This window comes from Neltuma alba, unplaced genomic scaffold, assembly GCF_004799145.2.
Source record: "Neltuma alba isolate B1F8T4 unplaced genomic scaffold, ASM479914v2 tig00012508_pilon, whole genome shotgun sequence".
Classification (NCBI taxonomy): Eukaryota; Viridiplantae; Streptophyta; class Magnoliopsida; order Fabales; family Fabaceae; genus Neltuma; species Neltuma alba.
In genome coordinates this window covers 332,802-441,878 of record NW_021636976.1, presented here as the reverse complement: position 1 = coordinate 441,878, position 109,077 = coordinate 332,802, and the positions used below count along the sequence as shown (strand labels likewise).

The 109,077-nt window shown below is 34.9% G+C and overlaps 13 protein-coding genes and 1 pseudogene across 21 annotated transcripts; 3 read left to right on the top strand and 11 right to left on the bottom strand.

Annotated features, from left to right (window-relative positions):
* Positions 1 to 5,664: 5,664 nt before the first annotated feature.
* LOC114727798 (uncharacterized) lies at positions 5,665 to 7,163 on the bottom strand. Of its 2 annotated transcripts, none has more exons than XM_028914547.1 (3): positions 6,841 to 7,163; positions 6,529 to 6,668; positions 5,665 to 6,372 (listed from the first exon to the last, which is right to left on the bottom strand). In XM_028914547.1, exons 1-3 carry the CDS (start codon positions 6,961 to 6,963, stop codon positions 5,760 to 5,762), a joined length of 876 nt encoding a protein of 291 aa, XP_028770380.1. In that variant the 5' UTR covers positions 6,964 to 7,163; the 3' UTR covers positions 5,665 to 5,759. The 2 variants fall into 2 exon arrangements, with proteins under 2 accessions (XP_028770380.1, XP_028770381.1); XM_028914548.1 differs by having other exon boundaries at positions 6,529 to 6,605.
* Positions 7,164 to 17,103: 9,940 nt separating this feature from the next.
* Positions 17,104 to 30,897, bottom strand: LOC114727809 (mechanosensitive ion channel protein 1, mitochondrial). 4 transcript variants are annotated; one of them, XM_028914563.1, is made up of 7 exons: positions 30,888 to 30,897; positions 20,359 to 21,527; positions 19,982 to 20,259; positions 19,313 to 19,413; positions 18,725 to 18,832; positions 17,766 to 17,987; positions 17,104 to 17,404 (listed from the first exon to the last, which is right to left on the bottom strand). In XM_028914563.1, exons 2-7 carry the CDS (start codon positions 21,177 to 21,179, stop codon positions 17,297 to 17,299), a joined length of 1,638 nt encoding a protein of 545 aa, XP_028770396.1. In that variant the 5' UTR covers positions 21,180 to 21,527; positions 30,888 to 30,897; the 3' UTR covers positions 17,104 to 17,296. The 4 variants fall into 4 exon arrangements, with proteins under 4 accessions (XP_028770396.1, XP_028770399.1, XP_028770397.1 ...); XM_028914566.1 differs by lacking the exon at positions 30,888 to 30,897 and adding an exon at positions 21,661 to 21,838 and having other exon boundaries at positions 20,359 to 21,281; XM_028914564.1 differs by lacking the exon at positions 30,888 to 30,897 and adding an exon at positions 21,707 to 21,838 and having other exon boundaries at positions 20,359 to 21,473.
* Positions 23,455 to 27,523, bottom strand: LOC114727815 (mechanosensitive ion channel protein 1, mitochondrial-like). Its single transcript, XM_028914572.1, has 7 exons — positions 27,409 to 27,523; positions 25,987 to 26,715; positions 25,613 to 25,890; positions 24,418 to 24,518; positions 24,130 to 24,237; positions 23,822 to 24,043; positions 23,455 to 23,724 (listed from the first exon to the last, which is right to left on the bottom strand). Exons 2-7 carry the CDS (start codon positions 26,697 to 26,699, stop codon positions 23,599 to 23,601), a joined length of 1,548 nt encoding a protein of 515 aa, XP_028770405.1. The 5' UTR covers positions 26,700 to 26,715; positions 27,409 to 27,523; the 3' UTR covers positions 23,455 to 23,598.
* LOC114727836 (mechanosensitive ion channel protein 1, mitochondrial-like) lies at positions 28,561 to 31,099 on the bottom strand. Its single transcript, XM_028914604.1, has 6 exons — positions 30,477 to 31,099; positions 30,104 to 30,378; positions 29,914 to 30,014; positions 29,416 to 29,523; positions 29,024 to 29,245; positions 28,561 to 28,895 (listed from the first exon to the last, which is right to left on the bottom strand). Exons 1-6 carry the CDS (start codon positions 31,097 to 31,099, stop codon positions 28,890 to 28,892), a joined length of 1,335 nt encoding a protein of 444 aa, XP_028770437.1. The 3' UTR covers positions 28,561 to 28,889.
* Positions 31,100 to 32,497: 1,398 nt separating this feature from the next.
* LOC114727812 (probable polygalacturonase) lies at positions 32,498 to 35,345 on the top strand. Its single transcript, XM_028914568.1, has 5 exons — positions 32,498 to 32,836; positions 33,328 to 33,448; positions 34,161 to 34,335; positions 34,451 to 34,521; positions 34,608 to 35,345. The coding sequence occupies exons 1-5, from the start codon at positions 32,516 to 32,518 to the stop codon at positions 35,315 to 35,317; spliced, it is 1,398 nt and encodes a 465-aa protein (XP_028770401.1). The 5' UTR covers positions 32,498 to 32,515; the 3' UTR covers positions 35,318 to 35,345.
* Positions 35,346 to 35,631: 286 nt separating this feature from the next.
* Positions 35,632 to 41,113, bottom strand: LOC114727814 (mitogen-activated protein kinase homolog MMK2-like). The gene is given in 7 exon segments (XM_028914571.1): positions 35,632 to 36,100; positions 36,202 to 36,385; positions 37,285 to 37,617; positions 38,463 to 38,533; positions 38,536 to 38,599; positions 39,106 to 39,235; positions 40,627 to 41,113. Coding segments are annotated over 7 exon segments (1,125 nt in total). The 5' UTR covers positions 40,794 to 41,113; the 3' UTR covers positions 35,632 to 35,924.
* A 4,631-nt stretch (positions 41,114 to 45,744) lies between these two features.
* LOC114727811 (probable serine/threonine-protein kinase At1g01540) lies at positions 45,745 to 48,639 on the bottom strand. The gene is made up of 7 exons (XM_028914567.1): positions 47,793 to 48,639; positions 47,294 to 47,398; positions 47,083 to 47,205; positions 46,826 to 46,996; positions 46,574 to 46,703; positions 46,260 to 46,469; positions 45,745 to 46,146 (listed from the first exon to the last, which is right to left on the bottom strand). Exons 1-7 carry the CDS (start codon positions 48,353 to 48,355, stop codon positions 45,988 to 45,990), a joined length of 1,461 nt encoding a protein of 486 aa, XP_028770400.1. The 5' UTR covers positions 48,356 to 48,639; the 3' UTR covers positions 45,745 to 45,987.
* A 3,891-nt stretch (positions 48,640 to 52,530) lies between these two features.
* Positions 52,531 to 58,622, bottom strand: LOC114727813 (CAAX prenyl protease 1 homolog). Its single transcript, XM_028914570.1, has 14 exons — positions 58,515 to 58,622; positions 56,841 to 56,988; positions 56,657 to 56,741; positions 56,481 to 56,576; positions 56,170 to 56,235; positions 55,896 to 55,994; positions 55,577 to 55,690; positions 55,349 to 55,459; positions 55,116 to 55,178; positions 54,461 to 54,553; positions 53,980 to 54,093; positions 53,254 to 53,325; positions 53,117 to 53,182; positions 52,531 to 52,933 (listed from the first exon to the last, which is right to left on the bottom strand). The coding sequence occupies exons 1-14, from the start codon at positions 58,543 to 58,545 to the stop codon at positions 52,817 to 52,819; spliced, it is 1,275 nt and encodes a 424-aa protein (XP_028770403.1). The 5' UTR covers positions 58,546 to 58,622; the 3' UTR covers positions 52,531 to 52,816.
* A 2,172-nt stretch (positions 58,623 to 60,794) lies between these two features.
* Positions 60,795 to 64,010, bottom strand: LOC114727823 (50S ribosomal protein L5, chloroplastic). Its single transcript, XM_028914587.1, has 3 exons — positions 63,658 to 64,010; positions 63,044 to 63,244; positions 60,795 to 61,356 (listed from the first exon to the last, which is right to left on the bottom strand). Exons 1-3 carry the CDS (start codon positions 63,919 to 63,921, stop codon positions 61,015 to 61,017), a joined length of 807 nt encoding a protein of 268 aa, XP_028770420.1. The 5' UTR covers positions 63,922 to 64,010; the 3' UTR covers positions 60,795 to 61,014.
* A 1,508-nt stretch (positions 64,011 to 65,518) lies between these two features.
* Positions 65,519 to 70,591, bottom strand: LOC114727821 (protein REVEILLE 6). 4 transcript variants are annotated; one of them, XM_028914586.1, is made up of 8 exons: positions 70,178 to 70,591; positions 69,090 to 69,147; positions 68,502 to 68,625; positions 68,217 to 68,393; positions 67,935 to 68,063; positions 67,115 to 67,224; positions 66,936 to 66,995; positions 65,519 to 66,123 (listed from the first exon to the last, which is right to left on the bottom strand). In XM_028914586.1, the coding sequence occupies exons 1-8, from the start codon at positions 70,435 to 70,437 to the stop codon at positions 66,088 to 66,090; spliced, it is 954 nt and encodes a 317-aa protein (XP_028770419.1). In that variant the 5' UTR covers positions 70,438 to 70,591; the 3' UTR covers positions 65,519 to 66,087. The 4 variants fall into 4 exon arrangements, with proteins under 4 accessions (XP_028770419.1, XP_028770418.1, XP_028770416.1 ...); XM_028914585.1 differs by having other exon boundaries at positions 68,217 to 68,396; positions 70,178 to 70,590; XM_028914583.1 differs by having other exon boundaries at positions 67,115 to 67,230; positions 68,217 to 68,396; positions 70,178 to 70,589.
* A 13,937-nt stretch (positions 70,592 to 84,528) lies between these two features.
* Positions 84,529 to 87,884, top strand: LOC114727847 (1-aminocyclopropane-1-carboxylate synthase 1-like). The gene is made up of 4 exons (XM_028914617.1): positions 84,529 to 84,702; positions 84,799 to 84,930; positions 85,022 to 85,182; positions 86,602 to 87,884. Exons 1-4 carry the CDS (start codon positions 84,529 to 84,531, stop codon positions 87,578 to 87,580), a joined length of 1,446 nt encoding a protein of 481 aa, XP_028770450.1. The 3' UTR covers positions 87,581 to 87,884.
* A 5,225-nt stretch (positions 87,885 to 93,109) lies between these two features.
* Positions 93,110 to 95,960, bottom strand: LOC114727820 (heavy metal-associated isoprenylated plant protein 39). 2 transcript variants are annotated; one of them, XM_028914581.1, is made up of 3 exons: positions 95,660 to 95,960; positions 95,231 to 95,309; positions 93,110 to 94,006 (listed from the first exon to the last, which is right to left on the bottom strand). In XM_028914581.1, exons 1-3 carry the CDS (start codon positions 95,663 to 95,665, stop codon positions 93,450 to 93,452), a joined length of 642 nt encoding a protein of 213 aa, XP_028770414.1. In that variant the 5' UTR covers positions 95,666 to 95,960; the 3' UTR covers positions 93,110 to 93,449. The 2 variants fall into 2 exon arrangements, with proteins under 2 accessions (XP_028770414.1, XP_028770415.1); XM_028914582.1 differs by lacking the exon at positions 95,660 to 95,960 and adding an exon at positions 95,406 to 95,484.
* A 5,392-nt stretch (positions 95,961 to 101,352) lies between these two features.
* LOC114727854 (C-terminal binding protein AN-like) lies at positions 101,353 to 105,217 on the top strand. The gene is made up of 7 exons (XM_028914626.1): positions 101,353 to 101,999; positions 102,300 to 102,468; positions 102,560 to 102,690; positions 103,277 to 104,068; positions 104,202 to 104,249; positions 104,420 to 104,533; positions 104,626 to 105,217. The coding sequence occupies exons 1-7, from the start codon at positions 101,442 to 101,444 to the stop codon at positions 104,695 to 104,697; spliced, it is 1,884 nt and encodes a 627-aa protein (XP_028770459.1). The 5' UTR covers positions 101,353 to 101,441; the 3' UTR covers positions 104,698 to 105,217.
* A 1,695-nt stretch (positions 105,218 to 106,912) lies between these two features.
* LOC114727835 (basic endochitinase-like) lies at positions 106,913 to 108,925 on the bottom strand (annotated as a pseudogene).
* Between the last annotated feature and the right edge of the window lie 152 nt (positions 108,926 to 109,077).

Sequence of the window (109,077 nt, the reverse complement as noted above, 5' to 3'; positions counted from 1 at the left end):
CATAATATTATTCTAAATAATTCCTCCCAACCAAAATGCATGTCCTATTGATTCCATATTAACAAATATAATTTTATTTCAAATTTTAAAAGATGCTTTTTTATATTATTTAAATACATAATCGCAATCACACCTTATTAAATTACGTGAACTAAAATTTGTAAATGACATAAAAATCATATTTAAAATATAATAAAAAGACTAAATCTCGAAAATAGAATAGAATTCAGCCAATAAGACCAATATGTTCACAATTTTCGGTGTAAAGCGTAATTTCCAATATATAGGGTGGAATGGGACATAATTATAATATCAGTGCTTATGTAAACATGCTAGCACATACTAAAAGTTTGACATTTAATTTAATCATAAATATAATACTCTAATTCATTTTATCTTTTTTATTTATCTTTTTTTTTAAAACAGTCCTTATAGTAGTTGTGCATATTAAAGATTCTATCAAATGATAGTTTAACTAATATACACGATTAGTAAGAGTGTTTTAGGAAAGATAATACTAATTTATTACAAATAACTAACTCACCAAACTTATTTAATTTATTTAAATTAATCAACTGGCTCTTATACTAAGAACTAAAAATAGTATTTACTGTCTCTGGACACATGATCATATGAAGCTAACTATGTAATCATGCTTAATTGTTTCTAATTTCTTCCAATAGATTGAACAAAAGACTAATAACTTTGTAATACGAAAGCTCTTTGTCATGGAAGCCCATCAAGTAATTACTATACTTCCCACGTTGTTCTTGGCATCTCACAACTGGATCCAAAAATATAATTATGCACAAAATAAGGAAAAGAAACTATTGGTCGTAAAATGTGCCACAATTCTTAGCCAAATCTATCTCTAGCTTCCTCCTGAGTCCTGAGCATGGAATGAAAAAACGGCCAAGTCATCTGAACGAAAATATCCCCTTATGTGGTTATTAAACTGTACTGCAAGAGTGATGCCAAGCTACTTTATATAAATTAAAGATCAAAACCCTTCTAATCATTTTACTAATTTGAGAAGATTAAAAAAATAAGTTAAGTTAGTTATTCGTAATAAATAGGTGTTATCTTTCCTAAAATATCCTTGATAATCAATGTTGTTGGCTAGAACTACATTATTAGAAGGACTATCCTGGAAAAAAATGAATAAATATGAAAGACAAAGTGGATTAGATTTTTATATTTAGAACTAAAAAAAAAATTATATTAAGAATCGAAGGCTGTAGGTAAGGAAAGTTGTGAGCACGGTGGTAAAAATAGAAGGTGGTGCTCTGTCCAAAGAAGTAATTTAAGGAATGAATTTAAACTCATTAAATTTAGATAATCCAAATGTGATATGGATTTAAAATAATCCAAATCCAGATTTATTTTTTTAAAATAATTACTTTAATGAGCATAGAATTTAAAATAAACATAATCTCTTAACTATTATTTTCTGAAAGGATAATTTTTTATTTAAAAATAATTAATTAAAAATCTTTAGCTCGGGTGCACTTGTCTTGTGAAGGGAGACACATCCTTTCTTATCATATTATATTGGTGTGTTACCTATATGGTGCAGGTTTCTTATTCCAGTACTGTGTTGTGTAATAATATTACACTTTGTCTTGTATTCGAGGGCAATTATATTGCAGTTTATGACACTGAGAAAATATTTAGAAATAAATGTAAAAATGAGTTTGACAATACGTGCATTTTGAGTGCAATAGTTTTTTAACAGACACGCCCGCACAACATATATTTCAATGTTTAGATTTATCTAAGAAAGAATTTCTTCTCATTACTCACACTTGGATTCAAAACGCAAGCAAGTCTTTTTTTTCTTTGCCCAAGACGCTATTTCAGACTGTGCAGCCGTGTCGTGTGCAGAATGTGAACGATCATCCTTTTTTTTTTTTTTTTAATTCTTGTTTTATTTAAAAAGGTGGTTTCGCAATTGACCTTTGACCCTCATGTCCTCTTTATATGAATACGTGTAGGAATGTTTGTCTCAAAACTTAAATTGGTCTGGTTGTCCCCAAATAAAAACTTACATCGGACTGGTGGCCCAAAACAACTTACGTCCGACAAACACCTTTGAACTCCGTACGAATTCAAACGTTTTAAATAACAACTTGAAGAAACAGCCTAAATTACAAGTGGATCGATGCATGCTAATCATAACTTTTATATATAGAAAAACTAATTAACTAATTTAAATAAATTAAAAAAATTATAATTTAGTTTTTTTTATAACAAACAGGTGTTATCTTTCTCAAAATACTTATATTAATCATGTCTATTAACTAATTGATAAATACAATAAACAAAATGAATTTAAAGTCTTGTATTTAATATTAAATTAAATATCAAACTAACTCTTGTATTAAAAATCTTAAAAAATATTTAGAATGTACGTGCCTAAATTTTTCTCGAATTGGATTAACGTAGTTTACATACGCCTCGCGTAGACCATGAAATTATTCTCAAAAAGCTAATCTAAATATCCTCATACAGTTTGCAAAGACAAAATTCATCTTCTTCATTATATTGCGTACAGAAGAGCCTGACGCCGACGTACGTTCAAATCCATCACTGCCTATATCCCTAAAACTTGATAACTGGGAATGTGGGTAACAGACACGAAAATCCCCAATCTTGATCTCAACCAAGGCCAGGCCACAAATTGCTGCAAATTCCGTACAACAATGGCATCTGACGAAGGGATAAGACGAAAATGGGAGAAAGAGAAAATGGAGACGTCCCCACCATTTACCTTGCCTGGTGCTTTAGACAGGGACAAAGAGCTGGTGGCTCGTGGCGGCTCGTGGCTGCTCGTGGCGGTCGTTGCGGCGGCGGGGAACCTTTGCTATGAAAGACTGAAGCTTACAGTGATTTTGTGGAGGCCATATATTAATCTCGCCACAGGAAATGACACCAAACACCACGCATCCATATTGTGGACAGGAGGGAGTAAGAAATTGGGAAAGTAATTCTGTCGACTCAATAAATTGGTTACAGCTTACAAGATCATTATTTTACTAATAATGAAATAATTTTAATGATAAAAAGAGAAAGAAGAAATAAGTAATCGAGAGTGATTTTAATGATCTGGAGTCAATATGCGATCAAAATCAAATGCTTCACGAGTGAAAATTCATAGCTGTAATCGTTTTCTTAAAAAAATAGAAATAAAAGAATAAATGAGTAGAAAAAAGTAAGTATATTCCGGTTATTCTTTCATCTCTTGTATCATTGTTTCTTCATTTGAGAAGCACTTTATTAATTATTCAGCTAAAAGTATTTTATACACTCAAGTTTGAATTTTATGGAATGAAAATTTTGCAAAGTTTCCGTAAAGTGAAAAATGACACATTGAGTAAAAATATATTTAAGTGGGATGTATATTTTATATTTCTATTTTTATTATTTTCTTTTTTTCCCTTTTGCTCTGCAAGCATTTCGCATACCTATTGCAGATCTGATCATTCAAATATTATTTATATTGTAGGCTTATAGTTCCCAAAAAAAACTACCTCTATAACATTAAGTTTGTAATTCAATACCACAAACTGAATCTCACGTTAAGAATAAGAGACAAGAAGCAGTAACATTTAATTAATAAAAATATTACTATCTCTAATCCCACTCCAAAACTCACATGACATGAGTATGAAAAGATTATAGGATCAAAGAATTAAAATGGATTTTCAATTTATAGAAAGATAAACTACGGTCCTCGGCATCAATTAGCATTTTTGTAGCAAGTGCAACATAATTATATCTAAACTTGTATAGAACAAGGCATGTTGTCTAGTACACACTAAACAATACTATCTTCAATTCTTAATATAAGATTTAATTTATAATTTAAAATTATAAACTAAATTTTATATTAAAGATTAGAGATAGCATATAAAGCATATCAACCCATCCAGATTATTAATTTTTTCCCCACAAAAGCTGAATTTCACATTTAAATGGTGCTCTTTTTTTTTTTTTAACAAAATAGTCAAATTATGTTAAACGATTGCTCCAATTTAAGTTCCGATAATAGTTTGCCGAATTACCACTCTAATCTTTTTTAATTATCACCTGTAAAAAGAGATTTTGGTCCTTTTTAATGCTTTATTTGCAATTCTCTCCCTATTAATTAAGAGAGACAAGTGTAAACGAGAACAAAGAAGGAATGAGTAAGAAAAAATATACTAGTATTTAATAAGGGTAGAATTGAAAAAATTTATGCATTCAATGATCTCTTTGGCACGTGAGAAACTACTACAAGTAACAATTAAAAAATACCAGAGTGATGCGTCATATCATAAAAATCACTGCTAATTATTTTTCTGATCCTATTTATAAAGTATTTTCAGAATATTTCACACAGATCAAGAAAAATCTTAAAATGTATTAACTCTTCATTAAAATATAACAACCTTCAAACTTTACATCTATTTAATACTCCTCCAGTCCTTAATATAAGACCCATTTAACTAATTTGATTAAATTAAGGAAGTTAGGTAAGTTAGTTAATTATAAGAAAAGTGGCACATTTTTCCTAAAATACCATAATCATCTTTTTTAATACCCTTATCCTTCTTCTATTTGATTATGGTTGAGGGAGTATCTATAAGGATAATTTAGAGAAAATTGATAAATATGAGAAATGAGTTTTATATTTAGAACCAAAACCAACTTAAGAATTGGGTCCTATATTAAGGACCGGAGGAGTATATACTTTTCAAAAAAATAATTATTTACACCGTAATAAATAAATGATGAAATAATACATTCAAGCTAAAAATTTAATAAAATGACTTATGAATAAAAATAAAAAAATATTTTCTCTCTATCTTATAAATAAAACTAGAGGAGTACTTTTTAAAGGAGGCAAAAGGGGGGAACACCAAATGTATTTAGCTACATGTGACACATGTGCCGGTATATGATAAAAATGAACCTTTTTTAATATTTTCTATTCAATTTACACCTATTGATTCACATAAACAATAACTATAGTGATAAGTCATAGGAGCGAGATTTGATATCTCTGAAAATAGGACGTTCAAATTTTATCAATTACATTTTATTTAAACACGTAATATTAATACTCAAATTTATATTTGTGAGTAGTAATAGATTTAAATTGTAAGTTTTTATTAATTACCAAAATTTTCAGACACTAAATTGTTAATACTTAATACACCATATTAGTCGGAGGGGAAAAAGGTAACTTCGAAGACATGCTCATGTCTTGTGTTATGACAGTGTTGAAAGGGTGGCCCGCATTATTTATATTTACGTCTTACTCTATTATATCACTTCCTGTGTCTACGGATAGAGCTTTCTCCATGCTCCACATAGACACACAAGCAACTTAGCTTCGTTACTGCGCACATTAATTAATTAAATTAAATATAGAACCAATGACACACTTCATTTACGAATTTGCCCTTTCCATTTCATCCGAACATTTGATGTGCCCATCGAGTCCACATCCATCATCACACTATAGAAATTACAAACACCCTACTCCCCATCTCCTATTACTTCTGTCATGTTGCAGGGAAACGCTAATTAATCTCACCTACCCACACCACATCACTCTCTGAAACCTGAGGCCCCCCCTCCCCAAAAAAAAAAAAAAAAAACACACACACACCATCGAGATTCTCTCTCATTCATAACCCTAAAATAGCCCAAAGCTGAAGGGGATCCCCCGCTAAACATTTAAAAAAAAAATTAAAACTACATGTAATTCCATCTCACATGAGCGATTTCAACGATCTTGCCTTCACTGGCTTCCTCACTCGCTTCTTCCCGCTTTCTCCGTTCCCTTCTTCTGCTTCGTCATCATAGTCTTCTTCAACTTCGTCGTCTGCGTAATCAAATCCCTCGGTATCAATCTGCGAAGACGAGCAAGGACTCTGAATTGTAGCGCCATTTGCTTCAGTTATCGTCGAGTCTTCGCCTCCTTTCGCTTTAACCTCGTTCTTATTATTCAATCCTCCGTTTCTTCCCCCTCTCCGCTTTCCCCACAGCGGACCGAACCCAGAATAATAGTAGAATTCGTATGGGTTCGAAGTCGCCGACGGAGCCTTCTTCGCGCTCTGAGCTCTCGTGCGGCGAGCTCCGGCCAATGCGGCCGCCTTCTTCGACCTCGCTGAAGATAAATTGTTGTGCTCGTGGTTGGATTGCCCTTGCTTCTTAGCTTCGTTATTCTTGCATTGGCCGCACGACGTCGTCTTGTTCTCCCCACCAGCTTTGTAATCCGGCTGCGCAATTCCATTCTGCTCGCTGAAGTCGTCATTATCGTGGACGACTACGTGCTGTATATTTGGCGGGGACTTCAGTTCCGCGTCCATCGGTGACGCAACGCTGCGTTTTACGCAAGCAGTCCGAGGACATATTTCAGGTTTAGGGATGGAATTTAGGAGAATTGTATTGTATGACTTTCATAATGTCGAAGCAAGGATAGAAACCCTAATAATGCTGGAGAAGATAAAACGAAGAATCAACGAATGGGTTACTTACCTCTCAACAGCTCCACCAGAATTGCCCGCACTGCCATTTGCGTTTCCCGCGAAGCTATCGTCTTCTCCATACTCGAACTGTGGAAACAGCGAAGAACGAAGCCCAAGAGAAATAGTGAGGGATGAGGGACACATATTAACCTAATTGGGAGTTGAAAGCAATGGACGGGATCAAACGATAAGAATTTGGGGCCTACGAAGAACCCTAATGTAGGGAATAAAAACCCTAATAATGAAATGGAGGGAGAAGGTGGGCGATAACGAAGCTTCGGGGTAGATCTGAAAGAACTAAGAGATTGAGTTAGAGACGGACCTGAATTAAATCGGAGCCGAAGGGGATCACATCCCATGGCGACTGGTTCAGCTGGCACACGAGGGGCTGAAGCTTCTCGGTCGGCAATGAACCACCAAGCCTGGCGTTCTTGCGGATCCTCATGGAGATAAAGATACAGATGTAGATATATATTATTCACTGAGGAACAAGATGAGGAAGAAATGGATCAACGAAAAGAGTTTCGTCTGGTTTGGTTTTGATCTGTCGTCTCTGCTCGCTCTCTCTCTCACTCGCTCTCTCCCTCGGTCTCTCTGCTGGGAGAGAGAGAGAGGAAGGGAGGGGGGAGTTTGGTTTGGTTTTGTTTCGCAGATCTCACTCACAGTCCCAGCGACTCGATATTCAAGGGTTTGCTTCATTATATGTTTCTGTTTGGCTTCATGTGGACGATATTACCCCTACATCTGCCGCCTATTTACGCACTCCATGTGGGGGCCAAAGAAGGTGGCTGCGGCGACCCCACGTCACCCCTGCTGTCCAAAAGCGAAAATAATTTTAATGGCAACAATAATTTTAGGCCCTTATCAAACACAGGGAATATGTTATGAAAATTGCATTTGGGAGTACGTGGGAATCCCCGAAATTCACTCCTCATAAGATTATGATTTTTTCTATTCTTATTAATATAAAGATAAATAAAAAAATAAAAATTAAAAAGCGCGGGCGATAAATTGTGAATCATTTTTATTTTAAAAAGTGTTAAAGAGGAATGGGAAAACAAAGAGGGAAAGACAAGGCCAAAGCATCAATCCTTTTGTTTCAAAATCGCAGCTGGCTCCTTTTAAAGTAACAAACATATGTATAGCAGCGTTAAACTACTCGACTATTTATATATTGACCTCATCATCATCAATACTCAATATAAAACTCCATATTTGATATGCATTTAATACATAATACAGAATTTATCGCAACAGATCATATTTATTAGTGATAAATAAATGATGCATCTGACTTGTTTCAAACTGGTGCAATGTATATAAAACAAATTAATTCTAATTATATTAATGTTAATAAAAAACGATAATTTAGTTTTCTGACAGATGATTTTTATAGGGATAACTTTCAAAGATGCCTAAGAATGTAGTATTATTTTTAGTATCTAAATATTGAGCCCTAGCATTACACGACAAACAGACATATATACAAAAGATAATTGCATTATTCACAATTTACTCAAAATATGTTTTGACATATAGATTTTATTTTTTTGATCATAATATAAATATAGCTGCAATAAAAAAAAAATTTGTGGCATCTGTTCAATTTGATGATACAGATTCAATATCTCAAAAGGGCAGGACATACTGGTTTTATTAAAGAGTAATATTTACATTAAGTTTTTTATATTCATTATATTAAGTTACCCGTGTCCTATTTTAAAAATATTTGTATTTAATTATAAATCCACACAAAATAAAAAAACACATGATGGACAAGTTGATATAGCAAATATAAAACTTGAGCTAGGTTTTTATTTATTAAAATATGTTTCTAAATATTTATTTTGCAGATAATCTGTTTAGATATATGTATGACATGCCCGCATATTATTTATAGTCAGCTCAAATGGTATTCTTTTCGGCCAAAAACAACTCAAATGGTATTTTTTTTTGAAGGTGAAAATTTAAATTTTCGGGCAAGTGAAAGCGTATACATTGGACATATCTCTCAGATAAATATCCAAGACTTAGAATAACATGAACATGGAATCTACTCCTCCGGTCCTTATTATAAGACCCAATTTGACTTTTTATTTGGTCCTAATTATAAGACCCAATCCATTTTGTCTCTTATATTTATGCATTTTTTTCCAAGATAATCCTTATAATAATGATAATTTTAGCCAATATACTTAATTAGCAAGGATATTTTAGGAATGACAACACTTATTTATTATAAATAACCAACTTAACTTACTTCCTTAATCTCCTCAAATAAGTCAATTGGGTCTTATAATTAGGACCGGAGGAGTATTACACAAGATTTAGCTGATGAGCAGCTATCATCTGGGCAAATCCGGGCGGCGAAGAATGGGTACGATGAAGGGCATTTTAGTCAGGCAAGTGCTTCTCCGGGCAAGTCACACACACACACGCTCACAAGGTTTACATTCTCTGCACATGACGGGAACGCAACATTTTTCCCGGGGTCCTATCTGTCGAGGAGAGTGCGTCGTCACACGCGCCCAGCGGCAAAGCTGGGCCGGTGGGGCCCACCGTACTTGGAGGCCCCCTCCTGGCTGGAGTATTTTGTATCAGCCAAGTGGGAGCCACCCTTCGTGGGGACATGTGTCGGAATTACAGTGCATGAGAAAAAGGTATGTAAATCGAAGAACGAAGAATGGTTGATTCTCCCCAGAGAAAAGGGTTATTATGGGTCTTGCCCTTGTTAAAAAGGTTGATTGTATTCGCACACGAGAATTAATGTGAGGTCTTAGAAATCATTCCTATACAGGTTGAGTGAATGAGAATTATATTAACTAACTAACTTTACTCACTAGCCAATAATATTCCAGCTACTGGGATCCATGCCAAAATATGAGTCTGAGCAAAATTCATGACCTTCGTTGGTTTAATTATACTACGTCTAATTTTTAATACAAAAACTAATAGGGAGTTGAATTTGATCCTAAATATAATACATCAATCTACTTAGTTTTTTATTTTTCCCAAAATATTTCTGTTAAATGTACAATATTTTCAGTAAGAGATGATTCCATTCATCCGATGTACATAATTGAAGAGAATAATTTAGAAATACCAACACACATTTGTGAAAAATAATTAATTTAACTAATTTTTTTAATCTTTTAAAATTGATTGTCTGGTTCTTATATTAAAGATCAGAGGCAGTACATAGTGAAGAGGAAAGGGTGATTAATTAATTTCCATCTCAACGTCAGCATTTGATGAGGAAAATGGAAAATGGGATTTGAAGAGTTTAATTTGCTTTCTTGTGTCTTTATATATATATATATATATATATATATATTCCTACCACGTACATGTATATGCCAGCGTTTTTTAAGGAGAATTAATTCATAAACTCAAATTATTGTTTTTTTCCAACCCACGAATCACCAATGTTCATCAATGATGGTTGATATTGATAATTGAATTTTTGGGTTCAACTTGTCGGCCTATAACTGGTAACAACGCTTGTCTAGCAATTGGATTGGTTGGTAAAGCACTCAACTCATGAATATTTCTCTTCAATGATTTGTGTGTTGAATTCAAACTCTACATATACATTAAAAAACACACATTATATTAAGAAATTTTTCCTTCAATCGTTGCTTGATTCAACTCAAATACGAATTCAAATTATTTAATAATATTATATATATGCCAACTGATTTGTCCAAGAACAAAACGTATATAGCTAGTGTTTGCTCTCAAGATACCTTTCCACTTACACATAGAAAATTGAAATATGAAGATTTCCTGCGAGACTATTACCATAATTTTGGGAATTCAAAATAAAAACTATGGTATTAAAGAATACCAAAGCAAAATGACCATTCACTTATTGTTCAAGATATTGATTCAAGATTCAAGTGTCAAATGATATGAAAGTAATTATATTAATTTATTTTATTATGTACTTAAAAATTTGAAAAAAGAAATAAAAAACAACCACAAAAATACTCCTCTATGATCTGATCCTCTATATGCGAGGCAGAGAAAGCGTGCACACTTTTTTTTAAACCCCATTTATAAGTGATATCGTTAAATTTATGATATAAATGTATGATTGTATTTTTTATTTATTTATTAGTCATAGGAACAAACCATAATTAAGGTATAGAGTATACCTTATATAGGAATAAAATTAAATAGTTACTAATACATTTTAAAATAAATGAGATTTAAGATTTACCTTATTGATCCTAACAAAACATAATAAAAATATAGGATCATATGAGTACGTAATTAAAAAAATAAACCTGAGTAAAGATAATGGGTAGGAATATATTCTAGGAGAAGGGTAAGACGCATATAGAAATGATGTCCACTCCAACTAACTAACTGACAACAGCTTTGGCAAAATTTGGAAACAAGGCTGGCTGGCTACAAGCATTTTATTATTCCTTGCAATTCAGTAACACAGCTCATCCTCTTTTTAATGTTAAGAATAAAAATAAATGTACACCAGTGTTGATTATTGTCGTGGGCCAGACCCTAAAATATATTCCCCAATTTTATTATTATGAGTGAGGTTGTTCAAGTGGAAACAGAAAAGGAGAGCAGGGATGAGCTTTATATTTAATTTGTGGGATCCACAGGATCATTGAATCTGCCCAAAAAAAAAAATTTTTTTAAATTGTTTTTTTTACACAAAATTTTTTTACAGCAAGTTATTATAATTTTTTTTGTTTCATGCAATTTTATAAAATTCAACTAAGAAAATTTAGGATAAAAATGTAAAAGTACGCATGAAGTATTTCTCATCGTTAAATGTAACGCCATTGACTGTTTGCAAACGGAGAGATAAACTTGTCGGTTGTTAATGTATCTAAGAATTTTGTTTTATTTTAAAAGATTCATGAACACTTAAAATGAGTATATGGGTATACTTTACATATATTTTTACATTTTTATCCTAAATATAAAATGTAGGCTAAAGTATAACTTTATAAAATCCCTTAACTTTAAAAAAAAGTATGTTTTTAGTCCTTATAAATATTAATAAACTATTTTTAAATACTAACATATTAAGTTTGATATTCAAAACGATTATGATTGTTAAAAAAAAAATCATTTGAGCTTAATGATTTTAGAATTAAATAGTCAAATGTATACTTTTTAAAGTTAAAGAACCAAATTAAAATATTGTATAAAGTTAAAACACTAAATACATATTTTAGTCTAAAATTTATATGGGGTCATACACTGATGCCCATTACCCATCATTATTTACGAATATTATGATTTGTTTTTCAATTATACATAATATTCATCCAAATATAAATGTAGAACTTATTTTATAATGTAATTAATACTATAAAATAAATTATATTTAAAACTGAGAGAGTACAAGAGAGAGAGAAAAAAAGATAAAAAAAGCACCCACATCTTTTATTGGTTCTGATTCTGTTTATCCGTTTTTGCCCCCACGGAAATAAAATGCAAAAAAAAAAAATCCTAGCTTAGATTCTTCTAATCTTGTATGTGCGCTTCATTGTGTGAAATTATTACCCACATCGTAATTATAAGGTGTTATTTGTAAACTATAAATAATATTACCTCCGGTCTTAATTATAAGATCCAGTTGACTTATTTGAGGAGATTAAGAAAGTAAGTTAAGTTAGTTATTTGTAATAAATAGGTGTAGTCATTCCTAAAATATCCTTGCTAATTAAGTGTATTGGTTAGAACTATTATTATTAGAAGGACTATCTTGGAAAAAATGCATAAATATGAGAGAAAATGGATTGGGGTCTTATAATTAGGACCAAACAAAAAGTCAAATAGGGTCTTATATTAAGGACCGGAAGTAGTATTTTATAATTAGAACGGTTTTTTTTTTTCAGCCTGAATAACGGGTGTAGTTAAATGTTTCAACTTTATGATTTGGAAAAGAATATGTCACGTTTTGTGTCAGTTCCAAAAGTACACCTGACCCTGCTCTTCCGCTACTTTTCTCATTTTACTTTTATGTAAAATATTAATTTTTTTAAGAAGAAAGATTACTCACTCACCCATGCCAATAAAAAATAATTAAAAATATTAAATTTATTGTAAAATTCAAGTGATTTTTAATATCACTCTTATTGGATATACTAAATTTTAATGTTATGTTAAGTTTTACTCTTCCACTATTCTTATTAATATGAGCATATATGAAAAGAAATATTTAATGCCACTAAAACTATCGTATGGTATTATAAAAAGGATAAAAAATTTCTTTTGAATAGGGTATTATTAGAAAGACTAGAGGAAGTATTCAGTTAATGGGTAATCATGGTTTGCCGGGCTTTCTTTAAAGTAAAAGTTTATGGGGTGTTTGGATGAAATCAAATTATGGTTTGGAGAATAGCTTCTGGAGAATAGATTTTGTGAATAAGTGATTCTAAGAAGTGGGAGTGTTTGGATAGTTGTTATCAGAATCACTTTTTATATATACAAATTACTAAAAAAGACAAAAGTTAATGTGATAATTACATAAAAGATAGATTTTATGATATATTTTAATTTGAAGGAATAAAAATGTTAATAATATATTTTTTACTAACATAATTAATAATACATAAGATAATATAATTAATGAATAATTAATATGTATATATATTTATAAGATATAAGATTAATATGTTTATAAAAAATTAATTGAGAGATGTTAAAGTCATATTATTGTTGAGATCTACTCTGACAGGCACAATTATACTCTCTAATTTGAACCAGAAGCAGAATGGATTCACTTCTCCTGAAACCATGGTTTTGGCCCAAACCATGGTTTCAGAGTATGGCATCAAAATTGATGCTGTTTGGGTGACATTCCACCCAAACCATGATTTTGCCTCCCAAACTAGAGTTTTGGGAGTCACCCAAACAGGCCCTTAATAAAACTATAAAGAAAAATATTTAGGTTAAGCTAGTTGTTTTTATTTTGTCAAATTCTCCAACAACATATGATAATATATTTTATCTTTTTTATATAATTTATAATTAAATGATATTAAATATAAATATTTTAAAAGTACAACACATATTATTTGTGATGAGAGAATTTAATATAATATGTAAAAAGAACTTAATCTAAGTACTGGGCAATTATAAAATTATGCTTAAAAAAGGTTAATTTCTCGTGCCTGTCTGGGGAGCAGCCTTCGGCCGTGCTGATGTGGCTACCGAGAAGAGGCTAGTGGCGCAAGGGGGTGTTTCAAAACAATTTTCACGTATTCACCGAAAAAAAAAAATTCACGAAAATTAAGACTTGTTTTATAATTTATTTTGCAACATTTTTTTTTAATTTAACTTTTTTGTTCCTTTCGGCCCAACATGACTTAATCGCGGCTAAGTCCAACCGAAAGTTTTTTTTTGGCTAAAGCATAGGTATCCTTTTATTGGAGGCAATTCTATTTGAGGTACTGTCAGGTATTAAATGTGGACACCTCTTTCAGCGAGGATTCGAACCTTGATTCGTCACGTTATGAGTCTCTTCTGTTAGACTCAATTTCCAACCAAAAGGTTTTATTAAGACAAACATGCTCCAACGTACTACGTGGGTTTTTTTTTTTTTTTTCATTGTGGTTAGTAATTTAATTTAAGTTTTTTTTTTACATTTTCGTTATAATCAATTAAAATGACTCCATGTCAGTGCAAAACTCTTATTCATTGTTCCACTGGCAAAGCGCCAGCTTGAATGCACAGCAAATAAACTAAAATAAGAGACAAACGTGTACTAATAAGCATATTATCATTCTGATTGGAAAAAAATATCCGCTCACTATAACTCCGCATATTACTGAAAGCATTCATTCAATGGAAGAAGAAGTAGCTTTATCGGCCACTCGAATATCTAAGGCTCTTTTTGGTACGGAGGGTTGGTCGGATCTACAGCTCGCCGAAGGAGACTTTGGACTGCAAAGGTGTGGTCAGATCTACAATCTGCATGGGTGGTTTCTCGCTATCCTAGAGATCCATACTCAGCCATTGTGGCCGTCTGAATCCTGCCAAAAGAAGACTCACATCTACAATATCACCTGAATAATCTGCTCTAATATGAACCCAACATTTTTCTCTGCCCTGATATTAAAATAGGAAAAGCAATGACTGTGGGATTCTATCATGAGATTGGGAATACTGAAAGGGATCGAGGCAATAATGCTTTGTTTAAACGGCGTGAAAACTGAGAAGAAAAGAAAAGGGCAAGCGTCTTAAAGGGTGGCCTGCGTGCACCTTGAAAGATGGTATGAAGAAGATGAGAAGAGAGATGGGGGGGTGAAGGGCAAGTCAGTCCAAAAAATATGCAATGCCAGGATTGATTTTCTAGTACCCGGGGATAGGGTGGTACTAGCTAGCTAATCCCATGAAACACGGTACGCCGCAGTCCCAGGATTGTTCAAGTCTTCCGACCAAGCATAGCAAAATAAGCAATCCCAGTGCCAATGTCCGTACCACCTCCCCTAATGCCACGTACCAAACAGGGCCTTTGAAGGCCTCTGATGATCTCTCAGAAAATTGCAGGAAAAACTCAACAAATCCCGAAGCATGGGATAGAGCCATGCAGGAATTGGTGCTGGAAAAGAGTGGACCAAGTACGTTTCATAATATTAATGCTGATGAAATCAATTATAAGAGAAGACAGTACAGTTGCAGCAATTGCAGGAGCAGCGCTCGTTCTCATCGTCAACCAGCTTCACTTCAACTTGAATAGCTGATCGAAGATCAACAAGGACAAGCTATGCATGCATGCACACAAAGATATAGTCTTTGGATCCAAATATAAACTAATATTATTGAAAATATAGTTAACCTTGAAAATTAAACGTATCTGTGAGGCTTTTTATTATGACATTGAAAAATTACCTTCTCCCATATAAACGAGGGTGAGGTGTCTTGTATATCAGAATCTTGCACTTGCATGCATGCGAGCTTGGTTTGGTTGAGTCCAAACATACTCACTCGTAATCGATCGTCAAGAAATGGAAGTGGCTGTCATACACAGCAAATGAATCGCTGCATGACTAAGCCGTGACGAGTCTAGCTAGCTTCATTGCAGATCATAGAGTTGCGCTTTAGGGCTCCAACCAATTTGGGAGGGGAGGATTATGAGGAGAGAGGAGGGAAAATCTTAAAAAAAATTTCCTCCCCTCCTAAAAATTATAGCAATCCAAACAAGGGGAGGAGAGCAAAATCCTACCCTCTCCCCTCCCCTCATACCAAACAGGCCCAGAGTGAGGGAGTTGGGGTTCTGGTGGTATTCGCGCAGTCATAGAAAATACCATCGCGGCTTCAGGCGTAATCTTCAGCTGAAAATGCTTGAGCCTCTGGTGGTTGCTCTGTACTATATGTAGCTTCCCCACGACACAAAAGATGAAAACCCTAACTAGGGTTCGATTAGTTCCAGAAAGCAGCGCGCTCGTTCCCTAGTTGTTTTTCCGGGCTTCGTCTTCAGCTAAATTTTAGATAGCTTCTTTAAACCAATGAAGCTGTCTGGCTTTCGTCAAATCTAACTAAATCAATTAATTAAATCAGAATAACTAATTAAACGAGAAAAATGACTTTTAATAATTTACTTATTAAAGTTCATATTTGAAATAATTGACCAAAACTATCTTTAAGCGGTTATTTAATAAGATATCATGTGATATTTGATAATTATAAATCCCATGCTACTGCAAATAAAATTATATAGCTCACTTGGTTGGTTTTTATTATGATTAATTACCTGTGCTCCACATGATTTCCATATTGGTTGGATTCGTTGATCACTAAATCTGGCAAATTTGAGCAAACACAAAAAGCTAATGACAATGAGTGAAATCTTTCCATGGTTACTGACGTGGCTAATATGGAATGTAGTGAATTAAAATTTAAAAGATTGCTCAAAAAAACCCGAGGCGAGGAATGCAGGGCACGAAGAAGTGTAAACGATGCTCAACGTGAGTGGGTTAAACCTCGCGAAAAAGTGCAAAGGCCTCTTCTTGATCGACATTTCATGGACCCACATTCAATATGAAAGAAATTTAATATGTATATGTATGCCGCCTCCCACCCTTAATATAATAAAAGTTAGATTTAATTTGATACTAAATACTATCCCTAATCCTTAATGTAAGAGTTCATTTCATTTTAATTTGATTTTAAATATAAAACCCAAACTTATTGTCTCTTATATTTATTCATTTTTTTTCAAGATAGTCTTGTAATAATATTATTTCTAACTAATACACTTAATTAGTAAAGATATTGTGAGAAAAACAATACTTTTTTATTACAAATAACTAATTTGACTAATTTTCTTAATCCACTTAAATTAGCTAAGTAACTCTTATATTAAAATAGAAACTAGTATAAAATTTCAATTTATTTTCCTTGAATATTTATCCATTTTGTCCCTAATAATCCTTATAATGATTACAATGGTAATTTTATTGCGCCTAATTGATAAGATAGTTTTAGAAAGACAATATCTATATATTACAAGTAATTAACTTAACTAATTTTTTAATATTAACAAATTAATTATTTAACTTTTATATCAAGAAGAATGTGTGTGTGTGTAGAGAGAGAGAGAGAGAGGAGCATCGGTGTTACTATTAATTACAAAACTATATCAATCAAAGTGTGACAAATTAACCTAAACTCCAAAACTCGTATTAGTCTGGACCAAATCAAATTTTTAAAATCACGTCTTCCATCATTGAAGTCAAGCAGAAAGAAATTGACAAAAAGTTAATCTCCAGGCAGAAGCTGCTTTTTCTCCCATGTCAAGGCACGCTTTGCCAGGTATTGCCAAGTTCAGCACCATGCATCTTAATAATCTGGACTGCCTGCAAGAGGATATCTTGTTCTGCAGAGTACATCTCGTCTTTACGCTGCAAGAAACAAGAACATGAGACAGACGAGGGGAATTTGGTAACGAAGATGTCTAAAACACATTAAATTAAGTACCAACTAGACACACTGTTCGTCTTGGATCAAACAGATACTTACAACAACAGGTTGACAATGAAGTATAGGTAAATTCAAAGATACCTATAGCATCTTCCATATTGTTCTTAACAGTACTCCCGTGCATTGAGTTGACATTTCAGCGTGCTGATTAGTCTAATTTCTCATAAATAATGTTACGGAAAATGCTATAATAACATTAAACAATAATTAATAAAACGGATTTGCATAGCAACTAATAAGCATAACATGAATTTGTTCTAGGGACGGGAATGCAGGAGGTACCATGTATTTGAGGTTGTATCCAATAGTCAATTGTGCATATGAACTTTCAATGTGCGACAAGTAACAGTAGGGAGCGTCTTTCTCTAAGAAAACCTTAGCGTTTGTCCTTAACATGCTCTTGATGTCATCTGCTATCTTTGGAATTTTATTTATATCCTCAATTCGCAAAGGAATTTTGGACAAGATGGCACGACATTCAGCACGGGACTTGTTCACTATTACCTACAAATTTTGCATGGAAAAACCGTTATCACAAGAAAATTATCAATAATTACGTTGAATAAAGCAAACAGTAATCTCAGAATCAAAGCCTACGAGGAAAATTTTTACAGAGAAAAAGGCATTAATTTGTGAATACAACTATCAGAGAGAGAGAGAGAGAGAGCTTGCATATATAGTTTTATACACAAGATGGCTTCTTAATATGTCTCTTCAAGAGAAGAACTTTCTAATACCTTGTAAGTTAGAAAAACAAAATGAACAATGATAATAACTAGAAGATGTATTTGATTAAATAAATTAAACAATAGACATCTTAATTTAGGCTTGTGAAATGATAAATAACCATCAGAATTAGATCAAGGACCAAGTTACAGGAACTCTACCACTAAATGGTCTTAACAAAGGAAAAAGTTTTGAAGCTATGAGAGAAGTGCTCAAACTATTGCTAGGCATAGTATAATCATAGAATGACAGACATAAGCTATGATTTGATTAGTTATTTATTTCTAAGAAGACAGCAGAATCATAACTTGATGGCCAATGCCAGAACAGAGGAAAACTCTTGCTTTGAACTGTTTATTTGAGCATGAACAGTGAATAAAAAAGTAGTGCACATTTTCCAACGTGTTTCATCAGCAGCAAAAATCAACATGATAAATTAGGCATTTAGATATGCCCAAGTGTTGAAAATCAATTGAATAGTTGCGAATACAGAATAAGGGCAAGGGGATGCCCACCTGGCTAGAAAAAAGTGAGTTTGGCACTACCACTGGGAACTTCTCAGCATTCAGCAATGACGTAGTAGTAAGTCCCATTTCCACCACCTGACCCTCCACCGAGCCAGCCTATAATTTCACAAACAAGTATTTAAAAAAAAAAAAAAATTATACACTGGAAAACCGACATTGAGGGATGCCTTCTTCCTGACTTAAAAAATCTAGAAGATCCTCTTCAAGCTTGAATTTTCACAAAACACATATTCGGACAGCTCTATTTTATTTTATTTAATTTCTCAAAATAATAAACTATTATCTTGTTTACAACGTAAATGTTCCAAGCCCTTTTCTCCCCCCTACATGTATAAACAACAAGCTTATACCTTTTGAAAAATATACTGCATGATACATAGAACGTAGCAGACGTACTGGATTATTGGTGAAAAGCATTTAAGCACTAAAACTAGTACAGCTTGCAATTTTTCATGAATAATAGCAAGAGTGCTTAAGTATAGAACATCCAGCAATACCATGCCTAAGGAAATACTTCTGCACATTAAAAGGGTAAAATAAAAGCAGTAGCCTGCAACAAGTCCATTAATGACATACTTTTATTGTGTCTCCAACGGTAAAGGGCTTTGAAAATTGCATAGACAACCCACTGAACACATTGCCAAGTATGTCTCTAGCGGCAAAAGCAGTGGCAACTCCTGCATAAAGATAGAAGAGGTCAAATCATCCATTTTAATGTTAATTCAGCCCAGTAGACCTATTCCAAGAGAAACGAAATGATGACAGATAAAAAATAGACAAAAGAAACAAAATGGTTCCAGGAGATCGAGACAGAGGAGAAGTGAAGGAGTGCAGGCCAAGAGGTTACAAAAAACCAAAGGATTTTTTTTTTTGGGGGTGGGGGAAGCAATTGGTAAGCGTTTCCTCTAGGAGGGACTCTAGCCTCTTGAAAGCTAGAGACTGTCTCTATTAGTTCTCTGTGTGTGCTGTTACTGCTCGTCTCTTTTCTGGGAAGGGGGCTGACCAATCTGACATTCCATGTTCCTTATCAGTCTTGACCTTCAGTAATGATACTTATCAACCGGATAAATCCACCTGACCACCCGTAACGAACTTAACATCCTAAAACCTACCATCGTTTACAAGTTTTTCATACTAGTAGTAATGTAGTATCCCCACAGAAGAAATCAAGAGATACAAGAAAACTCGCAAGACAAAAAGTTTAAAAAAGAAACTGAGCAGATTCAACTAGCTTCGAATACTTACCTCCTATACCACCAACAGTTATAATAGATTGCACAGCCACACCAAAAGCCTCAGCTAAAGCCATTATACCAATCACAAAGAGACCAACAGATGATATTTTGTCTAGACCGAGCAGTTTATCCCGATCAAGCCCCAGTAAATTTTGACCTGACAAAATACGTGCCAAGACATTCGTTTTACATCGATACAAAAACCACACAAATGAAAGGATCACAGCACCCCTCCAAGCCTGTGCAAGGTATTGTGAGGCCACAGTTGTTGGAGCTACCACAACACCACTGAAAAACCAAATTTATCTGTCACAGAGTAGGAAATATAACGCAACCAGGAAATACAAACATGATAAAAACACCCTTAAATGGAAATATGCTACTAACATCTGTGAGAATGCCATGAAGGTAACCAAATATCGCACTGGATCCTCCAAAGCACCCCAAAAGCTTTTCTCATAGGGAACTTGCTCCTCAGATGTGCTTCCAGGAAATTTTGCAGCAGGACCTTGCGTTGCATATTTGTGAAGTTTCCTCAAAATCCGAGGCATCACAATCCACGCTATAAGTGTGGCAATCAATGTACCACCAACTGGAATAACCACATCATTGAGGTATGGATGCGAGTCGAGCAACTGTTGAGCATATGGAGTCAGCTCATCAGAGGCTTCTTTAACCTTTTGTGCAGAATATGCTACTGCCTCTGCTGCACTCTGCCAAGCATCTTTGATTTTATCAGCCCAATCACTCGTATCGATAGAATCACCGCCGGCATTCGTGGCATTTGCCCCAGAAATAGATGGAAAATCCGTGGTCCCATCTCCACTTCCTTTGCCACTCAGAGATGACGAATATGATCGATGATTCAACAAGAGCGTCATTGAAGGTGAAGCAAAAGGAAGAGCCTTGTGGAAGAAAAAGCTAGAAAATTTAGGAGAAATAGAAGCCGCAGGTTTGGTAGTGAAGAGGTTGCTATTTCCAGCAGTCATAGTTCTAAACTGGTTCTCGGCAAAAATTTCAGGTAACCGTAACTCTCTTTTGGAATAAGCGTGACTATACGAAGTACTCAGAAATCTTAACCGAACACAATCCACACATCTTGTAAGGTTCATAATACGTTGATTTGGCTGACTTAATTCCTCGTTAAAAGAACCCTTAGCTGAATATTTCTGGAGACGTTTCAGATAGGAAAACCTTGCTCCGGCCATTGTATCAGTTTAGCATAGTAAAGAAGTCAACAGAGATATCATTTGAAATCGAATAATCACCACCAACTCCAAGAAGCTACCAGGATTCTAGAGTGACTCAATCTGCAAATTTCAGCGCACATATGATGTACTCAGTTTTCAGCAATCCAACAAGGCAAGGACGAAGAGAAATTCCGAAACATCCAATCAATTATTTCCAGTGAATGAGTTGCCCAGTCCAATAAGGGAATCCGATAAGAGCATCGTAATGATCATAAATCATTCAGAAATAAAACCGAAACCTGATTTTTTAAACTGAAAAATAAAGAAATGTCATAAATAATTAGTGAAGCCATCAGTCCATCGAAGCTAGTTCCACTAACTGGATAGCGCAATGCAGCGACTAAAATACATTATACCATTGCTTGTAGTAAACAGGATAGCGAAAAATAACAACATGATGAAACAAAGAATGCTTTTTTCATCTTTTCCGTCAACTTACCGACATTTCCTGCATTTTATCCATGAGAAATTGAAAACAGCTATACCTTGGGCGTGCAGCGCTTCTTTGATTAAGTAGTCACACATGACACAACAATCAAGAAAGAGTACTGATCAAAAGAACACACTGGTCTGCGAGATCGTTTGAAGGTGTCCTGTGGAGAGAGTAAAAAAGATTCCAGTATAGGAGAGGGTGTATTGGGAAAAAAGACAAAAAAACATCCTCTTTATCCAAGTCGGTACAGGCGGGATCAGTGTTGGCTAAGGATTTCAAGGGGTTTTTAGGTGAAATTAAACTGTTGAATTTAAGAGTGATTCTATGGTATAAAATAAAAGTAATAAAAAATATTGTCGATTTATGTAAAAATATTTTTTGAAAGTATTTTTGGGATCCAAACACCTTCTTACTTTTTTTTCAAAAATATTATAAAATGTTTATAAATATGTATTAAAAAGTCTTACGTGAAGAGACAGGAGAAAAGCCCCATGAAAAGAAATTAAGAATTAATAAATTTTAAGTAAAGAATTTTTACAAACATGTGTTGTTATTTACAAATAAGTGTTCTCAAAATTTACTAAAATGTTATTATCAAATATGATTTGAGATTTTATAATTTCAAATATGTTTTTATAAAATTCTCGCTAATAAATATGAAAAACTTCTAAAAGAATAATACAAAAAGAGGCAAAGGACCCGCTTTTCCCCTCTATTCAAGAAAGACCAAAATTCAATAAATATCACTAAAAATCATGTTGCTTGCTGATTTTTGGAGTAACAAATTGACCTTAATGTCCCTATTTAATTACCCAGAGACATCAAAAAAAAAAAATTGAAGCTAGGTTGTAAAAAGTTACAAAAAAGAGGCTATGAGTAAAAGTGAATATGGGTCCGTTTGGATTAGCGATTGGAAAAGTAGTTTATTATCAATTTGATTTTTGAAAAAGTAAAATTAGATAAAAATTAAATTGGATAAGCTGAATTGTATTTGGATTTGAATTCAGAAAAGTTAGTTTGTAAAAGTGAAATTGGTAAAAGGTTATTTGGATTATGATTGAGTAAAAGTAAGCTTGTTTATAAAATTATCAAAATAGTTATGAGTTTTAATAAATAATGAAACATTATTAAAAAATAATTTTACCAAATTATTTATAAGCTCCTGTTGATCTCATATATTTTCTTTTATTTTTTATTATTTATTATAAGGACATATTTAAAAATAAAAGTATATTTCTAGGAGTATATTTAAGAACAAAAGTATATTTCTAACTTATTTATTACTTTCAACTAATTTTAACTGATTTTTTGTTATCTAAAAATTAGTTATTTGAGGTTTATAATAAAAATCAAAAGAGGTAATAAATTTCTTAACTTTTTCTCTCTCCATTTTTCAAAAGTTATAAATTATAAGCTATAAGTCATAAACTATTAATTTTAGTTTATAACTTATTGTAACTCTTTATAAAAAACATATCACTCAATTGCCAAGCCAAACAGCACAAATTCTTCAAACTGGCTTGTACTTGAAAAAAAACAGTTTATTTGCCTCGAAACGCTTAGCCAAACGGGCTCATATGAAAATGGGGATTGAGCTTGTAATGGATGTTTCCATTTTTAAAACCGAACTTCTAGTTTATTAGTTAAAAAAATAGTTATAAAAGTTGTTTCCATGTGCCCGGCTTTTGGGGTATGATTCAGGTTATACTTATATAATATGACCAAGGGTTGAGCAAAAAGAACACACACACAGACATGAGAGAGAAATTGGAGAAATTCATCCCAAGATATACATATATTAGCGATAGAACAAGAGATTCATCTTAGCCACAAAACAGAATCAATATCTATGCCAATATTCACAAGTTATACAGAGTCCAAGACTCTGAGGCCAGTTTTCACAATTTATGATAATCTTGTTAGTCTATATCGTGACTGTTCATATCAGTCTGAATCAGAGGAAGAAGATGAGAGATGGGAAAGGAGGCCAAGATCAGCACGATGCCTCTTTAAAATCTCCACTGCCTCCTCCACGACCTCTTGTTCTGCATAGCTCATCTCATCTTTGCCCTGTACCTCATATCCCACACTTTGAATGAATCAATTCTCCTCAAAATCATGCTTATAAAAATCCAAATGCACTACACCCCAAAGATATGGTACGTACCATGTGTTTGAGGTTGTATCCAAGGGTCAATTCTGCGTACGAAGTTTCAATGCGCGACAAGTAACAGTAAGGGGCTCCTTTCCCCAGCAAAACCTTACCATTTGTTCTGAGCATGTTTTTTATCTCATCTGATATCTTGGGAATTCTTTGTATGGCCTCAATCTTCAAAGGGATTTTAGATATCATGCCACGGCATTCTGCTCGAGACTTTATCACTATCACCTGCAGTTTTTGCATATCCATGCATGAAACCACTGTTATGGATAGATCACTACCAACAGAAGACAGGATCAAGCGATGATGCTAACCTGCCTGCAAAAATATGAGTTGGGCACCATCACAGCCATCTTCTCAGCATTCACCAACAATGTTTCTGTCAGTCCTATTTCTATCACTTCTCCTTCTACCCACCCTGCCTGCAATTCATTATACTTCAATATAATCCCTCACATAATGGACTGCCATAAATATGTTGACAAGAGTGTTCAAGTACGTGCAGAAATATTGCAACTCACTTAGTGCAGTGTCCATTACAAAGGGGGGGAAATTGACCCAAAAAAAGTACAAGTTGCACCAATGTCAATTAGTTTACATACTTTAATTGTATCTCCAATTGTAAAAGGCTCCGAAGACTGCATAGACAATCCACTGAATACATTGGCAAGGACGTCTCTGCCGGCAAAAGCAGTGGCAAATCCTGCAGATGTATGTACAAGAAGAGAAAGGTCAAACCATCCATTTCTTAATAGTTTAGGAAATTATAACTAATTCTCTTCATAACTCTAATCCTATAATATGGCAGATTATCAAGAGCTAGGGGGTATATAATAAGATTTTAGCAAATATTCAGAAATGAAAATAGAAATATTAGGCATCATCAAACATGATGAAACAGTAGAAGTTAAAAGAGAGAGTCCTAAGTACTACCTCCAGTCTTAATTATAAGGCCTCGTTCATAGTTTATAAATAAGGTCTTATAATTAGGATAAGAGGTAGTATTTAAATTTATTGTAGATGTTGTGTGTGCACAGATATGTGTCCTTTCATCAGTTTTCGCTATTATTTTTCTTTTAGATACTAAACATTTAAACTTTTCAAGTTATACAATGTATTTCAATTTCATTTTTTTAAAAAAAAAAGCCAAAAACTTCCCTCTCAATTGTCAAAATATAATCTCGCGTGTGAAGATAATTATTTTTGTCAAAATTGTTGAAATTGCTACATGCATAAATCTGGATTTGGTGCACTTCTCTAGATAAGTACACCATGTGAACTTCTCATTTTATTATTAACTAACGCAGCATATGCATGTGTTGCCAACTTCTATGTCTCTGTTTTTTTTTAAATATAACTCAGAGTATCTTTAAGTTGCTTTACGATCAAGACTACTCTTTGTCGGGTTAGAAATGTTAAGGTTAAAACCATCCTAACAAGTCTGTCTCCTCCTAAGGAAAATGAGACTAATTATCGTATCAACCAACAATTTGTTGGTTTCTATATCTCTTTTTTAATAATATAAAAATGCATATAATGTACTCTCATAAAGAAGTGTGCATGCATCATGTCCATTTTTGTATATGCCTATATATAGCAAATATCTTAATAAATTATAACACCCAATCCATCAAACCACCTTAACCTCATCTACCAACAAGGAACCTGATATGTCCCAAAACCTACCATATTATATGTGTTTTTCATCCTATAAAAAAAAACCGCAGAAATTAAAAGACGTGAAAAAGGTATAAAACTGAAACTGAAAGATTCAATGGACTATCAATACTTGTATACCTCCTATACCGCCAACAATTACAATAGATTGAACAGAGATCCCGCAAGCCTCGGCCAAAGCCATTGTACCAATCCCAAATATACCAGCGGATGAGACTCTGTGCAGAGTAAGCAATTTATGTTGACCATGGCCAACTAAACTTTGACGGGACGAAATGTGTCCCAAGATACTTGTTTTCCATCTATGCAGAAACCACGTAAATAAAAAGATCACTGCCTCCTTCCAAGCCTCTGCAAGGTGGTGTGAGGCTTCACTTGTTGGAGCCACAATTAAAGAACTGGAAATCAACTTCATCTATCATATACTACTTGGACGTATAATACAATCACAGATATGAAAGTAACATCTTTAAAATGGAAAGTAAGCCACTAACATCTGTGAGAATGCCACGAAGGTAATCATATATCGCAATGGATCCTCCAAAGCACCCCAGATGCTTTTCTCATAAGGAAGTCGCTCCTCGGACAGAAGTATTGTTGCAGAACTTTGCATTGCTTTTTCGTGAAACTTCCTCAGAATCAGAGGCATCAAAGTCCACGCTATTAGAGTGGCAGTCAATGTGACACCAACTGGAATAACCACATCGTTAAGGAATGGGTGTGAGTCAAACAACTGTTGAACACATGGAGTCAGATCATGAGCCCAGTGACTGATATCTGTAGAATCACTTGCTCCATAATCATATGGAGAATCAGTTCTTCCATCTCTACTTCCTTCGCCACTCAGAGATGACGAATATGATCGATGATTCAACAGGAGATTCACTGAAGCAAAAGGAAGAGAGTTTTGGAGGCTAAAACTGGAGAAGTTAGGAGAAAGTGGAGCACTGGGTTTGGTATTCAAGAGGTTGCTGTTTTCTGAAGTCATAATTCTAAACTGGTTCTTAGCAAAATTTACAGGTAACCGTAACTCTCCTTTGAAATAAGCTTGATTCACTGAATTAGTGGGAAAGTTTACATGAACGCAATCTTCACATCTTGCAAGGTTCATAATATGGTGATTTGGTTGAACTGACTCCAAGTTCAGAGAACACTTGGCTGAAAATTTCTGGAGACGTTTCAGACAGGAAAACCTCACTCCGGCCATTATCTTAATTTCCCGTCTGCAAATTCCCGAGTATATGATTCAGTTAGAGCACTCAGCTTTCAGTAATCCAACAAGGCAAGTACAAAAGTTCAGGATCATTCAATCAATTATTTTCGGTGAATGAGTATCCCGATCCAATGAAAGAATCCAATCAGAGCAACCATGGTTAAAAATACTTCAGACATAAAACCGAAGCCTCATTTTGTAACCCAAAAAATGAGAAAATGTCATGCTTTATATATTAAGCCATCATTGCATTGAACCTAGTTCCAGTAATTGGATAGAACAATGCAGCTAAAACACACGATGCATTTATATGTAGTATTGTTTGTAAACAGAGTTGAGACACATAACAATATGATGAAATAAATAATGCTTTTTCCATTTTTTCCCCTCTTACAATCACATTTTGTAAGGGAGAGGTCCTGTACAGCGCAGTTATGGTAATGATTCTTTGAATAAAATACGTCTCATTTATGTAAATTCCCTCAACTTCATATCTAATATCTCATATTTCTATGTCTCTGCATTGCCCTTGATTTTGTATTCTTCTTTTAGGATACTGTAGCTGTGTGTGTACAAATAGATGATATGACAAGGTCTGAAATTATCTATGCGGTTGTCCAGATACCACGTCCTTGCACATTTCCTGCATTTCATAAGGAAGGAAAGAGAAACTAGATCGGCAAGAAATTGAAAACAAATATACCTTAGGCTACGGGGAGCTTCTTTGATTGAGTAGTTACACAAGAACCAAGAAAAAACGGATTACAGAAACAGATAGGTAGGCAAAATCGTTTGGAGGAGACTTGTGGATATAGGCAACATAAATTCAGTGTAGAAAGGGACGAGTGAGTCCCAAGTCTCAACCCAACGGATTTATGCCAGGTTTATGGTTTTATGAGAGAAGCCTCAAAATTCAGGTCTCTGAGTGAAGGGAAGCATCTCTGTTGTGCATGTCGTGAAACACGCCCGGGTCCTGTGTTACTTTCTTTATTCTTTTAACCGTTTTGTATTTTTAATTTCTGTAGTATAATCTTACAACTCTCATAGAGTTTGTAGATATTGTAGATTGTAAAATTGTAGGCAAAGTAGAGGGTTAAGATTCCTAAAAAGAAGATATTATGAAAAAAGTCATGCCTCTGTCCAACATAAACAGGGATATTGCGTGCTTGAGAGAATCTGCTTCTGTTGCCCACTTTAGCCTTGATAAAACCTCTCGAGGAAAATTTAAAGATTCGAGGAAGGACGAGCATATCATAGTTGTTGTCTTTAAATCAAAGCTCACTCATTTTTCTCTATTTTATTCTTCTCTTTCTTTCTTGTACTCTATGTAGCAACAACATAGTTAGAGAAAATGGCCTGAAAAGGAAGGTTTGGGACCGTTGGACCAGTAAATATATCTGACATTTTTTACCTACTTATTGATTATTATTTTCGACCCTTGTGTCATACATAATCAATTGTAAGTGAGGGGGTGAGAATTCGAGTATGATAGTAATAGTTGAATCGGTTTTTTGTGATGAAATTTGCAAGTTGTGTTTTGTTTCTCAGGACAAGAAAATGAAAGGCCTAGCTGTAACGAGGCGATTATTTTGATTCTTTTTGGAAGGGAAGCATTAAGTATTCTCAGGAAGCTGGTGCTAAAGTACATTGGCCCTGATAGTGAAAGGATGAAAAGTGATACTCTCCTCATTTCCTAATATCTGAGCTAGTTAGAGTTTTTGTCTTTTTATATCAAAGTATGACCATTGACATAGCTTCATCTGAACTCCAATACTAGGTATGAATATTACAATAAAGAACTAGGCAAACAAAATTACAAGAAGGGTACTTCAAAATTTCTGATATTATTATTAAATTTGCACAAACATGTAATCTTTTATCCTACCCCTTTAATTTAATAAACCTACAGAAATATTTTTATCTGAAAATTTTACCAAGTTATTGTCTTTATTACATATCCCAAGTATCAGAGGCACCAAGTCTTGAAATCTTGGCTTCTACCTTCCATCATCAAAGTCAAGCAGGAAGAAAGCGAGTAAAGACTGGTCTGCATTTACAAATTTCTTGAAAGGTTACTCGTAATCATAAGACATCTGACGCCGAGGGCGGCCAAGTTGACCACCATGCTTCCTAATAATCTCTACAACTTCCATCAGTATATCTTGTTCTGCACTATACATCTCATCATCTCTGTACCAAAACAAACATTTGATGATATATCCGAACATGGTGATACTTGGAATATATTAAAAATGGGTTGAACAAACACCTTACATGAAAGATAAGAAATGGCATGAGATTGTTGTAGAGTTACGTACCATGTACTTGATGTTGTATCCAATAGTCAATTGTGCAAATGAACATTCAATGCGTGACAGATAACAGTAAGGGGCCTCTTTTCCTAAGAAAACCACTTCCTTTGTTTTTAGCATGCTCTTTATATCATCTGATATCCTGGGAATTATACTGAAATCACCAATCCCCAGAGGAATTTTAGATGTGATGGCGCAATATTCAGCACGGGACATATTCACTATCACCTGCAAATTTTGCGCGGAAAAGCTATTATCACAGAAAGATATCAATACTACGATCAATAAGTAGACAGTAATCTCAAAATCAATCTTTTTTAACTGAGAAAACCGCAGAATTATAGCAAGATGGATCCAATGAGAACAGGGGAACTACACATTCAACCATGAGAGCATACCTGGCTGGAAAAAAGTGAGTTTGGCACTACAACGGGGAACTTGTCAGCATTCAGCAATGATGTAGTTGTAAGTCCCATTTCCACCACTTCACCCTCTACCGTGCCAGCCTACAATTACTTCAACTCCTCAGAAAAATTATCAGGTAAAATAAACTATACAATGGATCAAACTAGACAGCTTCCTTACAATATCACATGTCTGGGTAGTTCAGTTTTATCTTTAATTTTCTCAAACTCCTCAACTTTTGTTATGATGGCCCCTTGGATATTTTAACCTTAGTTCTACCTCCATCTGTACGTTCAGCATATTTATATTTGACTATACACTGAATGATTCACAGGGGCCATGTTGGACGTGAGAATCTTGCAATTTGCCATAAATAATTGCAAGAGTGCACAGAACTCACGGTGGTGACATGCTTAAGCAAATAACTTGTTCCCATAGCAAGGGGGGAAAAAGAAAAACAGTAAGTTGAACCAAGCCAAATAATGACGTACTTTTATTTTATCTCCAACTGTAAAGGGCTCTGAAAACTGCATAGACAGCCCACTAAATACATTGCCAAGGATGTCCCTGGTAGCAAAAGCGGTGGCAACTCCTGCATAAAGATCCCAAACTTGTCGCGTAACACGCATATTGAAAAGTTTAATCCTGCAGATTTGATTGAATATTAATATTTAAACATACCTCCAATACCACCAACAGTTACAATAGATTGTACAGCAACACCGCAAGCCTCAGCCAAAGCCATTATGCCAATCACAAATAGACCAACAGATGAGACTTTGTCTAGGGCAAGCAATTTATCTTGACCAAGCCCAAGAAAACTTTGACCAGACGCAATGTGTCCTAACGTATTTGTTTTCCATTGATGCAAAAACCACACAAATGAAAGGATCACCGCACCCCTCCAAGCCTGTCCAAGGTGCGAGGCTAAAGTTGTTGGAGCTACCATTACACAACTGAAATCAAAGTATCTGTCATACACTTGGACATCTATATGCATACTACAACCACAGAAATGAAAACAAGACCCTTAAAATGGAAGTAAGTAACTAACATCTGCCAGAATGCCATGAAGGTAACCAAATATCGCACTGGATCCTCCAAAGCACCCCAAAAGCTTTTCTCATAAGGAACTCGTTCCCCAGATATGCTTCCCTCCAGAAGTATTGCAGCAGGACTTCGCTTTGAATATCTGTGGAGTTTCCTTAAAATCCGAGGCATCACAATCCATGCTATTATAGCGGCTGCCAGTGTACCACCTACTGGAATAACCATGTTATAAAGATATGGATGTGAGTCGAGAAACTGTTGAACATATAGACTAAACTCATCGGAGGCTTCTTCAACCTTTTCTGCACAATGAGTCACTTTCTCTACCGCATTCTTCCAAACATCTTTGATTTTATCAAATGGAAAATTAGTGTTCCCATCCCTACCTCTTTTGTCCCTCAAAGATGGTGAATACGAATGATGGAAACAAATGAAACAGGGAAATTTAGGGGAAAGAGAGGCATTGGGTTTGGTATTGAAGAGGGTGATGTTTTCAGAAGCCAAAGTTCTACCCTGGTTCTTGGAAAAAATTTCAGGCAACTGTAACTCTCCTTTGGAATAGGCTTGACTGGATGGATTACCCGGAATTATTGCATGAATGCAATCAACAGTTCTTGCGAGGTTCATAATATAGTGATGTGGTTGAATTAATTAACTCCACGTTCAAACAACACTTTCATTGATTCATTCTGCAGGAAAGTACTCCAGCTGCTCCATTATTATTTTGACATACTTAACAAGTCAACCGGAATAACTTGGACTTCGGGGCTTCTTTGCTTAAAACCCCGTACGCTCTAAAATGTTCGCGAAATCATTCGGAGGATTCTTGGCCATCAGTTAACGGCAAAATATACGTTACGTTGCATGAAAGGAAAAGAAAGAATAGTTAACAAATTATCAAGTCTATATTTTTTTCATTTTAATCGCTTGAATTAAAAAATATAAAATAAAAGTATTACGATTTATTTAATTCGTCTCGTAGAAATACGTTCAAATCATCATACATTTTAAAGTAAAAATAATTCCATCACAATATATGTCGTTGAAGCTTTCAGATGTTGACAAGAGAAGAAAAACCGGCTCTTGCATGGTTATCATTATGTTTTTTTGGCCGAACAAAGTAGTTTTTCTATTCATGAAAATCTCTGTCTCAAAAAGGCTATTATTCTGTGCAATGGAATTCCATTTCCACAAATATATCAAGCAGATATCATACGATTTTTCCATGATTCTTATTACATTTAATTTTGTTATATGCTTTATTGTAGGTTCATTCAGACTTATATAGGATCTTAGCTGCTTGACGACAATTTCTTAGCGCAAATGTATTGATTAAAAAAACAATTAACAGTATAATAACCTTGAATCGTTAAATTTTGATCCGGACACAACTTTCTTTATTTTAAAACTAATAATGATTTATTTTATGAAATATGATATGAAATAAAAATAACTTACATAAATTATAAAAAAGATAATTGCGATTATTTTTTCATTTTAGATACGTATTTGGAGGATTTGAACTTTTGATTACTACTCATATCTCATTTTTCCTTTATGCATGGTTGTGTTTCAGGTATTATTATTTTTCAACCACGCAATCTTTTTGTGCAGGTAATAATCGACACTGATATAAAAATTACAGAGGTTCTGCTCAGTATATATTGCTTCTAAGCGCCGTCTGAACTATGTACACATGCCCCTATACGTAGCTCTCTCTTAAGCATCTAAACTTTCTTCACTTTCCATGAATCTTAGACATGCCCGTCCTCTATAAATACCATGCGTTTACAACTCCACTCTCTGTATCTTCAAAATCTAGCTAAGTTAGGAGACGCGCACAATGGCACAGGCAAGAGCCTTGTCATCTTTTGTCTCAGAACTGTCCATTTCTTTCTTCGCATATGTATTTCTAAATCTCTTGTCCGCATATTAATGCACATATATATACACACACACCTTCAGCTTCTGCAAGATTAATTCACATCCCACTTAGCTAATTAAACTTGCATTTTTCAGGCAGTGAAGGTAGTGTTTTGTGCTATGATGATGGTGGCGTTTCTGAGTTCAGAGAGAGGTGAGAGCAGAAGAGAGAGGAGCGAGACAAGTGGGTTGGTGTATTCAGCTATAAGTTGCAGAAGTCACAGTGCATCACTGGTGGATTTTGGAGGAGTTGGGGATGGCAAGACTCTGAATACGAAGGCTTTTGAGAGAGCAATAAGCGAACTGAGACGCTATGCATCTGAAGAAGGAGGAGGAGCTCAACTGTATGTTCCCGCCGGAAAATGGCTCACCGGCAGTTTCAGCCTCATCAGTCACTTCACTCTCTTTCTCCACAGAGATGCTTTTCTTCTTGCTTCTCAGGTCTCCTTCCTCCCATATACTTGAATGTTCCTTGAATTGCGTCACTCATAGGATTAAGCTGTATTCAGGATCCTAAATTATTTTTTCAATAACACTCAATATCCTAACTAATTTTTGAATGTTCATTGAACTGCATCACTCATAAAAAATAGGGTTAAATAATATCCTGCCTAAATAGCATTCAATGTATTAAACTGGATTCCTAAAAAAATTTTCAGTAACAATTAATATCTTAAAATAGTTTTTTGTGTATCCATCATATTAGTACTTTTTCAGTAGCATTCAGTATCATAAGTTTAGGATGCTCGTTGTGACTAAGAAATTACATTAATTAATGATAAACTTGCACGAAAAATTACTTGAGGATCTTGGGTAACACTGAAAAAAATATTTCATGGTGTTAAATACAATTTAATCCTAAAAAATGTACACTTGATGGTCAAGAAGAGAGGTATGAGCATAATTAGACTTTAATCTAATGACTGGGTTAGGATATAAAAGAGTGGCCGGTGATGGAAGCATTGCCGTCATACGGCAGAGGAAGAGATGCAGCGGCGGGAAGGTACAGAAGCCTCATCTTTGGAACAAATCTCACAGATGTCATTATCACTGGTACGCCTTTTAAGTCCTCCTCCTTCCCAACAAACACACACACACACACATATTCAAAGCACAGTTCAAAGGTTGGTGAATCATTGAATCACACTAACATGCGTCCGCATTTCCAGTTTTCGATGATTCTATTATATGATGATGTGGCACTATTATTATGTTTGTAATAGCTACATTTCAAACCTTGGCGCATGTTTCGTTAACCAATCTTTGATTCTTGTCCATCATTTAATGCATTGTACTCCTCCGGTCTTTATTATAAGACTCCATTTGACTTTTTATTTGGTCCTAATTATAAGACCCCAATCCATTTTGTTACTTATATTTATGCATTTTTTTCCAAGATAATCCTTCTAATAATGATAGTTTTAGCCAATATACTTAATTAGCAAGGATATTTTAGGAATGACAACACTTATTTATTATAAATAACCAACTCAACTTACTTCCTTAATCTCCTCAAATAAGTCAATTGGGTCTTATAATTAGGACCGGAGGAGTACCTTCAACTAGCTTTTGCTGCAACCGAAAATTATGGATAACCAACGAAATTCATTAAGAATCAGGTCAAAAACATAAATTATCATATTCATTTTTCTTAAATTTTGACTTACTTTTACTCTGGTTTCAAACATCACTCAAGTGAGTTTGATTTATTTGTCTTATGGTCATAACATAGTATGATTTAATGGTAATACAACGAATGAGACAGGGGACAATGGGACCATAGACGGACAAGGGGCATATTGGTGGACACAGTTTCGTGGAAAACAGTTAGATTACACTCGGCCTCACTTAATTGAGATCATGTACTCTCAGCACGTCCAGATCTCTAATCTAACTCTCCTTAACTCCCCATTTTGGAATCTTCATCCTGTTTATAGCAGGTAATCCCAGTGCCTCCCTGCTTCTCCATTTCCCTTCCCTAAATCAAATAGCAAAAATAATAGTTTATGCTGAATAAAATCTCAATCTGACGACAAAATTTTCAACATTGCACAGCAATATCATCATTCAAGGCCTCACCATCATAGCGCCTGTCAATTCTCCAAATACCGATGGCATCGATCCAGGTCAGTTTGCATGCCGATCAAAAGAAAAGAACTTTGAAAAGATTGCCCAATTTGAATTAACATGTTCCTCTTGGTTTAATCTCCAGATTCTTGCACAAACACGAGGATAGAAGATTGCTACATAATTTCTGGAGATGACTGTGTGGCTGTTAAGAGCGGATGGGACGAGTACGGCATAAAGTTCGGATGGCCTACAAAACAACTGATAGTGAGACGACTTACGTGCACTTCTCCTTATTCCGCAGCCATTGCCTTGGGAAGCGAGATGTCAGGAGGCATCCAAGATGTCAGAATGGAGGATATCACAGCCATCAAAACAGAATCTGGGATCAAAATTAAAACAGCTATAGGAAGAGGAGGGTATGTCAAGGACATATACCTCAAGAGAATGACCATGCACACTATGAAATGGGCGTTCTTTATGACTGGCAATTATGGTTCCAATGCTGATAACAACTTTGATCCTAAGGCCTTACCTCAGATCAGAGGCATTCATTACAGAGATATAGTGGCTGAGGATGTGACCACTGCAGCTCTGTTGCAGGGGATTTCTGGTGACCCCTTCACCGGAATCTGCGTCACCAATGTGACAATAGGGATGGCCGCTGGGGCAAAGAAACCTTCATGGTCATGCAAGAATGTTGAAGGAATGACAAGTGGCGTCACGCCTCCACCGTGTCACTTGTTACCTGCTCAGCAGTCGGAGAACTTTTTAGCTTGCAATTTTCCAGAAGAGAGTCTACCCATTGATAACTTGGAGCTTAAGAAATGCTTTAACAGCATCAAACATGCATAAGTTGCACAAACGTTAATTAGTATATGTATGCCATCTATGCATGGCACTATTGGCTTGTTTCCATTGTTATCCAGGACTAGAAGGCATTGTTCAAGTTGAAAGAGTAGAGATCTTTCATTGTACCTGGTCGCATGCTGATATTTCAATGCTAAATAAAATTACGATTATTTCAGCTGGGTGTCGTTTAAGAACTTCAATAAAGATTCTTCTAGTGCTAAGTTCAGCATGAAGATGACTAAACGAACTGATAATAGAAAGGGGAAGAAAATTTCCAGAAACGTTTCAAACAAACAGACTAGCTAATACGTTCAGCATTAGTTCACTGCAATCATGTATGGTATTAAGTCGATGCTCAAGGATACGAGTTCGGCAGTAAAACAAGAAGCAGTCCGTCTTGAATATTCTGCGAAAACTTTTGAGTAGAACGCTGCTTAGCTTCTGAATCTCTCCAGCAAGATCCCAATAATACAAGCATACAAGAATGTGAGATGAGAGTCGAAGGAATCGCATACAACTCCCAACAATCTGTACTATTGGAAAATTAACGACCTTCCAACTAACCATCCAGAATTTCACTAACATACACAAGAGCAGAGAATGTAAACTGTCAGTGAATGGGGGGATCAGGATTGAACTTCACAGACTCTCTCCAGATAAGTTCCTTGATATCTTCTTCAGTGAATGTTGGTTGCTCAAAATCAAAACTGAAAGGTCTAGGGCAAACAGGCTCCTCATTGATATTGTGGAGAGGTGCCAAGTACGGATGACATAGAGCCTCGTCAACTGCATCGATAAATTATTGAAACAGAAAGCCATAATTTATCAAAGATAATTGCAAGATATATTGTCAAGAAAAGTAACTGAATCAACAAGAGTGATTTTACCTGTAATACGCCTGTTTGGATCAAAGACAAGCATCTTCTCCAGCAAATCAACAGCACCAGGAGCTACGTTTGTAAATCTAGAAGAAAATTGTTGCTTCGGATATTGTGGAAGCTGTCTTACATATCTACGGGCATTATCACTTCTTAGAAATCCCAGGCTGGCATCATCAGGTGACCCTATGAGCTTTAAAAAGCAAGGAAATTTGTCATCCTTTTTTCGACTTTAAACCTAGAGACATGCCTGACTAATAATTTGTTGAGTCAAGGATCCAAAGCATGCTAAAGAATGAAACGCATTAGTGCCTACAAAAGCATTATGCAAGAGCCGGATCTACTCTTGCAAGTTTTTATGGGAGGAAGCTGGAAACTATCACCTCATCTGTACAGTTCTCTTAACCTACTCCATATTCATTGCCGACGCCGGTAAATGGTAGTGTCCTTATAATCTAAAGAACATGAGAAAAGGAAAAGAGGTATAAAACAAAATATTCATTGTTTTTTCAACAAAGTTATGGCATGGTCTGCTTCAGCTAGAGAAATTCTTGTATGGACATGGTTCTTATATGCCAAGTGCCAATATAGAAAATAAAGCGCTTAAATTCTATTGAAGTTCAAAACTTGAACTTTTGTGTTCATTTTTCTAATTCCTGACATGGTGCACGAGGACCAGCTCCACACAAGAATCTCTCCTTCTGCTTTACATCTATTCCTCTTTTAAATAACCAAAAATTCAGAATCTGCATTCAACATCTACCTTTAGGAAATAAACCTTATTCTCACGTGGATCTCCCAAACTCTTGCCAATAAATGCTCAAGAAAATTGTGGTCAATTGAAGGAATTGACCCTAACGGTTGTAAAAACGATTAAGGAACCAATGACAAGTACCATATATCAAGCTTTGACACGTGAACTTCAGAATTCAGTCAAATAATGCTTTTGACAAATGGCTTATCCAATATCAGAATCTTTTTTCTTTTTGGTAGATTAAAATCAGAATCTTTAATCAAATAAAACCAATTAGGATGTCCATGCAATTCAAAAGTGACAAACAAGAAATTTCGTGTGATATCTCTTGCAAATACCTCTGTGATCAGTCTCAGCTGATGAACATAATCTTTGCCAGGGAAGAGAGGTTGTCTTGTCATGATTTCACCAAGGATGCAACCCACAGACCATATGTCAATGGCTGCAGTGTATTCTGAACAATTAAGAAGCAATTCTGGAGCTCGGTACCATCTAGTAACCACGTACTCAGTCATAAAATCAGTTTCGGATGTAGTTCTAGCAAGACCAAAGTCTCCAATCTTAAGGTCACAATTGGCATTCAAGAGCAAATTGCTAGGCTTTAGATCACGGTGCAAAACATTTGCTGAATGTACATATTTTAGACCCCGCAACAGCTGATACAGGAAATACTGGAAATATAGATATAGATATTATCAATGGCTGTAAGACAGAAAGCATAAATACATTTGGTATCTACATTACACAATCCATGCATATTTGGCGTTATTTACTACAAAAATAAATAGGATATTTTTGAAATCAAATTCCAAGAAAACTCAGTATATAGAATTACATACAAAATAGCAAGGTATACAGTTCCTTTCAAGTAAGATTACTCTCACTTTCGTTGAGAGATGCTCAAGTTTTATGACCCATCCCTTTATCTTTACCATGCAAAACTCAGTAATAGGCTTTGACTGTACAAATATATTATCGACCCTCCATTATAGAACCACAACTCTTGTTGTCCCAGGAATATGGAATCTAATATGCAAAATATAAAACAAATAATCAGGAAGAGACGTTGTGCAAGATGAAATGATATTCCAAATAAAGAACCGAATAAGTGATATATCAGGAGCAAATGTCCCAAAAAATTTTGTAGTGACAAGAATTTGTGCAACAAAAAGATGAATTACTCTCTAAAGGAATATAACACTTACATAACTTTCTTAGCAGACAAAAGTTCTAAATAAGCGAAGTTAAACTCAGATGGAGCAGTGGTCATTTGTTCGCAGTGCTTAACATTTACCATATATGTGTAAGCACTATTTTATAAAGTTAGCAAAGTCCTGCATCATTACTAAATAATTTTCCTTTTGCGTTTTATATGTGAACAGCCTTGGCAACACAGCAAAAGGAGAAAACGTTAATCAAGCGATTGAAAGACAAAATAAAGTAGCTAAGATGATGCAAAGGGGACATCAAATATCATTTTCCAATTTTTGGGGAAAAAAAATGTCAAAGGGCTGACCCGACAATGATCATCAGTCAATGGTTGATTGGAACGTATTATTTGATGCAGATCAGTATCCATTAATTCATAACCATGTATACATCATTGAAGTTCTCCCTCTGTGGAGGTCGTATAATGTCTTTTAGGGCCATCACCTGCACTTGAGAAATAATTGAGCAATAAGCATAATTTGCCGATTGAATTCAGACAAGATTGCAGTATCAAAGTACAAAGATGAATACTCAACCAAGCAACCCTTTTGTGTCAAGGATAGCTTCAATCTAAAATGCTTAATTTATTAGAAGGTGTGAAATTGATTTTAATGACATGCCCCACAAAATGCTTATGAATACTACAAAGCATAGCTCGTATTGAAGAAAAGCAAGTTGTTATCAATAAAGCATATTAAGTTTGGATAATATTTTATCGATATACTTAAAAGGTCCTCCGTCATTAGTTACATTTGAACAATTTTCTTATGATTGCATATACTTAGAAGTAAATAAAGAAATGAAGCAGTTATAAATTGAATAGAATTCAAAGTGCCAGAAATGGAAATTCAGCTTCCCCTTAACAGCCATAATCAAAACAAACAAAAGAATGTCAATGAGGAAAATCGTGTCATTTGTGAGAATGCATGAAACAATTTAACCAAAATTACATTTTCATGATCCATGTGTCGAAGAAGTTTAATTTCTCGCAAGGTCCTTTTGGCATCTATTCTGTTGTCAAATGCATTGCCAACCTTCTTAATGGCAACTTCCTCACGCGTCTCCGCATTCACAGCAGCACTGAAGGAAATGAAAAAATAATATTGTCCCTCACATCGTTGATAACAGAATCTAAGTCACATAATGAGGGGAAAAAACATTCTTGTCAAACACAAAAGAAACCATCCAAAACATACACATGATCTTCAGTTTTAAAGTCCTCATGATTTTATTTATAGCTTATGTATCACCTGAGCACAGAGATACCAAAAGAACGATTCCATAGTGTTCTACATTTAAAATCAAGATTTATAGCAAGAAAACACAATTGATGAGAATAATTCTCTCAATAATTACTGAATAGATGATTTGGTATACAGCACAATAATTGCTCTAATAACTAATTATAGGCTTGAACTGATTCTCCCGAAATAAGAATTCTCACAGGCTATCACATTATTACAATGCCCAAATTCAGAGAAAATGTAAACTTAGCGTCCAATTAAGGTAATTTGATTATCAATTAAAACATAGGATAAGAAACTGTAACCTTTATCCAGCAAAACGAAGATGGATGGCTATGTGCATAAAAAGAAGAGAATAAGGGGTAAAAAAAAAATCTACAATCTTTTAAGATTTTGATTAACGAGGAGTGAAGACCCTAAAATACATAACTTCTTGCATGCAACTGCAGGATACAATAACCACTTTGAACTACCAAATCAACAGAAAGGGACAAAGAACTTCGGGTTATGATACTAACTTGTAGCCAAATAACCAACCAAGCAATATAAGATGACGACTAAACCCAACATATATATCAAAAGACTTATTTCGGCATAATCCTTGACGCATAAAATACAATTCATCCCACAAGACTAACTCTCAGCTTTCTTTTTCAGCTAATATATTCTAATCAGCCGACAATGATGAAAAAATTCTAAGGATAATTATGGTCGCCAAAATGGGCATAGTCATCCACAAATGACTTAGCTCGGGGATCTCGTAAAGATTCGGCACGTCGTCCATAAGGAACCAAAGGACCCATATACCAGAAGCAATGGAGCAAAATTTTAGATGCTGCACGCGAGCTGCAAAAAACTGTGTTTATCATCAAATAACCACTTGAGTTCTCATTCGCACAACAAACAGACATTGTCACGTCATACATCTACTTCATACGCAATTTCATGACAAAAATCAAGGATCACAGCTGACCAATCACGAAACGAAGTAAGTAATGAAGATTCCAGTCTCTCAAATATACGATCTTTACATACTTTCGAACTCAACCTCCTCATAAAACAAAATCATCAGCTTGATGAAGAGTAAAAGCCATCTTCCTACTTTCAGAATCACAGATTCCGAACAAAGTTAACTTTCAGATAATGTTAAACACAAGTAATAGCAACAACCCTTCATCCCCAAACAACAGATACACAGACTCAGCAGAATCCCACAAAGTTTCTTACCAAACGAGACCGTAAGCGCCTCTGCCCACAGGCCGAATCGGAGGGACATACTTCCTTGACACCTCGAAGAGATTACCAAACACATTATACTGAACGTAGCGTCCACCATGGGTGGGCACGCCTCTGATATTATGATCAGAAGAAGCAGAGGCTGACTCCACAGACATGTCTAGGAAAAACGGTCTCTTTGAGGTCCAAACACAGGAAAGTAAGATTTTGAGAGAGAAGAAGGGAGAGGAGCAGAAATTGACGCGTTGGTATTGGTAGGTGTGGAGGGTAGTCTATGCGAGGCTTGTGAACTTTTCTGCAGGAGGCTTTTGAACTGGAAAACGCTTGATGACCCGTGAATTCAAATGTAACTTTACTGATCTTTTTTTTTCTGGAGGATCGGTGTGGTATCTGTGAACTCCTGAATGAATTTTGGGCAGTCCCGCTCCCCTGCGTTCTTCGATTTGGCATAGACGACACTGAGTTTTAATCCGGGGTAGGACGTGAGGGGGACACGGTATGGCAGTGGCTATCTGCTTGGTCTGAAGCATGGTCTCCGTTGACATTTCAAACAACCTCCAACTAAAAGTTGGTCAAATTTCTTCTTTCTTTTCCGCCTTGGCGAGAGGAAATGGAGGTTTATTATAACTCCCATTTCTTTTTTGGATTCATCAAATTATTAATAAAATATTTCTCAAGACATAATTATTCAGTTAATTTTAATTTTAAATATAAGACTTATTTATTATATTTATTAATTTTTTTAAAATTATTCTTATGGATACTCCCTCAAATATAATCAAGTAGAAAAGAGATGAAGGATATTAAGAAAGATGATTATAGTGTTTTCGAAAAACATGTTATATTTTTTATAATTAGCTAACTTATCTAAATTTTTTAATCTAATCAAATTAGTTCAATAAATTTTATATTAAGGATAAGAGGAATATATAAAATCCAGTTAATAAATTCAATCTTCAAGTTACCATCTCATAAATAAAGAGTAACGCATAAAAATTATAATTATTTATGACAGCATATCCTTTATGCCTTCAGGCCTAGGCTGTATGCAAATATTTTGTTTTGATTTTGCAAAAAGAAATAATATGCGCAACTTTAAACAAAAACTAATTTACCTTTTTTTTAAAATAAAAATTAAGTCACAGTTCAATTTACATTTTGGAAACAACATAATTTTAGTAATAAAAACTGAGAGGTGTTTAAATGAAATCAAATCATGGTTTTTAAAGTAATTTTAAGATATATAAAGTAAATATGTAAGAGGAGTTTTATTTCAATTTGCATAAAAATACTTTTTAAAAGTACTTCTTGGTTCAACCAAACATCTTTTGAATCCCTAACCTAATATTTTTTTTAATTTCTAAACGAAAAATAAATTGTCGTCACCACCCCTCTTCCACTATTTTGTCATTAAACAAAAAACTTCTAAACAAATATTGACCTTAAATCAGCATTCTTGCTGTTTGGAAAAGCATCTTGTATTATTAATTCAAACGAAGCTTGGAATTCAAAAGGGCGTATGGTTCCGAATACAAGAAAGATATTTCCATAAAAACAAAATTAACAGACTTTGAATTAGCATGCAAATCAACCCGAATTGCTTTATAAGACTGTTGTTTTAGTTTTCATTCTTCAATTAACCAAAACAATCTACTCTTTCTCTCTGATCCTAATTAAAAGACTTCATTTATAGTCTATAAATAAGATTTTATAATTAAAATATAAAGTAGTACTCTTATAGTCTTAAATATAAAATCCATCTTGTAGTATCGGTTATATTATAAAATGAGTCTTATATTTAGAGACGGGAAAGTCCTTTATGTGGGTCAACAGGGACTAAACGAAAGTTTACAAAGTCAAGGTGCTGTGTAATTGGGCTGTCTTTTCTGAGACTATTCTTCTGGTCCAAAGATAAGGCAGGGAATGAAAGCGATTAGAAACTTCGGCCATTGAATTGTGTTTGTGGTCCAAATCATTTTCCTAAACAAATTTAAATTTTAGCCGTGAAGGCTCATAAAGTTGGGTTTCCATTTATTGAAGTCTTGTGTAGTGTCCATGAGGCCCCAACTAAGGTGGCCCTTTTGAAACTGCACTTGTTTGGTTGGCATTATGATTAGCGTATCACTTATGTATTGACCGTTTCGGACATAGCCATCTTTCTGGGCATTTAATCCTGTTTATAAGACACAGAAAAATTTTTATCCTATTTATAAATTACATCATTAAAATTTTCGCATAAATATATAATTGTATCATTCACTTATTATTCATGAAAACAAGCCATTAAAATATAAAAGTGTGTATATATATATATTAAAAAGAGATAAAATTTAAAAAAATTATTAAAGTTTAAGATAGAATTAAGTAATCTGTTTTCTCTCTTTTGTTGAGTAACTCTTGCCATTAGGATATAGGGGAAAAAAGAGGTCTCTGTAAAATGTGTTGAAATGGCCTCATGAATGGAGTAGAGAGACGAGAGGTTTTCTTTTTAGAGATGTGGAAGGAACAATATACTCTAATCCTTAATATAACGGCTAGATAACTAATTTTGAAAGATTAAAAAAATTAATTAAATTAGTTATTTGCATATATTTATTCTCTTAAATTATCCTTATTTAATCGTATATACTGGAGCTACATTTGAATAAAAATACTTTACAATCAATAATAATATTTTTAAAATGCATTATAAATTTGAAAGACAAAGTGAATTTGAGTCTTATATTTAATATCCATAACTAGTTTTTATATTTAGAACCTGAGATAGTAATTAAGATTTTTAATTTTTGAGATGAGAAATAGAAAAATAACTGTAAAAAGGGTGGCTTTTTTATTTATTTATTTATTTACATATACGGCAAGCCGACGGCTTGAGAGGGAAACAAAAAAAACCAACTCCTACAACATTCCAGCTCCAACATCATGAGGTGTTCTCCCTGTCTATACATGGAGCTGGTGCTTGAGGCAAAAAGATCTCCGCCGTGTCTAGCGTGTGGGCTGATCTGGCCAAAACATCTGCACATCGCTGACTTCCCCTCCTTTTTTTTTGGAGGGGGGGGGGGGTTTACTTCTGGTCGTCATGGGGTTTACTGTACGGAGGATAAAAAGTCAACACGCTTTCACAGATTGTGTCACATGTTGCCTTCCAAGAAGTCAACCTTCATTTACACGCCAAACTGCAGGAGCTACCTACAGTTCTACACTAAAAGCAAACCAGATACAGTTTTTCTTTTGAAAAAATCACAAAAAAAAGACCTTAGAATTTAAAAACACAAATAATAACTCGTGACAATTTAACAACTTCATGACATATTATTATTGTCAAAAGTCATTGTGAAGTTGTCACAAGTCTTTATATGTGTTTTTCAAATTTCATAGTCTTTAATTGCAATTGTCCCTTTTCCTTTCATAATGTAATTTCTTTTTTTTCCATTTTGTATTGCTCATTTTTTTTTTACAGAAAATTACCAGCACTAAAAAATATTATATTATTTTTATATAATATCATACTACATAATTTTTATTAATGTAGTTTTTTAAATTAATACATGGTGAATAAACTTAAAAGTAAAATACAATGTTTATATTTGGTTAAAGTATATATTTAATCATTTAACTTTATACAAGATTTTGATTTAGTGTTTTGACTTTAAAAAATACACTTTCAATTTTTTAGTTCTAAAATTATTTACCAAAAAAATGATAAAATTGATATTTCCAATGTTAATAAAATATTATTAAATACTAACATATTAAGTTTAATATTTAAACGGTGATGATTATTAAAAAAAATTATCATTTAAGTTTAATGATTTTAGGATTAAAAAAAATGCTTTTTAAAGTTAAGGGACTAAATTAAAACCTTCTATAAACTTAAAAGACCAAATATATACATTAATCCTTATATTTTTAGTATATACAAAAGTAACAAATTGTTAAAAAAAGGTTATTATAATATACGGGCTCTTGGGGTAATAAATTATTAGCTTACTGATAGAATATACTATGAGTAACCGGGAAAAAAAAAAAAAGAGAAGAGAACATCCTATGTAGAAAATAACGGATCGAACGGTTGGCAACAAAATTGAATCGAGGGAGTACATATTCTTTAATTGTTAACGACAAAACCAGCATATTTTTATGAGTTAAAAACCATTATACTTGATATCAAGAGAGTATTTCAAATATATAATAAGAGATGAAAAATAGAAATTATTTAGTATTTACTCAATATATGCTCACGAGATGCATTTCTACAAATGTATAGAGGATTTTCTTTCAGTTAAAATCATGAGGAACCATTAATTAATGAAAAAGGTCGGGCAAAAAAAGAAAGGGGAAAAAAAACCAATAAAAAGGGTGTTTCCAAAGTACATTGCAAGTCAATTCGCAATCAGTACCATTTATTGAGCTAGAAGACAAAGTTGTACGTACTGGCATCGATAGTGAAACCTGAATGCATTATCAATTTCCTTGCTTTCCCAGCCTGCTGGGACAACGAGAAATATTGATAAATTCCATTTGTCTGATAAAGATGGATTCAAGTATGATTATTCATACCAAACTTGGTTTACCTATTGTTCACAGACCAAGCAATGATAAATCTAATTAACTTGGGTTCATCGTAAATAGATTTGCAAACATATCAGAAGTCTCACTTAAAAGTGAACCTGCCATGATCATGTGTCTATTATTTCCTTGATTCAGCAGTCTTCCAAAAACCAACTCCACCTAAATTTTTCCCACTCCAACTAGGAAATTTATGTTGTATTTACTAAGAGTTACAGATGCAGTTGCTATTAATTGGCTAAACAGTATACCTGTTTTCCGCAGGCATCCAAACTGTTAAGCCGGCAATGATGTTGATGCAATCTAAATGCTTCTACCGAAGTAGCTGGATGGTAGGTCCAGTGCACATGAGCATCTAAATGGGGCCACCAATAACACTCGCAAAATGCTAAGAAGTCCATCTTGAAGATGGGACCAGCATCCCATGCTAAAACAAAAAGCGCAGGAGCCAAAAGCAGCTGGTTTTAAATTATGAGCACCTAGAATGCAATGCCTACATTATGTGATGCTTATCCAGCTTTGTCTAGTGGACAGAAAGACATCCATAACTTTGATTTTTTTTATAGGAATAAGAATCATAATATACAAATGATTCCCGAGTTATCATGGCTAAAGCCAGTGGGGGAATACATGTATAACCAAAAAAAATTATTTAAAAAAAAAAAAAACAGAAGCAGGTTATTTTCCTTCACATGGATATCAAAAACCCATCAAGGGCGCAAAATCTGTGCGTTGGGGGGGACGGGGGGGAATGAAATTGCTAACCACTTGAATATCTCATTATTATCTCCACCTATTGGGTTGATGCTGATTCCTACTATAATCATCTTGAGGTTGATTAGCAGTACCTCTGCCTACAAGGTTTTTATCAGAATTTGAGTCCTTACGCTCTCGTATCAAATCACGATGGGAGCTGGAAGATTCTCCTCCAATCCGGCGTTCCTACACAGAGATAAAATAAGAGAATGAGGTGAGAATTCATGCAATGTTGAATCATCTTGACCTTGGTCCAGTCAAATACAACGTTGAGTTATAAAGGAAGGAAAAGAACACACATCACGAAACAAAAGGTCGTCTGCCTCAAACATATGGATCACATGCCCCATTTTAGGCCTTTTTGTTGCATCAGGATCAACACATCGAAGAGCAACCAACAAAGCACGCTTAAGAGCCTTTGAAGACGGCATCTCAGGGAGCTTAGGATCAACTACTTCCTCAGATTTTCGATTCCCAACCATTGCTTTCAACCACTCTACCAGATTTACCTGCAATTATCACAGTAGTGAAAAAAGAAAAGTGAACAACATAGAGCCATTGGTGTCAGAAATAATCTCTAAACAGCTTATTCTTGTCGGCAATGGTCCCTAACCTCTCCTTGTGGTCTACTATAATCAACAGGACTTCTCCCAGTAATTATCTCCATGATAAGTATTCCAAAACTATAAACATCGCTCTTCTCAGTCAACATGCCAGTGCATGCATATTCTGGAGCAACATAACTATGAAATTAAAAAAAAGTAGAGAATCAGCATCTTTGGACCTTTAGATCTTGAGTAATATTGAAAACTCACATATTCTGGTTATAAAAGAACTGAATTAAATATTACAGAATCATACTAACCCAAATGTCCCCATTACTCGAGTGGTGACATAACTCCGCTCAGAACACAAGAGTTTAGCAAGTCCAAAATCTGAAACCTTGGGGTTCCATTGCCGATTAAGGAGTATGTTGCTAGATTTCACATCTCGGTGGACAACCTTTGGTTCAAGACCCTCATGAAGATAGGCCAATCTGAAAGGACAGACCAAAACGCATAAATATTCATGAATTATCAACATGGAGACCTTTTTATGCTGATTAGATCATTAATAAGGTACCCCTTCGCAGTTCCCAATATAATGTTCATGCGGATATCCCATGTCAAAGGGCTGACAGTTCCAACATCCCCATGAAGCCACTGTTCCAAATTGCCATTATCAACATACTCATACACAAGCATCCTGCAAAACAATACCACATCATACATCTTGCATCCCTCGGAAACAGAACAACATGTGTAGTTTGGGACATTAAGAAAGATGTTATAACCTGTATGCCCCCTCAACACAGTAGCCAAGCAACCTAACAAGATTCTTGTGGCGCACACGACCAATTGCTTCTACCTCTACTTTAAACTCTTTCTCAGCTTGACCCCTGAAAATGAGTTAAAATGTGAATATTTCTGAGAGACAGATATAAGACCAAGACGAGGTGAACCTTCACTAGAACTGTAAGCATCATCAACAAAATAATTGTTTGAACACTATGATGAGAATTGGAGAATGGCAATATGATTATTCTGTTCTAAAGTTAAGCAGAAGAAATACTTATAAAGGAATACAGTAGTATCACAGCCATGTCAAATTCAACAAATTTATGGAAAATACATATGAATCAGCCGCTCAGTTTTGAAGCGTTACACAAGCATGTAACCATGTTGAGTTTGTTCACTAATGGTAGGAGTGTATTTTTCAGGAATTAAATTTTGCGGTTAATATCATATACAATGTAATGATGGGACAGAAGCCAAAAAAAAAAAATCACATACTTATTATTCAAAAGGTTCTTCACTGCAACTCTGGTACCATCACCAAGCACTCCATGGTAAACGATTCCGTAGCCACCTTCCCCAATAACATTCTCTTCACACAGATTGTTAGTTGCAGCCTCCAGCTCCCTTAAGGTGTACCATCTCCCCCAACCAAGATGCGAAACCTCAGGTCCAATACTCCCACTCCCAAAAGAGGACGTTGTTTCACACGCACTGGTGGCACCTCCCTTGCTCTCTCCACTAGAGAGCCGATCGGAGAAAACCACAACCCGGTGCTCCGCTTTCCCGAAATCCACTTGGATCTCGGGGACCGTATGCTGATTGGGTGCCGGCGGGTGCACGATCTCTTGGATTTCCTTCGAAACGACAGGGGTTTTGTTGGCTTGAGGGTTTTGTTGACGTCTTTGGCGGCGAGAGGTGAGGCAGAGCGACAGCAGGAAGAGAGTGAGGACAATAATAGAACCGACGAGGATTCCGATCACAACCCATAGTCGGAGACCAAAGATTGAGGTCTTCTTGGAGAGCTCTGTATCCACGAAAGCTGCATCGTAGACTGACATTGTTGCTGCTGCGACACACGTCGCGGAGGTTCTAGAATTTGGGCCGCATTTCTTCTGCCAGAAGAATCTTAAAAGAAAAAAGCTTTGTGGGGATGATGATCACAGCTCTCATGGGTGATGCAGGGGGGAGAGAGTTGGAAAGAATCAGAGAGAGACAGATGTTGAAATTTTGAATGAGAAGAAGAAGGAGAGAAGTGAGAAGTAAACGAGGGATAGAGAGAGAAACAGGAGTGAGACAGAGGGTGTGTGTAAGAAAGGAAGGAACACAACGCAGCACAATGCAAGCTCAGAAGAGAGTGGACAGGCTAGCGCACCAAGCAGAGATAAGAGTGAGAATGCCAGCGCTGCTCTGTCAGTGACGTAATCTTCTGTCTCTGTTATATTTTCTTGACTAAAATCATTCAATTTAATCATGTCCAGAATTTGTGGGGAAAGGAAAACTTTGGAAAATTATTATTTTTTATTGAAATCAATGATTGGATTAGTAAACACAAATTCATCGATTTATTTGCAAGTTCGTAAATAGAAGTATAAAATAAAAAATATTTTACAACAATCATATTGAACAAAATTTGATGATTTTTTAACTAATGTTGATGATTTAAAATGGTAAAATAAATTTTGCCTTTGACAATTTCAATGTGTCTCAAATTTTAGTGCCCCTTTAGTTAAAGTATTTTTTTGGAACGCCTTTTAATTAAAGTATGCTTTATTAATATATTTGACACAATCAAGCTCAACACACGCCAAGGCATCTTGTAAAATTTGATTCCTGGCTTTAGTCACTTCATACATGGTGGATTAATGAAAAGGTTTTGGTAATGCTTTCGGTTGCATTACTTTTAGGGCCAACTAATATAGATGTAGGCTTTGGCAACAAATATATAAAGCTACCATTGATTTTGATGGCTAAATATGTATGTATTTCAGAAATAGGGTGGTAGTTAGGCTGGCTGCCAGCTTATTGTTTTGAAAATCTTAAATTCCTAATCTTTCATATTTGATTATGCCAATGTAGGATCGATGAGCCTTAAATCAACCGGATCAATTTTGAAGAAAACTATAAGCCTCTATTTATTAGTCCTTAATATAATATCTTGTACATTATTTAATAAAATATTACTGACATATTGTCAAAAACATTCTTGTATCCTTCCCTTTTAACCATACCAATCAAAGGTTGTTTCTATTCTTTTATGTTTGATTGTGGCGACATATGATTGATGATGCTCACATTAAGGCATCAATTTTAATAAATACTTCCTCCATTCCCATTTATATCATTAATCTTGATACAAGACTCTTTACAGAATTTAATAAAAACACTTGTGACATTTTTGGTGTTATAATTTTGTTTGTTAAACACAGGTGTTCTACTATTGAAAGCTTAGTGTAATTATTATTATTGGGCTTATCATTTATAAGTTAATTAGGCCCCGTTTGACATAACAGTGAAAATTTTCTATAAGCACGTTTCACTTAAACCGAGACAAAACTCATTTTCTATATTTGCTTCGTATTCCGTAAATCACTATTAAAAAGTAGTTAATAAACTATTTATAAGTTGTTCCAAACAGAACCTTATAGGATTGTGATTTGATTCATAGAATGGTTTTTCCTTCTCTTGTGTAGGGTTTTCTGTTATTATTGTTCTCTCTTTCTTTTCATGGAATCGCTGCCCGGACCTCTCAATCAAGTCACTGCTTGGGTCCTGGGATGGGAGGTCTCTTCCTCGTATCTTTTATTGATTTGATCAATTTAAAAATAAAAAAAAAAGTCTATTTTAGTACTCTTCGGATCCCTTTTGTATTTTATGAATTGTTGAATATAATAAATGTTATTAACCAACAACCCCAAAGAAAAAAATTCTCAAGGATTGCCACTTGCCTACCTCACCTATATAAATATACTCCGAAGCGTTTCCCGTAACAAAATGAAAGACACAACTGGAACCATTCATGATTAATTAATTCGATACTCTCATGAAAAATATCCTAAATTATATTGCTATGTATTTCCTCCGATGCTCGTTTTAGAACAAGTTAATGCTCCTTATAAAAGATCATCAACTATCTTCTTTTAATTTTCTTCTTTCATACTAATTTTTTGCTGAATTAGTGAGAGGTTTCGTGATGCTATTCTGAACCTATTGATAACACAATAAGAAAAAAAAACTTATTTTTGACCCTTATTATAAGGCATGCCGTTAACTTTGTTATCATTAATTTTTCCTGTAGCTAAGTGTCTGTATATGTTATTTACTTTTTTAGTCCAGCATACTTAATTAGAATCAAGAAAGATATTAAACATCACTATCTCTGTCTTAAAATCTAATAATTTTTTTAATTTTATCCCTATTTAAATCTATATTTTTTAATAAAACAACAATTTACATAATAATAAACTAATGTTAAAAATTATACATTCATATAAGAAAATTTAATGACATGATTTATAAATAAAATTAAAAGAAATAAACTTTATCTCTGCTTTAGAGCAGATAAATAATTTTTAAAGTAGGTATATTTAATAGGAACGACATTAAAAAACTCACTGGCTGATGAAACATGTTAAAACTAAATAGATGGGGAAAGGATGGGGTATGGGAAGAAGAACGGAGCATGTTGATATTGGGTGCCTTGTGTGGAAGCAGCACCATAATTAATTGAAACAGAGCTTTGTTACCTCATAACTTGTGCCTAACCAATTTCTTTGTCCGCTTCACCAATATATCTCACATCATTTCATTGCGGATTTGTACCAACCCCCTTTCATTTCTCTTTCATCAATTACTTAACCTTGTTAACTTTTGGTGTGTTATGACTTTGATGGCTCTCAATAAAGTTTCCGAAAAAATGTCTTCGCAAAAGCACAACTGGAGGAAAGCCGAAAGCCCTGATAAAGAAAGATCAAAGGCACAAAGACGGCATAATTAATTAATTGATTGATTGATTGATTGGTTTTATATTTACGCGTATCCTCCTTTGCTCTTATAAGACGAGGAAATTTTTAATCTTATTTATAAGTTATTTTATTAAATTTTTAACATAAGTATGTTATTTTATTCTTCATTTATTATAGTATATGTATTTTTTTTAAAAAAAGATATATATTAAATAGGGATAAAATTAAAAATTTGTTATAAAAACTAATATAATTTTAAATTTTGTTTATCTGTATAAAATATACTGAAAATACTTTATAAATAGAATTAGAAGAGTAATTATAAAGACGGATTTTTGTTTGTTGTTTGTCCAGCAGCAGCTGGCCTTTCTTACTGAATTTCTGTTGGTTAATTTTTTCCCCCCCTAACCTGTCCTAATCTTGAAATTAGACAATTACCCCGTGGGCACCGCCCCGGGATTTGAAGCAATTAAACCCTCGTTAATCACTCCAGTTGTCTTAATATTTTATCTACACAACAAATTGTTTTTTCTGCCACCATTTAATTTTAGTGGCTTTGAAAGTTGACCATATTACGCTCCCCCTTCTCTTATGTTTAGTACGGGACAAAAGTTGTGGGCAGAATAAATTATAGGATAAAAGTTTTAAAACCCTGGCACTCGATTTTAAATACTAACAAAGATGTGTTGGCACAAAAAAAAAAAAAAACCTAAGATGGGATATTTTTATCAAAAGAAAGATTCATTTTTATGAGTGTTTTCTTCGCAACCCCTTACCCATTTCAGATAGACGTCATCTCAACTTTTTAAGGGCAATAAAATTATAAAAATGTAGTTACCAAAAAAATTATAAAAATATAATCAAACAAGTGAACTGTAAACTAAATGTTTTGTATCAATTATATACAATTTAAAAGGTAAATTTTCGAGGTATTATCCATCCTAGTACTTGTCCAAGCACGTTTGACTATGAATTAATTCCGAACTCGCACATATTTTGAAAGGAAAATAAGGGTTGTGATACAGAGTAGATTCAAGCATCTCAGTCACTCATCCCCCATAATAATCTCGTAAAGAACTGTTAATTAAACTTTAGGACTGATTTAGAACCGACCGAGAATTCGACCAGCAAAATAGCCGCTGCTCGTGTTTCTTTCGAAATTGGATGACCCATAGGGCGCATGAAAGCATATTGGGGAGAAGCAGAACGACTCCCTTCTACTCTTGCTATCAGTTGGCCACCTACACAAACCTACATGCAAACTTGTCAGCGATCCAAAGTCCAAACCAACTCTCGTCATATTTTCATAGGACGTCCACCACACGTTAGCTATAACTAGAACAGCTCCACGAAATCCGTATCTGGAAGTTTTATGTGGCATATGCAAAAAAAAAATTCGGCAAGATTCATAAACGGTGAAAATGGCATTTAGACATACAAGAGGATTTAAGTCCTGTTATGATTCCTATTCCCTTTCGCTCTAGCTATCTCATTTTCTAAACCATAGTTACACAACAATGGATTTTCGCCGCTCTTCATCCTAATAGAGTGCTACCCTCAATCTGCCTTCTTGTCGGATTTGTCAAGTGCCGCCAATCTTTCAACAAGGGGAGGATGAGAGTAGTGATAAGCAGAGTACCAAGGATCTGTATTCATGGCTGAGAGATTCTCCTCCTGAACAACGGTCAAGTTAAAAAAGGATATACAGCCAACCAAACAGGACTGAAAAATATTTATAAAAAGTTTGGATATAACATTTAAAATTTGCGCGTTGTGTTGTCTCAAATTAATCACGTCTCATACATAATCTAATCATTAGTCAAATTTTGAGAGAGAGCACAGAACCCAAGAGGTCACCTGTAATTTCACAAGACCGGATCGTAATGCAGATGCATATCCAAGCTTCTTAGCAAAATAATCGGCCTACATAGGATGATATGCATAAATAAAAGGAAGAGACAAACTCACGCTAAAACTGTAGTAAAGCAACTTACCTGGAACTCAAATGATCGACTCACAAGATTCAGACCAAAGCTGACTAAGTGCTGCAGAGGAATTACAGTATGCTGCAAAGACATCCAGGATAAAGATTAAGCATCTCAAGTCAAACTACTTAAAATACTCCATAGCAAGGGTCGTGTAAATGTAGAAGGATCATCGGGAGGAAGCAGAAAGCATTGAGTAAGGCTGGATGACTTTTAGAGATCAGTGTCCTAACACGCTCCACAATGCACAATCCTGAAACACATTTCCTAATTAAATCTGTCTCTAAGGTCCTAGCAGAGTTCCTTGTTTGCCCCACCCTTGACACAAATTACACAACACACCCTAGGACTATGCAACCGGGATGTGAAAAACGCACTAGATGGTATCCCTTCCCAATAGCCATATTCAGGTGTAAGATTATTAAATTGAGACATCTCTTGCTCTTTGGTGTGCTAAAAGGGGATCATCACTAGATCATGCCAATGTCATACAAGCAAATAAGCTAAAGGAGGAGGAGGAGGAGGAGGAGGGGAATGATTTTCATCATTGATAGAATAGGGGAAAATGAACCCAAATCTAAGTAAATCAAGCATTCAAATATGAAGCATGTCAAGTTTATGGAGTGAATTAATAAACAAGTCATCTATGGGGGGAAATATCAGTATGTTAGAATCACGCATGCAACAGGCAAATAACAATGTTACATGACATTTTTCACAACTATACTAAAGTACCTGAAATATAATAAGTCCAATAAGGACTGGTTGTGTATCAAACCCGAAACTTCGAAATAAGTCAGTTGAGTTTCTCACAAGAGTATACCCTCCAAATTGCAATAGAGTAAGAATCTTCACCACATCAAAATATTACGTTAGGAAAGCATCAATAGGTTACTAACATTTCAAAGTAAGCAGAAGGCAACTGTTAAATTTACAGTCTAAAAAGACAATAGTTTACATCTGAAACCAATGCAAGAGTGAGAGAGACAAGACAGAGACAACATAATAGACTTGTATATAATATCTTGTATATCATAAATTTGATTATCACATGATACCTTATGTCTCCACCATCTTCACAAATCTACTCCACACCGGAGTTATCATGTGATTTTTCAAGAAAATGTAATGTTTTCACATTTTGTGATGGTTTATGAGGGTGAAGTGTTCGTGTTTTAAACTATTGCTTTTTATTGACAAACGCTATTGCACAAACCTGCACAGCAACAAATGAGTACACAGTGTGGTTGAGCTTCCAATGCCCCAGTTCATGGGCAATAACAGCGACAATTTCCTCATCCTCTTTGCACTGAAAAACATGATTTATTTAATAATGTAAAATCCCATGAACTCAATAATGAGTGCAAGAATTAGTGATTATTTATTTATTTATTGCCACAATCAATTTCACAGGAGCTGCACTATATGCCCAAAAAAAAAAAAAGCCTTTAGCGGTTGAGATTTCATCAAATTCAATAGCTTGACAAGATGCTGAAGATTATTTAAACATGAGAACAAAAACCCCAATACATGTAGGAAACACCCCCCCCCCCCCAAATAAAAAAAGAAAGAAAGAAAAAGAAGAAAAAAAAAAAAAGGGGCATGCACACCCTAACAAGCCACCAAAATTTCATTATTCTTAAACAACAAATTATGGACATGCTAACCAGCCAATGCATATACAGGTATGACGTACTTTTTCCATACAACATTGAAACTTTCACCATAGCCTTCGCATTTGAAGACCAGTAGCAGCTTCAGGTTTTATGAATGGAAAGAAATTTACAGAAACAAGCCCTTCTAAGAGTCAACAAATAGCATAAAAAATTAAAATCAAAATATAACGTAAATTCCAGTTAGTAGATCTAAACCTGCTGAACCAATGTGTCATAAAGTACAATTCGCTTGTTCTTGAAGAATCCATACATATAAGCCTGCAACATATGTTTAGATAAATTTCTTCAGTCTAAGCTAACTAAGAGAAGCCAACAAAAAATAGCATAATGAACAGGAATACTAATTATAAAATTTAAGGAAATCCAAGCCATCATGTATGCATCTAGCATCAAGGAAAACTGAATTTGATTTTCTGTTGTATTCTCACATTGCTGTGGCTTGACCTTTTGGATCCATCAACAACAAATAACTTCTTTAATGGAAACTTGAGGGAGAGAGCAAGTTTCTCAATTTCCTCCTTGAGAGTACCTTCTGGAAGCTGTTTGCCAGAACAAGGCCAGGGAAAGGATTAGCGAGAACAATATACTTTCTTTTGGCCAACAAAGGGAAGTACATTCCCCAATAGTATTTCACAAGAAAGGTTTAAACTACTCACAGGGGTGAACTTATTGAAGAGAGGGGCAATAAGAACTGGATAAAGAGTCATCATTACAATAGAAAGAACAAACATAAACGCCCAGAGATAGATGGCAAGGTAAGGACCTCCTTTCTGCAACAATTCATATAAACATTAAAAGGCATTAAAAGGAAAATCTAGAGCACCACAATAGCGTGTGCTTTGATTATAGCAACATAAAACATGAAAGCAGTATATCACATGGAACTACAAATCCACAACCAGCCAAGAAAAGTACATCAAATTTGAAGCAAAGATTGCAAGTAGTTGCTGATTATATAAAAGCATGGGATCTTACCTGCACGATGACAATGATTGCAGCCACTATAGGTGGGCCAATTATAACAGAAAGGCAGACTCCTTTCAACATGTCCCTAAAGAATAATGCTAATGTTTGCTGTGCAAGAGATGACAAAGATGGAAAATATCAGAAGTTAAGAATTTTATATCACACAGACTCATAATATTGTTCGCATAATAAGATTTTTTAAACCAAATTCAAAAGTCGATGCCTACACATATGGGCACAATAAGTAATATACAAGATAGATGATAGAAGGACAGATATGAACCTTATTGAAACCATGTCGTGCCTCAATCACAAAAGTTGAGTACAGTGAAAAAGGCAAATCAGTTATCTGCATGAAAGGAAGAAGCCTACAATTAACTTTATTAAAATTAAAATATATCAAAATGACAAATGACTTCAACGTGATATTAACACATATACATGAACAAATTTTCAAAAAACAATCTAGTGAAAAGTATAAGAACCCCACTTTTTCTAATGAAGCGGACCAGTGAAACTGGACTACCTGTACGAAAACATGCAAAGAAAGAAATCACTCAATGCTACGTTTCCAAGGAGACATGATAACCATACCTGTGACCAGACCATGACACCAGCTAAAAAGGCAAGGGTATGTAGTATCTCATTTTCAGCATTGAGACCAACTAATACCGCAAAGTCTCCTGATTTCTACAATAATGAAAAGAAAATTAAATGGTGATATTAAATTTGAAGTTGCTGTATTCATGTTTGCTGAGCCGAATTCTTACCTTCCAAAACCAGGGCAAGATGCCACATAACAAAATCGCACAGTCCATCAATATAGTCACAAACTCATGAACAAAACGAAAGTGGCTGAAAGTAAAGAAAAATCCGCATATAAGACCTCTGCTTGCAAGCATCCAAGTCGAAACATGTCAAACACAGGCTCAATATGAATTAGAATAAACAAACCTTTTATCAAGACTATAGGCTCTAGATTTCTCAAATTTCTCCTGGCTGATTACTCCTTTCAAAGTATTTGGAAGAGTAGGCAGTTTGAGAGCCGCATGTTGTCGCACATCCAAGTAAGTTTCAAATATGTACATTAATACCATAAACCCTAATGAGAGAACAGAGAAAAACAGAAAGTGAGTGAAATATCATAATGACAAAAATCCTATGTATAATTTACAACGATTAGGAAGTCAATCATAACCTTAAGATGACGTAATTGAAGAAGATAAGAGATAGGTAACGCTAGATAAATGTTAGGAAGCTATGGACTAACAAATTTCTATGAATGGGACAGGGTTTGTTGAATATGATGCTCATTTGGATTGATTAACAGTTGATTATGTTTGATGACGTTTGATTAGGATTAACCATGCACAGTAAGCCAGATTTGATTAACTATGCTGCTCGTTCTGCAATTCGCGGATGAGATTCCCAATAGCGTTTTCGTGATTCCATATCCGGCTAGGAAAGGAATTGAATCTTAGTTAGGAGAACAACCCCTTTCTTTTAGTTTATAATAGCAATGGGAAGTCCACTTGCACTCACGTGAAAGCACTTCAGCTCTCATTTCAAGAATCTGTTCACCCCGCTCTCCCGGGAAAGTGATGATCTCTCAACCACAGACCCTCTGCCCCCATGCCTGGTTCGTTTTAGTGCACTTTGATGCTTGGTTGGTATTGCTTATTAGAACCCTTACTTTCTAAGAAAAGGAAACACCCCCGAAGATACAAGCATTCTGCTCTAGCCACAAGCTCTACCATTCTTTGTTTGGCGAGAACCTTTGTACCATATAACAAGAAATTGCTCCGAACCCATTAACATGCCCCTCAATACTCAGTTTATCATTGCCATTACTGATCAAAAGTTGCTAAAATAAAATTGATATGTAGCAATATAAGAAGCTAATAAATGTGTTTTACTTCTAACCATCAATGGCACGCTTATGGAGTTGTTCTAACTACCATCAGTAAATGCTTAAATGACAGTCCTTTGAAGCAAACCAGCCACCATTAGGTCTTTTAGGAACTCGGTTCCTACTGCTTTCAAATAATGCAATCTTCTTGACTTCCTTTTCTTTAAAAAAATGCCAAATTGGAATTCGGATTATTACTTCTATTTGTTCACAACTAACCACAGAGCCCCAACTCAAATAGTAGCGTGACCTTTTAGACTGCACAAACTCAAGCTACGTTTTAGGAAAAGAAAACGTTAAAAAAAAAAAAACACTTGAAAAACATAATCTACTCTCCCTTGCAGCAGTCAGCAAACAAAAGTTTCCGCGTACAGAAAACGACGAATGCATATTTCTCAGTAGTGCAATGAAGGAAAATGCAAATTATTGATATAGTGAAAATGGTCGCTAAGACTATCGAAAGAAGCCCTAAATTAACGATACCCTGAATTCAAAGGCCACTATAGACGATTGAAAACCAAAACTCCATCCAAAATATCCTCAAAAAAGAATCCTGAGAAATAAATAAAAGCATGAAGAATCTAAAGAAAGCAAGCAAGACGCAAAGATAACCCAGCAACCAGGAGTTCAATGAAATGATTTCATCTTGCATCTGAGATGACAAGGGAAGCGAGGCAACAATAACCATAACACCATTACAGAAGGAATGAATAGCTCACCGACAACAGCTTCCATGTACGGAAACGCCATGATTAATTCAGTCGGTCGCTGCAGTCCACAGCAAGAAACGAACAGGGAGGTAGGACGAATGGAGAGGGAAGCCTCGCCCGGTTAAGCGTTTAGGGCTTATATCTTGATGATAGAATCGGAAATGACCTTTTTACTTTATCAACAAGAGGTTATTTATTAATAAAAATATTTTTACCTTGATATATTTATGATATTATTTGCTATATATACTACTTTTCGACTTTTTAATACTACGTCCGGTCTTTAATATAAGACCCTGTTTGACTTTTAGTTTGGTTCTAATTATAAGATCCCAATCCATTTTGTCTCTCATATTTATGCATTTTTTCCTAAGATAGTCATTCTAATAATGATAGTTCTAACTAACACACTTAATTAGCAAGGATATTTTAGGAATGACAACACTTATTTATTACAAATAACTAACTTATCTTATTTCCTTAATCTCCTCAAATTAATCAACTGGGTCTTATAATTAGGACCGGAGGTAGTATAAAACTTAATTGTTGAGTTAATTTTCGTCCTAAATATAAGACCTATTTCTTATATCTATTAATTTTTCCTAAATTATCTCTATAGATAGATACTCTCTTAACCATAATCAAATAGAAAAAGAAAAGAAAATAGTAAAAAAGATGGTTATGATGTTTTAAGAAAAATATGTCATATTTTTTATAATTAACTAACTTATCTAACTTTTTTAATATAATCAAATTAGTTAAATAAGTCTTATATTAAGGACCGAAGGAGTAATAACTTTAAAATTTAAAATTTCTTAAAATTTTGCATTTCCTTATCCAACATCTGAGTTTTGTTAGTGTTCACAAACACCTTTCGATGTTTAACTTTATTACTGCTAGATTAGTTGAATATCAAAAAGTGCTTACTGATCACAATAGTAATACAGTTTTTTAAGAGTTGATAGTAATTTTAAATGCAAATAAGATCAATAAATGTTTGTGATAATTATAGAGAGTTACTATGTTATTCCTTATTATTATAATTAGCATGGGTGGTTGTTAATTTATGTTTTACGATTTGATGGGAAGACGAAATATATTATTAATGACCATAAGGTGTATGGATTTTTCAATCAGAAATTTCTTAAAACTAAATTTTAAATTGTATACTGGCTGTTCATAAAACGTGAATATTAAGGTAGATTATACATCAATATTTTATATTTTTTAATTGATAACAAAAGGTTATATATCAGTTGGCAAAAAAAAAAAAAAGGTTATACATCAATGATCATGAGGTCTTAAATTTTAAGATGTTGTACGTATAAGTGTTATGAATTTGAAGTAAAATAAATAATCATGATATACTGTGCTCTCTTATGGTACTTGTATAGATTATAAAATTTACAAAATTAGAGACATTTTGGAGTACAGTTTTATTTATATTTTCAAATTAAACAAAACTTGTGTCTTGATAAAAATGTTAACCTTTCCTCATTTGGATGTTTCTTATGTTGTCCTTTATCATTGATAATTTCTGAAATTTGAAGGAGGAGGATAAATGACTTGGCAATGTGATTGTCCCATTTCACCACGTTGCATCCCCTGACGTAGCTTAGCTTGTTCCCGAAGGCAAACACCTTCCTCTGCAATTGCAACACTCCCACGGTTCCACCTCGCACTATATGGTCTCGTGAAATCTTGAACTAAAAATATCATCACTTCATCTTAAGATCTCATATTCAATAATTATAACGCTATGAATTTTTTTTAATAGAAAAGATATACATAAAATTTAAAAAGTGGACCATAACTAAACTATACTACCTCCGGTCCTTAATATAAGATCCTGTTTGACTTTTATTTTAATCCTAAATATAAGACTCCAATCTACTTTGTCTCTCATATTTACTCAATTTTTTCCAAAATAATCGTTCTAATAATTATAGTTTTAGTTGATAGAATTGATTAGCAAGGATATTTTAGGAAAGACAACACCTATTCAGGACAAATAACTAACTCAACTTACTTCCTTAATCTCCTTAATTTAGTCAACTGGCTCTTATAATTAGAATCGAAGGTGATATATCATTGCTTTAATATTATTAATGCCAAAGTTAATATAATAATCGTGCGCATGAAGATTCATATATGCTCAAAAATTTCGCATAGATAAAAGGTATGGCATTTTCAGACGCTTGGTATAAATTACTATGAACTTCTGAAAATGCAATGCATAAGGGCAGCATTCTATTCTAGTAATTGTGCATAAGAATTCTCGTGCATGCCTAGGAGGAAAGAACCATGACCAAACAAGATTCCACTTTTATTTTTCTGATAAATCTGATTCGTTCCATCTTAGACTATTTTAAAAGCACTTCTTTGATCAGTTAGCAAACACAACCATAATGTAACACTTAAAATAACAAATTGTTGATCACAAAATGAATAATTAATAGTGCTACAAAATAAGGATACGGCGATTTGCTACAATCTCATTTACAAAACTTCACCTCCTTCCTCTTCCCTTTGATTTTGAGTCAAAATGGTGAGACTTGAGCTTCTTTTTGCGAATTGTTGTAACAGGACCACCTCCCTCTCTGAATGGCATGCCCATAAGAGCCAGCAATCTGCTTGCCTCTTGATCAGTTTTCGCCGTTGTTGCTATACATACGTCCATTCCTCTGGGCGTACCGACAATATCGGACCTGATTTCTGGGAACACACTCTGGTCCTTGACGCCAATACTGAAATTCCCGTGTCCATCAAAACTGTTGGGGTTAACACCCTGGAAATCCCTTGTCCTGGGAAGCCCCAAGTTGACAAGTCGGTCCAGGAATGAGTACATCAACTGTTGAAAACAAATGATATCAAACTCCTAGTTTTGGATTAAGCCATGTTGCTCTGACACTTTAGGATAAAAGCATGCAGGAGCAGAACTCTGAAATGTTAACTCATGTGAAGTTCGGTATTCAATGTAAAACCAATCTTTCAGCACAATTGTTGGTGAGAAAACAGATATCGTAAACACAAGAAATGACCATTCAACAATACAAATTTTGACACAAACAAGCCCCAGACAATGAAATCTATAAATTGCTTGTTCAGAAAAGCCCGCAAAAACAAGCATTCAAAGATACGCTTCATTAGAGGAAACATAGCCCACAAACTTGCAACAGCAAGGCATACATTCCAAACCCCGATAGCAACTATAACAACATATTCCTAACCCTTTTTGAGAGCACAATTCAAATATGGAATCTAGTATTCCTCAGATTATTCAACCATATGGGTTCTACGCGCATGACCATGAATCCATTATCAATGTCCACAACTAATTTCTTCACAAATCTAATGGATATTCCATAAATAAGGTATCATCAAGTACATCCATAATCATGTCACCTCCATCAAGTGTATTATATGACTCATTCTCCATTCGTCTCTTCTTCCCAAGAGACATCAATAAGCTTACACACAACACGAAGATGCAACAAGTAACAAAATTCATTGAAAAACGGCAGCCACATGTTCCACATTCATGCCTTCTTTCTCCAGGCAATAACCAAGCTTTGATCAAACATCTATTTGAAGTTCCTAAAAGGCTTGTGCTAAGGCATTTATTTTCCTACTAAACCACACTATTTTGCTGCCAACTCCACGTTATAAGCCACTTTCATGCTAACCACCTTGTTGAAAAATTCTTAAGGAAAGCCACTCTTTTTTTTTTTTTGATGCCAGAGGAAAGACACTTCAGAAAGATAGATAGACCAAAACTTTCACAAATAAACATGCATGCAAATCCACCCCTGATATGTTTTATTCACAACTGGCTTGATATGACCATCTTCTATAGTCTGTTAGGGAGTCATGAGATAATGGAGCAAGAGGAAAAATGAGGGAATCACTGTGAGATCCCAAGAAAAGAATATAATTATCAAGAAGTCCTGATGACACATGAGCAGCATGGATCTTACTGTCATTTTTTGCACTGCAACTTGTCATTTACTTGTTATGAGACCTTTTGATAATTACACTTCTCCCTTTGGATCACATAAGAGTGATTTCCCCCCCCAAAAAAAAGACAATTCATTCTATTGCTTGAGAGTTTGATGAGATAGGAGAGGTGTCGTTCATGGAATAAAATGGCTAATAAATTATCTTTCAATATTTACCTTAGAATGTGTGCCTAGCAAGTTATTGGCCGGGAAAAAGATGTTAATTTTACTATCAGCCCATTCCATTTCATCCTTGACCCATCATTTAGAGAGACACGAAAATCAGAGTTTTGGATAGCAATGAGTGTCCATTCCACTCCATCCCAAAACAAACTCCCAAAAAATGACCTAGCTCACTTGGGCCACTTCTTTCCATCCTATGCCATCCATCCAAATATATCCTAAACCTACCAAATAGCCTCTCCACTTTGTTTAAAATATCAACTTCTCATAGGCCAATTTATGTCATGCACAGGCAATATGTTCAGATGACAAATGAATAACACACACAGCAATATCTATCGAATAGTACATCCTTACTTTTCCTCTGAGTGTCACAGCAATCCCAAGGGGTTGACCTTCCCTGATCTTGAAGGTGGCAAGTGAGGCCCTCGCTCGTGTCTTGACAGGCCTCTGCCCTGTGATGAGTGCTAGATCATTGATTGCTGCCTCCAAACCCTTCGCATTCTGCGCGGCATCTCCTATTCCGCAATTAACCACGACCTTCTCAATTTTAGGGACCTGAAAGGAAAAAATAAAGCCCCTAAATTTTAAGAAGTGAAGATAATGCTTCCTTGTCACCTCATTTTCCCCATTGTCTTGTATCAAGCTATAAAACCCCCTAAAATTCAAAGTAGGAAAAATTATAATTTTCGCGCTTAAGATCCACGAAGCCCAGAGTTCCAAGGGTTTTATTAAAATTGAAGACAACCGAGAGGGAAATATAGAAACTCCAAACTCCCTAAAACTGGTGGAAAATCAACTTACCATGCTTCCATCGTATTTTCTCCATCATCTTACATCAACAAAAGAAAACACATGAAATTTTTATCAAAATAATAATAACAATAATAATTTTCACTGTGGGAACCCATGAAACCCAAAATTCGAACGTTCTAATGAGCCAATAAAAAGAAGCAAGAACATTACGCAACCTCGTGTATATTGGTGTAGTTGAATTCTTCCATAAGCAAGGGCACGATTTTCTCATTGTATGTTATTTTGAGCCGGCGGGGCTTCTCTGCCTCAGACTTCTCCACCAATACAGCCCCGGACCCCGCCGCTGTGGCCTTCACCGGCGCCACAGCCCCTCCATTCCCATTTCTGTAGAGAAGTCCGGAGAACAGCGGAGCCGGAAACACTCGGAATTGACCCAGAAACGACGACGTTGAGGACTGGAGAAGCGAAGGACCAGCCATAGATATGGTGTTTGCTCGGTTCTCACTGTCGGAGTAACAATGGATTGGGTTTTCAAGCACCAAGGGAAGGGGTTTCGTTTAGAGTGAGTAACTGTAAAATGGACTTGATTTTTGGCTTTTATTACAAGACAGACCAAGGGACTTCATAGTAAATACCATTGAAGTTCGAGACCTGTCTTGGAGTTTTGGTGAACGGATACGGAATATGCTCGCCAGTCAGATTAAGAACACCTTATTATCCGTAAAATATAAAAATGTAATAAAAAATAATTAGGTTTTTATATAAGTTAAATTAGTTAAGTTGATTATTATAATAACTTAATATTACATTTATCAAAATACTCCAGTTAATCATACACATTAGAATAAAAACCTTTCACATGCATAATTATCATAAAAACTGTTTTGAAAAAAATAATTATATAGAGAAAATAAAGTAAATTTAAGTCTTATATTCAAAATCAAATTAAGGGGGTGTTTGGATGGAACCAAACCATAGGTTGAAGAATAACTTCTGGAGAATAAATTCTTGAAAGAATAAATTTTATAAAAAAGTGATCTTGATAAATTGAGAGTTTGGATAGTTGTTATCAGAAACACTTTTTATATGTACAAATTATTTAAAAAAATATAAGTTAATATGACAATTACATAAAAGATAAATTTTAAATTGAAAGAATAAAATTATTAATAACATATTTTTACCAACATAATTGATAATATATAAGATAATGTAATTAATAAATAATTAATATGTGTATATATATTTATAAAATATAAGATTAAATATATTTACAGAAAAATAATTATGCAGTGTTAAAATCATATTACTGTTAGGATCTATTCTGACAGGCACAACCATACTCTCTAATTTGAGTTAGAAACACAATGAATTTACTTCTTCTGAAACCATAGTTTCAAGCTCAAAACCAACCATGGTTTTGATTTTCAAAACTGTGGTTTGTTAATTTTTCTCCTCGTTTGACAAATTTTTAACCCAAATAATGGTTTGGGTTCCAAAACCATAATTCCAGTTATTTGCCAAACAAGTCCTAAATCTCTAATTAGTTAGAAGAAGATAGTGCTGTATTCCTCGATGCTTTTATAGAAGTAAACTTCTCCATTACAAAAGATAAAGAAAATTAATGAATGGACTTGAGGGGAGAGTAAAACATTCGCATCAGCACCTCCACTATCCATAGAGTTTAATTAAGCGCGAAGCAGGTCCTTAGCTTTGGCTAAATAACTTAGTTACAGGACCCTACTCATCGTTTTATTGAAGTTTTCTTTTCCCCAAATTAATCTTCTTGATCCCCCTTTCTTTCTTCAGTTAGCCATCCAGAATCCACAGACCAAAATTTCAAAAGTTCTTCGAGCACAACCATTTTGTGAAAATGATTATTTTACCTTGGCAAACAGACGCACGCCCACTCTATTAGCACTTCGTCCACTAGAAGATTTATAAAGGCCCAAATCAATAGATATCAAAATGCTTCAATTTCAGCTTCCTTTTGAGAAAGAAAAGAAAACCACACTTTTTGCGCTCTCTTTCTCTCCCTCTTCGGATTGGTCCCAGCATGCTGACAATCTATCCGCATACTCGAAAACAGAAAATGTACAATATTCTCACTCTTCTATTAGTTTATGTACAATATACACAATCAGCCATCCCAAGCTTTGACCCCACCATCGTATAAATCTTAAAAGCAGCTTCATACCAAAACACACAAAAGCGCTCAGCAGACTGTACAATATAGCCTCCAAAAGTGACCCGATCGAAATTGAGGACTCTACATGTATGATCCTACTTACAGAAAACAAATGCTTCAAGGATAATCATCTTCCTAAGCTATACACAAGACCCTAGATAGATAAACCACAAGGATAACTCCGTTCCCACCTAATACCTAAACCAAACAAAAATCCCGAACATTGCATGTCACGTTATATACAGATGAAACACCTAGCGCCCAACTTCTCACATTCTTTCACCTTACAAGGAGCCCATAGTTTACTATTCAGTATCAGAGGTAGTGAACAGAGAATTTCAGGTTTTGGAAAACATATGAAATCACCGTGAAGCAGAATCCACTTGTACCGCTTTAAGCAGACAGAATTGCACTCTGAGATTAAAGGATTGCTGCAGAGATTACCAGACTTCTCCTTCTAATGGTCAGGATCATAGGATGAAAGCAACCTTCTCTGCATTAATTTCAGAATGTTATGCAAAAAGTGAGCAATTTAGTAGATTATAATACAGTTCATATAATAGAGGTCATCATCATGCATAAATGCAAAAGGATTTTGTACTTCGTCGGGCATAAATGCAAATGGATTTTGTACTTCATCGGGGTTTCATCATTCCACATGGCAATGGCAAAGAACATGGAAATGGATCTGGCAAATATGTCCCCTACCGGTGACCATAAACTGACATTATGAATAACTTCAGATTGCTCAGTCATATATTTACATACAGCTTTAAATGTTAGGAAATAAAGGGAGCCTGCTTATTCGACCAAGATATTAGTATTTATTGCTCAGTCATATTTACATACAGCTTTAAATGTTAGGAAATAGAGGGAGCCTGCTTATTCGACCAAGATATTAGTATTTATTGCTCAGTCATATTTACATACAGCTTTAAATGTTAGGAAATAGAGGGAGCCTGCTTATTCGACCAAGATATTAGTATTTATCGCAAAGAAGAGTGGCCAAAATCAGAGATCCCCTATATCTAGAAAACCACAGTTCAATAGGAATCATCCATGCTATCAAACATAAATATGATTCCCACACCTAAACCTTAAACATTTTCTAGTTCCCATTACAATTACAAAATACCAAAACAGGAAATTCAACGCATTGGCTTTAAAGTAATTCAGGTAGATGGAATCATGTGATATCTAGCATCATGTTATCTAAAATAAGCATATTAGATTTGATGTGCTTAGCAATTATCAGATGAAAAACTACCGAGAGAATAATTCCATCTACTAGGGAACAGGTCTTACATGATCTTCAAATTTGGGACTCATTAAATTGATGGTGAGGTTTCTCATCAATAATAATACCTGCAAAAAGAACCATGCAAGCTTCTCAGTTCAAACATACTCTTAGAGTTCAAACCAACACAAAAAATAGAGGGACGATGATGTGGGGGAAAAACAAGGACCAGCTTGTGGTTACTTACAGCTTCCACATTTATCGGGTCCATCTGTTTCAGTCTCTCCAAGTGATTTGCAGCATTTGGATCAAACACACTACCAATAAAGCTGTAAACTTGTGCAAAATCTGGCATTACTGCATCTGACAGGTGAAGGTCGACAGAAAGTGTGGTCAAAATCATGAACATGCTAATAAAATATATGACAAACAATAACAACATAAACACAAGGTATCATCCGAAATTGAAGAATAATGACTAGGAAGTAGGAAAAGTAACATAAAGTAATTATGTATAGCGCTCCAAACAGTAAATTCGGAATGGGAGCCAATCTAGCCCTGGGGCGAGAGTAAACGACAGAAAGCAGTAAACAATTTCTGAACTCATCCAAAGAAGCACGGCAACAATAGTAATCTTAGATTGGAACATGGTCCCAAAGTGCCTAAAAACCTTCAAATTCTGGGCAGTTTCATGGACCAGGAACATGGGTTCAGCATGAATATTTGCGTTTAATTTGCAAGACAAGTCTGGTTCAACAGATGGAAACCTTGGGAATAATTTCCTTCATCATTTGTCTCCTCAACATCCTTATGAAAATAAAATTCTTTTACTGATTACTGTACCGAGAATTTCCAAGAATTGAAGCAACCACATAATACAGTTGAGACACTGCATGCTTGAACTCAACTTAAAAACATAACTTAATGAAGTAATTATTTGTATTATTTACTTAAACCCACTGTACAGGCCACTTCAACACAGCCAAGATAAACGTGATTATCAATATTTTTTATGCCAGTGTGTCAAATTCATCTCAAGCTCAAACGGAGAAAATAAATCAACCAACCTTTGATCAGCTTGCCTGAGTTTCCTTGATCAATAACTTTGCTACCTGGACAAGCCCTTGGAGTGCTCTCATTACTACTGCTATAGCAACAATTTAGAGAAGCAGCTTGCCCATGCAACCCCATCTCATCTAATAGAAAAATCAATAATTTCCGCGTCAACAGGGTGTTCAATTTATCTAAATCTAAATTCATTGAATAAATAAATGGCAAGAAATAGAGAACCAAATATTAAAAAAAATATTTTTAAAAAAAAAGGCACTGGAGTTGAGATCAAATCAAACCTTTAGTCACTTGTGGCACACTGGGCTGTGGGCTAACATTACAAGGCCAGTTTGACAAAGGCACACGGGTAACTGGAGTTCCAAGCGCAGATGAAGAGTCTGGCCTATAAATGTACGAGGGCTCAATGAAAGAAGATGATGATTGCAATGGCACTGTAACTTGGGATACTGCTGGAGCTGCTAAAATGAACATCATAAAAAAACAGTTAATCACAGAAGCCAAAAGACACAGCAGGTTCAAGCAATGAATGCATGAAAAGTGGTCGACTATGGTAAGCTGCTAACCATTTTTAGGTGCCTTTTGTGGGTATGGATGAGCAGCCTTTCTTTTTGGCCGAGGGGGAGGCACATGTTCACTTGTTCCATTCTTCTGAACTTTCAGGAAATACTTCTGTGCATGACTTCGTATCTGCCAAAGTGTAGGAGGAGAAGTAATAAATATATGATACAGCTTTGCCAAAAAGAAGAAAGAAGGTACATGCAGACCATGTAACATGCAAAGTAGTTTTACCGTGAAAAAAATGATAAAAAATCAATATAATTTCTATATCCCGGAACAAACATGTTTAAATGGCAATCACTACATTCTAACAATCACAACCATGACTCATTCATATTGCCAACACAGCAACTAATAAGAGGAATTCATTATATAAATTCAACATGAGTTCAAAACTCGATGTCTTTCTTTCTTCTCTACTCAAACATACGACAAACTGCAACATTATTTCACTTATTAGTATTTCTGGTCCCCAACAATGCAAATAGTCCACCTTGCACTGTCATGCTATAGGGAAAACAATTAAAGCATCCAATGCCCAATGATATCATGTTCTTTATTTCTCTTTCCCTTCTAGGATGATTAGTAATTACCTGGATAACAGTTTTTGAACCAACAAATGCTTCAATCTTCTTCCAGTCACGGTCAAATCTAAGATCAGTCAGACATAACAAAGAAAACAAGTAAGAAAAATGAGCAAATAAATCTGATTTCCATAAAAAAGACACAAATTTCAAGCAGCCAACAAAACAGTTATCTTTTACTTCCATTTTTCAGAGATTTGTTTTCTTCTTCTTCTTCTTCTTCTTTTTTGGGGGGGGGGGTGTTTAGGCAGAAAGCATGGTATTTCATCTCCACGTTACTATGCATCCTCATAAAAGTAGAATGCCAACCATGCACCTTCAACTCGACAGTTTCTCCTAATTCGGTTCAAAGGTTTTTGATGCAAAGAGGAGAGGAAACTTTGTAGCATACTGGCATTATGCAGTCAATTAGATTGTCTGGTTTGCCGGGCCAGATGACCGCATCTTCAAGAGTATACGTTATCTTGAATGTGAAAGAATTGTATATATCGCTTATCTTGGGTGTTTAGAACGTTTATTTTGAGGGATTCACTGTATCTAATGTGCAAATTGAATAACTCTACTAAACTCAAATTTCACAGCGATTTAATACTTATGTTCTGAAGAGAGCTGATCACCTGTGGTTTGAGGAACGAAGTACTTAGCTTTCTATCTCAAGAAGATCCTTTTTCAATCTTATGCATACTCATAAATCAAAATTTAAAGCCCAAATTATAATTCCATAATACTTGACTTCAAATCGGTGAGAGGAACGGAAATTCGTAATAACAAGAACAATAAAAGAAAAGGATAGTAAATTGTGACACTCCCTGCCCCCGGCGGATTATAAACGAAACTACTGCGGTAACCTAAAAGATTGAGGGTCCTCTTTCACTAGTTAAAGAAATTCTCAACTAATCACGTCAACTTATCAAGTAAACTAGAACAATTGGGGGAGGCGATGGAGTAGGGGAAAGAAATGGTCGATTCTAATCTTGCATTAGCGGAAATCCGAAATCCATCCGTAAAGAAATACAGTGCTTGATACAAAAACATCAAAAAAGCAAGAATATTTTCATAGTAACCTTAATTAGAGATAAAGATAAACCAAAACTTACAATTGGAGAGCTTCGAGAAACTTGTCGTGCTCCTGCTCCGTCCAGCTCTCCCTGGACTTGGTAATCGTGTATGGTTTTCTGATCTTCTTACTCAGATCGTCCCCGTACGAAGCCGTGCTGACGCCGGCGGGGATGGCCGTGGACGAAGAAGCCGTAGCAGTAGGGGGAAGTGGCGGCGTAGGATTGACACCGGGAAGCCCCATCCTGGAGGGATCGAAGAAGTAGAAGCCTTGAGCAGGATTCGGATTTACCGACACCATAAGAGTAGGAACTTGAGGTATAGCAGCAGCCAAGAACTGTGCGGAATGTGTGGCTGATGATTTTATCTGGGTTTTGCTCGTCTTCTTCTAGCTTCAAGCTTTGCTTGTGTCTGTTGCCTCCGCCTTGGTTGCTCGGTTTCGGAAATAACCCAATTTAGAGGTCGGGATCTCGGTCAGGAACGCACGCGTGGAAATTTTCCAGCGTCCAATATATATAGCGGCACACAGTATAATGCACTGTTAAAACCGACATAAATGTGGAGGAGAAGACAAATAACATGGTGAGTGAGTGAAATGACGATTTTGTCCGAGTTGTTTGATTTACTTCCACGTGGCCTTTTTCTTTTTTTGGTTAGAATAGTTGAGACCACAAGGAGACTTTCGTTTTATGAGAGAGAGAAGCAAGATAGACATGAATATAACAGTACCTCCTATCATAATTATAAAAGCTCATTTATACTTTACAATTTATAAATAAAATTTTATAATTATAATCGTAGTTAATACTCTTCCTGTTCTCAATATAAGACTCTTATACTACTAATATAAGGATCTTACATTTAGGACCGGAAGAATACCAAATTTTATCCTCTTTCTGCTAATCATTTTAATGGGAAGGTATTTGATAAGCTCTGAGAGCATAATAGAGAATCTCGCAGTCTATTCATATCAGTCAAATGTCTCGCTTAAACATGATGCTGTAAATTTAAATTTTCTCTGTAAAAAGTATAATGAGTATATTAGTTACTCTTCTGATCCTATTTATAAAGTACTTTCAGCATGTTTCACACAGACAAAAAAAAATTTCAACTTTATTAACTTTCGTTTAAAATTTAATAACGTTTTAACTTTATCCCTATTTAATATACATTATATCTCATGTAAATAAAGTCAACACGATAATAAATGAGGAGTAAAATTGTATATCCATACAAAAAAATTTTCTCACTGTCCTATAAATAGAATAAAAAAAATTTCTTCTCTTTCTATCTTATAAATAAGATAAATGAGTATAACTTTTAAGAGCAAAGAGCGAACTCGAGAGGAGGAAGCAGGAACAGGCTTAATGATAATGAAGGGAAGAATGGTTGTCATGTGTTGGGGATGTTAAAATGGATCCATGCTCCAAAAGTGTATCTCCTACTTATGGGCATCTTTATGTTTTCATCTTTTTTTTTTATTGGGTTTCTGGGGGGGTATATAGTGGGCCTAATAAGAAATGAAATTTAAAAAAGGTGATGACACAATGACAGATGGGAAAGCATGTTGAGTGAGAATATAATGATATGGATCCTTCCACGTCAAACTGGAGAGCCACAGCCATAAAGGTCTGGTACCATCTAGAGAGAGGCTCAGCAGCAGGGCCTTTTGGGCCACAACTTCTTGTCCCAGTTGGGCATAAGCAGTTGTCTCTGTTTTCCAAATACAAATCTGACTGCTTTTCTTTTTTTTTGGCTATTCATCTATTAATTCTATTCAAGATATTATCAAATATTAAATATAAACATATCTTTCATACCATATTATAAAAAATTAACATTTTCTGCTAAACTTAACTTGATACGGACTTTGCATTTATTGTGTGCGTGTGTTTTTTTGGAGGGGGGGACTTGTTTTTGGGGAATAAGGTTCTTTATAGGGAATTTCTTTATTGGGTCATGTTAAGGAGATATTTAGATGAAAACTAAATCATAATTTTAAAAATAATTTTACAGTATACTAAGTAAATATATAGAGGAGTTTATTTCGATCTGTAAAAAAAAATAGTTTTAGAAAATATTTTTGGAAATAGCCAAACAGGCTCTAAATCATGACTGAGCAGTGCGTCAGCGCATAAGGGCAGTTGCTATTATTTCTGGTTGGGGTCCTTATATGGGCTTCTTTATTTTAATGTTGGCCCATCCTTAAAAACTAACTAAAATATCAACCACAATTCAGTTAAACGTTTAAATAGGTTCCTTTTTTTAATTAGTTTTTTTTTCTTTTTCTTTTTCTTTTTCTTTTTCCTTCTTCTTGACACATTGAAAATTCTATGTTAACCAGAGTCATACAAGTGTTGTGCCCTGTGAACGCTTGAAAAAAAAATGTTAAAATTTGCCATGGATGGGTTTATTAGATGGTGGATGTTGATTCTAAGCATAGTTTTGCACGCTTCCTTTGAATAGTCAGGGCAAGAGATTTCAATGTTATCTTGTTCTGCACCTTCTTAAAAAAGACTTCACTCTTTCTGCTTATGCGGAGGCGTATGTATGCATGACAAAGACATAATGACAAACGTGCGTTGTTTTAATCTTACCTTGTTATTCTCACTTTGTAACTGATCAAATACCATATGTACATATAAAGACTATTGTTATTGCTTCTTTGCTTTGATGATCATAATTGTTGAACATGCTGGCCATTGAACGCGGATCGATCTTCCTTTTCGCCATCCATGCCCGATGATAGTTTGTACTACTTTCAGTTTTAATTATAAGATCTTGTTTATAGTCTATAAACGAGATTTTACAATTAAGACAAGAGGTAGTATATGAAAAGAAAAAAGAGTGATAATGTGCTTTTTTTCCGGTGATACAAGATAATAGCATTGTACTTTAATTTGCATGTTGGTTCATTACAAATTTATGTATAATAATAATAAAACTCTTTACGCTTGAAAAGGAAAACCCTTCATTAAATAGGGGGAAAAAAGAATGTTTTCTGGATGCATGCATCATAATCATAATACTTTTTTCGCTTTTTAATGTGAGACGTAATTAACTAATTTAAGGATATTAAGAATGCTAGTTAGGTTAGTTAATACTACCTCTGGTCCTTAATATAAGACTCCTTTTAAATTTTATTTTGGTTCTAAATATAAGATTCCAATCCACTTTGTCTCCCATATTTATCCTTTTTTTTTTCAAGATAGTCATTTAATCATGATAGTTTTAGATAACAAACTTGATTAGTAAGGATATTTTAGAAAAAATAACACATATTCATTACAAATAACTAATTTAACTAAGTTTTTAATCTCTTCAAATTAGTCAACTGGGTCTTATAATTAGGACCGGAAGTAGTATGAAATATGTTTTCTTCTAAAATACCATAAGTATCTTCCTTAATTTTCTTCTTCCCTTTCCTACCTGATTATTGATGGGAAAATATCAACGAGGTTAATTTTTAAAAAAAAATGTCAAAATTATGAAATACTCCTCTGATCCTAAATATAAGACCCTTATAGTTATACTAATGTATATAAGGGTCTTATATTTAGAACCGGAGGAGTAGATATTACATATAGGACTAACATTAAATTTCTAATTAGACTATACATGAAGGATAAAGGAGTATTAATTAACTTGCTGATTATACTTTAATTATTTAAGCTTAACGCACATGTATGCTTCCCTTGTTTTATTTCTGGCCCCAGGTTTTCGTTTCAGCGAAATCCCATCTTGCCTCTGGTTTTCAGGCATTCTAGCTGGAAAGCGATTCCTTGGTGGGGGGGGGGGGGGGGGAGCCTTTCTCTGGGTTTTCGTAGGAAAACGTGCAAGAAGTAAGTGAACTAGCTCTTTTCCTCCTTTGAAATTAACTCCTCATCACGCAGACCGAGAAAACAACACAGGCTTCGCCACTGGAAAAAAGGGGGGGAAGTCACCAGTGGTTTAGTTCAGTAATCTTTAAAAATTACTTGGATATCCTAGGAAATGCATCACGCACGCTTTCTAATAAATTAATAACAAATACAGAATCATTATAAGCAACGCAAGAAGATTATTATAACAATTTAGGATTATCCAAATTATTATTAAACCATCTAGAAAAATCTGTGGGCATGCTCTCATCCCCTGATATGTGTGTGTGTTTACAATATTTCTCTTTTCATTTTTTTTTCTTCTCACCTAGTAATTCAGGTTACTCGAGAAGAATATAATCATGTTGGACTTGTATTATAAGTAGACATGGATGAGTCATTAATAACACCATCAGCATCAAAATATAACAAAAAACAAAGGAAACAACGTAAGTTTTTAACGTTATAATTAGATCCTTAGTGCGTGCTTTGATTATAATTATCATCAGCTTGTCAGTGTCGTCGATTATTACGAAAACACAGCTTCTATATATCCAAGGTCTTTAATTAAAGGCATCGTTTCGTAATAATTTTGGGATGCCTAATGACAGATTAATTCAAGTGAGTTGTATCAATATTATTTAAAAAAAAAAAAACAGGTTTCACCATTCTAAGAATGATTCCAGTTATTCATACATAATATTTTTAAATTAAATGTGAAAAGAATCAACTTAAGTTGTATTGTATAGAAATATTTTAATCATATTGTGTGCTCTAAAACCAAATCAACTTTATATATCAGCGGCGATTTTATAATTGTATACTTAAAACATTTCATGACGTTCTCTTTTGCGTTTTTAGCTAAAACACGAGAGGTTTTACTCTTCAAAGGATCCAAATTCAAAAAATGTGAAAAAAAAAAATAAAGAAATGGGGAGTTGCCCACGTGCGCGGCAGAAGGGAATGATGTAAGGCCGCCACACGGCGGCTGCTACAGGGTAAGACCAACAAAGAGGAGCGGAGGGCACTGACTCATCAGTCTCCACAGCCACCGTAACGTTGACCATTGTCTCTTCTTAGGTCAAACTGTCCAAAGCCTATTACTAGTAACCTATTTATGATCTTGACACGTCTTTTGGGTCATTTATTATATTATTATGAGTTAACCTCCATCCGAAAATAAAACTTTTTTGCTTGTAAAAAAAAAAAACTTTGTAATCTAATTTGTTAGCAAAAATGAAACTTCTGGTCTAATTTTATTTTTGAAGTATTTGTTTAGTAATAAACTTACTGTCATGCTTTTAAAAACAATATAAGAGTATGTAATTTTAGAATCGTCATTCACTCTTTAAAAAGCAGAAATTTAGGAGCCCTGTAAGAATATTAATGACAATCAAGACCAAATTCTTTTTGAAATTCTACCAAATGACTGTGGTTTTTTGTGGACTCTTCATTTCTTATTTTTCACATTTTTAATATTGAAATCATAATTTAGTGACATCACTATCGCTTCCTGGACGACAACAGTTTAATTACGGGAATGTTGACGTGTTCCCAAAAAAAAAAAAGAGAGAAAGAAAAGAAAAAAGAAAATTGAACAAGGATATGAGGAATTGAGGATTATTTCATCACGCAACTCGTCTTTTTTATTACAAAAATATTTTTTGTTAATTCTTACCCAGTTGATTGCATGCACCAACTTGGATAAAGAGATTAAAAAAGTATTTTTTTTTAAAAACATTTTACGAGATAAAGCTCCATTCATATATTTCCATACAAAAAGTATTGGGAAAAGTTAAAAAAAAAACCACCAAAATAGAAAAATTGTAAATAAAAACCCATCACAATAGTAGTATATATTTTGACAATAATAATATGTTTTTTGATAACAACTTTTGTGAACGAGTCCTTATGTCCTTATGTGTAAGTTTTTAATTTTAATGATATTTTTTGTGATTTTCGTAAAGTATTATTAAACATGTTTATTTATCTTAACTATAAGACTTATTGCAAATTACTAGTACGTAGTGTGTTTATTCTTTTCTCTCTCTCTCTCTCCCCCTTTTTTTTCCCTCCCCCAAGTGAGACCGTTTCATTTAATAGAAATAAGATCACAAATCTACCGAGTCTTTGGCACGCATCACGGCATGGTTTTTGCCAACACGTGATTTAAACCATTTTTGAAAATGGCGGAGGACCAAGAAATTACAAAGTACTCCTCCGGTCCTTAATATAAGACCCATTTAACTAATTTGATTAGATTAAGGAAGTTAGGTAAGTTAGTTAATTATAAGGAAAGTGACACATTTTTCCTAAAACACCATAATCATCTTTCTTAATACCACCTCTCCCTCTTCTACTTGATTATAGTTGAGGGAGTATCCATAGGGGTAATTTAGAGAAAATTGATAAATATGAGAAATGGGTCTTATATTTAGGACCAAAACCAACTCAAGAATTGGGTCCTATATTAAGGACCGGAGGAGTACTACCTTCGGTATTTAATACTACCTCCGATCTTTATTATAAGACCCCATTTGACTTTTTGTTTGATCCTAATTATAAGACCCCAATCCATTTTGTCTCTTAAATTTATGCATTTTTTCCCAAGATACTCCTTCTAATAATGATAGTTATAGCCAATATACTTAATTAGCAAGGATATTTTAGGAATGACAACACTTATTTATTACAAATAACTAACTTAACTTACTTCCTTAATCTCCTCAAATAAGTCAATTGGGTCTTATAATTAGGACCGGAGGTAGTATAAAACTATATTTGACTTTTATTTTGATCTTAAATATAAGATCCTAATATATTTTGTCTCTCGTATTAATTTTTTTTTTCTAAAGTAGTGATTCTAACAATGATAATTCTAGTCAATACATTTGATTAGTAAGGATATTTTAAAAAATACAACACCTATTTAGGACAAATAACTAACTCAACTTACTTCCTTAATCTTCTTAAATTAGTCAACTGACTCTTATAATTAGGACCGGGTAGTATTAGTTTCAACATTCTCTGGTAAAATTAATTATACTACATTGCTAGTAATTAATTAGCTCCTCTATCCAATGCTTTATTAGAGACTATTCCCTCTATCTCTTATTATAAGTTCTAATTTTTTGAATGGGTTTGTCTTCTTTTATAAGATCTTCTTTGAGTTTGTCTGAGCGTTTAATGTAGTATTACCTATTTTACCCCTAATTTAATGTATTTAATAAATTCTCTTTCTTCATTTATCTCACTATTACTCTCTCACATTTATTCATTTATATGTAAGGGTATATTTAAAAAAAACTACATTTGCTATATATTAATTACTTTTAATTAATTTTAACTGCTTTCTTAAATAGCACAATTTAGTTAAAATAATCTTATAATAAGAGACGAAGTAGTATCTCATTGATTGATACTCCTTTGGTTTTATTTATAAGGTATTTTCAGTATATTTTATATATATAGACTAAGAAAAACTTTAAAATATATTAACTCTTCATTGAAACATAACAACTTTCTAACTTTAGTCTTATTTAATATATACATTTTTAAAAAAGAATAACCATTAACACTATAATAAATAAAAGATAAAATAGTATATTTACGCTAAAAATTTAATGAATTGATTTATAAATAAGACAAAAAAATTTTTTCTCTCTCTGTCTTATAAATAAAATCAGAGGAGTAAACGCTAAACACATTTGTATTTGCAAACTAATTTAGTGTTAATTAATTTAATATGACTCAGTCTAGTCTTCCTATCTAGCTCGTTGATCAATAACTTTTTAAACGCACATGGAGGCATAATCACTAGTTTTATATTAATGCTGCAGTTAAGGCTCCAAAAGGCTATAGACTGCTCACTCCACCAGTTTGAAGTGAACAAATTGGTATCCTAGTAAATTAATTTATAATTAACATTTCATATCATGCCAAATATATACTTTCTTTCCTCCCATTTACTTAGCTTGTTTTGTACGTTTTGATTCTTGGACCTTTTCAATTTGTATTTAAATACACACACACATATTCTGTTCTAATTAAGTTTCAAGGTATAATTATTAATTGTTTCCAGTAATATCACACTTCAATAGGAGCATCAAGTGGTTCATAAAGGTATAATTACGATTTGAATTAGTGTGGAACATATTAAGTGGAGAACAAAACCGAAAAAGAAATTAATTTTTACATAGTATATCGATTATTTTACTTTTTCCTATGCTCCGTTTGGATGAAAAGAAAAGTTGGGAGGAAAAAAAATAGAAAAAGAGAAAATGGAAAGAAGAGAAAACCGGAAAAAAATATTATCTTCTTTTTTGTTTGGATGGATGAGAGAAAATAAGAAATAAAGAAAATAAGTAAATATGTGAAAGACAAAAACACCCTCATTCTTATATCAAAATACATCATGTTATAAGTTAAATTAAATATCACAATAAAAAATCATATTAGTGTTAATATCATTAAATAATTTAAAATCAAATTATTTGATAAAAATTTATTATCATGTCATTATATTATAAAAACCAAATAATTTAGTAAAAAAAATTCTTTTTAAAGGTAAAAATAAAAAAAGTGGATAATTTTTTAAAATCAAACATAATAAAATGATATAAATAAATTACGTGTTATTTAAGATTATTAATAAATAGTAAAAATTTAATATAAAATTTGAAAGAAATGAAGAAATTATATTATATGTATTACTTTGCGCAAATTTCCTGCATTGTTCATTGAATGTGAAAGAATGGGGTTCATGTATAGCTTTTGATTTTGGACACAATATAATGAGATAATTTTGTTAAATTATGAAGCAGTCATAAGTAAAATTAAAAAGAAAAACTTGTATGAAAGGTAGAATGTGATATTATTTGACTATATTTGAGGAAGGCATGTGGGGAATATAAGTTTTCTTCTCATTTTCTCCCCATATGTGGAGAGAAAAATTGGAGAGAAAATAAAGTGGGTTCCACATCCTTTTTTTTTCTATTTTTTTCTTCTCATTTTTCTTCCATCATCCAAACAGAGGAAAACTCATTTTTTTTTGTCATTTTTCTCCTTCATTTTCTTTCCTCCCTCATTTTCTCTCCATCTAAATAATGTGCGTGTGTTTTCTTATAAGAAGAAGTAAATAAAGGGGAAGAAAGTATGTGTATATTATGTAATTACTGTCCTGATTGTAAAATTAAAATTCACGAATCAAGATAAAATCTTTATATGCGGAACCACGTTATCCATATTAAAGTGTACAATGCATAAGACACGAGTTAAAATAACTACGAGTCTATAACACTTTCACGGTATTTTTAAAAAAATTTTAAAATAAAATAACTTTTTACGTAAAAAGGATGACTCATCATGTACAATAAAGCATTCTTTTATTTCTGTGAGAGATGCTTAAAGCAATAAAACGGCATGAACCCATTTTTTTTGAATGAGAACTCAAAATATAGCTTTTCTGACTTTGAAACATTACTTCCAAAGCGTGCTGGACGGATAATCAGGTAAAATCACACATTGACGAGATGATCACAAAGTGGACCACAAATTCTTCTTTCATATTTGCTCTCCACTTCTACATTTGAACAGTGTTCAAATTTTTCAAAGAAACCGCAGTTAAAATTGGCTTCCATAAATTTATTTGCATTATAGCAAAAAATAACAAGCAATAGACAAGCAATCAATTTATTTACGAGTAAAAAATAATTAATAGTTTTTGGGATGAAAAAAAATGATATCATCATCAATTGAATAATCGAAATTCAAACCATGCGCAGTTTCAGCTATGCCACCATAATTATTTTTACTTGCTGAGAGTTGAACTTGAATTTTTTCTTACCTGACACTTTTTTACATATGTATTATGTGAAATATTCAAAGCTATCAAGTTAAATTTAAACACTATCAGGTTAAAATGGAATAGCTGTCTAAAATGCATCTTGTCTTATATTATCTAAGTTTAAATTCGAGTCCTGATATTTAAACAATCAAAACTTCTTTAATATATTAGCCCTTGTGTTATAAATAAAATAAATATTTTCCTGATTTTGCTTTCTTCTTATTGTGTTTCCCCCCTGATTTAACCTAACTTTAATTTATCACACATTCTCTTATTTTTTTCCTCTTTTGTTTCTTTCATATATACAATCTAACTTTTGTCACAACAATATAATATCCTTTTGCTTGTACGTTCTATTTAGATCTTTCACCTCATCTTACTTTTGTTATGTATAAATAATATACTCTTATTCATTTTCCCCCCTCTTTTTCTTCACTTGACCTGGTTTTCCTTGCGTGCATATGCAAGGTTGATCTGCTTTTGCTGAGTAATCTTTGAATCCACCCGTGAATCAAAGGATCCAATATTGTAAAGTCGAACACTTCTCCTATGCTATTCAGCCAACCACTATATGACTTGAGGGGTCATCTGACTTTAGATTAACCTTTTCTATGAGGAACCATCTCACCCATTTCATTCTCATTATTCTTCTTCTTTCTCTTTACAACGGATGTCATATTCTTTATAGATAACATCAAAATCTTCATATATGCCTTGCTCTCCAAGTATATGTTGGGTTGGGTTGGGTTGGAATTTATGCGAATGGGGAAGTTTCGTCCCAGGAGAAAGTGGACTAGCTAAGTCAAGATCGTGTAATAAGGTAAATGGTCCATACATTTGACTATTATTATCTTAATGTTTTGCTGACTCAAAATGTGATTTGGTATTTATACGTAATAGACTAAATCTACTTGCAATTTTCAAGTCTCTCAATAATTATGTATTGACGAGTTCATATACTTCAATTCTTTTTCTACGTATTCCCGGTTAAGGAAGCTCAACTTCTATAAATACTGACTGGCCAATTTTATTTTTAATCAACAGAATGAATATATATATATATATATATAATACACGCAAGTTTTAAACATTTTTATATTTTAAAAGAAATTAAATAAAGATACTTATTATATAGTGACGTGAATATAAAAAATAATCCGCGTCTCAATTTTCGTATTACCTTTCTGTACATTTATTAAATGAGGCGTTTTCGCCAAATTTTTTGTTTATAACCATGGTGAAAATTATTATTGTGTCGCCATTGGTTGTTTTGATTTTTTTTTTTGAAGTTTTACTTTGGGTTATAAATGTTAGCATATCTCTTAATTAAGGGCCAAAAATTTACTTATATGTGTCTATATAAATTGAGTATTATTCTTTTCTATAAACTCTTTCTTTTTCAATTTGTTGTCAAATGAGAATAGTATGATAAACTAAACTTATTTAAAATAAAATTAAGATGTGCTTGGCACACGTACGGAACCATATTTGTAAAATGACGAACCAGCCGTTATTTCAAACGAATGACACGAGATTTTCTACGTCATGAATACGCACGTATAACTTTCTGCGCAGTTGAAGAAGAAATTTGTTGCTGGAAAACAAAATAATATCAATACAACATAAAGTAAATGTTTAGCAAACTCAATACAGTATAGAAATTAAATACTACTATCTTCGGTGCTAATTATAATACAACAACAACGTAACAAGCATTATCTTATTAAATAATCTTGGACCTATCAGCTACTTAAATTACACACCACCTCTGCCTTGTTAAAAACTAAATATTTGAATAGATTGTTAATTAAAAGGTCTTGTGTTATGATTTCATTGAGTATTTTTTTTTCCTATCTCCATTTAATTCTCTTTTTAGCGATGCATGCAATGACCTTATTTAAAGTATCCAAACCACCTTAAACAATTTTTACGTATATGTTTGTTATAAATATTACCACCTTCGGTTATTAATATAAGAACTAGTTGACTAATTTGAGTAAATTAAGAAAATTAGTTAAGTTAGTTATTTATAATAAATATGTGTTGTCTTTCCTAAAATATTCTTATTGATTAAGTACATTATTTAGAACTACCATTACTATAAGGATTAATTTGGAAAAAAATATAAATATAAGAGATAAAATGAATTAGGGTCTTATATTCAGGATTAAAATAAAAGTCAAACTAACTATTATATTAAGGGTCGGAGGTAGTAACTTTTTTTTTTTTTTAAAATCAAGACCACATCCTCATTTTAACATCCTTATCTCAAATTCTCATTAATGATGCTGCAGGACACCAAAAAGAAGTCTTAGCTATGAAACAACAGAAATAAAAGATTAAAAGTCAAGAAGGGAGGAACATCTCCGCGATTCTCGGAATCGAATTCAGACTGGAACACGAAAGCTGGAGAGAGTTTCTGAGTGAGATTTTAAGAGGATGAGGTGTTAATTAATTAATAACAGTATCTGTGATAGCTTACGTGATTCACTTTATATTCTAAATCTGCATATCACCTTTTTGGCTTGAATATTTTGTGACACTTTCATACTTAAAACAAAATTTTGATTTCCAACATGATCTAGGATAAGGTTTACAAAGTTTTTGTCTAAATTTCACTACAGTCATGGTTTTGATTTTCAACATGTTATTTATTAATTAAGAATATTGATTGACTTTATCATGGAAATCTTGGACCTAAATCCATTCTGTCTTGGGAACAAAACTGCTTCGAGTAAATAAATTTGACTTAACCAAGGACTTCTTAAGAAAAATAAAATAAAATAAAATAAAAGATTATATTTATCTATTTTTTCAAAGTAGTTTTTATAGTAATTGCATATATTAAAAATTCTATCAAATTGTAGTTCTGGCTAATATAAATAATTATTAATATATTTTAGGAAATACAACACCTATTTATTACAACTAATTAACTTAACAAACTTTTTTAATTTATTTAAATTAGTCAGTTAGTTTTTATATTAAATAACCAAGATAGTAACAGACTAAAAAAGAAATGCTTATAGGGAATTTTCCCCGCTCTGTCAAACGGGGCCATAATACGTACAAAGTAAAATGATGATGCAGTGATGCTATCTTTATTTTAAGATATAATGATGAGATTAATCACTTCAGAGGTGCCTGAGGGCGACAAAGAACAATAAGAGATTAATAACAGTGGAATCTAATAAAACAGCAGTAGGAGTATTATATTAGAGACAGGGATGTTTTTGGAAGGAGGAGAGATGACAGTGCAGCTGCATGGAACAGAGGAGGGATCTCATGAGAAGCCACGTGGAAGGAATCCAAGAAACTGGAACACTTAAGAGCAACATCACAGTGTGATACACAACCTTCATCTAAATCCGGAAACTACGCGCATTCACGTCTTTCTGAATCTGACCCAAATTATCATGTGATAAACACAAAACACCCTCTCTTCTTCATCAACTTCTACTTTCACTACTACGCTTCTCTTCTTTCAAAAATTATCATGTTTTAGTAAACAATATGCTTACTATATGTATCCAGACATGCAGATATATAAAAGCCATTACTTTCAAGACCTTACTCAACAACAGTAAAAAGGTGCGTGTAAAATGGTAACTTGATGATTCTTACATGTATGTTAAGTTTGAGTTTGTGTAATTATATATACAAGTATTTTAGTAATGTAATATGAACAGGAGGCTGGCGGGTCAGTCGGGAGGAAGCAGGAGGAAGAAAGTGAATTAGCTCCACGTGTGTGGGAGTAGGGCAGAGCCAGACGGTATCGTTGCCGTCCCACCGGGACTTGTCTCTTTCCTTTTCCTTCCTTAATTAATCACTTAGTAGTCTTGCAGCAACCAGCAACTACCGTCCAAAACTCCCCAAGTCCCTACCTGGCTCTCCCTCAATCTCCCACATGGATTCCCACCCTTCTTTCCTTCTCTCCAGAAACTACCCCACTCCCTGTTCCCACCCATTTTAATATCTCTCCAAGGTCAAACCTATATACGTATTTGCCTTGGTTGGTACCTTCGCCAACTTTATTGTCGTCTCACCTTTCTTCGTGAAACATGTTGAATCCCTCAATGACAAGTTTACAACACAACACTAGTCGAGCTGATATTTGAATTCTTATTTTAATTAATTGTGTTGGACTTTGTCTCTCTTTTTGGTTTTGAACCGAGTGTCACTGTGTGTCAGCAGCTTCGGGGGAAACTTCTTCGTCCCAGAATGTAAATTTCGCTCAATTTATTAATTTCCATGTTAAATTGGTTCTCCTGGTTAAAGGAACAGTTACCTAACATGGGGCACCTTAATGGGAGAAAATTCATATGTGCAAGAAGGAAGTCTCTCCTCACATAACTCCACAACGAGATAAGAAGGACACACGCAAGCCCCCTCGTGCTTATTTCTTTTGACCAATGCATTTTCATTTCTCAAAACAAAATTTCTGCCATTTCTCCGGCTTTGAATCTTGAGGAAGACTTGTCCATCTTTGCTTCTGGTTTGAGCTTAACTTTCAAACTCTGCAGTGCCTATAAATTCCCCCCCGGTTTCTGACTTCCTTCATCATACCCTCCCTTCCTCTGCATTTCCAACCACATTTCTCTTACCATCCAACAGCCATTGTTGCAACTTCAGCTGCCTAGAGTGACCTCGGCTCTAACTTCTTTACATCACAAAATCTGAACTGAAAATGGGTCTCGCAAGTGAGAGCCGTGACCATCAGCTTCTCTCCAAGATTGCCACAAATGACAAACATGGAGAGAATTCCCCCTATTTTGATGGATGGAAGGCTTATGACAGAGACCCATTTCACCCCACGAAGAATCCCCATGGGGTTATCCAGATGGGTCTTGCAGAGAATCAGGTAACCAGCAAGTTTTTTTGAGCTTCATCCTATCACATTGACGTGAAGCTGCTTGTTAAATTGACTCACACGGGTGTGTTTTTAATTTTTTCCCAGCTCTCTTTTGATTTGATTGAAGAGTGGATGATGGAGAATCCCAAGGCCTCCATTTGCACTCCTGAAGGGATAAACCAGTTTAAAAATATTGCTAACTTCCAAGACTATCACGGACTCCCAGAGTTCACAAAGGTAAGCCATGGCAATATTTATTTTGTCCTTGCCTTTCTTCTTCTTCTTTTTCAATTCCTGGGTATTGAGTATATTGTGTGTTGTTTTGCAGGGTGTGGCTAATTTTATGTCCAAAGCGAGAGGTGGTAGGGTCAAATTTGATCCTGACCGTGTAGTGATGGGTGGAGGTGCTACAGGGGCCAACGAGCTCATCATGTTCTGTTTGGCTAATTCAGGAGATGCCTTTTTGGTTCCTTCACCTTATTATCCAGCGTATGTGCCCTTTCCTTTTTCTTAACTTTTTTGTGCTCATTCAATGAATGTTTTGATATTCCACGCTACCCATAGAAAGTTAAAAGTTGGAAGTTACTAGAGCAATACAAAGAATCATGGCTACTCTGTTCCTTTCAATGAAGAACGGTGACCAATGGCTGAGCCGAACCTGCTGTTCTGAAACAAACCAACAACATCCAAACAAGTTCCACAAAATCCCTTATATAATCAACTTATTTACATAACCATATAAAAATTAGTGCTTTGAAGGAAAAATCCTGATAAATTATTTAAAGAACTTTCTTTCTTGTATGAGTCATGACAGCAGCTGGCAAGTGGTTTTGGTCCTGGAAAAGGTAGAAATAGCAGACGGACAAACTGTGTGGTTTCGCGCCACGTTTTGAATTTTTAGGTAGTGAAACTAAGACCTCTTGTGACGTGGCTCCCAATATTAAATTGGATGGAGCTTGTGTTCACATCAGCCAACTAATGCACATCCAGCTCAAAAATAAAATAATCAGCAAATTAGGCATTGCTTCAGTTCTCTTCTTTTTTTTTTTTTTGTGTGCGCGCGCAAATTCTTATTTTAAAAAATAAAGGAGAAAGAAACGATGAGTTGCTTCGCCTTTAGCTGGATAATTAAGAAATAATCTTCATTCAACTTTTGTTTCACAAACTAGGGAAGAGCGTCTGAAATCCAACAATTTCCTATTTATGGTTAATGACAGTGATATGTCTCGAACGTGTCAAAATATATATATATATATATAGATATATTTCCAAGCCAGAGTTCGGTTCAAGCATGCCGTGATTATCTCTTATGGCCTAAGAAGTCAACAAGCATGTGAGAGGAATTTCATATTTAAAAAGTTGAAACCCACTTTGACATTTTATAACTCAAAGCTAAGTGGACCTTTAACATTGACCTTTGAAAGTTCAACTTGACATCATCTCAGTGCACGATTAGCCTGCATTCAAACAAGCACCAATATACTAACTCGCACAGCTGGATCTTGGAAAATTTCGAGCCTCAGGTTCTATATAAGTTTTAGTTTTACCAGGATGTTGACGTTTCTTTCATCCCATATTAACATGTGCTAAATTACACGCGTTGAAGTAAACTTTTCGTCAAAGACATGTCTGACATGCTTACCTTACCTGTTGATTTAGTTTTACTAGGCAAAATTTTATTCTAATTTGGCCACTCATTGAATGAACGGACCGCAAAAATATTCTTTATTTTGTTTTTGGTAAAGTGGACCGGAATCGTATTGGCCATGACTGCGTTGGTCAAAGAAGAGACCTGATTAGTCTCGGATTATGTCTTGATTAAGGGGTAGCAGTGTTATGATTCATATAGATTTTCATACTACAAGTTTTTTCAACTCACAGACCTCTCATGTCTGTATTCTATTGCAGATTCGTTCGTGACTTGTGTTGGAGAACTGGGATCCAAATCATTCCTGTTCACTGCGACAGCTCCAACAACTTCAAAATAACCAGAGAAGCTCTTGAAGCAGCATACCAGAAAGCCCAAGAGGATAACATTAACGTTAAGGGTTTGATCATAACAAACCCATCAAACCCTTTAGGCACCACCTTGGACAGAGAGACACTGAGGAGCTTAGTAAGCTTCATCAATGAGAAGACCATCCACTTAGTCTGTGATGAGATTTATGCCGCCACAGTCTTCAACTCCCCCAGCTACGTGAGCGTCTCTGAAATCATACAAGATATGGAATGCAACCTTGATCTCATACATGTGGTATATAGCTTGTCTAAGGACATGGGACTTCCTGGATTCAGAGTTGGGATAGTTTATTCATACAATGAAACAGTGGTGCACTGTGGCCGCAAAATGTCCAGCTTCGGATTAGTCTCTTCACAGACTCAACATCTACTTGCTGCAATGCTCAATGATGACGAATTCGTCGATCACTTCCTCAAGGAGAGCTCGAGGAGGCTGGGAAAGAGGCACAGTGCCTTCACAAAGGGGCTTGAAAATGTGGGGATTACTTGCTTGCCAAGTAATGCAGGTCTTTTTGTGTGGATGAACCTGAGGAGGCTGCTAAAAGAGCAGACATTTGAAGGTGAAATGATACTGTGGCGTGACATTATCAATGAAGTGAAGCTCAATGTGTCACCCGGTTCATCTTTTGACTGTCAAGAACCGGGTTGGTATAGGGTTTGCTTTGCAAATATGGATGATGAAACAGTGGAGGTTGCATTAAGGAGGATCAGAGCATTTGTGAGCAAAGAAACACAGAAAAAAACAGTGAAGATTAAACGATGGAACAGCAATCTCAGGCTCAGTTTCTCTTCTTCAAGAAGATTTGATGAAACTGTTGTATCACCTCACGTGATGTCTCCTCACTCACCCCTTGTTCAAGCCACTTAATCAATATGCAAATGCTGCTGATCGATCTTCTGCTGATCTCTGATTATTTATCTTGGTAGACATAGTTAATTAAGTTTTATTTTTCAGTGTGTACGTAACTTTGATGATTTTTTTCCCTCCCATTTTTTAATGCCTATAATAGCTGTCTGATGGGGGCCAAACAATCTCAAGTGTGCAGCTTCCCGTTTGGTCACAGCGAACTCTAGTAATCTAGTTGGTGACCGAGATTATTAGTTGGTGAAGTTGATGAATCATGTATGACAGTGAAGAATGTATCAGTTATTCTATAAATAAAAGTTCCACCTTTTTTCCCCACAAGTTATTATATCTTTGTTTCATTCTTCAGATGACTGCATACACCTAAGTTTTATTTTATACTCCTCCGATCTTTAATACAAGACCCATTTAACTAATTTGATTAAATTAAGGAAGTTAGATAAGTTAGTTAATTATAAGAAATATGACACGTTTTTCTTAAAACACCATAATTATCTTTCTTAATACCTCTTCTCTCTCTTCTACTTGATTATGGTTGAGGGAGTATCCATAGGGTAATTTGAAAAAAATTGATAAATATAAGAAATAAGTCTTATATTTAGGACCGGAAGAGTACTAAATAATTTGTTCTGAGTTGAGTTGGGATAAAAGTCGTTTTGTTCTATGTTGTCTCTCAATCAGTAACAACAGAAAATCACATTATCGTAGAGTTAAAAAAGCCAACAAAACTATATCAGTTTAAATTAATGTAATGAAAAAACAACTGAATTGCATGGAAATCTAATATATATTTTCTTTTCCAAACTCATTTGCCGAATAGAATTGAATATTATTTCACTACATTTCTAATTCCGAACTAACTTTCTCATGGTGGAGAGGATGAAGAAAGGTAGAATAGTTGAATATGAATGAGCCTTGTCAGTTGTCGCTAATATCTCTGTCACCTAATAATGGTGCGCATGCGTGGCTTGATGGATTGGTTCAGGTTGACATATTCCAAAACCCAGAAGCATATAATTAAATACTTTTATAGATGCTTTGCCTGTCACTTTCGTCATTATGACGAAGAAACTATGAAATATATACCTCAAGGGACAATCAAATAAACACTTTTCTGTATTATTCTCATATCATCCGCTCAAAACACTGCTCAAGAACATGCATGATCGTGTGTGAACGCCTGCACAATTCGTTATATATATATATATATATTCATTTTCGTGCTCATCTACTCATCCAAATCCAATGATGTTCACACTCACAATATGAATTCATCCTTTTTGGGTTTTCTAAAGTATACCTTCTGCTTTTCCGCTTTGGTTTATGGAGACTAGCTAGCCAGCACATCATTGGCTTCGCCAATTAATGAGTAGCTTGCGCAAGATTTACTTAGCTATATCATACACTGTCTTGTTCCAAAACTAACTAAATTTGAATACTCCCCGTACTATTTATAAACTTCAATCAAATACCTAATTCACGGATAATAAACAATTAGTTAAAAGCAACAAATAGGTTAGAAATATAATTTTGTTTTCAAATATGCCTTTATAATAAATAAAGAACAGGATGAAAGAGAGTGTGTAGAGAACTATAATAAGAGAAAGTATGACAAAAGAAAGAGAATAAATAATTAAGGATAAAATTAGAAAAAATGTATTAAATGTTAAGAAAAATCCAAATTGAAGCTTATAAAATAGATGATACCCATCCTTAAATTTGAAGCTAATGTCCACTCTTTTATTATTCTAGCTAGGGAACAAAGTCCCTGTATAGTCATTATACAGGCACAGTTTAATCTCAGGAGGTGGTATATCAAAAACATTCATCACGTCTCTCTGCCCTGAACTATAATTCGCAACAAAATCTGCACATACATTTCCTTCTCTATATACATACATGTACAAATCAGCTTATATTGGCAGAAAGTTATTAGAGAATGAATTTTGGTAGCTTAGCTTCATCAAAAATATGAGCATTGATCGATCAGCGGGAAGTTTCTGAATGAAACACGACCTGGATCGTGACCTAGAGGTATATTGGGATATGGAGAAGTGTTTGATTTGTACTCGTTAATTAGTCCAGCAACATTAATTTGGGAGGGAACACGGTGACCCACAAGCACACCGAGTGGTGAGACAGACACAAAGGTTGGAGTTTGAAAAGTGGCACAACAATCAAACCGACCATTGCTGGGAAATGAAAGCCAAGGGGTCCACCACGTACCTCCATCCATCGCCAAACTGTTCCTTCTTCCATGAAAGAGACCTTCACTAATGCCTTGCCGTCTGGGGCTTTTATCTTCAGTGTCTTCTTCACACTAATCTCTTCTCCTCCTAAAGGCTTGACGGATGCAGCCATGCACCCCACTCACGTGAACGCACGATGCACAACATTACTACTTTTAAATTCGAAGATTTCTAAAATCAAACAGTATTAAAACTCTAACTAGTCATATTTGACGACTGAGGTGCTTCTATATATTACAAATATATCTATCTTTTATATAGCTTCTTAAGAAGCTTGTCATAATGATTATATTCCCTTTAAAAGTCGCTGATATGTATCCACTTTCAGATAGATATTGTTTGTTAAAACTCAATTTTCGCTGCTGTGAGTTTTGTTGATAAATACAACTTCCGATTCTTAATATAAGATCAAATTGACTAATTTGAGAAGATTAAGAAAGTTACTAAATTACTTAATTACAACATACCATGTGTATTATTAGATTATATACAAATTTATAACTCAGGTAAATTAGTTTAAAGAAAAACGATAAATATAAATAATTTAAATTAATTTGATAATTTTTTTAATCTTTTCAAATTAATTGACTGAGTTTTACATTAAATATCGTATAAAATTTGAAAACTCAAAAACTATGGTTTAGCCTATGTTAAGGCTACAGGGCAACAACGTAATTAATGAGCACATTGGTTCAGTGTTTTAAGTTTCTAACATATAAATAAATATATTTACATATGTGGTGCACATTTTGGTAGTCTGTTGGGTGAAGTTGATGTATCATCCTACAATATTAGAGAGATTTACCAGCATGGATTATGTTTATTGGAATGGATGGTTTATAATGACGTGGTAAACTAATATTCAAATACTTGTTAGGAGACACCGACTCAAAAGAATACTTTTTTTTTTTTGCTAACGCATAGGTATCTTCTTGTTGGAGATAATCCTATTCGAGACACTATCAGACACTAAATGTGAACACTTTTCTTAGTGGGAAGTCAAACCTTAGATCGTCATATTGTGGGAAACTAATCCTTTCTGTTAGACCTGATTCCAGTTGGTATTGAAAATAATACCTGTGCATAGTGAAAAAAGAAACCGGAGAGAGAGATTCTAAAGGGCCTAACAAATAAATATTTGGCCCAAATTGTTGATACTTGTTAGGCTCAATGTTTTGCTGACAACTAGATCGAAGTCATTGTTCAGCTCAACCTAACGAGGAAAAACACTCGGTAAAAGTTATAATTTTTCCTTGTTCAGCTTAACCTAACGAGGAAAAACACTTGTTAGCCTCATTGAACTAATTTTTACTTGTTGGCAAAAGAAAAAAATTTACTTAGTCATTATATAAATATATATATCAGGGAATTTAGTAATAGTTAAATCCCAAAACAAATACTGAGAGATGAGTTATAATTTTTTTTTTTTGCCAGCAAGAGATAAGTTATAAATGTTGATTCAAATAACTGCTGTCAATTGCAAATAAGACATTTAAATCTTATATATCATCTGTAATTAATACTTTCATATATGCAAATATTTGCGACTCATGTTTTGGCAAATTTTTTGAGCCATAAATTAATTTTTAAGATGTGAGTGTCATTCCCCTTATTAATTGTAATTATATATAAATTAAAAATTATGAAGGTCTAGGATGTAATTAATTAGGATTGTACATATTTGGTGGCATGTAATAATGACCTCATTGATCAAATCACCAGCCGGGTCAATGCCACACATCATCATTACGTACCTTATTAATTTCAAATGTAATTAATAGATTTAATCATTCCTAAATATTTGTTATTTGGTATAAAGAAATTCACCAGCACTACCAAAACCAGGAAAAAACATCCAGTGATGCAAAATTCTGACCTTTTTCTTATGAATTTGCACAAAAAATGTCATTCTTGGCAGCCCCTTCAGAAGGATTTGGTGATTCTTGCCACCAATGGGTGAATTAGCAATACAGAAGCAGTTTTTGCTGTGAAGCGTGAAGTGGCCAGAAACCACCACTATTACTGGCGGTTTTAGCCGCAAATGATATTTCTTTTTATTGAATTCCCCCTCACGTATTTAGTTAAACTAAAACATAAAATCAATTATCCAAAATTTATTTTTTTCAGAGGAGAAAGCACTCGATAAGCTTTTAAGAAGGATAGGCATTCAAATGTTTAATCATCTTCATTTGTTTTGAAAAGATCAATTCCCCCTCACAGTATTCACAAATGCTAAATACTTATCCTGATTCGGTACGAAATGATTAATTAATATAAACATCATTAATTAAATCAATCACATGCTTAAGCACAGTTTCCATGTGGAAGGCGATAGCGTACAGAGGCAAATATGACAAGCTACCTAAATAAAGCTTACAAGGTGGCTTAGGTTATTGTCTTGTTTGGATGAAAGGAAAGACAAAAGATAATGGAGAGTGAAAGAGTCACTTCACTTAATTGTGCATCCTAGTGGACGAGATTAGAGTGCAGGATTATAGATTTGATAGTGTTGAATTGAGAGGAATCAACAGCCTATCATTCTTTAAGCAGAAAATTAATTAATGTTTAAATAAATGGTGGGATGGGAGGCTCATGAAAGCCCAACGGAAAAAAATAACAATGATCATAACTTAGACCACCCAATCACATCATTGGATTGTGATACTTCAATTAGACTCGATGGGGCCAACAAAATGCAGACTTTTTTAAAACAAGAAGTATAGATTCCATCATGTAGAAAGCATGAAGATGTAATCAAATATATGGCATGATTAGTACTACTATATATATTGTCAAATCACATGCGCATCCGTGAACCAACGAATCAATCTTTTCAACTTTTTTTTTTATTACATATTAACCTTTCTTTGCATTTTACTAGAAATAAAAAATAAAGATAATTTTATTAACAAAGTAAATAATAATATTAATAATAAAGAAATAGCAAACACTGAAAAAGAAATTATCAATGCCATTCTAAATATAAGGGCTCAACTTGGGGGAATTAAAATTTATCTAAGTTTAAATTGATTTCTTTTTCTAAGAAAACTAATGTGGGGTATGAACTATAAAGCGGATCAGTACGGACTTGAATCTCTTAAAAGGAAAATTACAAGCTGAGTAAGCTCAACCACTAGGATGGGGTGGTCGGTTTTTTCACCGTGTCCCACAAGATCGTGGACACGACCAGTGACAAAAGAAGCTCGTTTCCTTTTTTTATCAGCGGTGGCGGAGGATGTGCTGAGATTGGGACTTCCTCTTATCTGAACATGATAAAAGTATGTCACATGCTTAACACTGATCTCTACTATTTCCAGGATGTCCTGAGCATCCACAAACAAAATTAACTGATTACTTCGGTAGGTAATGACACGATCTAGTCACTATTACAGGTAATTGGTATGGGACTATTGATTACATTTGTGTCCCAACGACGTCCCCCAAATTTTATTCCTTTTTCTCTACACACGACTAGTTTCAAACTATGCAAGAGATGATCATATAATTATATACAAGAGCTCCTATCATCCTGGCTGTAGCCTACTATAGGCATCAAAGACTTGGATCCAGCATCGAATTACGAAAGCTTATGTATTTCCCTCACCTTTTGGACAGCTTGCTGATCACAAAATGATACAAGTACTGGGATTGTCTTCCATGCTTTGGACAGGGTAGCTGGCCATGGGGGAATGATATGCCATGTGGGGATGATTTGCCATGTGGGTATTATATGCCATTTGGGGATTATATGCCATCAGTGGGTAATATGGCCTATTATAACCACCCCCCCCTAAATATGCAGGGTCTGGGACTATGACTGGTGGTGGAAGTGGTGCTGGGGCTGGGGCCGCCTCTTTCTTTTTCTCCTCTTCTTTCTTTCCGTCCTCCTTCTTCTCCTCTTCTTTCTTTCCGTCCTCCTTCTTCTCATCTTTCTTTCCTTCCTCCTTCTTGTCCTCTTCTTTCTTTCCCTCCTCCTTCTTTGGCTCTTCTTTCTTTTCTCCCTCCTTCTTGGGCTCTTCTTTCTTAGGCTCCTCTTTCTTCTCAGGCTCCTTAACTGGTCCTACTAAGACTAGATCTGTTGACCAGTATTTGCGAAGTTTGCTTACCACAGAGATCGGATCAACTGTTCCCATTACAGTCAACTTCTTCTGCTTCATGTCCATAGAGATGAAATCTATCCCTGCAAGCAGATAGCAATTGCTTTTGCTTAAAGGAACTGGGACAAAAGATCAACAGCTTCAACTAATGAAGAGTCCCAATTCAATCATAACAAACAAAAGATTTTGTTTCTGAGCGAGATTGAGGGTGATAAGTGGTACGAGTTTTGCTACTGTGGTCAAGGCCAACAGAGTATAAATACATAGCCTCTGACTCTCTAGTAGTTTGTTTCATTACAACTTCCTGAGTTTTGATATGCATTATTTTTCATGCTTGTATCTTATATTTTATTTAATATTCCTCCGATCCTTAATATAGAACCTAATTGTTAAGTTAGTTTTAGTTCTAAATATAAAACCTATTTATCATATTTATCAATTTTTTCTAAATTAACCCTATGAATATTCCCTCAACTATAATCAAGTAGAAGAGGAAAAAGAGGTATTAAGAAAGATGATTATGGTATTTTAGGAAAAACGTGTCACATTTCTTATAATTAACTAACTTACATAACTTTCTTAATCTAATCAAATTAGTTAAATAGGTCTTATATTAAGGATTGGAAGAGTACTTCATCTGTAAGGCCCAACATTTGGTTTCTTTACTACATATTGTGCAAGCAAAATGTAATTCTGCAGACAGACACATGATCGTTACTCATGTCAGGCATAGACTATACATAGATGTAGCAAAGATGTATTCGCTTTCCCTTCCCCCACCACAAATCCCTTCACAAATAAGAAACCTCATTTTAAATTTTTTTTTTATAAAAATAATACATCCCATTGTAGACTTGTTGACAGGCTAACGGCCAACTAATATCTTAATGACCTCAAGTAAAATTAAGATTTAGTATTTTTAGCCAACCGAAAAAAAAAAAAAAAAAGAGATTTGATGCATCTCTTTCACCTACCACAACCCAGAAATTAAACAATAATATTTAAACTAGGAAAAGATTTTAATTAGTTAAAAGAGCATATGACGATTCAAAAATTCAGAATCAAAATAACCAGAACACGCATCTAATACTTACGAATTTGAAGATTAAGACTACTTTGGTCATTTTTTGGCATTCCAAACACGAACATACAGAAAGCTAACAAGAGTACATTAATCCTCAAAATATGGGTGTAAATAAGCAGTCTGGCATCCAAACGCACCCACAAAAACCTGAGAGTATTGCATAGTCCCTCCAACGTAAAGAACTGAAGAAGGCACAATACTGTATAATACAACGTGTTCGTACCTGTAAGTGCTGAGACCGTTTTCAGAGCCTTCTGCTTGGCCCTGTCATCGTCCAAATCTAACTTGATCACAGCAAACTTCTGTAAGAATAAATCAGAAAGTGGTTCCGCTTAGATTCAAATAATCCTTAGATAAATACCATAACATAACACGAAAGCAAATATTTTTCTTCCAACCAGAAGCTCTGTTGCTTCGCATAATAGAAGCGGCGGAAAAAAGACATTTAATCCTGATTTAGGAGATAGCAAGATTCGGTCCACATATATTCATCTCAGATCCTTTACGAGAGAGACGAAGTGAGAAGAGTAAAGGTCGAGGAGAATCAGAAGCGAACAAAAAATGACGGAGAAAGGATTCATCGGTTTTCGACGAAAAAAAAGAAAAGAAAAGGAAAAGCCAAAAGAATCGAAACCGGAAGTGGGAATCGTACCTTCATTCTAATCAAGCAGGAATCTGGAGATTAAAAGCAGAGAGAATAGAGAATAGAATAGGCGAGCCTTGCGAGAACGGGGAAATGGGGGTGGCTCTGAGAGAGAAGGCCAACGCCAACAAATCAAATCAAGCTTTTATGGAGAGAAGGGTGAAAAAATAAGTTGGACACACATGGCATTGAGGAATCCGAATCGAGAGTCGAAAGTAACAATGTATATTAGGAGAGAGGGAGAGAAAAAGTTACAGAGAGAGGGAGAGAGAGTGAGTGAGTGTGTAAATTGTACGCAAATATATTGAAGTGTTTGTAGGAGATGAAGAAGAATCCAGGACCAGGAGTGATGCACTGCATGACCCTCTAACGACAAGAGAAGGCCACGCGTACTAGGGAGCGCGTCACAATCGTTAAAGGGCTTTTTTCCTGCAGGATGACTCACGCCTCATGTGAGATCAGCTAATCTTCCGAGCAACTTTTTCCCGCATGGGGTTTGATTTTATATACTCCTCCGATTTTTATTATAAGACTCAATTTGACTTTTTATTTGGTCTTAATTATAAGACCCTAATCTATTTTATCTCTTATATTTATGCATTTTTTCCAAGATAATCCTTCTAATAATGATAGTTTTAGCCAATATACTTAATTAGCAAGGATATTTTAGGAATGACAATACTTATTTATTATAAATAACCAACTTAACTTACTTCCTTAATCTCCTCAAATAAGTCAATTGGGTCTTATAATTAGGACCGGAGGAGTACATGGGGTTTGATTTTATACTCAACCACTATTTTGTGTTTATGTAAAATAATTTAATACTATTTTTTATTTTTATCTTTAGTTAATTATTTGTTTTTTATATACGTGAAAAAAATTATATATCATATTTATTTAATACTCCTTCTGGTTTAAAATATAAGCTAAACTTTATCTATTTATATTTATTAAGAAATTAGTTAAAATTAGTATAAATAATAAACATGCAAGGCATGTATTTTTTTTCTTTTCAAATATACCCTTATTAATAAGAAGAATAAGTAAAAGATGCAATAAATGAATCAAAGAGAAAAGAGAATATATGTGAGGTAAAATTAGAAAAAAAAAACTCATTAAATACTTAGACAAAAGTGAATGTTATCTTATAAAAAAATCAAACCCCTCTAACAAAATTTAGCTTATATTTTGAACCGAAGAAAGTATTGTTAACTAATTTAAAACTTTATTTTAATTTACTTGATTTTATTAGTTATTATTTATATAAAATCGGAGAGAATACAATTTAAAAATATTAAAAAAATTATAATTAAGATTGTGCGAGGATATCCTTTTAAATATGGGTTGAATATTTAAAATGAACATTTTATTTAACGGAAACTTGGATTTAATTTTAAGATAAAATTAATAAATGATTGATAAATAGGAATTAATTAAAAAGAAAATCAAGTTTTGTGTGCCACCAAACAGACGGTGGAAGGCCAAGCTAGGTGGGCCCTGTAGGTGGTGCCATACTGGCAGGCAGTACGATCAATCAAATCTATGATTCATTCATAAAGTTGCTGTATTATTATTCCATTATTCCCAGAAAGTCATGTTACCATTCATTGTTGCTGCGGCTGAAATTAGCAAGGGAATGACCTCAAATTTATTCCTCAAATTTATTGAGTTAGTTATACAATATTAATTACTGTGAGTTTTATTTCACTTATATATTTATTTATTTTAATAAAAATAATAGAGCACACAATTAAACAAGGAAGTAATATAATTTGTTTGTGTTAGGCGGGCCAGCTCCTTCTTTACCCACCTCATGGGTTCTAGAAAGATCTCAGAATTGGTGAAGGACTCAAATTCCAAAACAAATTTTGATTGTGGAGGCCCAAGCCAAAAGGACAGTTGGGGAGGGACGCGCGAGTAGGGAGAGACAAGGGGGCGCGTGGGGAAAAGCGGGCAGGAGGGAGGGGGGGTCGTGGTGGGGCCCAAGAGTCAATAAACAGGGTCGGGTTTTCACGATTCTGACGGCACGAAGTATAAGAACTATGCTATAGGCGCCACCGTGGAACATAGAATGGCGCCACCCCTATCCGCATGCGCGCCGGCGCAGCCCTCTCCTTGCTGGATCCGATCTCATCTTTCTGACTTCAACCCATTCGTCAAATCTGTTTGTTTTCTATCAATTTCAGTTATTAATATCATTTAATCTATACTACACATCCCGTGTATCCCTTCATTAATTCATGCTTAATAGTAAAGCACTTTAAAAACAACCAGAAATATATATACACACACATCGGAGAAATTGCCAGAAATAACAATACCTGGGCGACTTGCGAACCCGGCACTGAAAACGGAAGAGGGGAGAACAAAAGAAATGAAGTTTTTATGCGGTACTAATAATAATGCCTAAAAAAAAACAATAAGATTGGGTCTAACAGAAGGAGCTATTTCCTTACAACGTGACAAACCAATGTTTGAATTCTCGTTGGAAGAGATGTCTATATTTAGTATCTGATAGTGTTTTAAATAGGATTGCTTCCAATAGAAGGATACTTATATTTTAACCCAAAAAAAAAAAATGCCTCCAAAAAGATAGGCATTATGAATGAACGTGAATGAGAATTTGGTCACGTTGCGTATCTACATTCAGAATCTTCATTCCATTCCACTCGCATCATCATCATCTTGCGTCCGAACACACATGCAAAATGATGCGTCGTATGACTCTTTAAGGCTTATCTTCTTTACCGACGTTCCCATCAACTCCATACATATCCTAATCCTATACATACAATTCATGAAGATTCTAATCAAAATCATGTTATTACTTCTTACCTTTTTTTTTGCCCAACAAAACTGAAGATTATCTGGGTGCACCTCAAAAACAAATGCACACTGATTGACTTTTATGTTCATTTGTTGGATGTCCGAAAAGAATGACATCATATCTATGGCTTTACAAATAGATAATTAATTAAATAATACCATCTTTTTTTTTTTTTAGTGAGAAGTAATACTATCTTTATCCGTCATTACTCTGTCTTTTCTGTCTCCAAATGATGATCAAAACGGAATTTAAAAATATTTGCTTGGGGGCGGGGGCGGGGGTCGCTAAACTTTGTCAAGACTACTTTGTAAAAGCTATGATTTTGAAGCTTGCAATTCAAAGAATCCATTCATTAATAATTTTGTTTGATCCGTCTCTGGTCAAGGAAAGTAGCTGCCTGGGGGTGTAGTAGCCGACCTCCGTTTGATATGGCACAATAATAATCGTATGTCATCTTTTGTTCTTTTAGTTTAGACTGAAGTAAGGCTCCGTAAATGAAAGTTTAATATTCACACACACACACGCATATATCAACATGGATGGATGCATCTGGCAAAATTCGAATTTGGGCTTTAAACTAATGGGCCCGAATTTGGGCTTACCTAATATCAATTTCAGCATTATATGGAATAGTAAGCAGCGTTGTATGCAAGGAAAAATAGTAAGCAGTGGGTGATCTCCAAGATCCATCGAGTCTAAGCATAACCCATTGGGTTAGTTCAGTCGTATGTTTGATGAATTATTTTTTTCTTTTGGCGACACAAATTTTAGGGAGCAGTTGGCTCACCCGCGATCCAAAGGAAGGAAAACTAACCTTTAATCCCAACCCTTCCCGGTGCAGTAGTTTAAATTGAGATAGGAAAAGCCACGTGAGAAATCACCACATATTACGAGTTGAGGCCTTAGTTTAGAATATGCCTCTCCCAGCGTCTTGACTAACTCCAGCATCAAACCCCTCCATGTTGTGAAAAAGTCCAACCTCTTCGCAAGCTAAACTCAAAGACAAGGGGTCGTATGTTTGATGAATCAGAGTCAATGTTTACATGACAGGGATTTATGGCTGTGGGCGTAGGATCTTTAGATTTTGTTATGTCCATCGATCTTCTCAGATATACGCGCCGCAACAAGGAAGAATGTCGGGGGTTCGTATTGTATATATGCGTTTGTGCGTGAATAAGAAGGTGATTGTGTTGTGCCCGTCACATGATCACGATTGGGCTTTTGTGCCGTTCAAGGGTGAGACTGAGGCCTTAATAATTAAGAGTTTGCCGGGAAGATCAATAGAGCTTTGCTGGGAATGATGTCCCAACAACCGACGACGTGTAGGGTCGTACACCGGAGGCCACACATATAGCCACGAACTGTGTAACTTTTACCACCCAAAAACAGTAAGAATGGTTTGCTGGGTACAACAGTGTACGTTGAAGTCAAAGTAAAATAGAAGCAGCATAAAGCCCTCGCGCACGCACTTACCCGCAGCAGCAGAAAAAACAAGAGGGATTGAAAGTGAGATTTACATATGTCTTTAGCAATTGGGGTGTGCTGATTTAACACATACAAGTGAATATAATAGCCTTTAGGATTTCTAGAATGGTCAGTGTGATTAGGTTCTGATCGAGCCTTCTGCTTCTGAAGTTCTGATCTTTTAGGTCTGAGGAACACGAGACCTGTGTATTATCACTGGGGACCAACCAATTATCAGCACTGTTACTATTACCTTTTTTTTGCCTGCATCCTCTTTTCCTGGTCCGACCGTAACCATAGGTAGCTATGAGATCGCGACTTCTCACCACAATTGCCATCAGCTTTATCATGATTCATGCCACCACAATCAAATCTACCAGTTCCTTTTCCTAAACAATCCACCCACTTCATTTTTGCTTTCAATCTACCCCAGAGCATTCCCTGTATACTCTTTTCCCAGTCAAAATTACTGCTTGTAATTGTCAACATTATAACATCACTTCATAATTTCTGACATCGCTACGTTCCTTATCGTCTTCTTCCAACTCTCAGTACTGTAAAATTATAATAATCTTATTAAAATTATAATAATCTTATCTTTTTTAAGCCGTAAGGAATTTTTAGAATTATATCCTTCACAAATTATTTCATGTTGTTTGACATTTTGCTCTCCAACACTCGTCGAGACAATATATTACTCTTTTTTTGACCTTGAGACAATGTATTACGTAAACTTTGTTACGTTAAGCTTTTTTTTCCCCTACCAAAATTCTCTCCTTGGTGAGAGCCACCATTCTTCATTTAGGATTGTGTTTATGAGTGTGTTTGGGATAGCAGTGGCAGAAGTAACTTTTTTCTAATATGATTTTTATCAAGTTTAGATTGAGTAAAAATAGCTTCTTTAAACTTATTGCATAAATTTGTTTCAGTGATAGAAGTCAAATACACAAAACATGGATTCAAACATCATTTTTCAACCTACCTGTTACTTTTCCAGTTAGAATGCACGTTTGGACCTCCAAACATGATCCCAAACACACCCTATAAAATTAACCCAAATATTCTTTTGTAATGATGCGTAACTTTAGTTAAATGTTCTATACATATAATATGCTGACGCTTAATATAAAAATTAGATTACTAATTTAAAAATATTAAAAAAATAATTAAGTTAGCTCGTAAACCGCATTAAAACTATTTGATGAAGGTAGTATTTAATATTAAGCTGTAGGAAAAAAAATAAAAGAATACTGCCTTCCCTTGAAACTGGTATTTCACTGTAATTTTCGCGCAAAAAGGATCCAAGATTTGAAATCATATGCGATGCTTTGCCCTCAGAGATGCTCAAAATTACATCGACACCCACCATAACCCACTCCACAACGATGTTCCGGGCATCCCAAGAGGCCAGAGATCACTCTGAAGTGGAGGGAGAAGACGACGGCGATCTCTGCTTCTCTCACCATCCACAACGCTGCTGTCAGATCCCCTGCGCCAATGTCCCACCACAACAACCATACGCCTCCTCCTCTTGTGGTCACTCTCAACTGCATCGACGATTGCGCCTTGGAGCAGGATTCCCTCGCCGGCGTTGCCACTGTCGAGCACGTTCCCCTCAGCCGATTGGCCGAGGGCAAGATCGAGTCGGCTTCCGCCGTCCTTCTTCATTCCCTCGCCTACCTCCCCCGCGCAGCCCAGCGCCGGCTCCGTTCCTACCAGCTCATCCTCTGCCTTGGCTCAGCCGACCGCGCTGTCGATTCCGCCCTAGCCAATGACCTTGGGCTTCGCCTCATCCATGTCGACACTTCCCGTGCCGAGGAGGTCGCTGACACCGTCATGGCGCTCTTCCTTGGCTTGCTGCGCCGTACTCACCTCCTCTCTCGCCACGCCCTCTCGGCTTCGGGATGGCTCGGCTCCGTGCAGCCGCTGTGCCGGGGAATGAGACGATGCCGCGGGCTGGTTCTGGGCATCGTAGGTAGATCTGCTTCTGCCCGGGCTCTGGCCACGCGCAGCCTGGCCTTTAAAATGAACGTTCTTTATTTCGATGTTCAGCAGGTACCTTGTTGGATTATTCCCACTTTACGAATTGTATTGCCATGAAAGATCAGCTAAATATGTTGATTTGTTTTGCTCTTCCCTGATGACATCCTCTTTTGGGGGGGGGGGGGGGGGACAAAAAACCAGGTGCGAAATTTCCGAGCTAGAAGCTCATATTTAGTTTGAGTTTGGAATAGAACTAGAACTGGTATTTCCAATTCTGAAAGAACATTATCTTCGTTTCAGCTTTTGTTAATGATGCAGTGATTGGAATTTCTCAATCTGCAGTCTTCAATTTTTACGCCTTGCTCCCTGTAGGAAAAAGGAAAAGTTGGTTGGCCTTCAATAAATTTCCCCCCAGCTGCACGAAGAATGGAAACTCTTAATGATTTACTTGCTGCAAGTGATCTTATATCTCTTCATTGTGCTCTAACAAATGACACGATTCAAATTATCAATGCTGAATGTCTACAACATGTAAAACCTGGTATATTCATGGGCATATTTAAGAGATTTGTTATATAATTTATTATGATATGTATTCTCTGAATGCCTGTATAATTTTAATATTTTCACAGGAGCTTTTCTTGTGAATACGGGTAGTAGTCAGCTATTGGACGATTGTGCTGTGAAGCAGCTTTTGATTGATGGAACCTTAGCTGGATGTGCTTTGGATGGCGCAGAAGGACCGCAATGGATGGAAGCATGGGTATGGCCGCTGTTGGTTTTGATTTGTGTGGGGATGAGATTTGAAATTCTTTAATTTGTAATGTTTCATACGGGCATCCATATAAATTTAGACATCTGAATAGGGAAATTTTTGTTTTTTATTTACTTTTTGTTATTTTGCTGACTTCTCAGGCCTTGTGATGGTAACCAGAACCATGACTGCCGTGGGTGTGGACTGTCGAGATGCTTTAAGAATTAAAAGATTCATTATCATTAACAATTGGCAGCATTATCAAACAAATTAACCCTTCTTTACCAAAAGGGGTAGTTAAAGGAAAACAAATGACCGGATTGGGAGAGGTAGGAATGAGTTATAGTCCAAAAGCAAGATCTTCTAGTAATTGAGTTTGGAATTGGTATTTGCTCAACTTTGATGAGAAGAGAGTGGAAAATGTATTTTGATACAGGCATGCCTGAAGTTCATCAATGCGCGTGCCCGTCTGCGCGCACACACACACCCAGATGCAGTCACTCATAAATAATGATATATATTAGAGTCTCTATACACAAAAGTAAGAATCCAATGAACAATGATGTTAACATGCTTCGCCTTCTGTCTTCTTCAGGTAAAGGAGATGCCTAATGTGTTGATACTTCCTAGAAGTGCAGATTACAGTGAAGAAGTTTGGATGGAGATAAGGGAGAAAGCTATATCTATCCTGCAGACTTACTTCTTTGATGGAATTATTCCTAAAAATGCCATATCTGATGAGGAAGAAGATAATGAAGTAGGTGATGAAAACGAACTATCTGGTCAACTAGACAAAGAGCGTGCTCTGCAGATCTGTGTTAGGGAGCCTACAGGTGATATTCTCTTAAGCCCTGAAAGCTCCCAAAAGAAAGAGGCTAATCATGTAAAAGAGTCTTCTGCCCGGCATCAGACTTCTGGTTTGACTCAGAGCGGTACAGCTCGGTCTGAAGGAAGGCGAAGTAGGTCAGGTAAAAAGGCCAAGAAGAGGCATTCCCGCCAAAAGGCCCATCAAAAGTCAGAAGATCCTGTATTGGAGAAAGAAAGTACATCTCACAGAGAAGAGGATACGGCAATGAGTGGCACTGATCAAGCCTTGAGCTCCAGCTCTCGGTGTCCTTCTCCTGAAGGCTCAAGAAGTAGAAAAACTCCATTGGAATCTATGCAAGAATCATCTACCAACCAACTCCTAAAGTCAAGCATGAGGTTTAGTGGAAAGTGTAGTGAAGTTCTGAAAGATGGATATATTGTAGCACTATATGCAAGAGACCGTCCTGCCCTCCATGTCTCCAGGCAAAGAGTTAAAGGAGGAGGTTGGTTTCTAGATTCCATGTCAAATGTGTCAAAGAGAGACCCTGCTGCACAGTTCCTCATCATTTTCAGAAGCAAGGTTTGTTTCAAAGGAACTTAGTTGTTGTTATGGGCCTTATTTCATGATATGCCTTGGCAAACAAATTGAAGTTGTATGAGCTATATTAGATGCCAAGTAGCTGATATTTTGCATGTCAATATGTTTGCTCCAGGACACAATTGGCTTGCGATCTCTTGCTTCAGGTGGAAAGTTGCTGCAGGTAATTACATTGTTTCCAAGAGTTTTACACGAAACTTCTCTTGGACTCTAAAGTTCATTGAAGATTCTTTTACTTGCTCAATTGCTTGTGTCAAGGGGAATTAATTCTGGATGAGGGCTGCAACCATGGTATGGATTTCCTGATTCAATTTGTTGCTTTTGGTTTTTCAGATAAATAGAAGAATGGAATTTGTATTTGCTAGTCATAGTTTTGATGTTTGGGAGAACTGGACGCTGGAAGGTTCCCTAGAGGAATGTAGGTTAGTCAACTGTAGAAATTCATCGGTAAGTGCTCTGTTTCTCTGAGACAATTCCCCTACCCAAGTGCTTTTCTTGTTCGGATTTTCTGATTCTCCTGCTAATTATATGAATTGCAGGCCGTTCTGGATATACGCATTGAGATTTTGGCTACGGTTGGCGAGGACGGAGTAACTCGCTGGATTGACTAGCCTAGCCTAATACGAGCATTTATTCTATGGTGTGTTCTAATTCAGAATGACGAGCGAGCTTGTAAATCATTCCTGTCCGGCAACTACGATTTTTTTTTTTTTTAACGTCTCTACGGAACGAGTGTATTTCGTAATGTAGAATGGGGTGCTATTTGTTTCCACAAGAAATGGCTTTTGCTCTTTTCAGGAAATTGATGATATTTGATTTGCGTGATGAATGGACCCGGCTTTCCTTTCGAGTTTGCAAAAGAACCATCACACTATAGAAATTCTCTTTCCTCTTTAGGAAGATGTACTCTTCGCTGCATGTTTCCTTTCGAGGCCGGTTAAACTTCCTTGGTGGGATCATGTCTATAAACTTTTTTAACCATACTTTTGACACACGACTAGATGTTGATCTAGTTTAAATTGGCAGATTTAAATTCTTACGGCATGCGTTGAGGTCTTGTTTTCTTCAACTCTACAAATAGCTTTTCCTGTACTAATTATCATACATTCTAATATAAGCATATTTTTCTAATGATTTTATTTCATTATAATGTTTGATTGACCATAATCGTGAAGATAATTTCTTATATTAAGCATGATTCGTTAAAAATTAGGACTACAAATTTATGACTTTGTACATCTTTATCTTTATTTATGCTTCTCCATTTGCATAAATCTATCCGGCTGTTGTCATTTTAGTTCATTTTATTCTCTATTTTCTCATTCTATTTCATTCCTATCTTTCCCAACCATCAAAGGAGACTTGAAATTCTTAAAAATCAAAGACACTATGCTTTTAAAGCTTACGTTTTAGGTCTTATTTCATTGAACATTTAAACATAAAGTGTGAATATCATCCCTCAAAATTTGAACTAAATCTAACGGTAAATTATCCCCCACATTGCAAGTCGTGCATATTCTTTATCAGCAACAATATTTGTTCTAGATTTGCTGTCCTCCAGTGCATTCCTGGTTAGAAGGGGGACCCGATAAGGATCCGATTAGGATCCAACACGAGGAAGCGATTTCTGGCGCGTGGAACACAACGAGCACTCCTTCGGCCAACCATCCTGTTGTGGTGTCGGCCCCTTCTGGTTTCAGGTTCGCCCCCTTCTTGAAGAAATTGTTCATTACCTCATTAATATCTGCTCATGGCCTAAAAACTCAGAGCATCTCGGCTCTGTCATCAGTCCAGCCAAGTCTCAATGATGTCCCACTACTGCCCACATGGAATGTCTAGTAGAGGAAGTTCATGAGAATGCGAGTGCCATATATTGCATCACTTTCTTTCTCCATAACAATATGCGCTTTCAGACAGCAGATCAGCTAATACAATCTGAAGATAATTTCTTGCGGGAAAAGGATGAACATTCCCAACACCCTTCGGGCTTCACGTGCAGGGCCGGTTGAACATGATCTTTCAGTTCTTCTGCAGCACTTTACCTCTCAATGTTTTTCAAGTTTCAGACAATGTTGATCTTTTCGATTGCACCGCCCTCTTGGCTTGTAATGAAAATATAATGCTGACCTTTTTCGTTTTCTGTTTTGGTTAAATATATGTTTATTCTTTTATTTTAAAAAAAAACACAAATATTTGTGAATTGTGGCATGCTTAAGCAAAATATCAACTTTTAAAATTGACGCCTCATTACTAATGACTTTAAACTCTGGAAACAGCCAGTTGCGCAGAGGCTACGATCTTTACCAACCAAGAGAGTGAGAAGGCATATGACTGAGAATGCTGTTCGTAGCGCCAACTCCTTGAACTGTAGCCTTCTGTTCATTACGCAATACACGGGGCTTATCCGTTGTCCTTGTTTTATTTAGTTGCACAAATTCAATTCCTGTGAGTTGGAATTTAGGCTTTTAGTTCCCAAACCTCCATCCATCATCCCAAGTGCCAACTATATATATGAAATCATCTCAGCAGCAATGTTCTATTCCACCGCTTTCGGGTAAAAGGATTGGTGCTGAGTAAGCATAATGTAAAAAATTAAAAACGTCATGACAGCGTCTGCTTTTGCCGGGAGTCCAACCCTGGTATATTTGGACTACACTGGAAAATGAATTTGCAGAGTGCGTTTTCACTGGTTAGAATACGTTAGCAATGCTTCAAGACATGTCAAGTGCAATACCCTGATGTAGTACTAATTTAAGTACTTCTATTTCAAAATACATCGTAAAGTTTTACACATACATAAAGCAAATTTTAAACTTGAATTCAGGTTCAAACCCTTGTCTTGATTTTGGAGCTATACGCAGTTTGTTTATCAGCAAGCCTGTTCCAAAGCATGACACCTCCGTACTGAGGTGATTTCTTAACAAAAGGCAACACTTGAGCTATGAGCTTTTGTGTGGAAACAAACCCACTGCCAGCTGCAGACGGAGACGCAGGAAGTCCAAGATAGAGTTGGGTCCCTTTAACAGAAGAAGCCCATTGGGCCCATGTGGCTAGGAAGTTAGAAGGACTCCGAGATGAAAACTGACAAGGCGGGTTGTTGTAAAACTGAACCCAAACAAAGTCAAAAAGCCCACTAGAAAGGGCCTCATTTTAGATGTGCATCTGGGAATGGACACTGTGGTGCTGCTGTTAAGTACACTTTCTTTCTGCTTCGTTTGCTGTGTTTCATCAGTCTCCTCGCTAACTCACCATAGTAAGCTTCACCTCCTCCTGCATCAATAATATTAGTCTCAAACAAGTCAGTTTTAAGATAGGTTTCTCAGAATTTTAACAAAAGGGCTATATCAACAATGGGTGTGTTTGGGATGGCGTTTGGACCCCCAAACGCGCATCCCAGTCGGAAAAGTCACAGATGGGGCAAAAAACATGTTTGGTTCCACTTTTTTTGAATCTGACTTTTGGGATGCCAATGGACTTCTGCAAGAAGCTATTCAAAGCTGCTTTTACAGGGCGTTTGACAATATCGTTCGAATTTGCTACCTAAAATTTTCTCTCACCTGGGATAAGACAAAACGAGACATAAAAATAATAACAAAGGCCTCCCCAGCGTCTTCTTTATTTTTAATAATACTCCTTTCAGTTTAAAATATAAGCTAAATTTTATTTGAAGGCACTTAATTTTTTTTATAAGATAATATTTAATTTTGTATAAGTATTTAATGAGGTTTTTTTTTTCAATTTTACCTCTATAAATTCTCTTTCTTCTTTAATTCATTTATTACATCATTTTCTTATTCTTTTCATTAATAAAGATATATTTGAAAAAACAAATATATGCCTTACATATTTATTATTTTAAATTAATTTTAACTAGTTTCTTGATAAATATAAATGGATAAAATTTAACTTATATTTTGAACCAGATGAAGTATTATTTTCCTTACTTCTTTTAAAATGGTCACATTATTAAATATGTACTACTTAATAAAATTCATATCCTTTTAAGTCATTTTGTATCCAAACTTACTTTTACATTTATCATCCAAACAAGTTTCAGCTTCTCAAACTGACTTTTTTCTAAAACCCAATCCAAACATAAATCACATTACCCTATCTGACTTTCACTCAATCTGACTTCTGGAAAAGTCAGATTGAAAAAAAAGTTACTTCTCCACCGTTAATCCAAACACACCCAATATCAGTCATAGTCACCGCTAGTGAACTGACTTTTTAGACACTGGTTGAAAATGACTCTCTGTTTTACTTCTGGAATGGATGTGAAAAGTTAGACAATTTCTACACGCACACACGCACTTTCTGCATGGGTTAAAACTCACAACCGGGTGTAGAAAGTGGAGTTTGAGGCTGACCTGTTTCGATATCAAAGTCTACGCCATCCAGCACAGCATCACCTAATGGTCTGGAGGTGGATTTTCCTCCTAAGGAGTTGTTCCAGATGTAGTCTGCCACATTTATGGCATCTTTTCTAGAGGAGAGAGAGTAAGTCTGAGTGCCACCTCCAACGGAGATTATGATCTTTATCCCTTTCTTCTGGCAGTTCTTAATGTCTTTGCTCAGAGTTTGACAGGCGTTAGATGAAGCATCACAGTGACCTGCGAGATCCATCTTAGGCTAACTGCCATTTCCAAAGGTTGATAAGAATGCAACGTCGACTATCTGGTAGAGTCCGGAGTTGCATGCTTCAGTCAACGTTCCTTCCCTCCCATCCTGGCCCCAATAAACCACGGTGTTTCCCCCTTTTGATTTTGAAACCATAATGGCCAATGTGATAACAAGTAAGAAGACAAGTGAAGGCTCAGAATGTGACTTCTTCCTCATAGTTCAAGCTTTACCTGCTTTTTTCTCACCTTTTGTTGCTTAAAAGTTTATTCATAATTCGGAGTTAGCTCCCCCGTTTATAGAGGTCGAGTGCCTGCTAATAATTGATGATAAAACGGTGTTTAGAATAATATAAACAAAAATTATGTTTA

Bases quoted from the DNA above. Each gene is read 5' to 3' on its own strand.
- LOC114727798 (XM_028914547.1), bottom strand. From the start codon at position 6,963: ATGAGGATCCGCAAGAACGCCAGGCTTGGTGGTTCATTGCCGACCGAG. The intron at 6,669-6,840 runs GTCCGTCTCTAA...ACTCCCAATTAG, and splicing joins TCGGCTCCGATTTAATTCAG to GTTAATATGTGTCCCTCATC. The intron at 6,373-6,528 runs GTAAGTAACCCA...CGTAAAACGCAG, and splicing joins TCTGGTGGAGCTGTTGAGAG to CGTTGCGTCACCGATGGACG.
- LOC114727809 (XM_028914563.1), bottom strand. From the start codon at position 21,179: ATGGCCGGAGCAAGGTTTTCCTATCTGAAACGTCTCCAGAAATATTCA. The intron at 20,260-20,358 runs GTTAGTAGCATA...TTGGTTTTTCAG, and splicing joins TTCATGGCATTCTCACAGAT to TGGTGTTGTGGTAGCTCCAA. The intron at 17,988-18,724 runs GTGGGCATCCCC...CAAAATTTGTAG, and splicing joins ACTCACTTTTTTCTAGCCAG to GTAATAGTGAACAAGTCCCG.
- LOC114727815 (XM_028914572.1), bottom strand. From the start codon at position 26,699: ATGGCCGGAGTGAGGTTTTCCTGTCTGAAACGTCTCCAGAAATTTTCA. The intron at 24,238-24,417 runs GTATGTAAACTA...AATGAATTGCAG, and splicing joins CAATTGGAGATACAATTAAA to GCAGGGTGGGTAGAAGGAGA. The intron at 23,725-23,821 runs GTACGTACCATA...TATGAGGTACAG, and splicing joins GATACAACCTCAAACACATG to GGCAAAGATGAGATGAGCTA.
- LOC114727836 (XM_028914604.1), bottom strand. From the start codon at position 31,099: ATGAACCTCGCAAGAACTGTTGATTGCATTCATGCAATAATTCCGGGT. The intron at 29,524-29,913 runs GTACGTCATTAT...AAGTAATTGTAG, and splicing joins CAGTTGGAGATAAAATAAAA to GCTGGCACGGTAGAGGGTGA. The intron at 29,246-29,415 runs GTATGCTCTCAT...CAAAATTTGCAG, and splicing joins ACTCACTTTTTTCCAGCCAG to GTGATAGTGAATATGTCCCG.
- LOC114727812 (XM_028914568.1), top strand. From the start codon at position 32,516: ATGATGATGGTGGCGTTTCTGAGTTCAGAGAGAGGTGAGAGCAGAAGA. The intron at 32,837-33,327 runs GTCTCCTTCCTC...TGACTGGGTTAG, and splicing joins CTTTTCTTCTTGCTTCTCAG to GATATAAAAGAGTGGCCGGT. The intron at 34,522-34,607 runs GTCAGTTTGCAT...TTTAATCTCCAG, and splicing joins TACCGATGGCATCGATCCAG to ATTCTTGCACAAACACGAGG.
- LOC114727811 (XM_028914567.1), bottom strand. From the start codon at position 48,355: ATGTCAGTCTACGATGCAGCTTTCGTGGATACAGAGCTCTCCAAGAAG. The intron at 47,399-47,792 runs GTATGTGATTTT...ACTCATTTTCAG, and splicing joins AAGAACCTTTTGAATAATAA to GGGTCAAGCTGAGAAAGAGT. The intron at 46,704-46,825 runs GTTAGTATGATT...TTAATTTCATAG, and splicing joins CGAGTAATGGGGACATTTGG to TTATGTTGCTCCAGAATATG.
- LOC114727813 (XM_028914570.1), bottom strand. From the start codon at position 58,545: ATGGCGTTTCCGTACATGGAAGCTGTTGTCG. The intron at 56,742-56,840 runs GTTTGTTTATTC...CTTTACTTTCAG, and splicing joins GCCTATAGTCTTGATAAAAG to CCACTTTCGTTTTGTTCATG. The intron at 52,934-53,116 runs GTGACCTCTTGG...ACCGTTGTTCAG, and splicing joins CCGGTCTTGTGAAATTACAG to GAGGAGAATCTCTCAGCCAT.
- LOC114727823 (XM_028914587.1), bottom strand. From the start codon at position 63,921: ATGGCTGGTCCTTCGCTTCTCCAGTCCTCAACGTCGTCGTTTCTGGGT. The intron at 63,245-63,657 runs GTTGCGTAATGT...TTTTCCTTTCAG, and splicing joins ACTACACCAATATACACGAG to GTCCCTAAAATTGAGAAGGT. The intron at 61,357-63,043 runs GTAAGGATGTAC...TGTTTTCAACAG, and splicing joins CTGTGACACTCAGAGGAAAA to TTGATGTACTCATTCCTGGA.
- LOC114727821 (XM_028914583.1), bottom strand. From the start codon at position 70,437: ATGGTGTCGGTAAATCCGAATCCTGCTCAAGGCTTCTACTTCTTCGAT. The intron at 68,397-68,501 runs GTTAGCAGCTTA...TGTTCATTTTAG, and splicing joins ACAAAAGGCACCTAAAAATG to CAGCTCCAGCAGTATCCCAA. The intron at 67,231-67,934 runs GTTGGTTGATTT...TTCACCTGTCAG, and splicing joins CTCAGGCAAGCTGATCAAAG to ATGCAGTAATGCCAGATTTT.
- LOC114727847 (XM_028914617.1), top strand. From the start codon at position 84,529: ATGGGTCTCGCAAGTGAGAGCCGTGACCATCAGCTTCTCTCCAAGATT. The intron at 84,931-85,021 runs GTAAGCCATGGC...GTTGTTTTGCAG, and splicing joins GACTCCCAGAGTTCACAAAG to GGTGTGGCTAATTTTATGTC. The intron at 85,183-86,601 runs GTATGTGCCCTT...ATTCTATTGCAG, and splicing joins CCTTCACCTTATTATCCAGC to ATTCGTTCGTGACTTGTGTT.
- LOC114727820 (XM_028914581.1), bottom strand. The intron at 94,007-95,230 runs GTACGAACACGT...ATCTGCTTGCAG, and splicing joins AACGGTCTCAGCACTTACAG to GGATAGATTTCATCTCTATG.
- LOC114727854 (XM_028914626.1), top strand. From the start codon at position 101,442: ATGTCCCACCACAACAACCATACGCCTCCTCCTCTTGTGGTCACTCTC. The intron at 102,000-102,299 runs GTACCTTGTTGG...TGCTCCCTGTAG, and splicing joins TTTATTTCGATGTTCAGCAG to GAAAAAGGAAAAGTTGGTTG. The intron at 104,534-104,625 runs GTAAGTGCTCTG...TATGAATTGCAG, and splicing joins TCAACTGTAGAAATTCATCG to GCCGTTCTGGATATACGCAT.